The 124,263-nt window shown below is 41.5% G+C and overlaps 3 protein-coding genes across 11 annotated transcripts; all 3 read right to left on the reverse strand.

Annotated features, from left to right (window-relative positions):
* Positions 1 to 3,824: 3,824 nt before the first annotated feature.
* On the reverse strand, positions 3,825 to 18,090 carry RCC1L (RCC1 like). Its single transcript, XM_059487188.1, has 11 exons — positions 17,797 to 18,090; positions 16,537 to 16,666; positions 15,518 to 15,646; positions 14,622 to 14,688; positions 13,518 to 13,569; positions 11,900 to 11,984; positions 10,715 to 10,896; positions 9,249 to 9,333; positions 8,003 to 8,176; positions 6,541 to 6,626; positions 3,825 to 5,119 (listed from the first exon to the last, which is right to left on the reverse strand). Exons 1-11 carry the CDS (start codon positions 18,061 to 18,063, stop codon positions 5,042 to 5,044), a joined length of 1,335 nt encoding a protein of 444 aa, XP_059343171.1. The 5' UTR covers positions 18,064 to 18,090; the 3' UTR covers positions 3,825 to 5,041.
* A 412-nt stretch (positions 18,091 to 18,502) lies between these two features.
* Positions 18,503 to 28,713, reverse strand: NCF1 (neutrophil cytosolic factor 1). Its single transcript, XM_059486917.1, has 11 exons — positions 28,535 to 28,713; positions 28,004 to 28,084; positions 27,641 to 27,716; positions 26,274 to 26,439; positions 26,086 to 26,141; positions 25,681 to 25,803; positions 25,203 to 25,310; positions 24,280 to 24,397; positions 23,574 to 23,681; positions 21,664 to 21,806; positions 18,503 to 20,753 (listed from the first exon to the last, which is right to left on the reverse strand). The coding sequence occupies exons 1-11, from the start codon at positions 28,604 to 28,606 to the stop codon at positions 20,635 to 20,637; spliced, it is 1,170 nt and encodes a 389-aa protein (XP_059342900.1). The 5' UTR covers positions 28,607 to 28,713; the 3' UTR covers positions 18,503 to 20,634.
* Positions 28,714 to 32,895: 4,182 nt separating this feature from the next.
* On the reverse strand, positions 32,896 to 103,599 carry GTF2I (general transcription factor IIi). Of its 9 annotated transcripts, none has more exons than XM_059486867.1 (49): positions 103,444 to 103,599; positions 97,076 to 97,178; positions 95,592 to 95,730; positions 86,840 to 86,974; positions 86,322 to 86,505; positions 86,102 to 86,130; positions 85,032 to 85,080; positions 84,284 to 84,327; positions 83,139 to 83,156; positions 82,912 to 82,989; positions 75,683 to 75,739; positions 74,570 to 74,632; positions 73,772 to 73,897; positions 72,717 to 72,779; positions 71,723 to 71,827; positions 70,097 to 70,159; positions 69,633 to 69,749; positions 67,985 to 68,047; positions 66,752 to 66,856; positions 66,375 to 66,437; positions 64,569 to 64,751; positions 64,193 to 64,255; positions 63,217 to 63,321; positions 61,940 to 62,002; positions 60,832 to 60,936; positions 59,161 to 59,223; positions 57,796 to 57,900; positions 56,946 to 57,011; positions 54,787 to 54,970; positions 52,951 to 53,003; positions 51,333 to 51,416; positions 50,358 to 50,541; positions 49,986 to 50,044; positions 49,253 to 49,324; positions 48,567 to 48,750; positions 47,995 to 48,053; positions 47,263 to 47,346; positions 46,679 to 46,774; positions 45,040 to 45,105; positions 43,295 to 43,478; positions 42,396 to 42,448; positions 41,739 to 41,846; positions 40,811 to 40,894; positions 39,815 to 39,998; positions 38,863 to 38,891; positions 37,635 to 37,712; positions 36,282 to 36,320; positions 35,493 to 35,567; positions 32,896 to 33,399 (listed from the first exon to the last, which is right to left on the reverse strand). In XM_059486867.1, exons 2-48 carry the CDS (start codon positions 97,169 to 97,171, stop codon positions 35,509 to 35,511), a joined length of 4,293 nt encoding a protein of 1,430 aa, XP_059342850.1. In that variant the 5' UTR covers positions 97,172 to 97,178; positions 103,444 to 103,599; the 3' UTR covers positions 32,896 to 33,399; positions 35,493 to 35,508. The 9 variants fall into 9 exon arrangements, with proteins under 9 accessions (XP_059342850.1, XP_059342851.1, XP_059342853.1 ...); XM_059486868.1 differs by having other exon boundaries at positions 71,723 to 71,824; positions 75,683 to 75,742; XM_059486870.1 differs by having other exon boundaries at positions 64,569 to 64,670; positions 75,683 to 75,742.
* Between the last annotated feature and the right edge of the window lie 20,664 nt (positions 103,600 to 124,263).

The raw sequence follows: 124,263 nt of genomic DNA on the forward strand, positions 1-124,263 counted from the left end.
ATGTACTGTATGAAAAATAAAACAAAACAGAAAAAAAAAGAAAAAAATCCTAATGTTCCAAAAGAAATGACAGTATATTTTGTACTTTGTAAAGTAATGAAAATCGAAAAAGAATAAAAAGTGAAACTTATGCTGTCTGCTTTTGTACTGATCAAACTGATGAAAATAAAGCAGAGCTTGGCATTGTCTGGAAGATGTAACTCATTTCTTTCACCTACAGCCATGAAGGGTAGGTCTCACACTCTCACACACACAGTTTGTGAAGGCAGCAGACATCCCTGGGGCTCTCTGGTGTCCAGGTCCTGTCTCTGGGTGCACTGTACCCCCACAGATGGAACCACCACCATCTCCATCCTCCAGCTGTTTTCTGGAAACCACCCAACCTGCCCTATGCTCTTCCTTTAAAATAAGAGGTCAGTGGGATGCTGCTGGTGCATTTGCCAGATTAGTTTTACCTGCTCACTGCACAGTGCAGGAGCCCAGGAGTCTGGGCAGCCCCCAGAGGTCCTGGCAGGACACCCCCAGACCCTGCACCCCAGCACTGGCAGGGAACAAGCTCAGCCTCCTCAGGGACTGTTTCAGGGCAGCCACTGTGGGTCCTGAGTCTCAGTCAGCAGCACTGTCACATGGTCTGCAAGGAAAAGCTGAACACCTGTGTGAAATGTGCAAGAAAAACAGTGAAATCAGACATCTCATTACCCTACTACAGCTTTAACCATTTATAGTGGATGTTTAAAGGGGAACAGCTCACTCACATAAACTGTAGTCAAAAAAAGCATATCCTTTTTAGTGTAGTGCTATCCATTGTTTACTCTGGTGACCAAGTGTTAAAACATCCATGTAAGAAATTATCTGAGGGATTGTTAATATGGAATGCAGCCTTAATGCAGAGCATTGCCTCAAGGGTTTAATCCAGTAAAACAAAAACCCAAATAAATCAACACAGACACTGCCACAATCTCAACACTGCCTGCAACTCCTCACAAAAGCAAATGGCATCTTAAGGTAAATGAGAGGACTGAGGACTGGTGTCCAGACCCCAAAGACACTGATGCCTTCTCCCATCAGTGTTTTTCTTACCTCACCTGCCCAGACTCACCCCTTTGAGCAGGAGGTGCTGTGGCACTGGAGGGAGATGGGAGGAGATTCCAGCCCCTTGCAAAAAACACTACAAAAATAGATCTTTATGGGTTATGATGAAGCACAGTGAAGCAATATTGTTCCAGGAGTATTTTGAATGCCAAAGGCTAATTACCAGTTCTCTGACTCATCTGTTTTTGAAGGATCCTGTAGAGAAGTCTGTTGTAGCACAGCAAGTGCCTAAGATGATCTTTGTCTAACAGGTTCATGTGTTTTATCCCTCAGTCTGCTGACAGATGAGACCAGCAGGGCAGCCCAGGGCCATGCTGGACTCAGCTCTCCAGCAGGAACTGCCAGGACCCCTTGGCATGGTGGGCTGTGGAGGCTGAGCTTGTGCAGGGGCACCTGTGCCTGAACCTCTCCCCATCCCTCCTGCAGCTCCTCAGGCACTGTGGCAACCCTGCTGGGCTGTTGGAGAATTTTGCTCAGAAATGGCTTATAGAGTTTTGTTCAGACGTGCCATAATCATATACAGCTGATGGAAAAGTAAAGGGCAGCTGTGAGGAGCAAATTCTCACAGCCTGTTTCTGTAAAACAACAAAGTTTCTCAGGCACATTTCTGTAAACAGCAGAAGTTCTCAGGCTGTTTTTTCATAACAGGTAAACATTCTGTCCTTGGCTGGTATGGGAAAGCAAAAGTTGACAAACATGGAGGCCTTGAGAACTTTCATAACAGGGTGAGAAAATAAATGTTGGTTTCAATAACAAACCACAGGTATTGAAAACAAAAGTAGGGGTTAATGTTTAATCTGTAACCTATGATGAGCTCGGGTTTTGCAATATGTATGAACTTAATTAACACTGTTATAAAATGTGCTTGGTGGATCAATAAATCGGAGTTCGATGCTGATCAGAGGATGGGTCGTCTCCCTTCGCTTCCACCCTGGGCCCCTGCAGTGCTTGGAGCTGGTCCTGCACAGGGCTCTGCACCAGGGGAACATCCTGAGGCCCTTCTGGGCTATTTTAAGCCCAACACACCAGCACAGTGCTGATCTGAGGTAAATCACTTGTGCAATCAATGCCAAATCAAGTAGGTTATTCTAGTTCTAATTTGAGCTGCTCCCCATGTGCATCCTTGGCCCAGACACTCCCTCACTGCAGGTATATTTAGGGATGCTGGTATATTTTGGGCTGTCTACTTTGCTATACTTTGAAGGACAAAATGATGCAAAGTTGCTTTGCAGTTCCCAATGGCAGTGACCTGAAGCTACCCCAGCAGAGCTGGGCTCCTGTGTGGGAGCAGGAGGAGCAAAAAGCCACAGAGGTTGGATCTGTCTTCAATAACAAGGGGGTGTGGCAGGGAAAGTGTTTTCATTTTCTGAGCTAAGACTGAGCCATCAGCAGCTCTCAAAGAAGTGTATTTTACAAAGGGGAAAAACTGCTGCACAGCAGCAGCCAAAAGAAAGGAGGAAGTCTGTGACAGAAACCATGTAGATACAAAAGTCAGCAGAGGAGATGAAGGAAGGAGAAAAGTCAGGAGCAGGGCTGAGCCTGGGAAGAAGGGAGATGTGTGGGAAATGTACTGTGAGAATTTTATTTAGACACACTAATTCCTCTTTACCCTGCTCTACTTCATTGGCAATAAAACAATTTCCCCACCATGAGTCTGCTGTGCCCATGATGGTATCAGGTCCCTTGTCCTTGCTCTAACCCATTTTTTCCTGCAGATTCTCTCTCCCTGTCCTGCTGATGGGGGAGGGATGGCACAGCAGGTTGGGCACCTGGCTAAGGTCAAAATGCTCCCCCCACACTGTAACCAAACATGGGTAAGTGCTGGTGCTTGCCAGACTGCCCTCACTGCCACCAACCTTGTTCCCACCAGCAACATGGCTGAGAATGCCACAACCACCACAATGAAGGCACAACCCCCCCCTGCACTAAGCCATACAACACTCCTATGTAGGGCTGAAGACCTCACTGGCATCTCATTAACACAAAGAATTTGCAATTTATTGTACAGCAAGAATGCAGCACCAGGACTGAACCCAGCTCTTCAGAAGGCCCAGCCCCAAAGTGCACTGGGAAACAGCTGGAAATGAGAGCAGCTGAGAGCCCAGCACTAACCAGCCCACCTCAACAGCAACATCCACGAAGGGAATTGTTTTTAACCCCTTTCTGACCAGTTTTTGTACATGTTTTCCATGGTTTGATAAGCCTCCTCAAGCTGAAAGGGCAAGCCCACTCCCATGAGGCCAACAAGACATGCCTGGGCACTGCAAGTTGTCCAAGCTGCATGCAGAATCAGGTGTAAATTAAGGCCAGCCAAATGAGAGTCCAGAGTAATGAAGGTCTGCCAGTTTCACAGCAGCTTTCTGTTCTGCCTCACCCACCCAGCAACATCTGTTACACAGGAACATCAACAATTCAAGAGATGTGGCTCTGTTTCCATGTACTTTGGTTCACCTTTCCGATAATTTATGCAAACCCTTCAAAACTTATTTAATCAAGGTAAAGGTTACAGACCAAGTTTTGGTACAGAATTCCATCTAATGAAGCCAATATATGTGGAGTCCCATGGGTGCAATGCCTGACTACATCACTGTAAATCCTGCAGGTATGGAGCTGGCTCAGCTGACAGAAATGGCTTCCTGTCACACAACTGTGAACCAAAATGCTGCAGTTCAAATGCAGACCCAATCAATGCACGAGCACATCATGCTCAAGAACATTCCTATTACTACTGATAAAGATTTTATAATCACTTTATTGAAAATCTACTAGCTTGGATTCCACCAAAATAGTTTGCACACCAGAAATATCTCACACAGAGAGAAAAGACACAACTCTGCCTGATGTTTGGAGTGTTTCACAGGAGAGAGTTTCCCACACATGGGTGTGAGATGGGTAAGTGCCTGCTACAGTAACACACAGCTGTTGCATCCCATCTCTATCACCTCACTGCTACAAAGGCACCAAGGAATGAAGCTCTGTTTCTTACCCATCAAGATTCCTTCCCCTGCTAGGCCATCCTGAAATCCCCTGCTAATTGCAACTGAGAGCCAGAGCTCTGAAAACAGAAAGGGCGTAGGGAATCCAAAATAAATCAAAGGCAGTGATGTGTGATCAGCACAAGGAGAAAAAGGAACCTGAGGGGCAGTGAGCACTGCTCACATCCATCTTGAGCACTGGTTTTGCAGGGCTTTGTCTCCAGCCTCCCTCAATAAGCTGGACTGGCTGCTGTCACCATCCATCTGTCCTCCTGCAGCACAGAGAGCCTGCTGTCCTATTTGACAGTACTTACCCCTGCAAACAGGTTCTCACTCTTTGAGGGTGTTCCTCTGGTGTTCAGTCTTTAGCACTAACACAGAAAGCCTTCCACAGCCCAGAGACAAATCACTGCCTCAGGCAAGGACTGTGCATCCCATTTCTGCACAGGACACCAGCCTGGGCACAGGGCAGCTCAGGGTGGCCACCCAGGACAGCTTCAAGACCTAGCATGATCACTCTTCCACATAACAGTCATTAAAAACCACCCAACCTTTGCCTTGAGAAATAGTTTGGCTCTGCCCAACGCTGACACTCCAGAGCTGGTGACATGAAATGTCCATGTTCAATGTCCTGTGCTGCAGATTTCATCCCATGCCAGTCTTCCTTGAGGGAGATGCTCTTCATCTTCAGGCACAGAGGGGCTCACCAGCTTGGGCTGGGCCTCAGATCCTCTGGGAGCTCATCAGGAAGGAGCCAGAGCACTCCTTGCATTCCCACACTCCTCAGGGAATGTGCTTCCTTCCTGCAGCCAGGCCAGGGCATTCCAGAGATGCAGGGATGAGAACACACCCAGACACTGCTATGGCTGTCTCTGCTCAGTCACTTGGTTTCATAAAATGAGTTTTCCTTTGCAAGAAGCTTGTCATCAAGTCCCTGCATGGCCCTGGAGCAGTGCTGAGACCCAGCAGCAGCCCTAGGTGAAAGACCTGACCATGCTCACCATGTGATCAACTCCACAGGCCACATCCACCACCTCACCAGGGACAGTCACCTGGGTGAAACACAGCACAGTGGGTTATTTATCACACCTGGCATTTCCTGTTTCTCATCTTCCTCCCACTCAACATGCCAGCTAGTTTCACTGGGATTTGTACCAACTTGAAAGCACAGAAAGAGCAAGATTCAGCACCAGGCAGCCTTGTGCATGAGCTGTGAAATACTCCTCTCTTTGCTTCACAGAAGCACACAAAGCTTTGGAAGGAGAAAGAGGAGCAGGCTCACTAGCAGAGAGAGGAGATTGGAGCCTCAGCCCATCTGTTCAGCAGCTGAAGCAGCAGGACTGAACAGAGCATAATCTAGACATGAGGAAGAGGATCTGCCCAAGCACCACAGGGATTTGCCTCTTCTTTCATCAGCAAGAGCTGAAACAAGGCAAAGGCTCAACTCAGCCTAAGGCAGTTTGTACTTTGATGCTGAGACCAGCTCCTCACTCCTGAAGCTTATTCACTTAAAACTGACTTCAAACTTGAGGAAAGCAGAGTCTAAAAAAGCAAGTTTTTCCTCAGAGGCAAGAGACAGGACAGCAGCCAGCTCTAGGGCAGGAGGTGACAGACAAGGATCCTGGCAAAGTACCACAGTACTGTCAGACAGGAAGAGCATAACCCCCAATGTCCACATCTGGGGAAATGAATTCAGAAATTCCACCCAGCCACAGCAGTGTGATTCTAGGCAAATGTTCCAGAGTTGGTCTGGTTTTGTTCATTTTTAAACAAAGAAGAAAGCATACTACAGAAGCACATTTACTGCAAGTTCAGACACACAGACAGGGACTCCAGGGTGGTCCAACTGATTGCCTCCCTCATCTCCTACATGGCCTTCATGGAGACCAGGAGCAGCTGTTAGGCTGAACTCCAGAAGCAAAGACTCTTCTACATCCACTGAGTCTGGCTCTCAGAGCCAGCTGGGAGGAAGCAGTGGAACTGGAAGCACTGTGAGACAGCTCTGAACACAGCTGAGAAGGAAGCCCACCACTATGTGGACCTGTAGCCACTACAGACCAAAATGTTCACCTAATTTAGGTGAGCAATGATTTGGACAGATGGCCAATACTGATGTTTCCTTTGCAGCACATACAAACAGAAGAGCAGGTTGGAAAGGGAAGAGGCAGTAAAGGTAGCAAGCAGATGATGGTGGACAGGAAGGAGATAAAAACTGTTCAGATGTGGTGGCACAGCACCAGATGCTGTTTTAGGATTCAAAATCATTACTGGCACAGCAGACTAAAACATTTACTGAATATCTCCATTCCCAGGCTCCACAAGGACCTCTGGAAAACAAAGCACTCCTATGGTCATCTTAGCCTTCCACTCCTTTGAGAATTACTCAAAACCACACAGGAAATGATGGTCCTTGCCCTCAGGATAACAAACTAGCCAAGGAATATACTCTTGGCCTTAATACCACCATCCTTACCCTCCATGGGAAATACTGGTCTTCCATTCTTCCAGTTCCCAGGCACCCTCTTAGATTCTTCCCCCACACAAAGAGTTCTCCTCTGTCTACACACAAGAAAAAAAATAGAAAAGAACAGTCATTAAAAAGGAAGAATTCTATTTGTGATGCTGGCAAATGTGGCTGCAGCATTTCTGGGAGTATACAGGGTTATACAGGCAGTATGACAGCTACCAGATTTACCTCAATGTACAATAAATGTACTTGTGTTTGGAGAAAATGATGCCTAATGAGCAGCTAAAGAAAAAAGTTCTTTTACTTGTGCACAAATCTTTGTTTCCCCCTCTTACACCACCTGCTTTGGAATTTTATTTGAAGGAAGAGTGCAGCAGCAGAAATTCCAGGGAATCTTCTGTGAAGTGAATAATTTGTGCTGAAAGTTAGACAGCTGCAGTTGATCTATATCAGCTACCACCAGAGCAAATCCAGTAAGCAAGGCAGTGAGATCTGTCCCAAACCATCACCTGGATATTACTTATGTGACTGTCTGAAATAAGTGACCTTCTAATGACAGCAAGGGAAAGGCAAAAATTGGTGTTCAACAGAGTTGAAGAGTTTTGAGCTCCTCAGGAAAACACACAGATCTCAGAAGTGTTTGGATCAGCTCCACAGCAGAAACAACCAAAACACAATCTATAACATAACTTTTATGTATGATTAACAATTTAACCAGAACACTGTTCTAACTCATTCTGAACACCAAGAGGAGCCACTTACAAGCACCCTGCACCAACCTGACAGTGTCACACATTCTGCTTGTCCCCAAGGACTCAGCCCTGGCATTTTTCCTGCTGCCTGCTGGATCTCTGAAACTGCTGCCTGATGTTAAATGACTTTCAAATTTCAAACCCTTCAAAGGCTGAGAACCCACACAGGGTGCACAGAGCACAGGATCATAACTTCTGCATATTAAATGCTTGGGTCTGCCCACCTCAGGCTGCTAACTCAGTTGGCCAGAAATGCCAAGAAACTCTGATATTTACCTTCATTTACACTCAGTTTTAGTTTGTTCATTCATCACATTAATTTTCTAAACTGGTAAGCGCAGCAGACTGACTCATTCTATACAGGAAAATGAAAAAATCTGCTGGATTTTGTGAATGAGAAAGTGTTATTTGTCTTAATACAAAAACCTTTTCTCAATTAAAGCATAAGTTAGCACAAAACATATGCCAGGAACCATGTTGACACCTGTCTGGCTCCCTGCTGCTGCATTCCAGTGTGCCTTCAGTTTCAAGAAATATGGGTGCATTTTTTGGGCTGTGTGGTTTTGTGGGTTTTTTTTTGTTTGGATTTGTTCTGGTTTTGGGTTTTGGTTTGGTGGTGGTTTTTTTGGGGTTTTTTGGGTTTTTTTTTTTTTTTTTCTCTTCTGCCAGTAACACAGCAACATGACCTCTCCATGGGAGCAGGATGAGAAACTTACTTGTAAGGGCTGCAAACTGGCTGAGCCCACAGCGAACATGAGCAACACGGGTGTCTGGACTGAAGTCTGAGCGGCCAAAAAGGCTGGGTGGGATCATCTCTGGCTCTGCTGTCTCTATTAGGTTTGGTCCTTTCCCAAGAATTCCATATCCCCAGACAAAAACATTTCCTTCTTCTGCATTACAATAAGAACAAATTCTGTTAGAAAGTCTGTGCTTGTGAAATTCATGCCACAACCAAATGATAATCAGAACCAAGGGGATATCTTCCTTTCTTCCAACTCAGTCTAACACTTTTTGATTATTTAAAATCTGCAAAAAATATGCCCATCCAAATGCCTCAATCTTTTTCTAAGCTATGCAAGCAAATCAAGCCCCCCAGGCAGAACTTTCATGGGGAAATAATGCCAGCACAAAAGTGAGCTGGATAAAATCCTACTGACTGATGGGACAGAGGTTGAGAGTTTATTATCATGGCTTTCTTCTTTGATGATTTTTCAAGTGGCAGTGAAGCTGTGGGCACTGACAGACATGCCCAAACCAGCAACTGGATGTCACTCTGCCTGGCATTCTGCCTTAAGGTGGGTGCCTGGGAAAGGCAACAAGCATAAAAAATAGTAAATTTCTATGTCAGCTAGCTCTGGTCACTGCATATTAGAAGCTCTGGTCATCACAAAACCTCCATTATAAATATGAACATCTTCATGGAGATAATCCTCCAAGAAAGTAACACAATCCCCTCCCTCACTCCTTCATGCAGCAAGCCTCCAGCTGTGCTCCCCAGACACTGACAGCCCAAAGAACAGTCACTAAGGACCTGCTGCAGTTTCACTGTTCTCAGAACTCTCTTCTTTCCATCCCAGTTCATTATTTATAAACATGTCAGATTCATATGGAGTCTGAAGGGCTCTACCTTCTCTCAATGCTGCCTTACTTCCTCCCCATACCCATACTCATCATAGGCCACACTCAGTATGGCCAGCAAGAGACCAGAGGAGCAAACAGCTGCCATGCTCCTGCTCCAGCCTGCAGAGCACTCGCAACAGCACACACTGGAGCAATGCTCTGCACTAGTCAAAACAACTCAACAACTCCTCTACACATTCTTAAATCATGTTTCTCAGTCTCCCAGCTCTCCTCACAACTTACAGTATTTCCCGTTTCCAGAAAACAAGATACTTGTTTCATAATGTTACAATCCACCTACAGAGCAGCCTTGCACCAAGGGAATGATTCTAGAAGATTCACCTGTTAGCACAATGTTGCCAGTCCCTCCACAGGCAGCCTCCTTCACCTTCCCAATCTTGAATGGCAAATGCCTGGGAACATTCACCTGTACAAGATTGCAGAGGAGTTGTTAGAGTCAAGGCAAACCACAAACTAGACAAACATTTTAATTTGTTCTCTAGTTCTGGTTAGAGCTCACATACATTGGATCCTGAATTATAAAATTAGTGCAAGTCCCAAAACTAAAAAAAAAAATCTACACGAAATTCATTAAGGTGAGGACAAGGTGGAAAAAGTTAACTACTAGAAAGCATCCATGCATGGCAACACAGCTGAGAATGACTAATAACTGCTGCTTATCCCTGACCTTTAAAGTCAGACACAATGGGCAGGTCAATAGTTGAGCATGTCTTCAAGTCTTCACACTGGATTAGATCACTAAAATTCAGTCTGCAGTGGCATTTTTTAACATATTAGGGAAAATTACTTAAAGAAAATCACACTTATTTGGTACAGTCCAACACAACATACATACACAGCTTGACATGTAAAGAGCAATCTTCAATTTTATAGCTCTGCCATTCTACACTTTGGACTGTATTTATATTTTAGCTCAGACTCTCATTTTTGGCAAATGTGCCATTCTTCCATTTCAGATGCCACAGCCCTCCATCACACACCCAGCCAGGAAAATGCTACACTGCATAACCTGATTGCTGTCCTCAGGCCTTATGGGTCACAGCATTTAGCCCTAAAGTCACACCAGGAGAGGCACAGGAAAAAAAGTTCTCTAAAATTTTGCTAAAGCTATTCTAATATAATTGTCTGCTCTTGGTCTTCTGCCAAGAGTAACTTGATTATTGATTCATTTCTTGACTCCATTTCCTGAAGTAGCTGTAACATGAGACCAACAGCCTAACTACCCCAGCAGTACAATGCCCAGTGTGAAGACAGCACTCTGCCAATGCCCCATGTAAGTTTGCTCAAAAAAACCCTTTTATCTGTGAGACACTGGAATTTGTTAATTTGTTTAGGACTCAGTTATAAACCCACTAAGGATGTCCATGAAAAATTCTCCAGCTACAAGGTTGACTGGAAGGGACTTCCAAGGGCCATATGGATCACCACTAGTATCACTTGAAATCCTAGATTAGCCAGCCAAAAAACTAATTCCTGTACTGAAATTCGCAAAAGCACTTGAGCTGGGTCTCAATTCAGTGCAAAGTCCATGGGATGGAGAAAGAAGAACATGGAGCTCTTAGGCTAACAAACTGGGGTGAGGTGACAAACTTTTGCCTACCCAACATACTGCCCCCTAAAGCTACACAAACATGTCAGGTTGGTTTTGTAAGCTTATGTAAAAACAGTCTAATGGTGTTTGTATCTGCTGTCAAAAGACCCCAGATCAGGGAGAAACATGTAATTTTTAACTCTGTGCCCAGCAGCTCAACTGAAACACATAAAAACACACTCTCAGGTCAACTGACCTGTGTGGTTTCTGTCACAGAAGCCAACTGCAAGTATTCTGAGTTTCCCCAGCCAAAGACGTCTCCTTCATCTGAAACAGCCAGACAACAGTCCCCATAGGAGGAGACCTGGATAATGTTTACTCCAGCAATGTCACCCTGCAGCTTAGTAGGAACACTGGTGATGTTATAGTGTCCAAGACCTGAAAGCAAAAAAAGTAGAGATTATGAAAAATTTTCTTCCAGACACACTTTTAATGCCTGCATAGGACTATTTCTGTCATGCTATAACAAAATTACCCTTCCTCTGAAATAAATCTTTCTGTCCATACTGCTTACTGTCCAGCAGCTGCAACAGACAAGCAGCCACAAACACCACCTCCCCTGGCCAAAGCCACTTCTCTGGAGTACACAACAACTTCATACAATCACACCCTGGAGAGTTCCAGATCTCTTGTCTGCATGGATCAAAGTGTTTGAAGAGCAATAACCAAGCCAGGCAGGTATCCCAAAGGGATGAAGTTTCACATCCTGTCTTCTGCAAGGAGAGCCATGAGTGACAGCACACTGCAATCAGACAACAGCAGGGGAAATGGCAGAAGAGGTTGGGAAGCAAAGACTTCACAGGACAAAATGCTGCATGGAAAAGAGATCAGAATGTAGATGACATCCAGGTTGCATTATACTGGCACAAAAGAATCATGGGAAGAAAGTTTTGGGAGCAGCAAAACAAATAAACAGTAGGAATGACTGTGAGGAGGAAGTTCTCTGCAGCAAAAGCCACCACAAGAAGGGCCTGCCCAAGGATCCCATGCTAAAACATGCAACAGCTACCAAGGTTTGTCAGTTCAAAAGAGCAGAACAGACCCCACAACAAGAATCAGGAAAGCAAAGCCACCCCAAAACTGAAGAGCAAAGCTGCCCATGTCACATCCACATCCCCTCAGAAGCTTTAAACACTGATACACTCTCCTCTGACTGCATGCTTGGATTGCCAGGGCGGCATCCTAAAGCTCCTCAAAAATGAACTGGATTGTCTCAGTTTGGTTGCACAAGAGTACTGAAAAGATCTACACACAACTGGAAACATCAGCAGCCCCTTTCTGTCCACACATACATGACAAATACACATCACAACTTCTCAATTAGGACAGCTTGCTATAATTGCATTAACTGCCTGAAAAGCAAGCTGAGCTGAGTTCCTACCTGTTTGTCCATCAGCTCCCCATCCACATGCATAGACTGAACCTTTCTTGGTTCTAAACAGACTGTGGTCCTGCCCACACACAACCTGCACACAAACAAGAAGTCAGTCAGGAAAGGTTCCATGTTCAGACTGGATTTAGTGAAGCATTACTGACAGACAAATTGAGCAATGAACTTCTGTGATGTCCATCAACTCAGATTTTGACCTTTTCCTCCTGCTCACATGGCTATAGAGAAAGGGAAGGCCAAGAACCACAAGATACAACACAGAAAGCAGCAGAATTTTCTTTATGGGAAGTGATGCTGCAGTTGACTTGTTTTAAGATCCAAAACAAGGAAAGAAAGCTCAATTCAGCAGTACAACACAATAAAAGCAGCAGAGTAAATAAGAGCTCTCCCTTCACAGGATGCCAACCACATCACTCTTGATGCCAGCTACAAACTGCTAGGGATTCTTTGCCATGTAAGCACTCAAGGCACACAGCTGTTCTCAAATCTGTATTTGTGCTGAACTAGCCATCATGTCTGCCACAGGCTTGGCATGAATTAAAGCCAAGGAAAAACCCATTCAAAAGCAGAAATTAAAAATTAAACAAAGATTAAAGGGATTTAATCAACAAGTTAAGAGAGTGACTACCAATATTAGCCACATAACTGCTGTTATCAAAGTACAAACAGGTATCAAGTATCCAACCCCCCCTAAAAAAATTAAAACCATGAAAAGTCCAAACAGAAGTTTTACAAGCCTAATTCAAAACAGTTTTAGGATGAACCACAGAACAGTCTATCAGGTGGGTGTAAATGAATGACTCTCCCTTGGAACAGGAGCATTATGTGTCCCTGTATGGCTGCAGTGGCACAGACATACCAACAAACTTCTCCTGTGCATGGAATACTGCAGCCATGGAGCTGTTTCTGCTGCCCTGCAGTGCCTTGCTCTCCTAGGAACCTGACCTAGTGCTGGCTAGTCTAAGTGAATGGTTTCACAGCTCATTTCTGAAAAGGCAAAGACAAAATTTAAACTCCTAAGCAATATAAAAGTGACAAAAGGGAACAAGAAATCACAACAGAGGAGAGTAGTGGAGAGCCTAGAAGTAGACACAGTACTCTGAGTGTGGCTGAGTAGAAAAGAAGAATTATCTTGACCTGCAGGTAACAGTCCTAATGCAGCCCAGGGCATCCTTAGCCTTCTCTACAGCAAGGCACAGTGCTGGGTCATGGTGAGCCTGGTGAACCCTGGGGCCTTTTCCACAGAGCTGCCTCCAGACAGTCACCCCTAGCCCATGGGGGTGTCTGAAATTGCTCTTCACCAGCAACAGCACCTGGCCATTTCCACTGCTGAACTTGATGAGGTTCATGCAGGCCTATTTCTCCAGCCTCTGGATGGCAGCACCACCCTCTGGTTTACCAGCCAGTCCTCAGAGTTTTGTCATCTGCTATCTGCTGAGGGAACAGTCTGTGATCCAGATCATTAGTGAAAATATAAACAGGACTGGACCCCAGATCCCTGGGGTACCCCACTTGTTACTGGTTTCAACTGGGCTTTGAGCCAATGGCTGCCACTTCTGAGCCTGGGTCAGCTGCTCCCAATCCATTTTCAGGACTGAGCTCCTCTCACCTGGACAACTCTGCTGTCAAACTCCTTCAGCTGATGAATGAGATGGCTTCCACTGGGCACCAAACAACCACCAAGAAGAGAAAAGGCAACACAGAGGATTTCAGAAGACTGTAAAAAAACACAAAAGTAAACCTGCCTCTACTGAAAGCCATTTTATTACCAGTAGAGAAATTTGTTTGCATGTAGTTTCACTGCACAATACTTGCACAAAGAAGGAACATAACTCTATACATAACTCTTAACTCTAAGAAGTTAAGAACTGTCATTTTTTTAAATAAAAGCTCATGTGGCTGGGGGTAGGGGCAACCCTCAAAGACAGTCCCTAGTCTAGAATGAGCAGACACACTACATAATACTGCAGTACCCAAATAAACACTACACCTAGCTAGAGATAATCCAGACAGCCCAGAGCACAGTGTAGTGCTAACATCTCTGTCATTTTTTCACAATACAGGAATTATCAACAATTCAATGACTGATTTCCAGTATCAAGACTAACAAAAGCTACCTAATTACAGCTATTTTCTCAAACTTTACAGACCAAGTGTTGTGGATCACAGACAGAGCAATTTTTGGTCCTACTAAGGAATCAGAAACTCAACATATTCCCACTATTCCCTTACTCTATCACAGAGAGCACTTTGAGCCTATGCTTTGGTGAGACCCACAAAAAACCCAATGAAGGAAAAGCATTACTGACTCAGAGGCAGTTACAGCAGAGACTTAACAAGAGGATGCCTCTTTCATAATTATATGGTACTTCTAACATCCTCCAGAACAGCACATGTACTCTGAGCAGCTAAAGGAAAAAGCCCAACTAACACCAATTACCTCAAGCAATTTATGAAGGCTGGGTTCTCCCACTTATGCCCTGCAAGAACTGTCCCATGCTGACATTCTTTTGTCTCTTGTGAATGTTGTCAGCAGAGTGCCCAGCATGGATTCAAAGTCAGGCTGTCTGTATGATGCCTGTTCTCAGACTCCTTAATCTTAACTGGCATGCTTATACTACCAGACCTTTTCCACCTTCAGGCTTTTCTGCAGGGTTGTTTTCATGCAATTATGTTTCCAACAAAAGAAAGTTCAGGATCTTTGAATTCTCACCTGTAAATTTCATCTTCAACAACCTTCCGGCCACACTGTCCGTAAGAATTGTTTCCCATTGTGAAAACTGAAAAACAATTATGAAACACATCAGTTTTATTACTGCCCAATCCTCTGAAAGCCTCTTTTCAGTCCTCAAAATATTTTCAGGCAGTTCTAAGTCTGGAAGGTGGAGCACAGCAATGCAAATATTGCTATAGGGTTTTTTCAAAGTCCATTTGAATGAAAGTGACTGAACCAATTTTCACCAGCAGCACCCAGCAGTATTGCTGCAGGCACAGAGCAGTACCTGGAGCCTGCTGTCTGTCACAGTGGGGAGTTCCCAGTTCATCCTGCCACTGTCAAAGACACTCAGGAACAGATCAGCATTCCCACAGGAGTGGGAATCAATGAACCAACCAGCTCACTAAGAAGCTGCACTGGATCACTTGGTGCAGCACTGAAGCCACTGCACCAGAGAGTTCCCAGAAACGTGGAGAGAAAATTCACAAACAGGATCTTCTCTATAAAGGACTACTAATTAATTAATTGCTTTTATAAACATAGCACTCTGGGGCTCAAAGGGGAAGTAACACAGGAGCACTGGCACAGTCACCCAAATCTGCATTCAAAAACACATCAGAGTGAACAACACAAACAGGCTGCACTCAGCCAGGCCTGGGGCTAGAGAAACAAACCCTGTAGTAAAAACATTTACATTTTGAGCCAAGTGAAGCTCACAGCTCTCCCTCACAGAAGCAATCCCACAAAGGCCAACAGCTGCCTGCATCCCACTTACAGTGCAAACAGCCCACCTGGGATAGAGTTCTAAAGGAGAAAAACCAATTTTTTTTCAAGCTTTTAATAAAAGCTTGCCCAGGCACCCATAGACATCACCAACACAAGCAACATTGTACCTCCTTCACTATCTGTCAGCACCAGGGAATGGGCTCTCCCACATGACACTTGCAAGACTCGAGTTTGCTGTGGTTTCTCCAGGGGTAATGGAATTGGAGATGGTTCCAAGACATATTCATAGGCCTTAGCTTAAGGGAAAGAGAACAATTTTAAGTCAGCAGATTCCACAAAGTAAATTCAACATATATTTGCTGATCCTGTTGTACATTCACACACTCATTTTTGCTTTGTTATAAAAGCAGATACATTTTAGAAAGCCTAAACTAACACTAACCAAAGAGGCTGACAGGGATGTATCACAGAGGGAAGAGGTAAAAGCTATGGAGATAGCTGAAGTCAATTATCACTGCCTAAACAAAAGTCCACCATAACTAGAGAGTGAATGTTGTTAAGGCTTCAGGTGGCAGAATTGTGAAACTGAGGCTTTCACCCACATGTTCAACCACTTCAGAGCTTAATACCATGCACAAACACTCTGGGGATATTGCAAACAAGGTACAGGAGCAACAATCACAAAAATGTATCCGGAAAGGTGAACAAAAAATCTTTTAAAAAAGTAGATTACAGGCACTTTCAGAAATAAGGAATGCAACAAAGACTAGCTAGGCTAAGTCTATAGGGAATAAGACATCCAATGTTTATGAAAAATGACATGCTGCACTTTAAAAAGATTTAGCAACTTGAAGAACATGGACGGAATCAGTTACAGTCAACTGGGGAGGGGGGAAAGGACAGCAAACCATAAATCAATACTAGGGAAAAAGTTAAGAGCAGATAAAAAGCCTTGATACCAAAGTTACTGTAATAAGTGAAATCAAATCCTGGAGGGCCCAAAGCAATATTGCACACAGACAGCAGTGCTTTACTGATTCTCAATAAAAATAAAAAATAACAACACAGCCTGGGACTGCATCAAAGCCTCCTCATGTTTTTCACAGCTCCAAACACGTGGAGATTCCTGTGCAACAGGCAGACTGCAGTGTCACCCTGTTAGTCCTTAATACACTTAAATCCTTACTTTGATCTCTTCTGCTCCTCTGGAATCCAAGCTGGGAATCCTTGTTGAGCCCCATGCCCCACACTTTGGTGATGTCTCTGGTATTGGAAGCCAGCAGTGTGAATCCATAACCACAGGCAGCAGAGGAGATCTTTGAAGACAGACAAAACCCACAGCATCCCGTTAGAAACTGTGGCTTAGAAAAGCAAGTTTCACTCCAGGCTACTTGTTCATCAGCATTCAATCTTCATTTAGCCACATTCACATGCAGCCCAATTCATGGCATGTATGGTCCTGCAAAAATTATCAGTCTTCTGTGAGAAGCACAATGGTGAAAACTCAGGTCCAACCATTCTGCCTTAAAAGTTTTGGTTTTGTGTGCATACATCTTTATTTCTGCATTATCTTGGTCCCATTTAACACCACAGAAAGACTTGTTTGCTGACCTGCATCAGCAGATTTTAAAAAAAAATTAAAAATAATAGAAAAAAAGATACAGAGATATTAATAGAGTAACATGTTTTACTCCTTTTGACAAAAAAAAAAAAAAAAAAGCCCAGCATAAGAGGCACATGAGGAGCAACTGTGGTCACTTGGTGTTCAGTCTAAAGAAATGGAGCCTGAGGTCAGACCTCACTGGGGGCTGCAGAGAGGCAGCCCCGACCTCTGCTCTGGGACCAGGAACAGGACCCGAGGGCAGCCGTGCCAGGGGAAGTTTAGATTGGATTTCAAGAAAAAAGAAATCCAGAGGATGATCGGGCACTGAATAGGCTCCACAGGGAATGGCCCAAGGAAGTTCAAACAACTCTCACGTGCAGGGTGGGATTGCTGGGCTGTCCTGCGCACGGCCAGGAGTTGGACTGCATGATCCTTCTGAGTCCCTTCCAACTCAAAATATTCTATGAACGCTCTGACTTCTTCTGCACTCGAAAGCAGAGCACGAGTGAAACATGCAGGCAAAAGGATAACATGATTTTCAACACAAGCTTCCCGTTTGTCAGGTGGGAGCAGCCACTGAAGAGGCCTATTTAAGCTGGCAAATGCTCTTCACATCCTGGCTCTCTAATGCCTTTGACAAAATTACAAATATCTATTTTCTAAACTATATGCTACTGCAGTTGAAACAGTCATTATCCCAAGCAATACCACTATATCGACAAAAACCACTGAATCACGGCAAAGCCTTTAAACCCGATCCAGCTTCTCGGCTGTGCTAAGCCCTGAGCAGGCTCCGGAAGGCGGGGCAGACACGCTGGCCCCGCCGGACCGGGCCGGGCCCACCTTGTCCTCGGTCTCCAGGCGGAACGGTGTGGGCTGGATGCGTCGCGGCTTCTTCCAGCCCGCGTCCGGCTTCACGAAGCTGGGGATGCCCAGGGCGCCCGAGTAGCTGAAGCCCCACACGAACACGCGGTCCTTGCGCCTGGCCGCCTTCCCCGCGTACTGGAACACCGGGGCAGCCTCGTCAGCCTCCCGCAGCTGGCGGGTGCTCGGCGGCCCCGCCGGCACGCAGAAGCCCCTGCAGAGCAGGCGCCGCGCCAGCCCCGCCATCGCTGCCCTCAGGCCGCCGCCATCTTGGCCGCCCTCACACGCGGGCGCGCGCAGCCTCAGCTCCCTGCGCGCATGCGCGCGTCTCTTAAAGGGGCCACACCCCCCTCTGAGGGGAGCGTCCGCGCCCGCCTGGACCCTGAGCTATGCCTGAACTTAGAGCCAGGCCTGAGCCTACAGCCCGGCCCAAAGTCACGCCTAAACCTGCACCGCGACCTAAGCCTGAATCTAAACACAGCCCCAGAGCGCAGTGTACGCTTAGACCGCGGCGCGCGTCTCTTAAAGGGGCCGCACCGCCCTCTGAGGGGAGCGTCCGCACCCGCCCGGACCCTGAGCTACGTCTGAGCTTAGAGCCAGGCGTGAGCCTACAGCCCGGCCCAAAGTCACGCCTAAACCTACACCCCGATCTAAGCCTAAATCTAATGTGAAAAACGCTAATCACTTGTTTTTAAAATTTTTAAAAGTTTAATAGTAATAAAATAGTTAAAAAGAATAGTAACACAATTAGAGTAATAACGATTTAGACAAATTGAATTAAGACAATATGAAGCAATAAAAGCAAAGTGTTACAGACGTCTGGTACCTCTTTCTAGGCATCACGAGCCCGAAAAAAGACACCCGTTAAAAAAAGATTAACCCTTAAGAACAATAGCCTGTTGCATATTCATACACTTCATACATAATGCATAAATTCCATTCAAACACAAAATTCTGTCTAGTCTTCATCAACTTCTTCCCTCTAATCTTAACAGCGCCTTCGAGGCAGAAAGAAGTTCGTTTCTTCTGATATGAAGGCAATAAATTCTCTTCCTCTGAAAGATTTAAGTGTCCTGTGGCTGCTATCTCGCTGCGAGTCCTTTCTTTAAAAAAAGTATCTCACATAGCATCGTTTCTATTTTAGCAATTTCTATAACCTAAAACTATATTTAACACAGTGCCTGAGAGAATTAATACAGCATTACTTTCTAACACAACACATATAGTATTCATTTTAATATTTGCGAAAAGCCAATCATAAAATACATGCATTTTTCACATAGACACATCCCCAGAGCCCAGTGTGGGTTTAGACCCAGCCCCAGACAACCAAAACTAAAACACCCAGGCACAAACCTACAGGTCGACCCAGCGCCATCCCAAATAAAGGCAGCCCTGGCTGGCACAGCAATGGCAGCGTTGGCTGGGGCAGTAACCAAACGCAGAATGAAACTCCGTGTGAGGCAGCCCTGTCTCAGCACTGAGCCCTCACTGTCCTCTCGAGTGAGTCCTTTCATCCCCCCAGATAAATTTCCTCACTGCACTCATCTCTTGCAAGAGTGCCTTGCCCAATCTCCACCTGGACTGTGAAATAGAGAGCTGCGTTTGGTGTCAGGTACATACAGGCAATGTGTGTATTTGTGATTGTAATATGTGTGGAGACTGACCATGGGACAGTTATAAAGATGAATTCTAATAATAACTGAAGAAAGTAAAGCATGGAAGAAGGCCTTTGAACCTATCTTTTGTATGCAATTAACCTTAGCTGATTCAGAAGCATTTGAATTAAAGCATTAAGGATGTTGCTCTTTGCTTGTAGTTAAGCCTTAAAGAGTTTTGCAATAATAACTTTTTGAAGTGTAATTTTAGAATATTGCTTGTATCCTTGAAACCATAGCTTTGGAATATATATAAAGGAAACATGCTTATCTCAGGCTCTAACAAAACAGAGAAAAACAGCTTAAGAAAGGAAGATGAACATCAGTTCAAGGATTTATAGTTTCAACCAAGCTGGACATCACTGTTATGAGATTTGTAGTCCTTGCAATTAAAAGTTGGACCCACATCTAGGGAGCTGGACTTCACCAGATGGGATTCGTCTTCCTTCTTTCGGAAACTGGACCATCACCATCTGGGGATACTCCTGTTGGGAAACATCCTGAGAAAAACTAAACCACAATAGGTATAGAATTGTGACGTAAAAATTGGGAATCGAAACTGCTGATGAGTAAAAATTGGAATAGAAACTGCTGAGAAAGCTGATGAGTACCCCTATAAATACCTATAACCCTCAACTATCGGTGTGCAGTTGGAGGGAAAACTTCCCCCACTGCTGTATTGCAGTTGGAGAGAAAACTTCCCCAGCGCTGTATTGCTCATACTTGACCATATTAATTATAAATTGATTGCTGCTTGAATATTGGCCTAGTCAAGCTTCTTACTTATAACACCTTTCCTGCCACCATGTCCACACTGCTCCTCAGGGTCTATCAAGTGTCTCTCCTTTATTGATGAAAGCCACAAAAATAATTCAAAATACGAAGAGGGAATAGAAAGGCATGTAGAGATGAGGACTTGGTGCTTGTAAGGAGCTGGTAGGGCAGGGCTGGTCCCTCCTCAAAGTGCTATCAGCACACCGTGGGCTGGCTGAGGTGGAGGATGAGGATGGGCACTGGGCTGGGCTGACATGGCCGCAGCTCCCTGGCCTGAGGTGGCTGCCAGAGCCACCTGGATCCCTGCTCCAGCTCCGAGCCCCAGCTGCACAGGCGCTGCAGGAGATGAAGCTTTGGGTGGCTGGTGTGGGGGCTCACAGGATCCTCACAGGATCTTCCTCCATGTGCTCTCAGTGCAGCGGTTCAGGATGAGGTCCTTGCTGGGACGGGGAGGGACAGCAGGTTGAGCCTTGGGCTTGTTGTCCTCTGGCTCATTTTTCTCAACTGCAAGTAAAAAAGATGTACAGATGGGTCAGAGCTCTGCACCAAACATCACCCTCACGAACAATAAGCAGCTTCCTACATCACTGCCACCAAAGCTTCTGCCTCTCCTCCTGTCCCTGCTGCATGTATGGGTCTTCCTGCAGGTCATGGTGTCAGGAGGTGCCCACCAGTGCCCAGCTGGCAGCTGTGCTCAGGGAAAGCCTGTCTTTAGGTCTGCATGAGGTCTGCCCATCTTTAGCTCTGGGAAGGTCACAGATACTGCATGGGGACTGGCAGATCTAAAGGGTATGCCTCAATGACTGCCTCTCTCCTTCATGAAGAGATGGTCTTTACAAGGGCCTGAACTGGTAGGACAAGGGGAAGTGGCTTCACACTGTCAGAGGCCAGGGTTAGATTAAATATTAGGAAAAAATTATTTTCTTAGAAGGTAATGAGGCACAGGTTGCCCAAAGCAACTGTGCCTGCCCTGTGCCTGGAAGTGTCCAAGGCTAGGTTGGATGAGGCTTGGAGCAACCTGATCAAGTGGAAGCTTAGAACGAACTGGTCTTTAAGGTCCCTTCCTACCAAAACCAAATTCTATAATTCTATGATTCTTCATGTAACACTTCCTTGTGGGGGCTCTGCTGACAGCTAACACACGTGGCAATTGCAGTGGTAATGGCAGCATGGGAGAGGTTGGGTGCACAAAGGAAAGCACTGATCCCAAATGTGGGCTGACCTCCTTCCAGGACCATATTCTGCTCTGTCTGACCTATAGCCAGGGGTAAGAAAACCCCTTGAAAGAAACACCTCCCTGCACAGACATTCCCCATGGGCATGGTGTGACCTCAGTGTGCCATCCTGCTGCAGCTGCCAGCCCTGGTGGGGGGCACGGGTCATGCTGCAGGATTCCAGTTCCATTGAGGCTTACTGATGACATTGGCCTTGCTCTGGGAATTTCCACGCAGTTTCCTCTGGTTCTGGATGTACTTCTTGCTGTTCCTCCTGTAGGTCTCCTGGCTGATTTGCTTCCGGCTCTGCTTGTGGATGCTCTTCACATTTCGGATGGTGGATCTGCAAAGAGTGAGAAACAAAACTTTCAGTTTTCATGCTGGCAGCTGTCACACCACACACCTCCTTTCCCCACACTTCCTCCTGTGCTTCACCCAAACCCCAATTTCTGCTTTTGGGTTCTGCCTGGTGGATGCCAGCCGTTGGGGGCAGCCATCAGTGAGCCACAATCCATGATGTGTGCTGAGGCAGCTGGATGGTGCTCTGCAAGCAAACACTGAAGGGTGAACCCTGAGCACAAGTCTGGAAAGTAATGATAGGGATTGGTGAGGAAGATATGGCTGGAAGGATGAGATGGGCATGAGGGTTATCCAGGAATGCCTCAGAAGTGATCTATAGCTCTTTGAAGAATGAACATACAGGACCTATCCTGGGCACAAAATTCAGGTCCTTGGTGTGGGGCTTGGCATGGCTCCTCGAGGCTCAAGGGTGAGATACAGGGGAATGGAGAATGGGGCATGTGTCAGTGTGCACCCAGATGTGCAGTGTTCAACCCCCAAGCTTTGCATGGCTCCTCGAGGCTCAAGGGTGAGATACAGGGGAATGGAGAATGGGGCATGTGTCAGTGTGCACCCAGATGTGCAGTGTTCAACCCCCAAGCTTTGCATGGCTCCTCGAGGCTCAAGGGTGAGATACAGGGGAATGGAGAATGGGGCATGTGTCAGTGTGCACCAGATGTGCAGTGTTCAACCCACAGGAGAGAAGCTCCTGAGAGAAGTGAAAGGCTGAGCAGCCTGAGGCTGCTGCAGGGGAAACCCCAGCACTGGGGACTGTCCCTGGGCAGGCAGACAGGGGCCCTGCTTTGTCTCCAGTACCATGGCAGGAGTGAGGTGGCTCCTGATGTCCACCCCATGGCATCATCCTCCTGCTCTTCTCAAAGAAATGTGTCTCTCTGCCTTCAGCTCCTTGCTGGTGTGAGCACATCCCCCATGTCATAGCAAAGCTCTTGCCCTTAACAGGTCACCACACTCACAACAGGCTTGGCCTGGCTGCCAGTGCCACGGAGGCAGCAGTCACAATGGCAGGGGACAAGCCACTGTCCTTGGAACAGGCCACCTCATCTCCCCCAAGGCTACCAGCAAACAACTCTGTGGCCAAACAGGTGGATCTGGACCATTTTACACTGTCTCACACTCAATCCATGCTCCAGCAAAACTGGGTTTGGAGAGATTTCATAGCAGGCCTGACATGTCATCTTGCAGAGAAAAGAGATAGCAGCAAATTCTGCCCGTTTTAGCCATTCTCTTTGCACTGGAATTCATGAGTTATTTGTGCTTTTTATCTTTTTAATCAAAATAAAACCCCTTGCATTAGCTCAAATCCTCCCATTAGATTAGGCCACTTGGCAGCTCAATTTAGTCCAATCTCTCCTTGCCTCTGAAAGATTCAGTGCACACACTTAGGAAGTAAGAAAATGGCCAATTTAAAACTTAAACAAGATTAGCCCAGAAAAGAAACTTTGCAGAAGGACAAGGAGAAATACACCTGATGGGTATATTTCTCCTTGTTACATGTCCTTGTCCTCCTTGTCCCAACATTTCACCTGTTGGAGCAAGGATCCTGGAGCCCTGCATCAGCAATGCCTGTGGTAGCTGGGGAGCAGAGCTGGTGGGAGGACAGCCCTGCTCTGTCTGTGCCCTGCTCACATTTCTCCAGGCAGTTCCTCACGGACAGGCAAGCAGGTGACACCACAACACCTGTCTCGTTTAATTTCATCTCCCTCAAGGAAGAGGGGATGTTCTTATGCCCTCTATGCAGAGCTTCTCCTACCTCCGTGGAGGAGCACCCCGGTTCCTCAGCTCACTCTTCACAGAGGTGTTCACCTCCCCAGCTTTCTGCAGGTACATGGAGGGGTAATAACCTGTGGTTTCATCCTTCCTGCAACACAAAGCAACATCACTGGCAGTCGTGGCTCTCAACAACCTCCTCCAGGAGAGAGATTGGATCATTCTTATGGGTGGTCACAGAGTCCCAGCATGGTTTGGTTAGAGGGGACCTTAAAGGACCTCATTCCAACCCCCTTCCACAGGCAGGGACCTTCCCCTAGAATAGGTTTTTCCAAGCTCCATCCAGCCTGGCCTTGAACTCTTCCCACTCAGGACATTCCATGAGTCGTGGTTCATGCCTGTCCCTTGCTGGTGCCATGTTACCTCAAATGTTCCTTGCAGCTGGAGTGAAAGTTGAGGTTTTGCAAAGCAAAATGTACCAGAACAATTAGAGGCAAAATAACAGATACATATTTTTTTCCCATCTGCCACCTTATTGGATATTTCTGAAGCCCTCAGGAGAGGAATTTCCAGCTGAAATATTTAAGATTTGGCAAAGAACAGACTCTGAGGAGCAGCCCTGCCAAAGGAAGTGCTGGGCAGTGGCACCAAGGACACCAAGGCTTTCAGAGCCCTGATGGGGAGCACCATGGATGTCCCTTCCCTCTCCCTGAGTGCTCCTCACATGAGCTCTTCATGGCATCTCTCACCTGATGACCCACCAGCCATCCAGGAGCTTGTGGATGACTTCAATGGTGTCACCCTCCTTGAGGGTCAGCTCATCCTCCTCCACAGCAGTGTAGCTTTTCTGGACCACATACGCTTCACCTACACATGAAATGGGGATGGTGGATCCTGTGCTGACACCTCAGGGATGGGGCTGAACCTCCCCAGCCACTGAGGGGGCACCAGAGCATAAGGAGGCACCCTAATTTTAGGCAAGACTCAGAGTGCTTGAGGTTTGGATTCAGACTTCCCCCAGTCTTGTCATTGCCCATGGCTCATCTCAGCCCCTCCACCATCTCTCCATAAAAAAACTTTTGGATGCAAGCAGAGGAAGCACTCCTATCTCTGCTTGAAAGTGTGCTCAGAATTCAGGTGGTGAAATAAGGCAGAAGGAAGTGTTGTGCTAATAGAGCCTTTTCCAGTGTTGTGAAACCCCCAAAGCTGAAGCCTGTTGAGCAATTGGCACAAGTCTGCAGGATCCTTCCCCTGCTCCACGTGATAAACCCTGCTGTCATGGCAGGGCAGTGAGGGGACAGGGAGCAGGGCCAGGCCCTGATAAGGACAGCTCAGAGGTGGAGCACTGTGAATGCCTGTGTCTGATTTTGTTGCTGCACTATGCTGTTCTACTAACCCAGCACCTCAGCCAGCTCATCATGGCCACTGGGTAAAGATCAGCCAAAACACAAATCTAATGCCGAGTTGCAAGTCATGGGAAGCTCCCAAGGTTGACACTGAGGCCCCAAGCCATGAGATTTATCCTTCCTGGCATTTCCTACAGCAGCATCTCCATTCCCAGTGATCCTGCTCAGTCTGAATTGCCCAGCTTTGCAGTGAGCCATCACAGTGGAGAGCTGCAGCAGGCTGTGCTCTGACACACACACACACACTGGTCACACCAACATGTTACCTGCATAGTTAGGCTCCTGATCTTCAGACTCATCAGGACCATCCAGTGGCTCCAGATAGGCAGCAGGTACCCAGCCTCGTTTATTCTTCAGCTGACAAAACCACCAGCCTGCAAAGAAAGCAGCCATGGGCAAGAGCGGAGAGTGTTTGGGGACTGGCACCAGGTCTGTCCTGGCCAGGGCAGGTGCAGGCATCTCTGTGTCCCAGACCAAAGGGACAGTGCTGGGGCCAGTCTCTGTGACATGGTGCAACCAGAGAACTTGACCAGTTGATCCTGCTCCTGTGGGCAGGAATCCTCACAGGCTGAGGCATGGCCAGGGTGTTGCACAGTTTCCTAGAACTGCCCCTCATGCTCAGCCCTCACTGCCATAGCTGGCTCACACGCTGTGTTTGGATGCAAGGGCAGTACTCATTCCTGCTGAAGTTGTGGCAGGGACTGGGCTGGCCCTCAGGGGCTCTCCAGGGGGATGGACACATACCATTCTCACTCTTCTCCACAACATCCACCATGTCCCCAGCCTTGAGAGCCATCTCAGATGTGGAGCTCTTTTCATAGTCGGCGATGGCTCGGTACGTTTGCAGGACAATGGGGCCCGTGATGTCTGCATGAGAGAAGTGACACATGTTCCCTCCTCCAGCCCCCAGCCCTGTTCCAGGCAGGCCAAAAGCAGCCCCAGGACAGCCCAAAGTGCCCTCCCAGCCTCTTTTAGCCCCAAATCAGTTGGATTTCAGGACAATAACTTACTCCCCACAAGGATTTGGCTTCACTGCAGCTGCAGGTCTGGTATAGCAACCATGTTCTTAGTGAGGGAATCTACCATGGAATGAGAACTCTATCCCCAGGCTTCACTGCTGTTGAGGCAGCCACTTTGCAGCCCTCTTACCTGTAAGGTTTTTCTTGGAATCCTTTGGCAGGAGGAAGACCTCAGGCTTCTTGATCCTAGACAGGTCAGAGCAAAGGCAGCTCAATGCCAACCAGCCCTATCCATCAGCACCCTCCCTGCAGGCTCCTGCCAGCATCCAGGGCCAGGAATGCAGGATTTCCCTCAAAATAGCAGGCAGCAGGACTCACTGGCTGTCTGTGACAGGGTTCATGTCATCATGACGGACTTTGAAGAAGTTGACCACGTGCAGGCACCGGGAGATCTTGTGGGGCAGGTTGACCAGAGTGTAGCAGTACTCAGCCAGCGTGCCCTGCCTGTTCTGAGTTGAGCGCTGCCCATCAAACCACTTTGGGGCTGGGGGAGAGGGAAAAGGGCTCAGAAAAAGCAGACAGAACGCTTTGTTTTAAATACTTTCCCAAGCACACTGCTCTGAATCATTAATTCTGCCCTGCAAACAAGTGGGTCTGGCCCCAAGGTGCTGCATGGCTGCATTGTGCCAATAAGGTGAAGCTTTGTGGGGGCACAGCTCTTGCAGGCCCAGCAGTGATCCTGTTTGACCCTATTTCATTTTTAGGGTAACTCCTACATGTGTGTTCAGACTAAGCCCAATTGCTGGCCACAAATACAGCAGATGCACCAGGGCACCAAGAGGGGCTCAGGGGACGCGCCTGCAGTCAGAGGAGACATATTTATCCTCCCATCCCCTTGCTTATGGTGTTCTTGACTCCAGAGCTGTAAAATACTGCTGGCAATCCTGACCCCAAGCAGTGCTGAACCACATGATGGAGATGCCTTTGTGTGGTCAGTGGCACCCCATGCCCCCCAGCAGTCTGACATCTGTCTGGTCCTCAGTGCTCCCAGTTCCCCAGATGGAATAAGGGTGCTTTGACCAGCCCCAGCATGTTGAAAGAGGCACAGCATGGTGGTTGGTGTTAGTCCAGCTGACTGGCACCCACACTGCTGCATAGTGCAGGCTTATTCCTCCTCCAGAGATGCTGACCACAACTGCAGCTCTTTTTCAGACTCCCTTCTGCTTCCTTTAAAGCAGGAAATTAAACAAAATGGGGAAGTTTTCTGACATGCACCTTGCTTAGAGACAAAACATCAGCTGTTGGGATCAGGAGTTCATTCTCTGTCATTGAAGACATATTGCATTGCTTCCTCTTACAAAGTATCTGTGTTGCCACAGGGGCAGTAAGCCAACACCAGTGATGGTGTCACCAAAAGAGGGCTCAGCTCAGCTCCACTCAGTTCAGCCTCCCCAAAGCCAGACACTTTGTACCAGCCAGGAATCAAAGGGGTCACAGCTGATTCTTTTGGATCTGCTTCTGGGGTGCCTTAGAGAGCAAGGATGGGGTCTGCAGGGCTGCTGAGTGTTGGGAAGAACCACTGCCACTGCTCACATCTTTCTGGGGTTTTGCTTTCAAGCCTGGTGTACAGGAAATACTGCACCACCCACCTGTCTGGGAGGCAGCCAGCACAGCTCAAGCCACCAGGGAATTTCCCAGCTAGCTGCAATTTTTATTCACCCCCAGCCACGGTGCTTGCCCCTCACCTGGCAAGTGCGGGATGATCCGGTTCTCTATGTTGATGTCCCCGGATTCAATGGGGAACATCTCCTTCAGCGCTTTCTGCAGAGCAGAGCCAGGCACAACAGTGAGGATGGCACCAGGGGAACAGGCTGTGACACCCACTCCTGTGCCCCCAGCTTGGCTCCTTTCCTCACCCTGCTGCCACCAGCATGTCACCTCAGCACTCTGTGCCCAGGGACACAGAGCCAATGGCTCCCACCTTCAAAAGAGATCCAAGAACTGGACCCAGGAGCCTCTTTTGAACCAGGTTTGCTTTGAGGCAGTTTCAGATGGCATTCACCCTCCTTTTTCCCCACCCCAAGCCCATGTGTCCTGGGAGGACTCACGTGGAACTCGTATATCTCAGTGAAGCGGCGGTAGACGACCTTTTCAGAGAGGTCATTCCACTTCACCAGGAACATGTAGACCTGAGGAGCAAAGCAGAGGCTGCAGTTTTGCAGGCAAGTGGGACACCACTCCCCACTGTGCCCAGAGAGCCCTGGGGATGGTCCAGTTTCAGATAAAATTGGTTTTCCTTCCACCACCCCAACGCAAACAGCTCTGCCTTGCCAGCAAATAAACTGGGCACTAGGGGAGTTGCAATGGATGGAGAAGGGACAGAAACATGCAGGTGGGTGAGAAACAAAGAGGAAAAAGCCCTTTCCAAGAGAGCAAAGTAGCCAATGTCTTGCAAAGGAGGTGCCTGAATCTTGTGTGTTCAGGACAGTTTAGTCTCTGGCTGCCTGCACCTCATGTTATCAGCCATGACCCCTTTAAAAGGAAGCATTTAGGCTCTCAGTCCCATTTACCTAAGAAAATTTGTAAAAACCCTGACCAGTCCTCAGTCCTCACAAGCCAGAACGCTGCTGAGTACTCACGTAGTGCTGGCTGGGGAAAAACCTTTTCTCGTAGCCCAGCAGTTCGATGTGCCGGATGAAGGCGTCTCCCATTGCTGCTGCTCCCCGCAGGGCTCTGCTCCGGACCCTGCTCCTGCCTGAATGGGTGCTCTCCCTTCTCCTCTGCCCTGGCTCAGCTCTGTCTCCCCTCCCCTCTGCCCTGGCTCAGCTCGGCTCTCTGTTGCAGCCCTGGGGAAGCGGAACTGCCGCTGCAATCGCACCCGTCGCTGTGCACTCGCTGTGGTTTGTACCGAGCGGTGCTGCCCAGCCCAGCCCCTGCAGTGGCTCCAGGGCTGGGAGGCCTCGGGGATAACCTGGAGGGAGCTCTGGAATCAGAAGGCAGTGAGGGGTTGTGGAAGGGGCTAACAGCAGGCCTGTTAGCTAAAGGAGCAAGGAGAAGCTGAGAAGCAAGAAAAAGCTGATAAGGAGCTCTCTGCAAGGCTGTAACCAAGGAGACTGAGAGAAGAAAGATAAGAGAACTTTGCAGCTGGACGAAGCATTTTTAGAAAGTTAGTTGAAGTCACTGTAACTTTTCACCAATAGTGTTATGTTGACTGATTGTGGCCAATAGTTAGGGTAGAAGAAGCATAAACAAATGGAAAGTGTATAAAAGTCAGCCATGTTCAATAATAAAGAGTTGCCAACTGAGACTGCTTGTGGTCTCTGCTCTCGACAGCAACAAAGGGTGAGGGCCAGGCTGGCTGCCCTGGTGTCCAAAGGACTCCTCTGGCTGCTGATGCTGCCCCATGATGGCACAGGGTACTGCAGCAGAGGGTCAGGGACAGGTGCCTTGGATGTGACAGCCAGAGGTGCCTTCACCCTCTCTATCAGAGCTGGAACAGCTGAATGAAGCATGTGATGCACTCCCTGAGCCCCAGGAATGGCAGTACTGTCTTCTGTGTGTGTGGGAATGGCAGGTGGGGGCAGCCACGGGCTCCGTGTGCAAGAGACCCTCCTCTTGCATCACCATTTCCTTTCAGTCACTTGCAGCTTCTTCAAAATCTGCCACCAAAAGGTTCCCTTGAGGAGCCCCCAAGGACCTGAGTCAGTCCCAGCCCTGCTCACCACCTTACCTGGGCACGGGGCTGAATGGGAGGGGACCCAGGCACAGGGAAACCCCAGAGTGGGCTGGAGACAGACCCTGTGTCCTGCTGGGAGAGCAGGAGAGTCCCCTGCTAAGCTGTTCTGAAATGCCAGTGCACCAGCTGCATTCATGTCCTCCTCCATCCTCAGCCCTGAGCAGAAAGACCTGAAGGGATGTGAGAGCTGCAGGGATCAACTCCACACTGCTTGCAAGCAAAGGTGCACCCAGGAGTGCTTTTGTCCCCACCAAGGGCACCCTCAGTTACAGTGGCACCAGAGCTGGGCAGTACCTGACAGAGCTCTCCACAGGATCCTTGGAGGAGCCCAGCTCCAGCCAGCTGTGAACACTCAGCTCCATCCCCTCTGGAAACCTGTGCCAATGTCCCCAGCAGGGCAGCTCACACCCTGAGCTGGGTGTTAGAGCAAACCCAGCCCACACTCAGCCAGGAGCAGAGATCCTCAGGCAGAGGCAGCAGCCCCAAACCACAGCAGAGCTGTCAGGGGCTCTCCCCACTGACCAGCAGCACCAAGCCCCGCCACAGGATCACCCCAATGCCCTTGTCAGCTTGTAAAGACAAAAGCTTGTTCTGGCCACATTAAAAACATCAAATACTAATTGTAGCCCTCCCCTGGAACTTGGGTGTGGCACCTGCAGCTGTGCAATACTAAATGGTCATTTACTTTTGGTTTCTTATTAACAGGGGGACTTTCCTATATGCAAGGGAAGTCCCTTGCCTATTACACAACCACATCCATCCAGAGCTGTTTGGATTCTGCTCTGTTAGTCACCAGATAACTGCTGCTCATGCAGAACACCATAAACTTAGTCGTAATAGCTAATTTCATAATTACAATTGTTTGTACTAAATTTAAAACTGCATTACACACAGTACATTTCTGGAAACCACTCAATTCACATGTTCCTTCCTGTTTCCTCATTCCTCATTCTGTGATGTGAGAAATGAGAGGTTTTAGATGCCACTGACCGTAAAGGATTAGTTCACAGTGAAACACCACCTGTAACTCTGTGCGAGACACTGCTGAGCCTTCCATCAGATGTCTCACATGTCTAATACATGTCAAGAAGCAAGATTTTAGAAGAAAATTCTCAGAAGAGGAACATTCCATCTGAACAAGCCAAGTTCTTTTGGTTTTGCACAGCCTGGTTTTTGGTAGCAGGGGGGCTCTGGAGGTGGCTTCTGTGAGAAGCTGCTCAAAGCTGCCAGATGTCCAGCAGGGCCAATCCTGATGGCTCTGAAGATGGACATGCTGCTGGCCAATGCCCACTCCAATCCTTTCAGCAAAACCTCTACGACCACTTTCATTTCATTTTTCTTTCAGCTCCTGCAGAGAGAGTTCCAGTAGAGCCACTCTGCTGTTACACACTTGACAAGGCAATACCCTGGAATTATTTATTTTCCCAGTTCCTTTGCTGTGACACTGTCCTCATTTTGAGTGAGCACTAACAACTCCACCAGCAGCAGACAGCTGGGCAGGCTGTGCTGAAAGTGCCTCCTAAAGAGGGCTGTGAGTAAAGAAGGGATGAACCATCCTGCTTTTTCAGAAGGGGAAGTCAAGCCAGCTAAAACCAGGGGAAAGCTGCATTATGTCATTTCCCCATTCTAAATATGTCCAGAAGCAAGTGTGAAACCTGGTCCTGAACTACTGCTGGAGGTTCACTGGCTCAGCAGGTCTGTTCAAGTGTGTGATGGTGCTCACAGGGGTCCCAGGATGAGGGAAGAGATGAGGATCTGACTCCATGTTTCAGAAGGCTGATTTATTATTTATGATATATATTATATTAAAACTATACTAAAATAATAGAAGAAAGGATTTCATCAGAAGGCTAGCTAAGAACAGAAAAATAAAGAATGATAACAAAGGTTTGTGGCACAGGCTCTGTGTCCAAGCCAGCTGACTGTGATTGGCCATTAATTAGAAACAACCACATGAGCCCAACCACAGATGCACCTGTTGCATTCCACAGCAGCAGATAATCAATGTTTACATTTTGTCCCTGAGGCCTCTCAGCTTCTCAGGAGACAAAAACTTAAGGAAAGGATTTTTCATAAAATGTGTCTGTGACAAAGTGAGCAGCAGGTAAATGTGGTGGTGGTTATAATGTGGACAGTGCCCACGTGGCTGGGTTAACAGGTCAGGTACAGCAGTGGGCTCATTCCATGGGGCTGGGAATGCTGTCTGCTGAGGCAGGAAGGCACCAGTCACCACCAGCTCCCAACTGGAGAGAAGGAAGGCAGGACCAGGATGAGCTTTTCCAAAATGCCTCAGCCTGGAGCTAACCCTGCCCCTGCTGACAATACCAGCACAAGGGCCCAGTATTCAAGTGGGAGCACCTAGATCTGCATGTTGTGAAACACAAGCAGATGTCCTGTAGGGTCTCCCTTACCTCCAGAATGACAGAAATGTGCTGCTCTGGATTCACCTGCTGAATTTCAGGTTGCTCCCATGGAACAGACACTGCACTCAACTGAATTTAAGGCTTCAGAATTTTCCTGAAAGATCCAATCACATTACCCACCCAGAGCTGGATTGCAGTCTCAACAGCAGGACTGGACCTTAATTCTCTGCTGGCAGGACACAACCATGCTGCAAACATGTTCTACCTGCCTACAGAATTACTTGATTTCCTGTAAAAGACATAACTGCATGGACAGTCTTGAAAAAATCAGAAAGGTCTTTATTTCTTCATAAGGGAACATCATTTACCATTTGGGCATAATGCAATCATCTCAAATTCACACCAGTAAAAGAGAAACCTTTGCAAATAATCTGCATTTTTAGAGATTATCATATAGCCAGAACTGTACATCTCCTATGGCTTGTTAAATTTGAAAAAAAAAAAAAAAAAAAAAAAAAAAAAAGATGTTTTACATGTTGTGGTGGATAACCAGGACCACACAGGACTTAATTTGTTCTATTCACAGAATATTCTGAATTTTTGACATAATAGGGCTTAGAGCAGGCTGTAGCATGTTTCCATAGCTATTCTAAATGAACAGAAGAGCATCCCCCACAGCCTTCAGCAGAAAAGCTCTCACACAAGTCCACACAATTACTGCCCATGGCAGGACTGTAAGACCAAACCCATCATATGTAAACTGTGTGATACTCTGATATAACATGGACTCACTACTTTAACAGAAAAAACTATTATGGGGTTTTATTTCAGTTGGTTCCTAATCCACACACTGGAATATTGATCATTTCACAGTCTATCTCATTAATGCACACTAACCATCAAGTGGATAATTTTATCTTTTATTTAGGAAAAACATATGATAGATATAACAGGAAAAATTAATTCAAATATACAGATACTGTTGTCCAAAAAGACATTAAAGTAACATCTGAAAATTAATGTAAAGGGGTTTTTTCTCCAAAGTAAACAAACTGAACTCTTTGCAGGATTTTTTTATTACAAAAGTTAGAATGCATTCAGGTACAGTGAAATTAATCTTTACTGGAAAAGGTATACAGCCTGAGCTATGTTCCTGTTGATTTTCATCCCTGCCATCTCCCCAGCATTGCTGCATCAAGTTTAGTCCTTAAAATATATTCCAAAGTAAACTGATACAATCCAAATCTACAGTCATTATTAGGTCAATTCACAGAACTGCTGAAAAAGTAGACATTCCTATATAATAGTACAAAAGGATTTGTATAGAAGATACTTCTCTTATACAGTTATATTACAAAGCTCTGGACAGGCCGAGCAGGCTCTTCTCAGAACAGGCAGCTTCTGGCTGGGAAAGAGAAATTTAAAAAATTAAGTTAATTTAATTGAAGTCTTGTGCCTTATTACAACTACGAGCAGTCTGTATTCTATTTTCCAGTTCTTTAGGCCTAGATTTGTCACCCTGTTCTTCTAAAGTTCTTCTAAGCCTTCTGATTTTTACATTTTTGTAAGCGAGTTTCTCACGCACTTTTCATGTAAATAATGATTGTTTTGCATTCCTTTCTGGAGGAGGAGAGAATTGATGGACTGTTGGTTTGACCAGTGTGGTTGGAGAGGTGGCAATTCCATCCTCCAATCCATGGTCACTTTTGGAATTCTATAAATATCAAGATCTGGTAAAAAATGTGCCTTTTATGCCATGGACATCTCAGTGTGTGTCATTCATTTTGTGTCCTATTGCAACACAGATTCAGCAAACATGCAGAAACTGAATATGGCTCTCAATAAATAGGAGATTAAATGTGTGCTCTAGTGGTCTCTTGTCAGAATTTAGAACAAATATTTATTTTAGCACAAATTCAGTAGATGGCCTAAAGCATCCAAAACTCTGAACTGCTGCAGCATCAAATTGTGCAGCCATTGCTTGGACAACATTTTTGTGACCTTTAATTGACAAGTGAGATGTTTTTTATTTCTCACTGCCTGCAGTGTGTCCCATGACGAATCAAAGCTTTTCCTTTAGTATATTTTATCCTGCCACAAAGTTTTATCACAAACACAGAATTCACTGATTTAATAAGAGCACCATTGCTGCCTGCAGTGCTCAGGGCACAGCTGGGATGCTGGTTTGTCGGCTCCTGCAGCTTTCCACCACATCATTTCATTGTCCTGGGCTGTGGTCATGCTGTACAAGGCTGTCCCTCAGCTCCAAAAACTCAGCTGGTGCCAGGAATGAAACCCACAGGCTCCAGGCTCCCCCAGCCAAAGCTTCATTTAACTTTACACCAATCAAATCAAATTGCTGAAGCATCAAATGCTGCATAACGAGGAAGATATTTGGGATTCAGTATTACCAAAAAAGCTGAAATGGAAAGAAGCACTACCATTTTCTTTGAATGAAGCACAGAGACTCTAAACCATGTGGGTCAGCATTTTAGATTTGGTGATGTGATAGCATTGCTAACATTGCTCTCCACCACCACAAAAACATAATTTTTAGGAACAAGTGACATTAAAAACAGAGTAAGAGAAAGATTTGGACATTTGGGCATTGTAAATGAAACTAGGCTTTTCATAAAAGTTTAATTTATGAAAAGAAAAGAAAGAAAACTTTTAAAGGAGGTTGGTTTGTCATGACAGTTAATAGTTTTACTGAGTGTCCCAAGCTCAGACAATACTCAGACAATCATAGTGAAGAGCTTTCCTGCTCAATTACAATTTGGAAATGTATGTGCATCACCAAGAACAATAATGCTTTTTCACACAACCATATCAGTGCTTTACATAAACACTAATTCCCTCAGCTTTCACTTGCTCTTCTTCTGAGATATGTGATTTCAATCACATATTTTAGGCCACATTTTTCTAGGACTTCCTCAGAAATTTGAACACAGTGTGCTTTATATTGGATAAGAAAGTGCAAAACATCTGACATCTTATAGGTAAGAACTGAGACAAAGTAATTCCCAACTAAAGTACTGCACCTTCTGACATTCAGTATTGCACTGTGGAAGGGGCTAACAGCAGGCCTGTTAGCTAAAGGAGCAAGGAGAAGCTGAGAAGCAAGAAAAAGCTGATAAGGAGCGCTCTGCAAGGCTGTAACCAAGGAGACTGAGAGAAGAAAGATAAGAGAACTTTGCAGCTGGATGAAGCATTTTTAGAAAGTTAGTTGAAGTCACTGTAACTTTTCACCAATAGTGTTATGTTGACTGATTGTGGCCAATAGTTAGGGTAGAAGAAGCATAAACAAATGGAAAGTGTATAAAAGTCAGCCATGTTCAATAATAAAGAGTTGCCAACTGAGACTGCTTGTGGTCTCTGCTTTGTGTCATGACCACCTCAACAGTGACATTACATTTCATCTCTCCTTTCCCCAGCCAAAAACATTAAAATATTACTCCTTGACAGGTGTTGACTTCAAGAAACACTAAATTGTTTTACCCAGTATTGATGAGGTCTATGACGTCAGATCTTCATCTTGCTTTATTTGAAACTGTTCTTCTGTTTCTGTGTTATCTGTTAAAAAATTAGGAGTGAATGAAAAAGCGGAAAACTTCTCCACCAATTCTGTTACTGTTTTACCTAAGTAAAAATTTATAAAAACATGAAAAGCATTCATTATATTTTTAAACTAATAATAATAAATAAAAGCATATTCACAGCAACCTCATTCTGTGAAAATTACCATTTCCACTGTAATGTAATGATGATGCTTTTAGAAGGCTTCTCCAAACTAAATGAGTCTGTGATTCTATCTGAAAAGGATACAGTCCAAGTATATTCTTGGACAATAGGAAAGTTGGATGTTTTCTAGAGTTTAAGTGCTAAAAGAACAACAATGCTCCACTCCCTTGCCCCCAGCAGTGTATCCAGGCCAGTGTGGCATTCAGAGTTCCTGATGATGGCAAGCATCACTTGTGGAAACTCCTGCACTGAATAACTAAATGCATGATTCAGGATATGAAGTCACTCAGAGCCTATGTATAGGCAAGACTCACCAACTACAAAGAATTCCTAGAACTCCTTTGTAAAATTATTAGAATAGTAATTTTTGCTGCTAATGCAGCATATCATAATATCATGCAACATGATAAATAAATGAGGACATGTGCCAGGAACCAGTACAACACCTCTTCTTGGTTTTGATTGACTTGACTTTAAAAACAGATGCAACTTTGTTCAGCATTACTTAACAATATTTCTTGATAGTAACTGAAGACAAACACTTACCTCCTATAGATACTTCCATTTGGCTTGGTTCAGCTGGCTCTTAAATGAAAAAAAAATACAGTCAAATGAATATGAATACAGTTTGAACAAGATGAATCAGATCAGGGAAATCAAGTTTTCCCTCAAAAAAGCATCTAATTTTTCTTAAACAATCAGACTCATATCTCTTTGACCGAGATAAATTTGTGTAGCTTTTTATAAAAATATAAAATATCCCCAAATATTTATTACATTCAACTATGCAACACTTTCTCTTCTAAGAATGGTTCACTGTGGCAGACATATCACCAAGACCCAGAACAGCAGAATGCATTTGCACAGAATACACCAAATTTGGAACAGCTTAAAGAAAGAGTCCCAACTTCTCCTAAGCACTGTCTGTGATGGCAAGTCTGTGCACTTGGGGGAACAGTGGGAAGGTGCATAACAGAGGACAAGTATGCTTTAATTCCATGCTGAGCTTTCTACTATCTCTGCATGGATTGTAGATGAACATGTTCTGGGAAAACCATTTATCCTTTTTAACACTGCACATGTTAAGAACCAACAGACTGAGCAAGCTCACAAATCATCAGCAGCTGATCCTCCCTCTCACACTTCCACATGGAAACAGAGGAACCAGCAGCTTCCTTGATAATAATTTTCATCATACATGTGTCCCTTACTCTTAAAATGTTTATCAGATGTTTTCTCTTGTTTTCCCAGTTTCTTTGTGTAACAATTTATTCAGTCAATTGCAGAAGTTTTCTCCACACTACACCAACTTAGCATACATATTTTTAAAAGGTGTATGAACATTTAAAAGCTGTATTGGATCAAAGTGAAGTTGCCCAACCACATTTCCTTAGTTAATTCACAGCCCAAAGCTAATTTCTCTGTTCAGACTAAGACTGCAGTCCCAGATGCAGCCTAGCAGGTTACAGAGCTTGGCAGAGGGCAGAAACTCCACCCAGACCCCTCTGCCAGCTGGGCAGGCAAACTTCACTTGGCTGTACATGCAGACATGCTCACATTTGAGTTAAGCAGAAATTAATAATGGATGCTGAATTGCCTTTACACATTGCCCCCACTAATCCTTCTTTCCAGCTCACTCATCCTCTGTAAAAATCAAATCAAGGAACACACCAATGACACAGCTTGAAGAAAGCAGAGTCACTTTCCACTAATGTTTAACAGCTCATAAAGTTATTTAAAGTTTAACAGTTATAGAAGTTAACAGCTGTTCATTTCTCAGAATGAAATAGCTCATCATGAGCCCCTCACACCTAGGACATGACAGTAATGATATCTGCTAGTGAGATGCAGAATGGCATACCCCACCCTCCTGCAAGGACACGTGTCACACTGCATCACCTGGTAGTACTGCTGTGGTAGTGGCTGCTGCTGGTGCTGCTGGTGATTCTGCTTCTGCTTCAGCTTCTTCTAGCAGCTCTAAGATTAAACATGATCATTGTTTTACTTCACAATGAAAATGGTTCACATGCAACACAAGAAAAACCTTTGAATCTGCAAATCCTGAAACTTCTCACATGAACAGGTCACTAACACTGTGACTGAGATGCAGTTCAATTCTTTCTGTTAGAGGAAAAACATTCCCTGTCTTGCCTGCAAGCACCAAAACTTTCCTTTTAAGTTTCCACATGTTCTTTAGATGAAGAATAAAACACCACACTTATAAGCAGTTGGCTCAGACTTTCAATCATTCACCTTGGTACCCATCAGTGTAAGATTATTTTGATCATAATTAGTGAGCCTGTCACTCATTCACCTTGGTGTCCATCAGTATATAGAATATATATAATATACATAGTGTATATAGTATATATTGTGTGTGTGCATGTATATATATATATATATAATATATAAATAATTATAATCATTTTGATCATAATTAGTGGACACAGACAATGCCCAAACCTCCTGTGGTCCATGGCCAATCTGCTCCCCCAGTCCCAACACACATTGACAACTTATGCTGAACTGACACCAGCTCAATGGATTCTTTCATTTCTAACTGAATTCTCTGGAAATACCATTCCACAATTATTTTAGCAACCAAAATACTGTATCTTTCCTTCCCACTACCCCAAACAATTTCATTGTGAGGGCCAGATTTGCCATAGCACTTCAGTTAACTATAGTTTGCCTCTCTAAAATGTTATAGTTTCAGCAGAATGCAGATTTTTCACTGGAACAAGGTTGTGCAGCTACTGGAAAGCTCTTACTAATGCTACTGTGATGGATTTAAACTTATAACACAGCAACTCTCATATAAGTGTGCTGCTCAATCAGGATCCTAAATTTCTTTGGGACTCTGCAGCTGAAAGATACAAAATCAGAGTCTTGCATTTCCATATCAAGTCAATGCTAATCTTATGCTGCTTAAATGTAAATTTATCCCCCTGCCCTCAAGTTAACTGCACATCCATGTTTAGTCAGGAAATCTTAATCAGAAATACACAGGCAAAATTATACAGAGACCTCAACAACTTGGGGCCTCTGCCACTAAGATACAATGTAGAAAATGAAACTTGGTAGGTTACAAAAATGGATTTGTCATCAGGGTCTCAAAAATACTCACGATTGTTAATCACAAGTCCTGGAAACGGCCTGGAAAAAAATATAAAAATTACTGATTCTGAAATGCACTGCATGGTGTTTCCTCCCAATGTAACCTCCCCACACCTTCTATAACAGAGGTCATGCTAAAACATGATAAGAAAGGCAAGTAAAACAGAAGGAAGAGTAGCTCTTGGGGACTTTGGTTCTTCAAAACTAGCATTTTGAAAATGTAACATGTATGGAAGAGCTAAACCCTTCCCTTGGTCACTGCTACTTAGCAAGGAATCACCTCTGCAGGGTTCAATTCAAAAACACATCGAAGTCCTTTTGGTTAGAATATGTCATGATTAAGGGTGAAAATTCAGATTCCTTAGTAAAATCTAAGAAATTTTTCTCTCTAAGGATAAACTGAAGCTTTTAAACTCCTGTGAAGTCATCTATGATTTGAGAAGTTACAGAAACTGATATCAATTTTTATTTTCAACTCCTCCTTAGAATGATTGCAAAGTTTGATCTGTTCTGCTTCAATGCATACAAATTAACATTGGATATGTGTGTGTGTCTATGGAGATATACAGATAGAAATGAAATTCCCTTATACTATAATTGGACAATATTGTATTTTAAAATATTGAATAGAAACCAATGAGCTCTGGACTTGTTTCAAAACTTGATATTATGACTGAGAGAGCAAGGCTCAGAAAACTATAGGACCTTTTAGCATATTATGATTAGATTTGAACTCAAAAGATAGCTTGCTGTAATATGCAGTATTGGTAAAATGCCTTTTGTCATACCAAATAAGGCATTTCCTCCTTTATTCATGCTAGGAATATCTGTGCTTCATTTGACCTGATATGTTATCCAAAAAGAACCAACATCTATTTAAAGATGCACTACAACTTCTATTCTCTCACATTTATTCCAGCTATGGGGCTGTACTCATAATGTAATTAATGGCAACTACATACTTAATGACAGTGAACTTGATAGACTCTGCTGAATCCAAAATCTTCCTCATTGAGCTGAGTTCCAGATAACTGGGTGCTTTAAATGCCACACCTGGAGGCATTCCATCCACCAACACACAGCCAGGGTTGTTAGTGATTTTTCTGTATGGAACTTTCACAGGAAAATTCATACCAGTGGCTTCACCTAAGGGAGAGAGGTTGTGTTTATTTTCAAACCCACAGTATTTCTGATTACACTGAAGAAAAAGTGTAAGAAAATCCTCAAAGGATTAAGAAACAAAATTCAAACCATGCTTTCTATCAGATCTGAAACTCTGAAAATTCACTTGACAATGAAACAATTACAGTGTTAGAAATGAGGTTCTGGATTACACTCATGAACATGACTATGAGAGCATTGGTCACAGCTCCAACTCTGACAGCTCAGCATATGAAGAACACAGACTCTCCTCTCAGAGAACAGGATATTAAAGGAAATAGCTACATGAAGGAAAACAAAGCATTTCCTGCAATGCTATGAAAGCAATTCAATGCAGCACAAGTGAAGGAATTTCAGGTAAGGAGACCCAGGTCACTGCTATTGTACAATGCAAAGTACAAAAACAGACAAAACTATACACAGCAAAAGGGTTAAACTGCATTTTTAAAATTACTCTAATCCCAAGTATTAAGAGGTCAGGATTATGAAACCCTGAAAAGAACCATGGGCTGCCAGCAAAATAAATACTTCATCCATGCTGACACAGAAAAAAGGAAAAGAAAAGGTGAACCATGAAGCAATCCAGACCCTTAGGACTTTGTTTAAAACATCAAACTATCTACATCACTTACAAAAGATTCTTTTTGTAGTCAAAGCACAACATTCATATACAATTCTCAAATATTAATGATCATATATATAATTCACTTTGAGTGAATATTCATTCACTAACTGCAGTATGAATAACATTAATTGCACTCACACCTATATAAAAATGGGGAGTAAGAAGCAATTACCAAATTTCTGGCTAAAAAGATCATTTACTTGCTCTCTCAATTGTCTGGCATTTTCTGCTTTTGGCAGTCGCTCATTTTCATTATCTGGAAGAAATTGTGAGAACAGCATGAGAATTAAGCACAGATTTCCCCCCCTGAAGCTTGTTTATCTCTGCATGTTTACTCAAAGCAGGTATACCCAAGAGCTCCTAAACAAGGACTGTCTTTGTTCCTCATTTTAGTTGTGACACTGAATTGTAGAAATACGCACAAGTAGATGGTTGCTAAGAAATTACAGAATCCTAGAATGGTTTGGTTTGGAAGAGACCTTAAAGATCATCCAGTTCCAATCCCCTGCCATGGGCAGGGACACCTTCCACTGGACCAGGCTGCTCCAAGCCCCACTCAACCTGGCCCTGAACACTTCCAGGAATGAATCTAGAAATATCTACAGATGATTTTGTAAAGCAATTGAAACCAACAAATTGTATTTTACTCTCTTATGGAACATAGAATGGTATGTAAAGCTAAAAGCAAATTGATCATTCAGTAGATGGCCATAGCATGCAACAAGAAAAGCAGTAATTGGTGTTAAGACAAAGCAGTTCATCCTCCATGGTCATTGAATTCAGTTCAAGTACTGTCATCTGGAAGCTACCAAGAATTGCAAGTCAATGTTTAATTTATTGCATCATAAAAATGTGGATACTTCTTAACAGGAGGCTTATAGAACAGTCTTATTCTAGAGATGTCACTGGTGAGATATTAAATTAATGAGTGTTAGATAATATTTAACATCTCAGCAAAACCAAAAGCTAACTTGTGTTCTTTCCTGACTGTACTTGTATTTCAGCAAACCAGCCTGACTGCAGGAAAATATCAAACTAAGCAGGTATCATGAAGAATATAAGCACAAGCATTATGATGTGAAACCAGCCAGTATACACACCTTTTATGGTTACTTTAACAATGTTTAGGTCTTCAATACGTTCAGCTGTTTTCACTGTGTTTTCTGTGGTCCTTGCTGTATTGGCATTACTGGAGGAATTATTTTTTCCTAAGAGGATTAATTTAGAAAACATTTATAGAGAGCTCAAAATCTTCAGTCTCATCTATAAAGAAAATATTGCAAAACAACAAATATTGGCAAAGTTTTCAAAGAGGACCTAGTTTCAGTTTCAAAATGGGAGCATTTATTCCATGACCTACCTGCCTGACACAATTTTCTACTGGCTATTTGCACTCCTGTCTCTGGTGCCTGTGTCATTTAGATGATCTACATACTAGGAGTAAGTAATTTATCTCTAGACCTGAATAACTCCTGTGAATCCTACATTACTGTCTACATTTTGATTGAATGTAGTAAAGAATACATTAGAGGCACAATTATTTGTGAATAACTTAAAAAAATTAATACTGCCTTGTTAGAGCTATATTTAAACTGCAACTGGTAAGTGCTTATCCCATCTTAAAAACAAACAAACCAAGCAACTGCAATGTAGAATAAATCTTTCAGGAATTTATTAACACCATGCTGCTCTCATAATTAATATTTAACCATTGAAATAAACTTTTATCTGGAAATTTAAGCAGCTGCAATACTCACCTCGTGAGCTTTTACCAGAACTTTCTTTGATAGCTGCCTCAAGCACCTCAGGCCTGCAAACAGATTGAATATTTTACATACAATAATAAAATTATACCACCAACATTAAAGAAAATCCCATTTTCAAAAATGGTAACTAAGCGATGTCCTCTCAGCCAAACAGACAGTCAAGAATGCAGTGACTGAGAGGCTCCATAACTTCCCTGACACACAGAATCTTAAAACTGGTTTGGGTTGGAAGGAACCTAAAACACTGCCCCTGCTATGAGCAATGAGCAGGGACACCTTCTACTACATCAGGTTGCTCAAAACCCCATCAACCTGGCCTTGAACACTTGCAGGGATGGGGCAGCCACAGCTTCTCTGGGCAACACCCTCCCAGTGAAAATTTCTTCCAAACATCTAATTTTACCCTGTTCTCTGTCAGTTTAAAGCCATTCTCCCTTGTTCTGTCACTATCTGTCCTTGTAACTTCTCTTGCCACTGTTTCTGCACTGGCACAGGAATATCTAAACCTGTTCTAGGAAAAAGAAAGAAAATTCTTACAGCTGTCATTAAAATAATCTCCACTCCTCAGCTCCCAATACACAACCAGAAAGGTTTATGAGTAGTCCATAAGTGCTCTTTGCAGCAGGAACTAAACCAGTGATGTGATTATTGTGGTGGATTAAGAAATATGGACTTGCTCTTCCTCTCAACAAAGTCTAAGAGTCTGTCAGAACAAAGAGATTATTGTATCTTGTTCCACTTGCACAAGAGCTTTCTGATCATTTTCTCAATAAAAATATTCCAGTGTGCATTTTACAGAGTAATTTAGCAACTTGGCAACACAATTTCATTTTTTGGTCTACATTTCAATTCTCATTAAACAGATTATTCAAGACATATGGGAGCCTTACTTTTTAATAATAAATTTTATTTTGGGTCTATTTCTCAGGATCTTCTCTAGTCTGGGGATCCCAAAGGTGGTGGGCTGGCGGAAGGGCACCCCCTCAGGCAGTCCTTCCACGTGGAAATCCTCAGGGTAGGAATCAAACAGGGCATATGGCACCTTCACAGGCCCACTGCGACCCAGAGCCTCCCCTGAAATGCAACAGAGCAAATAAGGTACAGTTAGGCAGCTGATGTGGAGAAAAATAGAATATACAGAAATACCTCTGCTATAAATGGAATAGAGTACTTGGCACATCCACACTCAATTAGGTAAAACCAGCAGGCTTTGCCTTTTTTGGTGACAGCTATGAGTATGCAGGGAGAAAACAAACAGTTTCAAACTTAACTCATTCTGTTGCAGTAAATATTGCCATAATTTTCTGAAAATTTGTCATTTCCATCCAGCTCATGCCACTGGTTTGGTCTGCATGCATGACTATCCTATCTGTATGGCACTTTTGTCTTGGGTTGCAATTGCAAGATGCAATGTGCATTCTATCCCCACCTGTCAGAGCTGGGGCAGCTCTCTGCTGTCCATGGGGCAGTTGTTTCTTTCTCTCTCCCACAGCCAACCCTCCCTCCAGCAGATCTCTGCTGTCCATGGCCACTGAGTGTCCCTGCAGGGCTGATCCAATGCCAGCATCCCATGGGGAGATGCTCCGCCCAGGGGAGGAGCCAAGCATTCCTGCCTGGATCCAATCTGAGCCTGGCACAGCACAGCAGCCTTTGCCCCCTGCACTGCCAGAGGAGCAGCTTTCTGCTGCCCTGCATGGCCAGAGGGAGCCCAGGCCCATCTGCAGCAGCCCTGGAGCTGCAGAGGAAAACTCCCCCCTTGTGCAGGATCCCTGCTGCAGCAGAGCCACAGCTGGCACTGCAGGAGGGCTGAGCCCCCTGGGATGGGGCTGGGACACCGCCCTGACACACAGGGGCAGGGACTGCTCTCACTCTGGCAGGGGTTCTTCTTTTTGTACTATTGCATTTGTATTTTTAATTTTTTTCCTAGTAAAGAACTACTATTCCTACTCCCATATCATTGCATGAGAGTCCCTTAATTTCAAAATTACAATAATGCAGAGAGAGGGGTTTACATTCTCCATTTCAAGGGAGGGTCCTGCCTTCCTTAGCAAACACGTGGCTTTTCAAATCAAGACACCCTTTGTTGAAGGCAATGCATTCTGCCTCTTTCTCTTCTAGAGAATAGCATCAAAGACAGGTAAGATTCATGCTCTTATTCAAAAATCCACACTCAGAAGAGTAAGGAGAAGCCATTACTTCCAAAAGTCACTAGTTTCCAAACGGCCTGCACTAGAAGTGTCAGAATACAATGGAGCAATTTCTCCAGACACCACCCATAGCCTGTTTTGAGTCATGCAGAGTCATACCAAGTCCCATTTATAAGCAGAGTGATGAATGCCTAAAAGGATGTGCCAGTGTGTGAAATCACTCTGTGGCTCATTTAAAAAATTGTAATCCAACTAAAACTTCTCCATTTTCAAACCCAAGTAAAATAACAAGTGGAAATGTGACACTGGATTGCAAGCACATGAGAATGAACTCAGATGGGAAACTCTAAGGTACACAAGGATTGCAGGACCTCTGGAATAAACATATGAACACCTCTCATACATTTATCTAACTGTTCATCTAACTGTACATTATCTAGCATGTTCATAAGAAAGGAATCTCAGTAGTAAAGAATCAATAAACATACCACATTTTTCACTAAACATATTTTCTACTTTCTCCTTCAAGTCATTGATTTTGGTATTCCACAGCTCTGCCAGGAAGAAATTGGAAGAATTAGAACAACACTCACACAATGAATCAGTCTTTGAATAACATTTTAACAAATCTTTAATAAATTATTATGCTTGATAACCAATTTACTATGGCAATAAAAAATGTGTAAAATGGCTTTCATTCTGCAAAACTATATCCACATCCATCCTTATTTTCCTGAAGCTTTGAAAGATACTGTAACTAAATGAAGCAAAGGTGATTAAAAGTGAAATTAATCCAAGAGTGATCCAAAGTTACTATCAGATAGCAGGAAATTTACTCATCTGTTACTCACCTAGTACCCAAACTAGTGGCACAAAGCTCCTCATGTGTTCAATGACAGAGCCTGAAACATTTGCCTCTCTCCTGAGAACTTTAATCTTTAGCACAGTTTCTACTTCAGTGATGAGATTAAATGTCCATTTAATTTAAGCATTTTGTTTCTGACAGCCATCAGAGCAATTTCTACACCAGTTTACTTGTGGCTGCACTAAGTGGGCCATGGCTGGTCTACAAAACTAAAACCTCAGTCTAAAGTTTAAAAAAGTTGCAGATTTAAAAAAAAATACCTAGGTCCAACAAGCAATAAAAGTCCAAGAAAACTGTACACAACTCTGAATATGAATACAACTTGTGCTAAATCAGCATCTCATTAATTCTCAATTGGCTTGGTAGGAGTAAATAATTCCTTTCTTATAGGTGTTGTGACCATACAGCTATAAAGAAAACATAGGGGACAGAAAAATATAAAGCAAATAACAGCAAATTCCTACACAAATGTAAGCAAATAAACTCAGACTGTAAGTATGCTGAAAAAAGTTTTAGTGAGACCTAGAACTCCTTACAGTTACTTTGAATGCAGTCACTCACCTCACTTCACAATGAAGAATTTCTTGGATTGCAAATTGACCCTGCTTTCAATACTGAGATTTCTGTTCCAGAGCACTGCAGCAACAGGCCTGGGCCCCCATGGCCAAAAATTCATGGCCTACATTGATGAACAAACACAGCTGCCTGGCTTTCAGCCCTGCCCAGCTTTTCCTCTCCTGATCTTCCAGAACTGGAGAGGTCAATCATGGCAATCATGCAGTCAGCTCTGACAGGTCATGGCTTTCTCACGTTAGTTCAATTCCTACCTGGTCCCTTCATCCCTCCTAGAATCTCTGCACAGGGATGTCAATACTTCAAATTTGTGATGGGCTTATGAAATTTAGGCACATGGGCTTATGCTCTTGGTGGTACTTTGCACCAAAAAAGTCCTTCAAGGGTCTGCAGCATTGTGCAGTAACAGAGCAGCAAAAATCTAAAACTGACTCTGCACCTGAATCAATAATATCTAATGGATCTGGGCTGCATTTGTGCAGCATGCTCCACATATCATCCAGGATTTCTCTACTGCAGATTACTACACATAATGAAGAACTGAATGTACACAAAAGAGAGGACTTCAGTCATTCACTAACTGTACATCAGAACATGACCTCAAAATATCTGATATGCAACCCAGGTGTTCCTGGATCAACACATCAACATTAAAAGAATGCATCTGTGCTAATTCCCCCAACACTTACCAAAAGAAAAGTCTTTTCCTTGTTGCTTTGAATTTGCATTGGAGTCACTGGTATTAGAATCAGTTTCTGCATTTTTAGTTTGGCCTTTTTTAGGACCTATGAAGAGACATTACATATTTAAGGTAGAGAGCAGAAACAAGACATCATACAAAAAGAACAATGCATCAAACTTGATTACTAGAGAAATCTTCAATTCTGAATCAAGAGTAGAATAAAAAAAATCCCTTTAGGAAGTTCTAGAGTTGTATTTAAGCATTTAATGCTACTGCCCACATCTGTGATCTCTCTGCTCAGGACTACATCAGTTCCCACATCTCTGCTTGGGCCAAGCAAGCTGTCAAACTGCAACATTTTACCTAAGCATCATCTACACAGTATCCAGTTTGTTTCAGAAATGAAAAAAGTTATAAAGTTATATATAAGTTATATAAAGTTATAAAGTTATTTTATACTGAAGTGTATCTGGAGCCCTCAAGAGTTTGCTACATGAGGTGTACATTACTTATGGGCTATGAAAGCTTAGAAGGACAGAAAATATAGAATATAATAAAAGAACATCAGAAGAATATTTATTTCTTCCATACTCTCTTCAATAGTAACTTCAATCTCTGGAACACTTGAATTTTCTGAAGAACTTCGTGACCTTTTGGAGGTCCTTGGACTAACTCCTGGAAGCCAAAAGAACACAGGTGTGAAGCACAAATTTTGCACACCTAACAAAGGAACAGCTGTATTCTAAGAATTCTAACAGACTCAACTAAGTAGAGTCTGCACAGTTAAACCTGAACAATACAGTGGTGCTCACAACCTTAAGCAGTAGTTTTAGTGCTCTTAAAAAAGACACACCTAGATTTTCCATTAATTCAGAACAAAAGACTTTGCTTTTTCTAAGTGTGAAGGAGAGTTTTGGTACTTTTTATTATCTAAAACCCAAAACAAAATTACTAACATCTGAATTTTCTACAGACAAGAGATTATTTTATGCTTTTCTTATAAAATACCATTGTTATTTACAGCAGTTCACAGCTCTCAGTTTAAAATGGTTGAAGCCATTAAAAGTGAAATAGAAGTTGTCAAAATTGAGTAAATTCCTTTTCTGTACTAGAATAGTCAAGTAGAAAAGCAGATACATTTATGGTTTGGGTGTCTTTCTCAAATAATAGCAGATTTAGAGGCTACTATGCTAGATCATCTTAAATAATACCTTTTATTTACAACACCTGTATTTTTCAACCACAAAGATCTCTCAGTCTGCTAGGGAAGTATAAAGGAAGTATTTACAAATGGATGGCAGCAAATAATATTTAATTGTTTACCTGTTTTCTTTAATTTACTAGCCAGTCTTAGAGGCAAATGGGAAATGACAAGGTCAGGCCTGGAAGTTGAACAGAACAAATCCAATCAATTGCAAGACAAGTCATACAGCAAAAAGTTACCAACTTCTTGGAATTCATTTGAGTTCTAATTCACATAACATCAGCTCTCTACAAGGAAATCCTGCTAGAAGCATGGATGACTCTCCATCTACTATAACCACAAAAAACCAGAAAACATAAAGATGTATTTTCTCTTCTGCAATTTTCTTCGGGGTTTACTTCAAGCAAAGAAAAATACAGAAAAAGAAAATAAAAAAGGAAGGAACAAAGCTTCCAGGTACAAGACCATTTCCCCTCCTCAGTTTTTGATGCATGGAACACACAATTTATACATCTACAGAAATTGAATGAGGAATGTATGTCCTTGTATGAGATAAAGCATATGTGCAAAATATTCTTTGTGTTTCATGGAAGCAGAGTTTAGCATTTAAAGCCTAGAGTTGCTGGAAACGAAGCCAAGTAACTTCAAAATCAGAGAATGTAATATAAAAATAACTGGATCACAAACTTACTTCTGAATAGTAAATTTGATTTTGCTACTGGCACGGATGATCCTTTCGAGGCGTGGAATTCCAAACCAGGTGGGGCTCCGGAAGGGAACTCCTTCTGGCAAACCTTCCACCACCAAGGAGTCAGGGTGTGACTCAAACACAGCATAGGGAACTTTCACTGACTCTGAAACCCCCAGAGCTTCAGCTGAAAATAAAGATTAAATCATGTATTACAAACTTAAATGGGTGGAATTTTATCTCAAGTGGTTTTAAGAATCTTGTCTTACAGAAGCTCTGATACTCAAAGCCTCCTGGAAAAAAAAAGGAATATTTAAATATATTTGAAGAGATTCCCTATTATTTTCTGTGGAGTAGCTGCAATGGGAACTTGGCCCATCTTGTTACAGATAATGTCTAATATAGGCCTACAGTGCCTGATGTTTTATTTTGAGAACTTCTTTTCATCCAAAAGAAACATCTCGTCACACAACTGGAAAAATATCAGTCTAGGATACTGTTATAAAAACATTAATGTCAGTTACAGGAAAGAGTAAGTAAAACATAGATAAGAGGAGTCAAGATTTCCATACTTGTCCTAGTATACTTCTGATGCTTAAGTAAATACTGTAACATTTAAACAGAGGAGTTTCGAAATGCAGCAGCATTGCACAACAGTTCATTTAGCATTAGTAAGTTCATTAACTTACCAAACTTCACCCTAAATATATCTTCTACTTCCTGTCTTAGCTTTGTAATCTTGACATTCCAATCTTCTCTCCCTGAAAACCAGAAACAGGTGTCAGAGAATCACCCAGCTCTAGATACAAAGGTACATTTGAACATCTTTCAACACAAGAACATGAAAACTAACAACACAATTACATCTGATTAAACAGGGACACACAATGAGTAATGATTATTTATAGCAGCTAAAATGATACACCTAATTTCCTCTACATAATGAAAAGTCGATTTAAATGTAGTTATGAATTTCAAACACTGACCCTAGCAGAACAACTTGTTCTCCAGAGCCTTCAGATGCAGGAAGAAATTATTTTAGTGGTTCTCCCTGTTAAAGGCACGTCACGTTTTCAAGAAGTCCCTACAATTCCTTACCAACAGGAACCTGAAAGAGCTCAGGGTCACCTGTGAAACCCCAAAAGACTGCAGACCTTTGATTCAGGCCAGGACAGTAACTCCAGTTCTCTGGGGCTCTGAAGGTGACCCAGGCTGGTTATTCAAAGGCAGCTGGGACTGCATCAGGATTTCACAATCCATCCACATCCACAGTGATCAGCTCATTCCTTCCAACCCTCATGAAGAATATGCCAGCACACTCATCACACATGGGTTCCTTCTTGAAAAATGCTGCATTGATCTAGATGTGTTTCCCCATCAAACCCTTCTATTCCCACATGGAGACAGCAGCACCTGTCTTACCTTGAGGGTTTGACCTGTGCTGAGGACTTTCGTTTGGAACGTGATTTAGCAGCTCTGGCCTGCAACCAGGACACAAAAAATCTGCTTATTCTCGTCGTAAAATAAATATCACTACCTATTATGACATTATTGAAGAATTTGAATTTTTTCATTATGTTTTTCACACTTATCAACATGTTAACAGATATGCAAAACATATTCTAAAATATTTGTCTGGATTGCAAATGCCCATTTTACCACGCAGAATATTCAATTTGCCTATTGGGTAATTAGAGACCAAATGCTTCATTACTTAATGAAACCAAGTGCTTGATTACACATAGGGTGCTTGTTTGGACTCTTCCTTTAAAAACCCTCCATGTTTAGACTTACTTTTTGATCACAAATCTTATTTTGTGGCCCACTCGAATTATTTGTTCCAGGCAAGGGATTCCATACCACGAGGGACTCCTAAAGGGGATGTTCTCTGGCAGCCCTTCAACATAGAGGTCAGTTGGATGGGCTTCAAATTTCTTGTATGGAACAGCTCTAGGGTCATTGCTCCCCAAAGCCTTGGCTGTAGGAACAAAACACATCCAGTCACTGTATAAATAATAATAATGCTTTTAATAAAGCAACTTTTAATAAAAGCTAGCTGATACTAATTCCTCAGGCTGTTGCAACTATGCTATATGGAACAATGCAGGACATCTAAATTCAACAAAACCCAAGTCTCTGCATGTAAAAAATGTAAAAAAAATTGCCATATTGTATGATGTTGCTGTTGGGCAGTCACAATACCAGGCTGGACTGCTTACTAGGGCATAATACATTCGTTTTATCCAAAGTTATTAATCTGTTATAGAGTATCATGAAAAAATTTATTCTAAGTCTTATAACTTGACTTTTTTTTTCCATATCGGACAGAACATAAAAATTCACCCAAAAATGTTTTAATACTAATTATGATGATATTGCAGTGGATATAAGTAAACAGCTGTTTTACCACCAAAGGAAAAAAATCCAGACAGGAAGGAATCAAGAGTAATCAGAAGACCTGTATAGGTAACACTTAAAATTCTTTTTAAATTATGAATTTACCTTGTATAAGCAGTAAACTAAAACATTCTTTTTCACTTTCATTATTTTAAATTCCAGAATTTTAATAGACTTGAAAAAAATATGGAATTTAAAATAATGAAAGTGAAAAAGAATGTTTTAGTTTACTGCTTATTTAAGAATTTTAAATACTTGGAAAAAAAATCTGAACAAAGGTCTCATTCACACAGACATTGAAAGGAAGGAATGAATGCAACCTTCAAGAAATACAAAGCCATTCAGAAAAAAAGATAATAATGCTGTACTTACCATACATTTTACAGAAAATTTGATCTACCATCTTTCTCAGTTTGGTGACTCTGGAAGACCATTCTGCTTTTGCTGGATTTGAGACTGACACAGAACAAAACCAACATTCCTTAATTATACTGGTTATATTTTCAGTTGTTCAGTTTATACACTGCATAATCATCCTGCATTTTCAGGTAACACATAAATGCTGTATGTAAGAAGTATGGATTCAATGTGGAACCAGAAAAAAACGACCATAAAATAGTGACAGAATATTAAAACTGACAAAACTCCACTGAACCAGTGACATCACTCTTGCTACAAAATACACACAATGTTTTGGCTTGAAGAACTGCAATACATTCATCATCCACCTCCAAACTGCAGATTCCACTTGGAGATGCAAACAGTTTTTCAATGGTTTCATTTCATGAAGAATTTGTTGATATTCAGTGCAGAATCAGGCATATGGGATGAAAATTTACTTTTAAGGGATCAAAGCACATATAATACAAATCACTTTTTCCTCCTGAATATGACTTTGTGACCAACAAGTGAAGCTTCCCAGTCTCAAAGAGGACATTGGCCTGCTTACACACCATGGGTTCAGTCAGAATGTAAAAGCAATGGTTTGTGTTCCATACTTCCACCAGACTGGGCTATCAGCATAAGCTCCAGCTGACACTTCCTGAGATCCAACTGCTCTGTCTGCAGCCACTATCAGTCTTCTCAGAGTTTCAGAACTGAGGCCAGTCTACAAAACCTTCCTGACCAGCCTGCTTCCCACAGGAATGCAAATGAAAATCATCTTTTCCTCTGCCAGCCAAAATACAGATCCATACTCATCCCATCCCTTTCCTGCTGGGGACAGAAGCCATCAGGGCCTGTGGACAGAGCAGGAATTGGACATGGAGCCACAAGGAGCTGAGAGAGCAGGGGCTGGTGCTCCACAGCTCTGTCTCCTGAGATGCCCAGTGGACACAGGGAGCAGTAGAGGAGATAATAAATCACTGGGAAAGAGGGAATCCAAAAGGAAGAACACTGCAGGAAAGGAGGCTCAGACAGCTCCTGACTCCTGTGTTCTCTGAGATGTTACTGACAGCTCCCAGGGATGCTGTCTTCTCTTATTAGAGAGGATGCAGAGGTCACACATGTCTCTATAAAGTGATAGCTGGTGATGACAAGCCAGTTCAGAACCCTGTGCCATAGAAGTTGGTTACCACCAGTTTTCATAGCTATTTAGGGGGTTTATGAGTTGAGCAATGTACTTGCTTTGCCTCCATAATCAGTACAATTGTATTAAAAATTACTAAAACAACACAAAAAGGCTAATTTAAAAAGCCAAATAACAGTCCAGTTAAGGCTAAGGCTCAGTTCCTAGCCTATCTACTATTTTTGTAGTTGAATTTTGTGCTTGAAGGTACTGTAGGTTATTAAGACTCAATACACTAAGTTAACTTCAGGAAGGAAAAGTTTAATTCCTGCACACACATTAAATAGACAGCCTTATGGTATATCTGCTTAATTTAGATCCTTAATATTCACTTTAATACTGTCTTTGATAGAAGATTATGAGTATATTGGAGAAACAGGAATATCACATGTGCTTGTACAACTCACACATTTGAAAACCTACCTTTTGAAGCTGTAGTGACCTCTGGAGGATCTGTTATATTCAGAAGTTCAGGCCTGAAAGATTAAAGGTACATGTTTCAACAGTGACAGACACTGGAGAAACTAGCCTCCAGCTACAGCCTCAAGTTACTACTTACTGAAGGATCAAACCCAAAATCCTCCCAGGGGACATCATGATCCCCAACTAATGCTGAAGTATCCTAAGAGCTGGCTGGAACCCTATTGACAAAGCATTTTTCATGCCCAATACCCATATCTGATGACTATGAGCATCTACTCATTTCATGGTGACATACAGGTTCCATTAAACTTACTCCTGCGTTGTGAGATAGACTTAATCAGAAACAAAGATAGACATTAAAAATTTAATCTCTAAAAGAATAAGCTTCAAAGCAGACAATTCTCTTTCCCAAATATATCTAATTTTATCCACAGTTGAACAAACAAAAAATTAAACATTTTGATGTTTCTCACAGAGCCAAACTAGATTTTAAGCTGTTCTTGTTACACATTTCAAAATCAATAAACACCGAAAATTAATTTCTGTTAACAACTAAGACATATTTGACAAAAGCAGGTGCCAACATTGCATAAATAATTAGATCTATGTATGATACCTGATTTTAAATGAGACACAAGGTAGATCTACACTACTTCCTTTTCTAGTTACCTGCAAGCATTAGGATGATAGAAACTGATGATGTTCCTCTCAAATGTAAGCAACCAGCACCTCTGGTAAAGGCAGCATGCACAGAGTCAGAGGCTGCCACTACCCCCAATTCTGAGCCTGACCACTGCAATGAGCAGATTCCTGTCCATTTCAAAAACTCTTGCATTAGGCCCTACACCACTGAAGACAGGAAAACACCAGCTGTTACTCACTGAAGCATCCTTTAAATGTCAGTCAATCTCCATCTGAGCTCTCCTTCATGTACACTACCTGATCTACCTCCAGACACACCAAGGACACCTAAACCACAGGAACCAGTAGCTATGTGCTGGCCTCAAGCTTGCCCTGGGAAATGCTTTATACAAATACAGCCATAGACAGCTTGATACAACATTCCAGCAATTTTTTTTTAAAAAGCATAAGTTGAAATTAGGCCAGGATCTTCAAACAGGATCAAGTATTCCAAAGTCAATGACTTTCAACATGTATTGCAGCTGCAGAGATCTGAACAGTACAAAGAGATCTGCCCCTGACAAAAGTCCATAATATTGAAGAGATTTGACCAGAGATCTCTCCACTCCCACTCTCAGTGGTCCACTGGCCTGATAAACTGAATATATCAAAATGGACATCAACTAAAAGCCACTCTTCAGTACCATAAACTAATATACCAGCAGAAACCAGTTTGTAATTCCGTGGAGAAAAATGAAGCAAAGTGGCAGAGGCAGAAAACAATGAGTAATGCAGAGCCAAAAATGAACAGTTCTGTGACAGTGGTCACAAGGGTCTTCAGGGTGAGAGAGAGACGAGAATGTTGAATTCATGTTCAGAAGGCTTGATTTATTATTTTATGATATATATATATATATGTATTACATTATGACTATACTAAAAGAATAGAAGGAAAGTTCTCAGAAGGCTAGCTAAGCTAAGAATAGAAAAGAATCAATAACAAAGGTCTGTGTCTCAGCAGAGAGCGAGACCCAGCTCTGCCCTGAGTGATCAGTAAATCCAAACATCCACAGGAGACCAAGCATGGATCCACCTGCTGCATTCCACAGCAGCAGATAACCATTGTTTACACTTTGTTGCTGCAACTTCTCAGCTTCAGGAAAAATCCTAAGGAAAAGATTTTAATGAGAAGATGTCTGTGACACAGCTCCTCACTTTTTGATGACGAAGCGGATCCGGTCCTTGGCCAGCAGGATCCTCTCCAGCCGCGGGATGCCGTACGTGGCCGGGCTCCTGAAGGGAATCCCATCTGGCATCCCCTCCACAAACAAATCCCCTGGATGGGACTGGAAGGCTCCATATGGGACAGATGCTGGGCCCTCTACCTTGATAGCTTCAGCTTTAATGAAAAAAGAGAATAAAAATATTAGACTAGAATCTCATCTGGCAGCCCTTCCACAAACAAATCTTCTGGATGGGACTGGAAGGTTGTGTATGGGATAGGTGCTGGACCTTCTGCCTTGATAGCTTCAGCTTTAATGAAAAAGGAGAATAAAAATATTAGGCTAGCTTGTGGCTCTACTCAATTACCTGTTTGATATCACTCTGATGAACATGATAATTAGCATGCAGGTAATAAGCCCTCAGCACATTTAAACATTCAAGCATTCATGCTGTGAGGGACTTTGTTTAATAGCAAAATCACTTTGATTCACAGTAAACAAACTGCAGCCCTGCATACATATGCAGATCATCCTCTTTTCCCTTTATGTAAACATTTAATAAAAGTGACCACACCTGTTAAGAGTGAAGATTCTCACTATTTTAGTTTTGCTTCATAGAGCATTTTGAAAGATGAAGTTATTCTCACTATTTTAGTTTTGCTTCAAAGAGCATTTTGAAAGATGAAATTATTGTCATTACTTTGGTTTAGCTTAATAGAGCATTTTGAAAGATGAAGTTATTGTCATTATTTTGGTTTTGCTTAATAGAGCATTTTGAAAGATGAAGTTATCTAGACTTAAACCAAGCACGTTTCAGTTCATGTTCAGTTTCTAGCTCTGTTATCACTTGTTACTACTACTGGCTTACAAGTCATTAATGCCTTGGAGTAGGGCCACACACCCATTCTTTTCAGTGAATTCCTGAAGTTTCTGCGTATTTTAGAAATCCAAAGAACTACTAAGGAAATAAAAAATACACTTCTAAAACTGCTGAAAAAAGCATGGCCCTCCTAATGAAATCTTTGAAACAAATGAAAAGCAAGTAACTAGCAACTTGGGAAGGGGTGGGGGCATACCCCATCATTTTGGATTTCCCATTGTTGGCATGGACTTCCAGACATTCAGTAATTTTGTATTTAGTGATTGTTTACTCTTAATTTTTGCCTGTTGCTGCTTTGCTTGTAATTAGACTGCTATGGTTTCACTACAACTACTAGTAAGTGTAGTATTGATGGAAAGTGATTAGTTAATACCATAATGGGAAGCAACTCATTCCATAGTTGCTCTTAAATTGCTCCACCTCTTAAATTGTCTTAAACCAACTTAATTTTCTTCAACCAACTTTGCTACATGCGAAGATGAAAATCAAAATTAAAGCATTTCATAAAGAATGATGCTCCTTTCTAGAGTAATTAAAATACAGTGAATCAGATTCTGAGCTGTATTGCCTTGGTGCAAGTTGCTTTCAGTGGGCTGTTTGAATGTCAGATGATGGTCACATCCCAAACATGTAGTAACTCCAAATCACAAGGACTATTCTGAAAGCACTTCCACTTTTCATGGAAGAGGCACACCAGCATTTATTTTTAAATCTTTACTGATGCTGTTGTAGTTTGTGATATGTAGACACAAAACATATCTAAGTGCAACATTTGGAGACAAATTCCAAAGTCTAACACATCTGCTGCTTTTTCTTCCCAAGAGCCATTAGGATATATAATTTTTGCTTCACTGAAAAACAATCATAATCAAAAATGAACTACCAGTGAGTGGCAGCTTCTCTTCAGTGCCACTCTAAAGACACTTTCACCTAAAGACTCAGTGTAATTGCAGACAAAAGGGCAACTCTCTCAAATGTGGGTGCCCAAGAAATTTGAGCATGCAGATGCTCCAGGAGACTGAGCACAACTGAAAAATAAAATCAAGCTTCCCACTTTGGTGCCAAACACAGATATCCCACTTTGAAATTACTCTGTTCATCAAAAAAGCTACTTTTCTCAATTTTATGTCTTCTAGCAGTATTTAGCCCTTTGCTGCTGTCAGTTCTGGTGTGCTCCTGAGCCAAGAACAAGATGCATGCCAAAGAGCAGTCTGTCACTTGCTGTGACAAAGGACTACAGGCAATGGCTTGGAAAGGTGTGTGACACATACCATATTTTTTTTCAAACAGCACTTCAACTTCTTTTCTCAAGTCTGTAATTCGTGTATTCCATTTGTCTGCAAAGAAAAGAGGAGGACATGTCAGACTACAAAAAAAACTGAGAATCTTGTAAAATCTGTGTTACCACTAAATGAAATATGAAGTGTGTACTTTTACTTGCAAACAGGTGCCTCCTGAGTACAGTACAGACTACACCTTAAAATGCATGGATACATTAAAAAGAAAGAAAAATACAAAATAAAATGTTAAAGATTACTTCCAAAAGATGTATATTAAATGAAAGTAAAAAAAAACACAACAAAAACCAGGTTAAATAACTGCCAATAATGATTTCTCTCTTTGGTAGCTCAGTCATCTGCTCTTGCAGCCTCCAGGGATAAAGGCAGTTTATAGGTGCTGTTGACAGTAACCTAGATTTGAGTGCTCAAAAGCTTGATAAAGCTTACAGAAAGTACATGGAGCTGTTTTGGTGGAAATCTGTACAACTACATGGATCAGGAGGCATCTGGCCTTCTCTACTTTAATCCAGAATTTCTCCAAGTCCTAGTGCTGCAAAATACCCCCAGAAATCCTATTTCTGAAAGAAAATACAGCTGCAAAAAAAAAAAAAAGTTTATCCAAATCCAAACCTGTGCCTCCAATCACATTGTCACATCAAATAACAAAAAAACAAGAGGCAACCTGTGAGGATGATTATAGTGATGCAACACATCTAAACAGAGACCAGGACTATAAATGAAGGCTTGAACTAACATGTCTCATTCCTGCACTACAAAATTTCCCAAAACCTTTTCATAAAACACAGCAGGGAAACAAAATCATCTTCAATTTTCATCTTACCAAAATTGAACCTTATTCCTTTTCTTCTCACACTACTGCCTGAGTCGCTGGTTGACTTGGGGCTCCTCTGTCTCCTCTCACCGGGTACGTAGTCATCATCATTATCTTAAACAGACAAAAACAAAATCACTGTTTTTTTGTTCAGGGAACTTGAGTGTAGCACTAGAACTGCTTTGAATTTCAGAACTTTACCAGAATTAAGAAACTCTGATTACCATGGCACCAAATTTTGCAACAAATTACTTAACTGAGTAACTTCAGAAAGCTCCTGTTCCTACCTGTGAAGGAACAATTTGTTCCTACAAAAGGGCCAGTGCAAAGCACAAGAGAGCAAAAAACAAAACTGCTTCTGTACTTGCTAAGGAAAACAACCTTGTCTTCTGAAACATGACTGGGCATTGTGTGATCATAAAATCATCATGCAACAGCAAAAGGAATCACAGAATTAATTGTGCGGGTAGGGACTACATGTGTTATCTAATTGGAAATAATACCTTTCCACTAGTAGATCTCAAAAGTAAGCAACTTTTGTTTTATATAATTATACTTATTGACTCTTCTCATATAAACCTTTCTGTTGAGATAATGGTGGAGTTATTTCCATGCTGCATTGTAAAACAATGAAAGTAATACCAGAAGTGAACACTTTCCCACAAATGCTCTGCCTACTTTCTAACTTGCTGATTGGGCACATCTAATCAAATTCGGCAAGCAAGCTCTGCAAAAGCCAATCTCAGCAGTGCTTTAAAGCAGCTCCAGGACACTCATTCACAAATACAAGGAACACAGAGCACCTCCTACCAACATCCCAGCATGAGAACTGCAGGGACACTGCTCAGCAGCTTTGGAGCCACTTGGATGGCAAAGGGAGCTGCTCACTGCAAAGCTTTGGATCTCACAGTTACCAACATGAGACAGACACCTCGAAGCTCTGCTTACACCACCTGCAACACTGCCTTTCTGCTCTCGTACCATTCTTCCCTGAAGCATTTGTTAACTACAAATGTTACATGTAACTACAGTGTGGTCATAAAGCAATGTTTTCTCCAGAATGAAGGAATGTTAGAACATCTTCTTCCTGCAATCAATAATTTTCATTACCAACACCTGAAAACTATGCAAGAGATAAAAACTGCTGTCAGGCATCATCTCAAAACCAGCCCAACAAGTCCAATCTGCTTCAGTATATTGTGGTTTCCAAAACTTCTCTACCAGGTTCATTTACCAAGCAGTGCACAATCCAATCTTCACTCAACACCAGCACACAATTCTCCTGATTCACTGCCAAGTAATGTAGGCTTTGGAAAACACAGTTTAGATGGAAAAATGCCCAACCAAATGAAATCAGTGACCTGGGGAACTGACCTTCACTAGTGAGGTCAGCCTCAGAAACCTCACTTCCTTCTGATGAGTCATGCTGGGAGGAATCTGAAAGGGAAAACCAGGACAGTTGGATGTGGACAAGATTTTCAACCAAACACTCCATGCCTTTACCTCTAAACCAACATTGTCAAAGAACCCCTTGCATTCACAGCAGGCAACAAAAACAGAAGCAATGCTATACTACCATGAGTCTTTGAGCAATTCCAGACAAAGGCAAGGAGGTGAAGATTACACCTACTCAAAAGTATGTAACTGATAACCAGCTGACTGCTTAAAAAAGCTGGGTTTTCACAGTGAAGAGTTTCACCTCTGCTCCTGCGTGGGGACCCAGCATCACCATGGACCCTCATCTCACACTATTCAGCAAAACCACATGCAACTCTCCATACTTCTCTTACAGAAACTTGTAAAAACCAACAGATCTCAGAAAAAGGGTGTTACAAAGCCTTAGTCTGACTCAAAGGGCCACACTCAGCATCTCTAGCTATAAATTTCTAGTCAAAACCAAGGCATAGTCAGAGCCAAGGTCATTTCCTATCACACTTCCCCCTTCTCACACTCCCTCCTCACAGTCAGGTATAAAGCACATGGCATTACACTGAGGAAAACAAACCACTTAGATTTCTTTTCTCCAACAAATTCAGTTAACACTGCAGCCAGCACAGGCAATGACATTAATTTTCCTTAATCAGAAGAATTGCTGCTGAATTTCATGTAATGGTAACCCCTAACCATGGTGATACCTACCTTCCAAACAAAACTAATGCCATTTGCAAGACAGAGCACTGCTGCTAGCACAACCTGCCCTGAAAAGCACACAGCTCTGGCTGGAGAGCCACCGGCTCAGAGCAAAGCCAGCAGGACATTGATGTACTGTTAACACCCTGCCAAACCACTACACCTTGGGTGATGAGCACCTTGCAAATTCCTTTCATGACTTAAATTAATGATGACTACAATCACAATCTCCTTATAGCAAGCCCCAGAGTGGTGTGATTTGGGTGATTAAAAGCAAAACAAAGCAAAAATAAAAAAGCCAACCTGGTGGAAATATGAAAAGAGAGTTGTTGGATAAAATTTATTATTCAAATTAGGCAACATCTTTCCAAATATTTCTGTGAAAAAAATATCCAAGGATGGTAATTTGTAAGCACAAACAACACATCTGAAATGCTGTAACTTTATTTCCACATCTTTTCCTTCACTGATATCAGAACTCTGGTGGCTGCCTTCAAAACTATAAAGTAAAAAATATACTTCAGACTGCACAGAATCTTGTAAAACAGATTAACATGTCCCTAAACCAAAAAAAACCAAACCACAGTATAAAGGAGAGGTATACAAAACATCCCAGGTGAAGCATCTTTAACCAAACTAAAGACAAACACATGGATGCATTTGTGTGGAGAACCCAACAGAAGGGATCAGGAAAGAACACAACCAAAAAATCCCAACTTTCTGTGCATTTCTAATTTCATCATCAAAATAACAAATAAGAAAAAACAACACAGGCAGCCTATGATGATGATTATACTGCTGCAATTCATCTACACAGAGACCAGGGCTCTTAAACGAAGGCTTGCACTAAAACTACAGAAAACCTTTTCATAAATGAAAGCAAGGTGATGAAATACTCTTGAATTTTCATCTTACCAGAATTGAATTCTTCTTTGTTTCTTCTCTGAGTACTGGACTCTTCATTAACCAACCTGCTGCTCCTCCGTCGCCTCTCAGGGTACATGTAGGAATGGTCAGAATCTAAGAGAAATCAAAAAGAAACCAGTAGGTTTTTGTGCAGGGAACTCATGTGCAGCACTGGAACCGCTTTTAATTTCAAAAATCTAACAGGAATAAGGAATTGTGTTTATGACAGCACCAAATTTTACAAGACATTACTTACATGAGCAACTTCAGAAAGCCCCTGTTCCTACCTGTGAAGGAACAACTTGTTCCTCCAAAAGCACATGTGTGTGCAAAACAAAAGAGAGAAAAAAAAAAAACCGCTCCTGTACTTCATAAGGAAAATAACATTGTCTGCTGAAACATGATGGGTCTGGCATGATCATAAAACAGCCATGCAGCAGCAAAAGGAATCTAATTCCCCAAGCAAGCTCTGCAAAAGCCAATCTCAGCAGTGCTTTAAAGCAGCTCCAGGACACTCATTCACAAATACAAGAAACACAGAGCACCTCCTACCAACATCCCAGCATGAGAACTGCAGGGACACTGCTCAGCAGCTTTGGAGCCACTTGGATGGCAAAGGGAGCTGCTCACTGCAAAGCTTTGGATCTCACAGTTACCAACATGAGACAGACACCTTGAGGCTCTGCTTACACCACCTACAACACTGCCTTTCTGTGCTGGTACCATTCTTCCCTGAATCATTTATTCACTACAAATGTTACATGTAACTACAGTGTGGTCATAAAGCAATGTTTTCTCCAGAATGAAGGAATGTTAGAACATCTTCTTCTTGCAATCAATAATTTTCATTACCAACACCTGAAAACTATGCAAGAGATAAAAACTGCTGTCAGGCATCATCTCAAAACCAGCCCACCAAGTCCAATCTGCTTCAGTATATTGTGGTTTTCCAAAACTTCTCTACCAGGTTCATTTACCAAGCAGTGCACAATTCAATCTTCACTCAACACCAGCACACAATTCTCCTGATTCACTGCCAAGTAATGCAATATGTGTAGGACACATTCTGCACAGAAAAATGCCCAAAAACCTGAAATTAAGGACCTGTGGTACTGACCTTCAAGGGTGACCTCAACCTCGGGATTCTCACTTGTTTCTGATATATCATGGTGGGAGGTCTCTGAAAAAAAAACCAGGACAGTTGAATGATGGACATGGACAAGATTTTTAACCAAACACTCCATGTCTCTGCACCTAAACCAACATTGTCAATGAACCCCTTGCATTTACAGCAAGTAACAAAAAAAGAAGCAATGATATATTTACCATGAGCCTTTGAGAATTCTAGACAAAGGCAAGGAGGTGAAGATTACACCTACTCAAAAGCATGTAACTGATAACCAGCTGACTGCTTAAAAAAGCTGGGTTTTCACAGTGAAGGGTTCACCTCTGCTCCTGCCTGGGGACCCAGCATCACCACAGACCCTCATCTCACACTATTCAGCAAAACCACGTGCAACTCTCCATACTTCTCTTACAGAACTTTGTAAAAACCAACACAGCTCAGGCTGGAGAGCCACGTGCTCAGAGCAAAGCCAGCAGGACAACGATGGACTGTTCTCACCCTGCCAAACCACTAAACCTTCGGTGATTTGCCTTTCATGACTTAAAATAATGCTGACTACCATCACAATTTCCTTATAGCAAGCCCCAGAGTGGTGTCATTTGGGAGACTAAAAACAAAACAAAAGTCAGAAACGCCAGCCTGGTAGAAATATGAAAAGAGAATGATTGGAGAAGATGTACAATTTCCATTAGGCAACAGCTTTGCAAATATTTCTATGAAAAAATATCCAAGGATGGTAATTTATAAGCACAAAAAACACATCTGAAGTGCTAGAACTTTATTTCTACATCTATTGCTTCACTGATATTAGAACTCTGGTGGCTGCCTTCAAAAATATAAAGTAAAAAATATACTCTAGACTGCACAGAATCTTATAAAAGCAGATAGATTAATGTGTCTCTAAACCAAAAACCAAACCACAGGATAAAGGAGAGGTACACAAAACATCCCAGGTGAAGCATCTTTAAGCAGACTAAAGAGAAACACATGGACGCATTTGTGTGGAGAACCCAACAGAAGGGATCAGGAAAGAACACAACCAAAAAATCCCAACTTCCTGTGCATCTAATTTCATCATCAAGCCAAATAACAAAAACCAACAGAGGCAACCTATGGTGATGATTATACTGCTTCAATTCACCTACAGAGAACAAGGATCTTAAATGAAGGCTTGCACTAACATGTCTCACTCCTGCAGCACATAATTAAAGAAAACCTTTTCATCAAACATAGTAGGGTGATGAAATACTCTTGAATTTTCAACTTACCAGAACTGAACTCTTCCTCTTTTCTTCTCGGAGTACTGGACTCTTCATTAACTGACCTGGTGCTCCTCTGTCTTGTCTCACGGAACACGTAGGAATGGTCAGAGTCTAAAAAAAATCAAATAGAAATCACTGGGGTTTTCTGCAGGGTTCTCACGTGCAGCATTGGAACTGCTTTGAATTTCAAAAATCTAACAGGAATAAGGAATTGTGTTTATGAGAGCACCAAATTTTACAACACATTACGTGTGGAGAGCCTGGTTCAAGCATGGCTTAAAGAAAGAGGCCATGAAGGTATACAGCTGATGGGAAAGTAAAGGGCAGCTGTAAAGCAGCAGTTCTCAGGCTTGATTTTGTAAATAATTAGGCTCTCAAGCACCACTTTATAAACAGATACAAAGAAACACAGAGCACCTCCTACCAACATCCCAGCATGAGAACTGCAGGGACACTGCTCAGCAGCTTTGGAGCCACTTGGATGGCAAAGGGAGCTGCTCACTGCAAAGCTTTGGATCTCACAGTTACCAATATCAGACAGACACCTCGAGGCTCTGCTTACACCACCTACAACACTGCCTTTCTGCTCTGGTACCGTTCTTCCCTGAAGCATCTATTAACTACAAATGTTACATGTAACTACAGTGTGGTCATAAAGCAATGTGTTCTCCAGAATGAAGGAATGTTAGAACATCTTCCTGCAATCAATAATTTTCATTACCAACACCTGAAAACTATGCAAGAGATAAAAACTGCTGTCAGGCATCATCTCAAAACCAGCCCAACAAGTCCAATCTGCTTCAGTTGTGATTTTCCAAAACTTGTCTACCAGATTCATTTACCAAGCAGTGCACAATCCAATCTTCACTCAACACCAGCACACAATTCTCCTGATTCACTGCCAAGTAATGCAATATGTGTAGGACACATTCTGCACAGAAAAATGCCCAAAAACCTGAAATTAAGGACCTGTGGTACTGACCTTCAAGGGTGACCTCAACCTCAGGATTCTCACTTGTTTCTGATATATCATGGTGGGAGGTCTCTGAAAAAAAAACCAGGACAGTTGAATGATGGACATGGACAAGATTTTTAACCAAACACTCCATGTCTCTGCACCTAAACCAACATTGTCAAAGAGCCCCTTGCATTCATAGCATGCAACAAAAATAGAAGCAAAGATATTTTACCATGAGCCTTTGAGCAATTCCAGACAAAGGCAAGGAGGTGAGGATTACACTGCTAAACTGCACATTCAGCAGAGCTCAGTTGGTGCTATGACTGAAGGAAATTCCATCTTCTTGGCTTTCTAGGGTTAATACAATCATAAGTATTTTCATCTAGAATTTTTATCTTACCAGAACTGAACTCTTCAGCTTTTCTCTCAGATTCAGAAGCTTCATTGGCCAAATTTTTGCTCTTAAGTCTCTTATCAGGTGGCAGATTTTCTTCATCATCATCTTTAAGAAACAATAAAAAACCCCCTGTATTTTTGTCCACGGAATTTGCATGCAGAACGGGAACTGCCTTGAATTTCGAAACTAAAACAGAAATAAGGAATTGTGTTTATCAGGGCAGCAAATTTTACAAGACATTACATACATGAGCAACTTCAGAAAGCTCCTGTTCCTAACCTGTGAAGGAACAATTTGTTCCTCTAAAAGCACATGTGTGTGCAAAGCACAAGGGAGCAAAAAACCAGGCAAAAAAGAAAGCTCCTGTACTTCATAAGGAAAATAACATTGTCTTCTGAAACAGGACTGGGCATTGCATGATCATAAAAAAAAACATGTAGCAGCAAAAGGAATCACAGAATAAATTGTGCAGATAGGGACTGCCTTTCTTATCTAATTGGAAATAGTATCATTCCACTAGTAGATATCAAAAGCACCTATGTTTTTTCTTGAAGGGCTGAAATGTTCTAAAACCACGTTTAAAACCAGTGTAAAACTAATGGGAACCAATGAAATTCACCAAACAGGTCAAATCTGCCTTAAACACACATAAGTGCAAAAACAGGACAGCAAACCTAGCAATGTGTCAGAGAGCTGCTACTCAATCTGGCACTTCCCAATCCATCCCTATCTTCCCTAAGATAATGAGCTTTTTAAACTGCCCAATTACCAATAACTCCAACCTCAGAGAGAACAAATGGCTAAACAATGAAAACTAATTTCACATGCAGAAAAACATGCACTCACATCACCAAGAGTATGGTTTATTTAGCAAGAATATTATCACATATTTATATATCTTGTACCAATTCAGTTCTGTTATATTCTGTCAGAGAAAACCTTTTCAGAGCACTCTCACTTTTGTGCTAAAGGCCTTTACATATAAGCAGAACTTAATGACTCTTCTCATATAAACCTTTCTGCTGAGATAATGGTGGAGTTATTTCCATGCTGCATTGTAAAACAATGAAAGTAATGACAGAAGTGTTCACTTTCTCACAAATGCTCTGCCTACTTTCTAAATTGCTCGTTGGGTGATCCTAATATAATTCCACAAGCAACAACTGCAAAAGCCAATCTCAGCAGTGCTTTAAAGCAGCTCCAGGACACTCATTCACAAATACAAGAATCACAGAGCACCTCCTACCAACATCCCAGCATGAGAACTGCAGGGACACTGCTCAGCAGCTTTGGAGCCACTTGGATGGCAAAGGGAGCTGCTCACTGCAAAGCTTTGGATCTCACAGTTACCAATATCAGACAGACACCTTGAGGCTCTGCTTACACCACCTACAACACTGCCTTTCTGCTCTCGTACCATTCTTCCCTGAAGCATCTAATAACTACAAATGTTACATCTAACTGCAGTGTGGTTAAAAAAGCAACGTGCTCTCCAGAATGAAGGAATGTTAGAACATCTTCACCATTTAAGGAGTATTTTTCGTTACCAGCACTTGATGAAGTCACAAAAGATATAAATTGCTGTCAGGCATAATTTCAAAATGAGCCCAAGTCCAATCTGCTTCAGTATATTATGATCTTCTAAAACTTGTCTACCAGATTCATTTACCAAGCAGTGCACAATCCAATCTACACTCAACACCAGCACACAATTCTCCTGATTCACTGCCAAGTATTGCAGGTTTTGGAAAACAGAATTTAGATAGAAATATGCTCAAAAAACTAAAATCAATGACCTGCATGACTGACCTTCAACAGCGACCTCAGCCTCAGGATTCTCAGTTATTTCTGACGTGTCACGTTGGGAGGAATCTGAAAGAGAAAGACAGGACTGCTGAATGGTGGACATGGAAAAGATTTTCAGCCAAACACTCCACGCCTCTGTATCTAAACCAACATTGTCAAAGAAACCTCTTGCATTCACAGCATGCAACAAAAATAGAAGCAAAGGTATATTACCATGAGTTAATCTATGATCATGATTATACTCCTGCAAATCACCTACACAGAGACCAGGGCTCTTAAATGAAGGCTTGCAGTAAAATGTCTCACTCCTGCAGCACAAAATTACCCAAAACCTTTTCATAAAACAAAGCAGGGAAACTCATCTCGAATTTTTATCTTACCACAATTGAACTCTTCTTCTTTTCTTCTCTCAACATTGCCATCTTCATTAGACAAACTGCTGCTCCTCTGTCTCTTGTCAGGTGGTGGGAAGTCATCCTCATCATCTTTAAGAAACAATTAAATAAAACCCTGGGTTTTTGTCAGGAAAACTCGAGTGCAGCACTGGAACTGCCATGAATTTCTAAACTAAAACAGAATTAAGGACCTGTGCTTACCAGGGCACCAAATTTTGCAACAAATTACTTAACTGTGTAAATTCAGGCATCTCCTGTTCCTACCCGTGAAGGAACAATTTATTCCTTCAAAAAGGCCTGTGCAAAGCACAGGAGAGCAAAAAAACAAAGGTACTTCTAAGGAAAGCCACCTTCCTAAGGAGATAGCTACTTTCCTAAGATAACAACATTGTCTTCTGAAATATGACTGAGCACTACATGATCATAAAACAGCCATGCAATAGTAAAAGGAATCACAGAATAAATTGTGCAGATAAGGACTACCTGTGTTATCTAAGTGGAAGTAATATTATACCAGTACTAGATCCCAAAACACAGGACCTATGTTTCGTCTTGAACAGCTCAAATGTTCTAAACCCACTTTCAAACCAGAGAAAAACCAATGGGAACCAATGAAATTCATCAAACAGGTCAAATCTGCCTTAAACACACACAAGTGGACAGACAGGAGGACTGCAGGGACACTGCTCAGCAGCTTTGGAGCCACTTGGATGGCAAAGGGAGCTGCTCACTGCAAAGGTTGGGATCTCACAGTTACCAATATTAGACAGACACCTTGAGGCTCTGCTTACACCACCTGCAACATTGCCTTTCTGCTCTAGTACCATTCTTCCCTGAAGCATTTATTAACTACAAATGTTACATATAACCACAGTGTGTTTATAAATAAATGTGTTCTCCAGAATGAAAGAATGTTAGAACATCTTCTCTGTGCAATGAATAATTTTCATTACCAACACTTGAAAATTATGCAAAAGATACAAGTTGCTGTCAGGAGTCATTTCAAAACCAGCCTACCAAGTCAAATATGCTTCAGGATATTGTGGTTTTCTAAAACTTCTCCACCAATATCGTTTACCAAGCAGTTCATAGTCAAAATTACACTCAACACCAACACACAATTCTCTTCATTCACTGCCAAGTATTGCAGGGTTTGGAAAACAGAATTTAGATAGAAATATGCCCAACCAACTGAAATCAATGACCTGGGGAACTGACCATCAAAAGTGACTTCAACCTCAGCATCCTCACTTTTTTCTGACAAGTCATGTTGGGAAGAATCTGAAAGACAAAGATAGGATTGTTAAATGATGGACATGGACAAGATTTTCAACCAAACACTCCATGCCTTTGCATCTAAATCAACATTGTGAAAGAAGGCCCTTGAACTCACAGCATGCAATAAAAGTACAAGCAATGATATATTACCATGAGCCTTTGAGCAATTCCAGAGAAAGCCAAGGAGGTGAGGATTTCACTTGCTAAACTGCTCATGTTACACTCCAGGGTTGCTGCTATGACTGAAGGGAATTCCATCATCTGGGCTTGTAGGCTAAATACAATCATAAGGATTTTCTCCTCTCTTACCCAGGATTACTGAAAATATAAACAAAGGCTGCCTTTCCACACAGATTAGGGATTTTTTTACCATCTCTACAGACTCATGATTGCTGTGCTACCTTATGCTGTTCCATAACAGGCTGCAAGGCCAACAACCAAACATGGGAGGGAAATTCATGATCACAATGCTTTTGCTGGGGCAGAGTGCCCCAACAAGTCAAACAGGATTAGCCAATCAACACTCAGTGTGAGAAAGAGCAATTTATATTTAACTGCACTACAGTTAAACAAAGTGAAACTACTTGTATCAGAAACTCATTTTCCTTTATTAGAAGAATTGCTGCTGAATTTCATGTAATGGTAACCCCTAACTATGGTGATACCTACCTTCCAAACAAAACTAATGCCATTTGCAAGAAGGAGCAGTGCTGCTAGCAAAACCTGCCCTGAAAAGCACACAGCTCTGGCTGGAGAGCCACCGGCTCAGAGCAAAGCCAGCAGGACAATGATGGACTGTTTACACCCTGCCAAACAAACCTTGGGTGAGGAGGACCTTACAAATGTCTTTCACAACTTAAAATAATGATGACTACCATCACAATTTGCTTATAGCAAGCCCCAGAGTGGTGTGATTTGGGTGATTTAAAGTAAAGCAAAACAAAAATCAGAAAACCGAATCTGGTGGAAATATTTGAAAAGAGAGTGGTTGGAGAAGATTTACAATTCAAATTAGGCTACATCTTTCCAAATATTTCTGTGAAAAAAATATCCTAGGATGTTAATTTATCCCCACAAATACACTTCACATCTCAAATGCTCTAACTATTTCCACACTTGTTTCTGCATTGCCATCAGAACTCTGGTGACTGCCTTCAAAAATATAAAGTAAAAACCACATTCCTGACTGCACAGAACCCTATAACACAGACAGATCAATGTGTCCATAAACCACTCCAAACCAAAGCTAACCACAGAATAAAGGAGGATGACAAAACATCCCAGGTGAAGCATATTTAACCAGACTAAACTGAAGTGAATGTATGTTTTTCTGTGCAGAACCCAACAGAAGGGATAAGGAAAGAACACGTCCAGAAAATGTGAACTTCTTGTGCATCAATTTACATTGTCATGACAAATAACAAAAAACAACAGAGGTAAGCTATGATGATGATTCTACTGCTGCAATTCATCCACACAGAGCCCAGGGCTCTAAAATGAAGGCTTGCACTAATGTGTTGCACTCCTGCAGGACAAAATTACCCAAAACTTTTTCGTAAAACAAAGCAGGGAGATAAAATCATCTTACTGCAGTTGAAATATTGTGCTTTTCTTCTCCTTTTGTTGGCAGTTTCCTTAGCTGACCTGGTGTTCCTCTTCCTCCTCTTTCTCCTGCTAGGGGGCAGGTACTCATCATCATCATCATCTAAAAAAGACAATTTTAAAAAACCGTGGTTTTTTTGTCCATGGAAATCAGGCATAGCTCTGGAACTGCCTTGAATTTCAAAACTTAAACAGAAATAAGGAACTGTGGGCACCAAGTTTTGCAGTAAATTTCTTACCCAAGTAACTTCAGAAAGCTCCTGTTCTTACCTGTTTTCTAATAAATACTTCACCACCAGGCTCATTTACCAAGCAGTGCACAATTCCAAACTACACTCAACACCAGCACACAATCCTCTTCATTCACTGCCAAGTAGTGCAATATGTGGAAAACACATTCTGGACAGAAAAATGCCCAAAAAACTGTAATCAATGACCTGCAGAACTGACCTTGACTAGTGATTTCAGCCTCAGAATCCTCACTTGCTTCTGACGAGTCATCCTGGGAGGAATCTGAAAAACAGCACTGCTGAATGATGGACAAGGTTTTTAACCAAACACTCCATGCCTCTCCATCTAAACCAACATTGTCAGGGAAGCCCCTTGCATTCAGCAAGCAACAAAAAAAAGAAGCAAAGATATTTTACCATGAGCCTTTGAGCAATTCCAGACAAAGGCAAGGAGGTGAGGATTACACTTGCTGAACTGCACAAGCAGCAGAGCACAGCTGGAGCTATGACTGAAGGAAATTCCATCTTCTTGGCTTTGTAGGGTTAATACAACCATAAAACACCTTCTATTACCCAGGATTACAGAAAATATAAACAAAGGCTGCCTGTCCGCACAGATTAGGGATTTTTTTACCATCTCTACACACTCATTGTTTCTGCACTATGATGATTTCCATAACTGGCTGCAAGGCCAACAATCAAACATGGGAGGGAAATTCATGAGCACAATGCTTTTGTTGGGGCAGATTGCCCCAACAACACAAGCAGGATAAGCCAATCAACACTCAGTGTGAGAAAGAGCAATTTATACTTAACTGCATTACAGTTAAACAAAATGAAGCTAATTGTATCAGAAAATCTATCAAAATTAAGTAGCAGTGCATGAAGGAACAAATTTTAGTTATTCCAGGAGAGTAAAGCTGCACTGGTGCATTTTGAAGAGTATTTTCCTTTAGATCTCTGTAAGCTGGGGTATGGTATCACTTTGGGAGCAAGGCTGAAGGAATCTTTGCTTCCAAGTTTTCTCTTCACATGATGTGTGTGGTGTAGAGCAGAAATTCAGCTCTATCTACTGGGACACCTCAACTGCACTATACTTGAACCATGTCAAATACATCATCCAGTTCATGGAAATCAGTATCATGTTTAGGTCAAATTCCAAGGCAGTGCTGGGTACATAACTAGCAAATGCAAAGTATTAGAAAAAGGAAGAATTAGGAGTTGTTTTACTAGGCATGAACATAAAATAGGGTTGTAAAAAAGCTCTAACTCTATTTCCACATCGGTTCCTGTACTGTCATCAGAACTCTGGGGGCTGCCTTCAAAAATATAAAGTAAAAAACATATTCCTGATTGCACAGAACATTATAAAGCAGACAGATTAATGTGCCCATAAGCCAAACCAAACCACAGAACAAAGGAGAGGTACAGGATCACAAAAAATCCCAGGTAAAGCACCTTTAACCAGACTAAACTGAAGGACATCTATGCATTTCTGCGGAGAACCCAACAGAAAGGATCAGGAAAGAACATAACCAGAGAATCCCAACTTTCTATCTGTCTATTTACATCATCATGTCAAATAACAAAAACCAACAGAGGTAGCCTATAATGAATATTATACTGCTGCAATACATCTACATAGAGTCCATGGCTCTTAAATGAAATTCCAAAAATGCCCTTTATCTTTTTAGTTTTTTTATTCTATAATTCTCTCAAAAAGGTTCTAAACAATCAGTTAAGTTTTTTTTTCAAGATACTGGGGTTTTTTGGCAGCAAGAAATCACCCAAAACCTTTTGATAAAACAAAGTAGGGAAATAAAATAATCTTTAATTTTCATCTTACCAGAATCAGACTCTTCTGCATTTCTTTTCCTAGTACTGGCCCCTTCATTAGCTGACTTGGTGCTCTTCTGCCTCTTGTCAGGTGGTGGATAGTCATCATCATCTTCTTTAAGAAACAAAAAAAGAAAAAAATGTTTTTTTACTTTTGTGCTAAAGGCCTTTACATAAGAGTAGAACTTCATGACTCCTCTCATATAAACCTTTCTGTCGAGGTAATGGTGGAGTTATTTCCATGCTGCATTGTAAAACACAAAGTAATGCCAGAAGTGTCCACTCGGTCCCAAATGCTCTGCCTACTTTCTAAGTTATTGATTGGGTGATCCTAATATAATTCCACAAGCAAGCAATGCAAAAGACTAAATCAGCAGTGTTTAAAAACAGCTCCAGGACACTCATTCACAAATACAAGAAACACAGAGCACCTCCTACCAACATCCCAGCATGAGAACTGCAGGGACACTGCTCAGCAGCTTTGGAGCCACTTGGATGGCAAAGGGAGCTGCTCACTGCAAAGCTTTGGATCTCACAGTTACCAACATGAGACAGACACCTTGAGGCTCCACTTACACCACCTACAACACTGCCTTTCTGTGCTGGTACCATTCTTCCCTGAAGCATTTGTTAACACAAATGTTACATCCAACTGCAGTGTGGTTATAAAGCAATGTGTTCTCCAGAATGAAGGAATGATAAATCATCTTGTCCATTCAATTAATATTTTTCATTAACAACACCTGAAATTTACTCCAAAGATACAAATATCTGTCAGGCATCGTTTCAAAACCAGCCCACCAAGTCCAATATGCTTCAGTATATTGTGGTTTTCTAAAACTTCTCTACCAGGCTCATTTACCAAGTAGAGCACAATCTAAACTCCACTCAACACCAGCACACAAAATTGTCTTCATTCAGTGCCAAGTAATGCAGGCTTTGGAAAACACATTTTGGACAGAAAAATGTACAACCAACTGAAATTCAGGACCCGTGGTACTGACCTTCAATGGTGACCTCAACCTCAGGTTTCTCACTTATTTCTGACATGTCATGGTGGGAGGTCTCTGAAAGGGAAAAACAGGACAGCTGAATGATGGGCATGGACAAGATTTTCAACCAAACACTCCATGCCTCTGCATCTAAACCATCTAGGTAAAACCTTATGAAACAAGGGCCTTGTTACCCTTGTAAAATCATGGCTCTGCCCTATTACTTTAGCTATACAGAAAAGAACTATGGGAACATGACACAGCTGCACTGGAGGCAGAAAAACAAATTATATAACCATGATATGCTCACATCATGGTTTAGGGTGGTTGGTTGAATTGTATCTGTTCTACTAAAATGGAATGTAACAGATAATAGACTACCTGCTTAAAAAGGGCCTATTTTTTGCAATAAACGACTCTCCTTTGCACCTGCCTGGGGACTCTGCATCACTGCTTCCTACCATTTATCCTCACAAAAAACATTCACATCTCACAGGCTATACCTGTATTTCCATATCTCTTCTTTCATTGCCATCAGAACTAGAGTGGCTGTCTTCCAATATATAAACACATTCCTGACTGCACAGAACTTAATAAAAGCAGACAGATTAACATGTCCATGACCCAAACTAAAGCAAACCACAGAACAGAGAGGTAAAGGATCACAAAAAATCCCAGGTGGAGCATCTTTAACCAGACCAAACTGAAGTGCATGTATGTGTTTCTGTGGAGAACCCAACAGGAGGGATCAGGAAAGAACACAACCAGAAAATCCCAACTTTCTGTGCGTCTATTTACGTCATCGTGTCAAATAACAAAAAACAACTGAGGTAGGTGATGATGATGATTATACAGCTGCAATACATCTACACAGAGCCCATGGTTCTTAAATGAAATTCCAAAAATGTTTATTTTTTAGCTTAATTCTGTCAAAAAGTTCTAAGTGATCAGTTGATGTGACAGCTATTTTTGTGATGATACTGAACTTTTTGTCACCACAATATCACCCAAAACTTTTTTCAGAAAACACAGCAGGGAGACAAAATCATCTTTAATTTTCATCTTACCAAAACTGAATTCTTCTGCATTTCTTCTCCCAGTACTGGCACCTTCAGTAGCTGAACTGGGGCTCCTCAAACTCTCTTCAGGGGGCATGTACTCATCATCATTATCATCACCAACATCACCATCATCTTTAAGGAAGAAAAAAAAAACCAAACTGGTTTTACATCCAGGGAAATTGTGTGCACCACTGGAACTTCTTTGAATTTCAGAACACTAACAGAATTAAGGAACTGTGCTTACCAGGGCACCAAATTTTGCAACAAATTATTTAACTGTGTAAATTCAGAAAGCTCCTGTTCCCACCTGTGAAGGAACAATTTGTTCCTTCAAAAGGGTCTGTGCAAAGCACAAGAGAGCAAAAAACAAAGCTGCTTCTGTACTTCATAAGGAAAACAACCTTGTCTTCTGAAACATGACTGGGCATTGCATGATTGTAAAAAACCCCACTGAAACAGCAAAAGGAATCACAAAATAAATTGTGCTGATAGGAACTACCTTTGTTATCTAACTGGAAGTAATATCATACCATATAGACTATACCATAGGTCCCAAAACACAGTACCAATGTTTTGTCTTGAAGAGTTCAAATGTTCTAAACCCATTTTCAAACCACTGTAAAACCAATGAAATTCATCAAACAGGTCAAATCTGCCATCAGGTTCATTTACCAAGCAGTGCACAATACAAACTCCACTCAACACCAGCACACAATTCTCTTCATTCAGTGCCAAGTAATGCAATATGTGGAAAACACATTCTGGATATAAAAATGTCTGAAATCAATGATGTGGAGAACTGACCTTCGTTACCGAACTCAGCCTCAGAATCCTCACTTGTTTCTGATGAGTCAGGCTGGGAGGTTTCTGAAAGGGAAAAACAGGACTGCTGAATGGTGGACATGGACAAGATCTTCAACCAAACACTCCATGCCTTTGCATCTAAACTACATTGTGAAGGAAGCCCCTTGAACTCACAGAATGCAAAAAATATAGAAGCAAAGATATTTTACCATGAGCCTCTGAACAATTCCAGACAAAGGCCAGGAGGTGAGGATTACATTGCTAAACTGCACATGCTACACTGCAGGGTTGCTGCTATGACTGAAGGAAATTCCATCTTCTTGGCTTTGTAGGGTTAATACAATCATCATTATTTCCCCCTCTCTTACCCAGGATTACTGAAAATATAAACAAAGGCTGCCTGTTCTCACAGATTAGGGATTTTTTTATCAGCTCTACAGACTCATTGTTTCTGCACTATGATGATTTCCATAACTGGCTGCAAGGCCATCAATCAAACATGGGAGGGAAATTCATGAGCACAATGCTTTTGTTGGGGCAGATTGTCCAAACAAGACAAGCAGGATTACCCAATCAACACTCAGTGTGAGAAAGAGCAATTTATACTTAACTGCACTACAGTTAAACAAAGCGAAGCTAATTGTATCAGAAATTCTTTTAAAATTAAGTAGCAGTGCATGAAGGAACATATTTTAATTATTCCAACAGAGTAAAGCTGCACTTGTGCATCTTGAAGAGTATTTTCCTTTAGATCTCATTGAAAGTTGCACTTACAATTTATAATGCTGAGTTTTATTAAACTCTAGAAGTAATTATGAAACAGACTGAATTTCTTGAGAAACATACCAATTTACACAAACAATTTGTGCTTTAGAGTGATCAACCTGATACTCCTCTTTAAATTTAGAAAAGTAAGACATTAAGTTCCCATCTACATGTCTGTTTACTTTGACAGCTGGAAATTAAAGCAACCATAATTTTCATTTCTATTCATGTTTAAGTTCCAATACCCTCAGTTTTATGGCAAATCAAGTAGCAAAGCTGTGAAAAGTAAAACTCACACACTCAATTTCTAACACAGATGTGAGGAAAAAATACAAGTAAAAGATCTACCTGGGTAAGTTTTTCCAGGAGCAATGTTTTCATCTATCTCTGGTGTTTTGGAAGGGCCTGCTTGAGAATAGAGAGAACAGTTTTTAAGGGTGTCTCACAACAAACACATACTTCCAGCCCATACAGGAATTTGCCAAGAAACTTCCAATTTCCTATATGATATGCTCACTTTCTGTAATTTTAAACTTTGGAAAGACTGTTAAATATTAAATATTTATACATCCTTACTTACTGGGTTCAACAGATTAAAAATGGGGTTAGTGGCAGCATTGTGCATTTCTTAGACTACTGAGCAGTCAAGAGATTCATGCTGAACAGCAGATTTCAACTGATAAACTAATTTTTTAAAAAAATGTTGATGCTTCTGCCTTTCTTCAAGGACACTTTAATCAGCTAGATCTTTTCCCTCTTCATTAAAGTTTATATTCCTAAGGAGCATTCTTTGACCTCAACATTCCTATCTACATTTAATACATAAATTCACCAGGCTTAAAGTAATTTATGACACTCCAAGGCTGTTTACTTTTCATTACAACAGCTCTTTTGAAGACTACAGACTGGTTGAAAAAGACTGGTGCAGAAAGCAGCACAAAAACTACACTTAACCTATTATTAACACTCCTAAATGATTTGTGGTTTTTTAGTGTTTATTTATATATGTTTATTTGTGTTTATTTAGTGTTTATTTATATATGTTTATTTGTGTTTATTTAGTGTTTATTTATATATGTTTATTTGTGTTTATTAACACTAAATTAACACTCGTAAAACCCTACTGCTTACTGCTCTGGCTCTCCTGCAGCTGTGCTAGAAGGGTGAGATGCTTACAGCACAAACATCATCACACTGAGCAAGAGGCCATTCTGCACCACAGAAACAGCACACGTATGGAAAACCTGCCCTTGTGTGGCAAACAGGAGTAACTGGAACTGATTTGGACTAATTGTTCTGTGCAAATCCCATAATTTCTGTCTGCATTTGCAAAAGCAACCTGCAGAAGCTCATACAGGTGGCCAGAAATTCTAGCTGTTTAGAGATACGTTCATAAATGTATCAGCCACAGTATGAATAGTTCCACAAGAGAAAAGCTACTGTTAATTAATAAGGCAATGAAATATTCTAAACTCTATTGCGTCTGCAAAGTAAGAAAGAAAATACAGAAAATACTATTGTCACAATCAGACTTCATGAGTATTTCAGTCAATTGAAAATACATATACAGCATCAAATAAGTGACTATCTAAGTATTAAAGAAAACAATGGTAATTAGGTGGTTACAATAATGCCAATTTGAACAGTTCTGCCTAATTTGATTATTCAGATTTTCAGAGATTAAAAATGAACAGCATTTGTGAGGAACCTATGCAAAGTTCTTTGCTTGAAACACATTTCTTTCAGCAAGTGCTGCTTAGATCTGCTCCTGCCACTTTTCTTTGCTGGGGGAAGGTGTTTCCCACCCTCCTCCTATTTTTTTAATCTGTTTACTTCAGAGGAGCTCCCTGATTTTGTCCAAAACACAGCTCCACAAACACTGATGTTGGCACAGCCTAGATCATAGTCCAAAGATGAGGAAAAACAGGGAGGAAAAGGAGCCAGAGACACTCATGGTCCTCCAGGCCTCAGCAGAAGGAATTCTCATACCAATAATGTGATCTGCAACTATTAGGGGCGAGTGAGAATAGAACACAACACCCTGGGTGTGCTGAAAATGTCTCCATGGACTAAATTTGCTTTTATTTAAATCAGCATATTCAGCAGATGCACCCAGTCAGGTTTGTCATCTCCTAAGAACTCCTGTGAACATGCAATTACTATTACTCATAAGGCATTGACACAAAAAAATATGCATCCCACTACAACCAAATATCTCAAAATATGCACAGTTTTGCATTTATTCCTTAATTCAGAAATCCTGACAGGATTGTTTTACCCCTATATTCTGAAGTATTCTCTGTATTGCATTATCTTTGTGCCAATACATGCTGTGACAACAGTAAAAAAGGAAAACTAATATTCTTTCATGCATTTAAACTTGAAGAAACATTTCTCTGGTTAAAAAGATTAAATTAGTAGATTTACAGCCCTTGGGACTAAGCAGAGAGAACTCAGTCCTTTTATCTGTAATATTGATAAAAACTATAGTACATGTAGTAAAACCATGAGAATTTTTTTCAAAAGTGACAGAGATTATTTCATAAAACTTGAACATTTTTTCCATATTAGAAAGCTTGAACAGAGGAAAAAAGCAATATGAAAAAGTTGTTTCAGAAATTAAAACATGTCAAACAATAGATTCTGCTATCCTAATACAGTAAAGACTAGAAAATTAAATTTAAAAGAGTTCTACCACCAAGAGATATTAATAAAACCAGATACATTTCCACTTTACTGCATTAATGCACACAACAGGCAGAAACACACAGATATGACATAACCAAGGAAAGCAAAAATCAAGTACAGTGGTAACTAGATCAAAAGGAGCTCCATCCAGAAATAAAGATATGAAAAAAAAAATCACAAAATAGAAAAATAAGAAAACTCAAGAACTAAATTCTACCAGTGAAGGTGGGATGTAGGAGGAAGGATGGGCACAGAAGTGGGAAATTTAATTACTAAAATCACAGGACATCTTAGAAGTAAAATCTTTCAGTATGTTTATGTGTTGAAATCTGAACTTCAGATGTGTGGGCAGAGCTCAGCAGTTCCACCTTGATCCAGGGAAAGCAGAGGTTATGCTCTTAAGCTAAGAGCCAGCTCTTACACAGCACAGGCACTTGGGAACTCTCTAACACCCACACCAAACCTTGGTCTTTTATGAGCAGATAAATACAGGAGAGATCACTGCACCCAAAGCAAGTGCTTGGTCTAGGATTCAGCAGTGCAGTGGAACCCTGTTGGAGATGGCTGTTGGCATAAATTGAAACTCCTGAAACGTCTGTTACAAACAGGTGATTTTTCACATTGCAACAAATCCATTAAAAACAAGAGTAGATGTCACTCCCTCAGTCACAGCTATTCTTTCTGTCTACACACCCCACACCATTTACTTACACTGATTCCAAACCTCTCAGCCTCTGTTTCTAATGGATTATGGCCTAATGTCCTAACACTACACAGCCAAACCTGGGCCACTTGGCAGAGGAATGGATTTATCACCACAAGGATAAGCAATGCTCATTTTTCTGGCCTTCTTATAGGCTACCTATATAGTAGCAATGTGAACTAGATGGGATTCCCTTCAGGAAGCACAACACTGTGCTCACTATATATTCTGGAATTTCTTGGTTTAAGATAATACCTGCACAGTCAGTGTTACATGCCAGGCTAGCTTCACAGATTTAGCTCCATTAAAATACACATTATTAAAATACATCTCTAGTATTCTCAGAGATCACCAAAGGAGAAATTTTTTGTTGTTAGGGACATACTAACAGACATTCATTATTTTTAAGGTTTCAGAGTGAGAATAAATGCCAAGTTTACATTCACATTTTGGGCTTTTTCTTTGTAGAAGAAGAAATTTTCAATTTCATTTGGGTTTGGATGAATGTCCTGTATTTTAACTGTCTCAATAACACTGTCAAGAATTCCAAAACTGACAGCACTGTTCAGCTACATGGTGTTTAAAAAAAAAAAAGCTGTTAGGCAGTTTTTTTACTCACTTCTAGGTGTTTTAAAAACTGAACCAGACAATTCACAGGACAGACTGTTTACAGCCTTTTCCTTCTGCTTCCATTTTTCTCCATTTTAACTTCAAGGCATCAGTGAAGACCTACATTCACAAAATTTACAGGATAACATGCCACTTTTACAAAGTGTTTGGTTGTAAGTCAGCAAATAATTCTGTTCTGTATAGGTTATGCCACCAAAAAACCCTGCTTTATCCTGTGATGATAAAGCACTGAGCACTCAGCATCCACCCAGCAGTGCCACACTTAAAAAGGTTTGTTTTTATATAGGACAAATGAGGTGTTCTCAAATCTGAAAATACATCTGACTCTTGAGAAATTATTATTTAATTTGTTAGTTGCTGGTAAAAATACTAAATTATATTTAAACCATTAAACCAAGAAACAGCATTCTCAGTTATTTATCTTTTCATAAGAGCCATAGTCACTGATACAGTAAGGCACATGCAGGAACACCAGCTAACATAGCTGGAATGCCCCAGGATGTATCACTTAGTCCTGATGATAAATACTCAGTCCTTTTCCTCATTTAGTCAATCATCAAAATCTGGACCTTTTTCCCAGAAGAGGTTGTCTTTGGGTCTCCCCCAAATTTAACACTGAAGTGACCCTCACATTTGTCCTGGACACTTGAAAAAAACATCCACTGCCATAGAGTTTGCACTAGTTTGAAAGCAAACCAGTGGGAGATTCCAAATCAAAACAACCATTTAACAGGAAAATTAAAATAAAAAGAGAAAACACTGGCTTAAACTGACAGAGTGAGAATATAAAGTGATATCCTATTGGTCAGGGTGGTGGTAGCAGTCCAATTAAATGGTGGCTGCAGATGTGTTGGAGTGATAGATGTGGTTCTGCTGAAGCAGTGGTCCTGTAGAGGGGCCTGGTCTTCCTCTGAAGGTCCAGTGGTGGTTATGTAACTCTTGTCCACTAGGAATTCAGTAGGTAAGGCTACCCATGGTGTTCCAAACCTCAGATTCTATCCAGGTAGGAATCCTTGGTTCCTCCCCCTGGGCAGAGCATCTCCCCATGGGATGATGGAATTTATCAGTCATGCAGAGAGACCTGATGGCCCATTAGCAGAGACAGACCCCAGAGTTATCAGGGATGAGTCATGGAGGAGAGATAGGGAACACTGCCCCACCTGTTCTAACAGCTTATGAAGATGGTACTAGAATACATACTTTTGGTTACAGCTTACTTTGTAACTTAAGACAGTGCTAGAGCCCACTGACAGAAAACTGCCCCTTATTCTCTGTCAATACACCCACATGAAGTTTTAGATGACTGAGTCCCTATTTCTCAGTCATCTTATTGTGTACTGCTAAAACAATTCTAAATTTAGATGTTGCCATGAGTTAATTCAGTATTAACTCATGGCAACATCTAAACGGGGCAACCTTCAACTGAGATGAGAAGAACATCCAGCTACAGATATCATTTTCCCTCTTTGATTAACAGGAAGAGTTAGTGTGCCAGCCAGGCATACAGCACATTGATCAGCATTACAGATCTTTGAGAGGAAGCACTTAGAGAAAAAATACAACCATTAAATTTTATCAGTGAATCACTTTCTCCAGGAAGCCCAAGCAGATTGCTGTTCCCTAATACTTAAGTTGTTTCTTCTCAGAAATGGATAAGCCTGGCTTTTGCTGTAGGTTATTTTTAGCAAAATTTATTACCTTATCTGTTTTCTTTATTTTGTAGCACATCTCTCCAAAGGCAATGCTGGGGCAGACTATGTTATTCCTCAGGAACACCCCAGAATAACCACTTTTTAAAGGTTCACTTCTTGTACAGCACCACCACCCACACACAAACACCTATGTGCCTCCAGAATTTATAGCTCTACAGTCTGGACAACCTTTGGCTTGAATCTGAGTGATAGCTACACAGAGAATGAAGGGGAAGCTGCTTTACTTGTCTAGTCAGCATGACTTGACATGAAAATAAAAACATCTTTCAGCTCACAGCACCCCATCACTTCTACCAATATACTCAGTTCTGTCTTGTTTTAAATGCCATTTTGGACAACTGCACTGCGGGCAAAGAGGGGGAGTCATCCCTCAAGCACCACTTTATCAGAAAGAGATATATATTTATATATCAGAAGATTTAAATTTAGAGTTCTTTGAAAGACAACAGAAATGCCCCCCATCAAATGTGCTTAGACTTCACTCTAGAAGTATATTGCATGACTTGGATTTTTCAGATGCAGTGCAATGGATACTATTTTGTAAAGTAGTGATTTCAATGCAGACTCTCTTCAGATGGCATTGAGTTACACTGTGGGCTATTGGCCAATTTCTGACATCATTTGTATGCATGAAATGGAAAACCACAATGGGGATAAAAAGCAAAAGAATGGGAAGACTTGGCGTTGGAAGGAACAATGATTAGGTTGTCTTCACACCAGTATCTACTTTTACTATATTAAATTTGCTAGCCTGTAAGACTCCAAGGCTAGGCAGTGTACACATATGAAGAGCAGATAATCCTAACACTATTCCAGTTCTGCACTCAAAGGGTGACACTTTGCTATGCCATGGTTGAGGTCACTCTGAGTGATGCTCTTATGTCTCTTGAGATGTGCTAGCATGAAGTATTGATTCCACATCCCCATAATTAGTTATTAAAGCACATTAGAAAATAGTCTCAAGAATCCTCATGTCAGAACATACATCAAATGTTATCTCAGTAATATACAGTATTACAAAATTAAGGGATGTGCTGTTTTGCACTTCACTGTTGAACATATAGCTGTCATTGAGAGATATGTGGCAGCTTGCCCATGTTTCTTTGTATTACTCAATTAATCTAATGACATGTACACATAGGTTGAAATTATAAATTTAAGGTTTTAGTTATTTTATATTGCCATTTATAGTCACAATTTCTTAATTACCATTCATGCCAACATAAAGAAAAAACAATTGCTGTTCTCTCCTAGCTGAGGTGAATGTATAAACTGGATACATGGAGGTGAGGCAAAAGAACTGGGAGAAAATTTAAAACATACATGGAGGCTGAGCCATGGGCCTCAAAACATTGTTTTGCTTTGTCCACATAAATAAACCTTTCAATACAATTTTGACACATACTGGTCATTCCTACAAAGGAAGTGATTGATACACTTCCAGTCACAGAATCACAGAATGGCTGATTATATGATGTACAGTGTATAAAAATTACTGAAACTTTAAACTGAAATAAAAATTCAAGCAGCGCTCTAGAAAGCATCACCAGAAAGGTTTATTTCCTGTTTAACAAAGTTATTGAATTATAGAGTCTGCACATTGTACCCTCAGAAAAATACATCAAGCAGTTTCAAAACTTCCTCAGAACCAAACACACACATATGGGTTTGGGATGAAGTTGTTCTTTTGGTATTCTTCAAAATAACATGATAGGAAATGCTGTATCCTAACAGAGCTAAGTAATTGCATGTTTAATGACCAAAAATTACTTAAAAGAGAGTCATGGAGGGATCAACACTTTGGCAACCAATCATTTAATGAGATAAACACATTATAGCATTACCTGGAGTATTAAATTGATAGTAGTTAGGATCATCTTTTTCCTGTTTCAATGTTACTGTTGACAATTTGGAAGAAATTCCTGTAGAAGCAACAAAGGAATCAAATATGGAAACAATAATAAGCAGATTCTTAAAACAAAAACAACCACCAAAAAAAACCAAACACAAACAAAACAAAACAAAAAAATCACCAAACCACCAAAAAATCAAAACAAAAAAATGCACTCACCATGATCCTCGTTGGTCTCTATTAAAAAAAAAAAAAAAAGAAAAAGGAAAAAAATACAAAACATTACACATTTGCTGAGCTAAAACAATGGTAACAAGTGACCTGCTGGTTTCTTATGTTTCAGTTTGGTCAACCCCAGAAATAATCTAGGATTAAATACCTCCCAACAAACCAGGCTCCCCTGAAGATGTTGTCTCAGATCTGAAGAATATTTTTTAAATTGGCTCCTTCCTCTTTGCATGCTACCACAGGAAAAAATATATTTAATCACTCTTTGTGCTACAAGTCCTGGGAAAGCTCCTGAGAATTACTTAAAATGCCTAAAAGGCAGCACTGGAAATAGTCTGGGAGTGACTTAGTAAAAAGTTCATGTTAATGCTTTGAGTATGTCAAGGAAAACATGAAAAATGGAGGGTGCCTAAACCACAAATTTCAAGTTGTGAAGCACAAATAACAAGAGCAAAAAGTTGAACCACATAGGAAAACTTAATTCTAATAAGAAATTGAGCAGCTCAACCCAGCAAAAGGCAAAGGCACCAGTTTATCTCCCAGCACACCTGCTGCCTCACTGGCTGTAATGGGATTGTCCATGCTTTTATCTCACAGCACACAGCTCAGCATTACTCTGCCACAGATCACAATGCCCTGGGGAATCATCTGCTACCTGCAGAGCAACTTAGGAATCATCTGGCAATGTTTAAATAACAAATAATACCTCTTGTTATTTATGAACTTTTAATTTCTATTTTAGCTAGAAAATGGACATTTTTTTATTTTCAATATTTTAGGAATATTAACAAATAAATTCTTCTCTAAATTACATATAAAGATAAATTCAGTCTACAGTGTATTACAAATTTTTGTAATCTGTAATTTCCCTCTTGAAATGGAAGCATTTGGCTAGGGTTTAATATTTGATAAAAACTCCAACTGAAAAACAGACAGTTTCAAGGAAAGAAATGTTTTTCTGTGTCACCAAGGATGTCTATTTCCTACTTTTCTTTTTTTGGAGCTCTTTTTTTCTGTTTTTGCCTAAGTTCAGTCTTCTAACATAATCTGGGGTTTTTTTCTTTTTTTCTTTTTGTTTGTTTTTTTGGGGGTTTTTGGGTTTTTTCCTGCAAGTTAAGGCAAAATTTTGAACATACCAGGATCCTTGCTTGGTTCTGTTTTCACAGTAACAGGAGGACAACTATAAAATTAAACAAATCAAACAGAATGACATTATTAGAAACAAATCTTAGATTTCTGGGAAGTTCTTAAAGCTTTATAGCTTGTTAAGCAAAATCAATCTCTCAGAACTTTTTTCTTACAAGAACATAAAATTAAAAACCCCTGCATATTGGCTTATCTGAGTTTTTACAACTGAATTGCCAGCAATCTCCTATTCCTACTTTTTTTTTGAGGTACATCCAATATTCAGATCATGTTTAGCCTTTAATGAGAGGCAAACACAGAAGTACAGAAAACTGATCCCTGTTTTCACATTCACAAATTTTTGATATATTACAGATATAATATCTTCATTTACTAATTTTAAAAAAATCACTTTTTTAAAATTGAGGAGGGGGAAGGAAGCAACATTACATCTGTTCTCCCTCACTGCTGTACCACAAAACATGGCAAACAGACTATGAATTAAGACTAACAGACTGTGAATTAAGAACACCCATTGGGCTAATTAAGCTAAAGAGAAACTTTGCCATTTGTTTAACTTGTAACAGTTTCCTCACAAATAATGATCAAAAGAGAAGACTGAGCTTCATGCTTTTTAAAATGCCAAGTAAGCAAAAGTTATTCAAAGGTCAGATGTGCAGAAAAAGCACATTAAGACAAAGATACCAATATGAAAATAGATAGTTGATTTTAAAAAAATCTACATTATTTAAAATTCACCTTTCAAGTGGGGGTATAACTGAATGTGAAGGAGTTGTCACATCAGCTTCTGAAAGTTAAAAGACAATATTTTAATTTCCTGTACTCCATTTACTTTAAACACAAATTGAAAATATAACGTTGATTTCACAAAGCAAAAGCCTGTTCATATTTTACAAGCATATGTGCATATTTTCCTTATTCACAGATAATGAAAGATCCCATTAAACTGTACTGAGACACAAACAGCTTTAGAATGTCACTTAGCAAACTGAAAACCTGCCTTGTATTTTTGATAGTACTATATTTTTAACAGAATTTCTGTAATATTCCATCTCTAGTCCTCAACCTGAGCATAGGCAACACATCTCTAACTTTACTAATCAAGCATCAACTTCTGGCTCTTTTACTTAAGAAATTAAACTTTTCCTTTTGGACTACATTCCTACAGAGATTGCTTCATCATTTTAATAAAACAAATCCCCACATTTCTGCATTTAGCAAGTAAAGCAACATGACACCATAAAAGGAAGAGGAGAGGGGATTTCTCCTAAGCTAGAAGTGAATCTCTCTAGAGTTTTACAATACTCACTCTAGCTCAGAATTTTTCATATATAGAGGCTTTCATAGGAACTACAACACCTAGACACTTCAAAATATTAAGTTACTTTTTAAAATTAAATATAAATGCCAAAATCAGCTGGATAGTGGAACCCAAGCACTAGAATGTCTTGGCATCTTCTGTAAACTGAAAGCAATCCTTCCTATATTCACTTCTCCTTCTCTTAGGATACTATTCAATTCACATTAAATTGAAATTGAGTATAAGGATGAAAAATGAAACAGAATGAACTTGATCAAGACAAAGAATGAAATAGAATGATTTTCATCTCTAATGAGTTGCTCCTGGCAAACACATAAAGGAAAGGGTTATATATAGGAAAGGATTACTTATAAGTAAGGCAACTCACAGTCTAGAAATTTCTGCACAGTTTGCCACTTTATTTATATGAACAAATGCTCTACATATATTGCTACCTAAACTCAAATTCTAATATTTTTCTGTTTAGTGTGAATAAGCATTAACTTACCGATCTGTTTCTTTGGTTCTACGAAAGGCCTGGGTGGAAATATGGGAAGAAAAACTCAGTTTTAGCAAAGACATTGTTAATTACTTGGTAGTGTACATTACAGAGAGAATTCCTATTTAAGAGAAACAGTCTGCAGTGTATTTAATTAAAAATTAAAATTAATTTTACTGAAGTACAAAACCAAATTAGACAGACTAGCACAAGAAAGAGAGCAAATAACCTGTTGATACTAAATGAGATCTCTGATTTGTTTTTCAAAATCCATTTCAGGGTGGAAGCATCATAATTTGATGGATGTTTAAATGTGACTCCTTCTGGCAGGCCCTGCACTATCACAACAGACTGGTTCCTCTGAATCTCTTCATATGGCACAGGTACTGCCGCTGACTTTCCTAAAGCTTTACCTGGAAAAAAAAGAGGAGTTGTTTTGGTGTTGAGACTGCTGAAGTTAGCAAAAGTATGAAAAATTTTGTAACTTTGGACAGAACTGGAGCAAAAGCAAAGTGTGGATGCAACTCTTCTCAGAAAACCTAATACTGCTGGCACTAATGTGCACTGTGAAAGAATCTCAAATCACATCCCACAAAACACATCAAGAAGAACTACATGTGTGTTTTTCAGAAACAGCTACTAAAAGTTTCTAAAAACAGCAGTGTAGTTGGAAGGCTAAGTTCATGCAGTTTTTTCCTCCCAAATGGAATAAAAATTTTAAAATCTAGAAGAATTTAAAGCACCCACCATAGGAAAAGCAGAAAAACTCCTCCACAGACTTTCTAAGAGCCTCCAGCTCCTCAGCATCCAGTGCCTGTCTGTTTACAGGTAGTGTAGTCTTTGTTTTCTGCAGTTCTGGAGGCCTGCCCTCCTCTGTAACACCTGGCAGTTATTTAGAAAAATAAGACAAGCACAAAATAGTAAGTTATTAGAAGTGCTGAGTCCCACCACTTTAAACTAGAGATTCTCAAGCAGGAAACCTGCCAGGAAATTGCAAGAGTTTACTTTTATTAGAAGCAAATGCACACATCTATGTATATAAGCAATGAGCAAATTTAAATTTACACCAGAATTATTATATCCTCACTACAATCTTTGCAAATATCACCCCCTGAAGAACATGAATGACAAATTAAAAGACACATCCAAGGAGGCTTTCTTTGGCATGAAGAGGTTGAAAACACAATTAATCTCACAGGAGGATAATACAGTCAAAATAAAATGCTAAACTGCCAAGAAAAAAAAAGGACCAACAGAGTCACCAAGGAAAAGGTAAAATGCCAGTGTGAAGGGTCCCATAGCTCTCTAGTGCTGTGCATGTCATCTTATGCAGCAGTTCTGTTATGTCCTGGTTTATTTATTCTGTATGTGCTTCATAGAACATTTTACAGAAGGGATCTGACTTCTGCCATGACAGCTCATCTCCTTCAAAGGACATTTTAAGTACACACACCTCCTACTGCTGAATAAGAGGAGCTACAAACAAGACATCATCACTCAAACAAAGAAGATTTCAGCCCTACATCTTGTTCTAATCTCTGAGCAAAAGTCACTGCAAAAGAAGTGAGGAAGTAAGAACACTTCCAGTATTAAAAAGATTAAAAAGCAAACAGAAGCGATGGCTTTGGGTGGCAGCCTTCCTTTCTCATAATTCAATTCTTGCTAAGATTTACTGAGAATCATCCAGCAAAAGCAGAGGCAAACAACAGAGATATGCTTGCCTACCTTGAAGGAAAGGCAAGGGAGATCTGTGTTCCTTTGTGCAAGAGCATGATCAGTGCTGAAGCTGTGTCATGACTTCACCACGAGCCAGCACAGCAGTAAGCCTGAAACACTGCGATGTGCATCACCAGGACTGCTGGCATCAGAACTCTACACTGACACAAGAAAACAAACATCACTTTGAACAACTGATTACAAATGGGCTGTGAAATGAGCTGAAGCAGCAATGCTTTTAGTAAAACCACATTTATCATCTTAAAAACTCGCATCTTCATTTCAAAGAGAATCTCATCCTTCCTGTGCAGCTCATACATCTGCTTCATGCCCTGCAAACCCACCTCCACGTGACATTTAATTTGCCAGCTCTTCAGGCCTGAAACTTTTGCATTCTCTGCAGTATGACAGGGCCATCAGAACATGAAAAATAATGCAAAACTGGGATATTGTTATATACCTGTAACACAGGTGCTTAATCAATGACAGCATTTAGGATTTGCCTGTGGACTTGGGATAAGACATCAGCTTCCATTTACAACTACATCTAATGTAGCTTTTTGAGTGGGTGTTTTTCCTATGTAAGAAACTGATTCTCTGAAAATGCCTTTACTGCCAGCAGCTTCAGAAAGTGTACCCACACTTTCTAAAAATAATAAACAAACCAAAATTAAGATGACAACACTGCCCTCTTCATATGAAAATGAAAAGCAGACAGAAAGGTGGAGAAACTTTCTTAACTAGAAGACAAACCCTTATGGGTTTTTTGAATTACATGATTTTTATGCATTTTCTTATGATCACATTATGCATCTGCCTCCTTAATCCCTCCCACATCGTTGGCTGATTTTAATCAAGACTCACAGACAAGATTAAGTTTCAAATGCAGCAAGATTTGTAACAGCCCTGCAGAACTGATCAAATCTAGCAGGCATTCATTCCTCCTGGCACTATCAATGGACACACAAACCCTTGGAGCTTACACGGCTTCACAGGCTCTTCCAAAGCCCCTGCCACAATTACTGGAACCCTGAGCAGGATTCAGGCTACATCTGGGAGGGGATGTCAAGGACATATACAACAAGATCTGGTGCAGAAGAGGGATGAAGGGGCTGATTTATGGCTCACAAAGGGGAGGAATGGTTATATGGTAAAAGAATAGCATTCTGCACAGTTGTGAACACCCTGTGGAATTAGTTGCACTACTCTTCTAAATTCAGCAGGACTACAACTATACAACTCCCAACAACCCTCATTTTGCAATGAGAGTCAATAAATGCTTAAGTGCCTCTTATTTTCTTTGACTGTCTAGATGTTTTGGAGTTCTTTAGAATACCCTTCCCTCCAGGTCTGACAGTCCAGCATTACACTCAGCTGGAAAAGGAATCTCCCAGCTGTCCCCATTCTAAGCTACAAATCCAGCACTGTCCTCATCTCACCAAAGAATAAGAAACAAAGAAATCAAGCTTTAGCAGAAAAACAATCTACTTAACAGAAACTTCCTCAAAAAAATCCTGAAGATGAGATGCTCAATAGAGAACTGCTGGCACAATTTGGTATCTGAAGCTGATAGAGCTCAGGACTCCACTAGCTAAAGAGCTGTCAGTCTCATAGCAGTTAAAATATCAGAAGGTTTTTAATCTGGTGTCTTTCATTCCCTCAGGGAGAGAAAAACAAGAAGTAATTGAAGCCCCAAAACAGATAGCCCTCAAGAAATAATGAGTTAAAACATAGAACGTGAGGCATTTGAAAAAGGCATAGTATTAGGAAACACATAGAGCAATTCATCAGCTAAAACATGGAACACAATGACAGGAAAGAGATAGGGATAGGAGAAGTGATGGGCTAAGCATGATCAGAGCCAACAATGTCAAACTGACCCTAAGAACTTTGCCAAGCCATAGAGACCAAGCCAAGTACACCGGGAATTGACCAAATAAGGAAAGAAGTTCAAAAGTTTAAAGAGGAAGACTCATCAGGAGACCCCAGCCCATGATGAAGGCAACCGGAATGACCACCAAGAAGATCCTCAAAAGAAGTGTCCCCGCCCACGCTCCGCCTATGCCACGCCCCATATGAATATTCATGCAAAGATATGATTATGTATATGATCTGATGCAATCTTATATCCAAAACTGTATAAAAGCTTGCTTTTGTTACGGGAAACTCGGAAATCCATTTTGTGATTTCCCCGACGCGTTGCAATAAAATACCTCCTGCTTATCTGACTTAGGCTGAGTCTCTTAGGCAGTTATTCTCGCCTTTTGGGGCAAAATTCGGCATCATAATTTTAAGACTATGAATGTGACCCCTGCACAGGAACTCTGAGAGGCAACTTAAGAGCAACAACAATCTTGTAACACCACTCCTATGCATGTATTTCATTCTTGGTACTTAAGGAAAATTACTGCAATGAAAGAGGGAAAGTAAATGGGTGCACAGCTAAAAGCATTTTGCTTTGGTTATAATATCATTCACTCAATTTATCTGTGAGCTTTTTAAGGCCATCCATCTTTACGGCTCATGAAATTGGCAAATTTCCTCAATTTAAGAAAAGCAATTTTATAATTATCAAAGGATCACTTGAACCACACAAAAAGCAAATCACCTGAAGCAGAATTTAGGAGGCACGAAATTTCAGAAATACTGACTATCTACACTAAGTTTCTGTTTGTTTTTGACTCTTGAGGAAACAAGATGTGTGATTTCCAAGGAAATGGGACTGAACTTTCCCCACAGGATTTTAAACCAGCTGTTAACTTCACACCCCTTAGCTGACTAGGCAGAGACAGAACATTAAAGGTTTGTGGCAATCAAGCCAAGCAACCTAGCTGTACAAGTTACTCAGAAGGATTCAAGGAGACAGAAGCCCAGCTGCAGATCTTCAAGCAGGTCCACAGTAGCCTAGTTAATGGGAAAAATCATTTTACTTGTCTGCAGATGATGGAATACACCCAAGAGGAAACAGATACACACCAAAAAACCATACTGAGGAGCCAAAGCTGACCAATCTTTCCCATAAGTTTGTGGAGAACTGCATTCCAGTCATGCTTGGATGTGTTCTTACATAAAGAACACCCAGATTCTGAGCATTCCTGAACCTACAAGAAGCTCTCCCAACCTGTGGCTGGGTGGACATGGAAGTACAGGTAAGAAGAGCAGAAGACCCTGGCCCAAAGTCTCTAGCAGGACGTGAAGTCAAACTCAAGCCCATAGCAGATGCACTGTTAAGATCAGTGTGGAAACCCAAGGCCATCAGAAGAAAAATGAAGGCTGCAAAAATAAAGGACCTATCCAAGATGAACCATCTACAGGTGCAAGATGGCCCCATCTCAGTCAACTGAGCCCAAAGCCCTGGCACCACCAAAGAAACAAGCAGCATGACTGGGAGAGCTGCCAGAAGTTGAGAACTAGCAGGATTAAGCTTCTCTGCAATATCAATGGTGTAGAAGACAGTACCAGTGGAAATGCTAGCAGAGGCAACTGGGATTCTTGGAGAAGAATTGTCTCCTTGGCAAATGGGATGGAGGAACATATGGTGCTGGGTAAACATCTTTCAAAGTCCAGGACAGGTGACCAAAAAGGTCCTTCTGAATCAGGAAACTCTTCTGAAAGTTTCCCTTTTGACAGAAAGTTCTCTTATTTCCCTGGGGAAAATAAGGCTTCCTCTGGGTTTTGGGGTTTCTTTGGATGTCTTATAAACTATCTCCAGCTCACAATCAAATGAGAATGAATTCCACAGAGCCCAAGAGAAACTGCCACGATGACAAAGATGAACACTGAAGAGAACAGCATTCTTCAGATCCCCAGGAGTAAGTCCCCTGTTCAGGACAGCTGATAACCCACAACTCCAGAGCAATCCAGAGATGACAATCCAGAGGCACTTTATCTTGCCAAGGCCATGCAAGAGGAGCTGAGGACCACACAATACACTTTAGCAGGGGACAGCAACTAAAAAAAAAGGGGTAGCACTGTTAGAGCAAGATGTGTATGATATTGATTGCTTACAGTGCAGGAATATCTACACTTGTCCATAAGCTCAATATGAGCAGGTGCTCAAAGAACATGCTATTTCTATATACAATACAAACTTACACAGGCCTAGAATGTCTGACATTGCAGGTTACCCAAAGCACATGTTCTGGATACAAGAACATGCAGCTCTACACTGATTGAAACAGTCTGTTTCACCATGACATAGGGCTCACAACCACCTTCATTAAGCAGAGATCAGAAGAATACATTATCTGACTCAGTCTTAAATAATTAATGCCTGTTGACTGGTTTTTCAACACTTACTACACAACCATACTAAAATTTTTAAAAATGTTGTTGTTATTATTAATTCCTAACATATTTTCTTAAGGTAATAAGGTAAATGGGCTATGGTCAGGGCTCATCCTTGCCCTGCAGCAAGGCATTAGGGAAGCCATGTGGGTCAGGGTCATCATGAATGAAAGCCACAAGAAACCAAACTCCAGTGTTGCTTTCACTGAACCACTATTATTTTTATCAGTTCTATACCACTAAAAAGTGTACACACTACTTCCTTCAGAAACCTCATAAATACATTTCATCAGTTTAGCCCACTAAATTACACTCATTAATTTAAAAAAACCAGTGGATTTGAAGCCTCAGCCCTGCAAATTCTGAAAATGCCTCATACACTACTCAAATTACACAAAGGAACTTTGAAAAATGTGGAAATAAAGACTGAAGATATGTGCTGGCTTACAGAGAGTCAGACATAACCAGAGGTGCTTAGTAACTAGACTTCTGTTTCCATATTTAAAGAAATATGAAGGCACCCACAAGTGGAGAGATAATTCTCACTATTGTCAGCACGATGTGTTCCAAGGACTGACATCACAGATGAATTTTTAAAGGTTTAATTCTAACAGCAAGGTAAGAATCTCTTAGAAGCCTTTATCAGTCCTAAAGTAACAAGTCCTAAAGTAACAAGGACTCAAGTCTCACTTGTTGAATATACAAAGAATTGTGTCCTTCCTGGATTCTTATAAAACACATATTAAAATCTCAACTACCACTGCCTACTCCTTGCTTTCATACTCAACTGAAGAAACAATGCAACAAGGAACTGTTGCCTCCATAGCTTTACATTTTAGAGCAAATGATATACTACAAACTTCATCAAGACCTCAAAGCTGCCAAAGGCAGTGATGGAATCAGCATCACCAGGAATATGTAATGCTATTATTCCGAAAAATTGTTGTTCTGAAGTAATGTTTTCTGGAATTATCAGCATTGTTCTCAGGGACAAAAGAAAACTATTTCCAGTATCAAGAGTCCCCTGAAAGCATGGGAGATGTGCACTTAGTGAAACCATGAAAGCAATAACTGACAATACTGGCTTTGTTCACACAGATCTACACCACAATGTTCTGCAAGAATCATAATGGAAACACTGTTTTCAAAGTTAATATTCTTTAGTCCTATCAGCCTGACAGCACAAAAACACAGCCCAAGAACAAGTATCTTGTAACTGGAATAAAGCAAAAGCTGAGGATTATCAAAACTGATGTAGGATTTAAACACAGGCATGCATCTACAGAAACATCTCATACAGCCAAATACAAGCATGGATGAGAAGCCAGTGCTTCCCACATTACAAAATCTGAAACAGAGATCTAGCCAGGAGATCAAACAGCAAATCCCCATAATTTCTGATCCTCTACTAATAAATGTGTCTACTACACAAAGTCCTTGGTATATCAGGGCCCATGATACCACAGTACTGGCAATAACACATAATACCTAGGATGTCAGGCAACAAAAACAAAACAAAAAAAAGCAATCAGGTGAAAAACTGAATCCCTCCCCAGTACTCAGATAGCAGTTTTCACAAACAAGAGTATACAAAGATTGTCCTGGTAAAAAATGAAAAAATAAGGAAAAAGAAAAAGAAATTGATTCATCTTCTACTTGATTCTGCGATCAAGTTACAATTCTACATTTTGATATCAGCTATCTCTTACAACCCAACATTGTGTTGACTTTCCTTGGAGTAAATATGTGCACAGAAAGTCACTGTCCATGCCAGTAGGACAAAAAGAAAAAAACAGAGCCCAATTGTCTTAGGCTGCAAGATGTGCCTGGGGGGGGTGTTCTATCCCCATCTGTCAGAGCTGGGGCAGTTCTCTGCTGTCCTTGGGGCAGTTGTTTCTTTATCTCTCCCACAGCCAACCCTCCCTCCAGCAGATCTCTGCTGTCCATGGCCACTGAGTGTCCCTGCAGGGCTGATCCAATGCCAGCATCCCATGGGGAGATGCTCCGCCCAGGGGAGGAGCCAAGCATTCCTGCCTGGATCCAATCTGAGCCTGGCACAGCACAGCAGCCTTTGCCCCCTGCACTGCCAGAGGAGCAGCTTTCTGCTGCCCTGCATGGCCAGAGGGAGCCCAGGCCCATCTGCAGCAGCCCTGGAGCTGCAGAGGAAAACTCCCCCCTTGTGCAGGATCCCTGCTGCAGCAGAGCCACAGCTGGCACTGCAGGAGGGCTGAGCCCCCCTGGGATGGGGCTGGGACACCGCCCTGACACACAGGGGGCAGGGACTGCTCTCACTCTGGCTGTGGTTTTTTTTTGTTTGTACTATTGCATTTGTATTTTAATTTTCCTAATAAAGAACTGTTATTCCTATTCCCATATCTTTGCCTGAGAGCCCTTTAATTTCAAAATGAGAATAATTCAGAGGGAGGGGGGTTACATTTTCCATTTCAAGGGAGGGCTCTTGCCTTCCTTAACAGACGCCTGTCCTTTTCAAACTAAGACAACTACCACAAACAACTCATCTTGAGACAGAGCCTCCAAGACAATTTCTTATAGCAGCAAAAGCATTTTTGGGAGTAAGTCTTTCTGTTACACACTAAATGCAGTTGCTTTCCAAGCAGTATTTAACTTGACAACAACAACTTGACAGTTTTTTAAACTCCTAATCAGACTGATTCTTCTATCATACCCTACCTTTGACCTCCAACTTGTCTCTTGCTCTAGGCAAATAATTTTGTTATTTATTAGGCAGTATCCACTACCAACACTTTCCCAAATGACTGCATCAATGCTCCTCTAAATCATCACTGAACCTTTGAAACCTATCCCTAAAAATACTGTCCTCTATGAATGAATCAATGAATCAAGTTCTTTGAACACAAAAGTTGCACAGTTTTACTGTAAAAATGAAATTAAACAAAAAACACACCCTAGATGTACTTAAAGCAGTAGAAAAGTAATGCAGATGTAATTTCAAGTCATAATGTTACAGATGAGTACTTCTGTCTACTAAATAAAAGGGATATAAAATAGCTACATGAAAAAATACCATCTTCTCAAAACTGTGCATCTGCTTTAGTAAAGCATGAAGTGATCTCAAGAACCAGGACCACTTGAGTTGACAGAAGTACTTCTCTACCTGCTCACTGCCTTCCTCCACTCTTCCCGAGTGGAAAAAAAGTTTGGAGGACAGGATACAAAGCAAAATTAACACACACACACTAGGAAATGTAGATGTATTATAATGGCAAACTGTCTAATATTTCTTATTGTACTAGTTTTCATATTATCTAAGTAAACATGAACACTTCCAGCCACTGTAGAAATAACACCATAAACAAGACCACTGTTACTGCTTATTTTACAGCTTGATTTGCATTAGCCAACATAATTATAGCATGCAGCCACAACAGACAGGATTTTGCCCCCAAAATCATTAATATTATGCAATATACATTATGCAGATTGTGATATACAAAAAGAAAACATTGAAACTTACAGTATTCCATAAAATCCGTCTTAAAATCTTCCCTAGAGTTGACAAAGGCTTTTCCTCTCTCAGTTCCAACAACAAAAACATTTCTTGCAAATACACCAATACAGGCAATTTCTGCCTTGGATTTGGAAAGTTCTTTACACTATAGAAAGAAAAAAAAAGCTTTTATTATCATAGTTAAGATACAGTTAATAAAAATGTATGTGATTTCATGTAAAACAATTATTGCACTGCTGCCAGCATCCACCCTTCAGAAGATACTGTGAGCAACATAACATCAGCTAGTAGCAAAGCACAATTTACATATCTGGAATGCTTTTCATCAGAAATCTTAACAGTACTGTAGATTCATCAGCAAATTAAGACCTTGTATAGACTCAGAGATTGCATTGTTTTTAATTGAAATTATTTATGACATTAATCCATGTTCAATTACCACTTCCACATTAATCATACTGAGTGTCTTACTCCATCTTCAACAAAGCACACAGAAGTTTTGTATATTCACAGCACACTTCTCACACACCATCTTCTGCTCAGAAAGGTGGGGCTGCAAGGAGGATGGCTCCCTGTGGTCTGCCCTGTCCTGTCTGCTGGGCCCAGCCCCAGGTGAATGGCCCCTGAATGGAAGGATTGCACCATCCCTGCAAACATCTACATATGTTCTGCCAGGAGAAATTTGTGGCAAGAATTAAGGCAGGAAGCCTCTGGAGAGAACAAGGATCCCAAAAAAACGGGTGAGATGACCAAGTAGTGATCACAGAAAGTCAGACTCGCATAGGAACTAAATGAGAGTTTGCTACAGCCTATAAAAACACCAACAGTTGAGCATAAAAGAAGAAAGTAACACAAACACTTAAGAAATAATGGGATAAAAGACTTGCAATATATTGTCTCATAATCATTCCTCTCAAAGCTTCATTGCTAATAAGAAAACTCTTGCTTATCATTTAAAAGCCCCAATTTAAAATAAACAAATCTTGGACACTGCCTCAATTTCAAGGAAATGGGATGGGCATTTCCACTCACAGCCCTAGCCAACCATAAACCCCACCACACAATTTAATAACTTCTAAAAAACAGATGATATGCCAAAAAAAGAAGTATTTCCTGAACAAGTTTTGTTGAGTTTCTACAGCAGCTGAAGACAAGGCATTAGCCTCAAAACCATTTATTCACTCTACACTACATATGACAAAGACCAGAACATACTCCTGCCTTTCAACCACACTGTACCAAAGCAATCAACAAATACTTCCCATTTATTTGACAAAATAATTTTTAAAACAATCACACCACAACATGAAACAAGATTACTGATAGCATGATTTATCACAACCAAAGATACAATTACAGCTGGTTGGACAACACACATTACGAATACAACAATCCATCTTCCCTGCTGCCCAGTGGGAAGCAATATACTGATGTAATCCTGCAAATACCAAGACACATTTATGATGCCAAAATTTAACTTCTCTACTAACCATTGACTCCAGTCCTGACATGAGGAATGTAACCACCATTCTGCTTTCCAAGGATTCCTCATCATGGATGGATGTTGGTCCAAGAATTTCAGCCATTTTCCTCCTGTAAAATGAAAGGAAAAAACCTTTACAGATACATACAACAGTGAAAAAAAATTAAACCCCCTCTTATGCAAACAAAGAAAAAAATAAATTCAAAATCCCATAGAACACAGCCCACTGCACACAAGCAATTAAATAAATAGGTAAATTAACAGGAGAAAGCGCATGCTCTTCTTTCATGCTTCCTGCTGCTCCATCCAAAGCTGGAGCTAAACAGAAGATAAAATGTTGTATCATGATCAGGCCACAAACTATCTGTGCCCAGAAAAATGCATTTTAATTGATTAGCTGAATTTACATTGATTTTTCTTTCTTAGCATGTCGAAATAAACACAGCAACAAACACTGGCATTAACAAACAAATGGCAAAGTGTAATTATGACACAGGTATAAGAACAACCTTCCCTTATAACTATGATAGCTTAGCTCAAAACAAACAATCACCATCCTGCCCCAAAATCACAACCTCAAAGACTACAGTATCAATAACCAAAATGTGACATTCTTATTTGTGTACTTTTCAGTTGTAACATTAACTCAAAGCTGAGTAGTCTTAAATAAAATGCTAAAATTAATTACTAAATTTCAGCACCCCTTCTTTCTGTAGGTCATTCAGGAGATTTTCAACTTATTTAAAACATAAGTAATATTCAAGACTTGTTTATGCTTCTGTTGGCAGAATTGTTTATATGAGACTGATACAAGAGAATGAAGTTTCAGCAGCTTCTAAGAGCACATTTTTCTAAAATACTTTATAAGCGTTTGTATCCCACAATAAACTTGGATTCTTTGACCATCACACTGAGTCCCCATCTCTCTCTTACTTCATTGCCAATAGTGGCTTTTCTTTTTCCTGGAACTGTTCAAACCTGCTATGAACTGAAAACCCAGAAGAACACTGGGAGCTCACACCTGTGGCCCACAAGAGCATTTTCCAGAACAGGAGGAACTGATAAGAGATTGAGTGAGCCAAGCTACCCCTCATGACCAGGACTTTCTGAATTTGCCATCTCTTCAGAACATTGAGAGGTTCTACTGTTTAATACTATTCATTTTTTATGCTTGAAAATACTTTTCTTGTTAAATAAACAAAATTTTCCACTTTTCCCCAAGGAAATCTTTACCTGAACCAGGGAGGGTTCTGCTTTCTGGAGGGACCTTTTTGCTGCTTCCTCTCAAATTTGCCCTAAACCAGGACAAATACATTTTTTGGCGCCCAACGTGGGGCTTGAGTCGAACAACCTTGTATTGCTTGCATTTTGGTTGTACTTATTCTGTATTGGAATAAAGCAGTCAGTAGTCATATTGCTTGAATTGATAATGTCTCTCTGGGTGGAGGCCTTCATGTATCTCTGGTCCCCAGATTTTTTTGAGTTTTTAATACCTTTCTGGCCCCTAGGTTTATTTTCTTATCTGGAGATTGTCCCTAACATAGTTTTTACAGTAGAGAGGCACATTAGAATAGCTATTTTGCTTGGCATGGTGATAATTATTTATAGGGAGTTTGGAAAGGTACTAGAACTTGTTCCAGATCAGTATATATACGTATATATATCTAAATTTAAAACATACCTACTAATTTTCCCCCTAATTTTCCCCCAAATTATTACCCTTTATGCATGCATTTTCCTGTCCTTTTGGTGTCTTTTTGGTGGTCCCTGGTGGTTGGAGACCCCAAAGTCATACTGACCACTCAGGGAACTGGTAGAAGTTGGCACAGCCAAGCTCGCTGTGTTCCAGTTCTTACAGAATGGGCATTGTGCAGTTCCAGCACATCCAACAGCACTGATTCAGCACAAGAAACCAGCAGCATTTTGGTAGAGGAGGATGAGGCAGGGGGGAGAATTCATCACACACCTGAGACCTTCCCAAAACCAAGGATAACTAATTCCATTTTTTCCTAGGTAATTTTATGGTAGTGAGCACCATGACTTTTTACTCAGCCTGCATGACCTCTGATACTATTAAGAGCAATTAAAAGAGTAAAACACAATTCCAGCAGCTGCTATTTAAGTGTCCTAGTGCAGCACCTAGGCATTCATAAATTACATGGGAATCATGTAAACAAAATGAAATATTAATCACAGCAGACCTCACCATCTGATAATTCCTGTCTTTACCAGTGTAATTTTATTTACTTAGTCAACATGATGATCAGCTTCACTAAGAATTACTTTAGTTCTGTGTATCCATCAACACACAGAATATTTGAGAAGTGAATTAATTTAACCTAAACTCCACTGGCACATTTTTCAGAGAGAGAAATTGCTGTCTTCATCAGTGCAAACTGTTACTTCATATTTCTATACTACAATGGTCACGTACAGCAACCAAAAGACTCAGATTTAAAGACAAAGAAAACTTTTTAAGTTTTTCTCATGAAGAGCTAATTCAACAGTAAGCATCCATTCACATTCCATCACCTTGGAGAAAAAAAAATCATCTGATCAGTTTACAGCAGGTGTCCAAAGTGGGCACCTTTGCATGGTGGCTTCATGCACCCTGTGTTCTCATTGGAGTACTGCTGCCCACCACAGCACACATCAGGGCACTGACTGGGAAATCAATCATCCCACCACTCTTCAGCAGCAATCAGCCTCCTCCACTTGGTCACTTTGTTATATTTGCCCAATTATCCCATCATCAAAAAAGCCAAAAAATATTAGAGGTAGCGGCAATTTTGATTGAATAGCTTAAAATATATAAAATCAGATACACTTGGAATATTGACAATATAGTTTGGTTAAAATAAGGGATAATTTGGTTCCAATAATAGCGCACAAGGAAAAAAAAAATAACCACATGGGGTATGGAGTGCAGGATCCTTGGACCCCTGCCACCTCACAGACAAGCTTGTTATCTTAAATGCAGTTTAAGTTAAACAAGCAGAAAAAAATATGAGATATATTTACAAAAAGAGTCTAAAAGTTGTTCCACATCGTGAGATACTGACTGAAAGATTTGTACGCAAACAACTCGGCTACATGATTAGCTTATGGGGACACCTGCACTCATGAAATAGTCACCATGCAGATGTTTCTCTCAACCGTTTCACATACCAAACCTTGGGTAAAAGAAGACTGCAAAAAAAAAAAAAAACAACTGGCGACTCAAAATATTTTGTGATTGAAAACATTGTTGTGAAGCCAAGAGAGGTTAATAAGGTATTAATGTACTTCAACTCACCCTTGGGTTACACATGCACACCAAGCTAGTATAATGTAAGCCAAAACTAACATAATATTGTATTTAAGCATCAAAGCAATAAACCTCTTATAGCTAGCATTTTCCTGGGACCCAACCAGATTTTCCTTTCTTTCTGTTAATTTTTAATAACTTGCTATCTCTTGCTTCTTCCTGCCTTCAACATCTGCAGGAAAGGGGGTAGGGGGTGGAACCCCTCCTCTCCCTTTCTTTCTTGGCATTACACTTTTTAACTGTTTTATTATTTCCAAATATTAATTTCTGAATCAATATTGATTACTGTTTCAATTTTGTCTGCACAAATCATACCTATTTACCACAACTTCATTTCTTCTGCAGCTCTTTCCCTTGTTCTTATTATTACATTGAACCAAATGAACCAGAACACTGATTTCCATGGAACTAATTACATGTGTTCTTCCTCACATTAAAGGAAGAACATTGGTCAATCCTATTATGAGGGTCTCTCCACCCACATAAAAAAGTCCAGGGACCAGAAATAAAAGTCAACTCAACAAGCCAGAGTCTGGGAACGTGCCAGAAAATTACAAATATACAATATTTCAGAGAAACACAAGCTTCAATCAAACTTCTATGAACAGGTTTCATGTGCTGATGGATAAGGAAAAATTGTACCTCAGGTGTCCCTAGGGCCCCCTATGCTAGGTTGCTTAGGAGACAAACTTTTACACTATCTAATTTACATAACAGAATTCCAAGTCTATTTTTTTACTTTAGTTACTGTTTCCTTTAAAATGCTTTATTGTATTTTGTTATCTTAAATGCAGAGTTTAAGTTAAGCAGAAAAAATATGAGATATATTTACAAAAGGAGTCTAAATGTTGTTCCACATTGCGAGATACTGACTGAAAGATTTGTACACAAACAACTCAGCTACATGATTAGCTAGCAGGGGCAGCTGCACTCATGAAATAGTCACCATGCAGATGTTTCTCTCAAGCATTTCACATACCAAACCTTGGGTAAAAGAAGACTGCAAAAAAAAAAAAAAGGCGACTCAAGGTGGAGAAAACAGAAATACATACAGATTAGTTAGCAAGTGTGCAAAAAGTACAGAATGAAACTTGTAACAGGAGTGCAACCTGTTATGTAGAAACAACTTGTAATAGAACACAAAATAATATAATTGCTATGTAAAGACCATAAAGACAAGAAAACCCAGTAAAGCAAGACTCAGGTATTGTTGAAACAGGTACTGTTGGGTTCTGTTCTAAAGCAGAACCCAAATCAGCCAGGACAAGGCTCCTGGCTTTGGCCAGGACAAAGTGACCTGGGAGAAAGTCAAACCTCCATTGCACTTGTGCAGAGGAAATCAAGCAACAAACACCGAGGAAGAAGATCCTACTTCATCAAGAAGACCCTTGCCCACAACCCCCAGAGGGCATAGCATCACAGAAGACTATAATATGAAGTACAAGGAGGCAGAATGGGCAGGGAATGGGTGGGCAGGGAGGTGTGGGCACAGGAGATCAATGTGTATTTAAACCTGAAACCTGTCTCCACAGGTACACATGTATGGAGGAAATATGCCCCACGTGTCCCACCTGGTAATAACATACCTGCTTTACAATTCTAAGCATAAAGTCCTTATTCACCAACTCACCACTAAGATGATTAGAGGGATGGAACAACTCACCTACGAGGAAAGGCTGAAAGAATATATTTTTTGCATAAATATTAATAGCAAAATAAAGGGTAAGACCAATCTTTGCTCTCTACTAGATGCAGAGGAGAACTTAGTAACTGCAGATAAAGAAAAGGTGGAAGTGCTCAACACCTTCTTTGCCTCAGTTTTTAGTGGGAAGATGGCTCATCCTCAGGACAACTGTCCTCCTGGGTTGGTAGATGGTGTCAAGGAGCAGAATGATCCCCTGTTATGCAGGAGGAGGCCGTCAGAGAACTGCTGAGCCACTTGGATGTTCATAAATCTATGGGCCCAGATGGGATCCACCCTAGGGTGATGAGGGAGCTGGCAGACGAGTTTGCAAAGCTGCTCTCCATCCTTTACCGACAGTCCTGGCTCACTGGTAAGGTTCCAGATGACTGGAAGCTGCCCAATGTGACACCCATTTACAAACAGGATAGGAAGGAAGAAATGAAGTAGCCAAACAACTGATGCTTAGAATAAAACAGAGGAAGTTGCGGTACAGCTAAGGGATATTGTGCCAAAGGGACTAAATGTTTATCTATAATAAAAAGCTTGGTGCATTTGTACCAGACTAAAATTATGTAGAAGACACCAGTAAAAGGCCTCCTTCCAGATGACCACAAGAAGGACAGGAAGCCAATGACCACCTGGAAAGATGAAATTGCTGATCCCAGCTTATTGATATTTGCTGATTCGGACTAACACAAGCACACTGGAAAATGCTTTGTAGACTTATAAACAGTATATATACTTTGTCAAAATTGTAAGTGGCGCGCGCCATTAGTGGAGCAGTGACTCCCAGCTACTCAGCACCACTTGCTAGCTTTCTTTAAAATAAAAGATATAAAAATAAAATTCAATTAGGCTATCAAAATTTTATATCACCCCGACAGCCCCCAAACTGGGGAGACAAATGCGCAGCACAAACCATCTAATAACCATGAGTTCATACGATGCAAATGACTTCCGGCGTGCATATCACGTTGTTATGTTAGTAACACTAAGCAATACTTACTGTATAAAAATACCACAGCTGTTTACAAGGGTGGGTGGGTTAGCCGGAGAAATCCCCCTCACCACCAGCAGGCCGGGCCAGCTTCCACCACTGCCATGTCCAGCCCTCGCTTCGCTCCGCTCCGCCTCTTCCCCTCCGCGCCCGACGGCCGCCGCCACGCGCCGCGCTCGGGCATGCGCGCGCCGCCCCGCCAGCCAATGGGAGGCGACGGCGCGGCGGCAGCGCCCCCTCCTGCCCGCGCCGGAGCGAGCGCACCCCCCGAGCGAGCCGCGGCCGCCGAGCCGCCCTCAGCCCCTCACAGCGCCGCAGCCTCCGGCACCGCGCGTCACGCTCCGTCCCTCGCCCCATCCCGCCGTTCCCAAGCCCGCCTCCACTCACCTGCGCCGGGTGCAGGCAGCCCGGTTCCTCTGGCTGGAGACGCCGCACGGCTACGGGAGCAGCGCCGGGGCAGCGGGGGTTTTTCCGCGGGCTCTCGGCGCTACCGAGCGGCCCCGCTCCTCCTGCCGAGCCCAGCGCCGAGCCGGGCGGGGGATGATTGGCTCGCGCAGCCGCGGCGGCGCAGGCGCTCGCGGGGGCCGCCGGGAAGCGCAGGCTGCGGGCCGGAGCTCCCGCCGGGCAGCGCGCCAGGAGCACGGGCCGGGCAGGCCCACCGCACCCTCCCTGCGGCCGCGGCCGCTGCCCTGAGGGTACCGGCGCCTCCGCACATCCCCCTGTTCGCTCAGAGCGCCACGCTGGACACATAGAGCTGCTCTCCAGAGCCAACGATGGGAGCAACAGCCTCCACCAGCAGGGAGCCTTACTCAGGGTTAATCATGACCTTCATAGTAAAACAGTAGTTTATTTTGTTTTCAAAGACGTTAAGCATAGTGAATGCTTATCTATGAGATTTTTTTTTTCCTGGCTCAAAAGAGTCAAATGTTTTGTCTGACATGACTACTCCTTTTCTTTGAATTTAGGTTCAACATAGTAAACATGGATGGAAATTTTTCCATTCAAAGAAAAATGCTACGCTTCATAATTTGATCACCATTGAAAATACTGCAGCAAAACCCAAGAGTTTTTAATCAAACTACCACATTTATAAATAACATTATTTACAGTGGTAGACTCCCAAAACTGCTGATGTATTTTCAAAATGTTCACAGTGTGTTTTAGAGTTGGTCAAGAGTAACTACCAAACACTGCATCTTTAAGTAAATCTCATTTGTAAAGAAATTGAAGCATTTAGCTTCCTCCTAGTTGTAATAGGTAGCAAGAAATCCATCTAGGGAATCAATGTCAGAAGCTGGAAAAGGTCCCTGCAGGATATGCTTCGGCCATTCTTGTACCATCACTGAAGGCTGTGGACTTGTGCAAATCAAATACCCAGCTGCAAACACTGACCAGAGTACCCTAAACAGCTGATTTGAGTGATTAAAGAGATCATGGCTTTTGTGGTTCCTTGTCACTGTTCAGCTGCACATAACTGTCCTCATCATTTACATTGTGGGAGACAAAGCATTCTGCAGCAGACTAGAAATACAAATCCCAAATCACAACCACCAAAACACTTGAAAACCCTAAAAAGGTTAGAAATCATCACCACCTGAACTGAAACCAGTAATTTCACCCTGCAGTACTTGGATGGTTCCTTTTTGCATACCCTGTGCAGGGGAAGGCATAGCTGCTGGTGAAGAACTTAAGCACAAGGGACACCAAATCTTTCTAAGCAGCCACAGCTATTTACTATATCAATTTGTCGGTTCCCTTGCTGTTTACATGGCGTTTTCAGCAGAAGGCATTCATAACTTCATGCTCCACCATATCTTCATACTGGCATCTTCCAGTTGCACCTTACTGCACACACAGCTGATACTGAGCCTTTCATACAGATTTAGATGTCATACATACACCCTGCTCAAAAGTTACTCAAGCAAATCCACCAGAGGAGTTTACTTGCCCACAAAATGGAAGCCCACTGCCAGGTTGTGTCCAGACTGTTGCTCTGCAGGCATGGATTGTTCTGAGGGTGGAGAAGATGCCTTTTGATTACAAATCACAATCATGATTCATTTTGAGATTTATATGTACCAGCTGCTTCCTGCTGGTAATATCATTATTGCTATGACATGGATCCTCAGAAGAGTGGAAATTTGGTATTTCTCCAGGTCAGGATGCTTCCCACTCTTGTGTATCCCTCTGTGTGAATCAACACATACAAGTAACCAAGGATAACCATCAAACCACAGCTGAAATGCAAAGAGTGGGTTTATTTCATTACCTTGCTAATAACACCTTGTGGAACACACATGGGGACACAGGCTCTGTTTGGCTTAGCTCATTCTAGTAGACATTGGAGACATGCTAACTGCCTGCCTCTCAAAAACAAAAGGGTTTGCGTGTTTTTGACAGAGGATAAGCAGCATTAAGCATGATAAATGGAGTTTTCTCGCACCAACATTTCTCACATTCCTAGCTGCAAAATCACTTTGATCAAAACTATTCTCTCCTCCTCACCAAACTTTTCAGTTTTTACCCTTTCCTCCCAACACACTCTCTATAACCTCCTCCAGCCACATAAACTATGAAGCTGAATAAAGTTAATGAAGTCATAAAGTCACACTTTGTATGGAACAGTGTTTATCCAGCGTGATTGCAAGATGACTAACTGAAAAAATTTTTAGTATTTAGAAGTTTTAAGACTTCTAAATCTATCAGAAATGTTTGCTGTATGCTAAATCAATGTTCAGACTAGAAGTAACTTATATGTTTTTAGCAGATGGAGTAATTAACAAGTGTAATATATTACCATAATAATTGCTGCATCAGTTCAGAGCCTGGAAATTAAGAAATTACTTCTAGAAAAGATGTTCAGCGTAATACACAGCCTCCATGGAGTTTTGCTTTCAGATTCTTGAACCAAGTATAATATATATAAAACACCTGACTAATTAATCTTAGTATTCTTTCTAGATTTAAAATTCAAGAACGAGCCAGCCTCCTGGAAGAAAATGTTTTGATTGAAATTCCTTGGTTTAAAGTATTTAGAATCAATTTGCTTTTCTACTTCTACTAGTTAGCCAGCTGGGCTTCAACAACACATTGAGAGAGGTTTTCATGTAACTGGCTTGTGTACTGTAGCTCTTCTAAAAAAAGAGGAAAACACTTAAAAATACCTTTTGTACCAGAGGGTTATAGTGACAGTAAATACACATTTTTCCAAAGTTCACAAATAAAACCCCTCAATTTAACATGCTATCCAAAACTGCAGGCATTAGTGATATGTCATGGGGACCCCTAGGGGCATCTTCTTCAAGCTAAAAAAGAAGCTGCCACTTTGAAAATCTGGCAGATTTGTCTGGTGAGATGCTTCAAAGAGCATACTGGTTAATAGGGATATTAAAATCATTCATGGCTGCTGAGTAATTCTTCATGTCTCTGAACATTGCTGCTGTGATAAATGGATATGATTCATGCTAACTAGATTGTAACTATATCAATATAAAATAAAGGAAAAGTATATGTGATTAGTATTACAAAGCAGATGGGCCCCTTTGCAGATGTGACGTGAAAAACAGGACACAAGATGTAGTATTGAGATAAGCAAGATCCCAAAATAGAATTGGTCTTGGAATGAACAAAGTTGGGATGATTCCAGGTACATGCTTGATTATTTTTAACATACTTGATTGTATTTATTTATATAAAGAATTGCTGCTCAATTAAAATTGCTGCTAAATTCAATTTTGTTGTTTATTAAATTAGACATATAGAACTTCATAGCACTGCCATTGCAGGCGTGTACAGACACTGTTGCAGCAGTTTGTGATTTCCTCCAGCCACACCAGCCAGGGACCTAGCATCTCTAAAATCAAAGCCAAAAGGGTTGTACACAAACTGGCAGAGCAGGAGAGGTCCCAGCCACCAGCAGGCTTAGAGGGCCCTGCAGAGGATTCCAGGCAACAGACAGAGGGACAGGAACAACTGGAATGCCTGAAAATCACATTTAATAATGGAAAATAAAAGGTGCACTAACAATGTGCAACAAAACATAACCTGTATACTGTATAGAGCTGTTCCAGAAGACCTTGAAATGAGGCAAACACAACCTTACATAGACATTATCTGAGGGCAGGGAACCAATGAACAGAGACAATCAGAAACAATACCTTATATGGAACACAAGATTACCCAATTGGAGGGCAGGGTTCAGAACATAACTTTATATGGAATGACTTAATCTACATAACTGTTCCCATCATTCCTCTCTTCTCACCCTAACTTAACTAGATGTTTCCTGTCTTAGCTTCTTGCCTCCAAGGGCCTAATATTCTTTCCTTCTGTGGCTCACCTACAGCCCATCCTTTCCAGGATGGAGTGCCACATCTCTCCCTTTTAGTTTTTCTTTAAAAAAATTTTAAAAGATCTGAAGGTCTTCTATAGTAGCTTTTGGCAAACAACTTAAATTTAACAAGACTAGCATTAATAACTCTTTTAACAAAAACAAATCTTGGTGTAATTATTGTCAAGTAAATCAAATTTTTAACAGGTAACCTAACATAATGCAATCACTACTATAACCTACAGTAACAATTCTATTTTAATCAACAAGAACAGTTGCCTTAGTCAACCTTTACCTTTTAAACTGTTTTACCTGATAATGTGTCATATTTGTAAAAGTATTGATGAAAATCAACAACAAGGAAACTGGTATTAATGATGAGAAGTATTTTTATAGCTACTGCCAATTGTAAACTGCTGATATTTTTGAGTTAAGAATGAAATGTGGTAATTATTCAATGGGTTAAAATAATAATTTGGTTTTGGAAAGTGATGAAGGTTAAAATCTTAGGGAGTATATACAACTAATTAACATTGATATCCAACATTAAATTAAAAGATAAATAAAATCATTAAGTTGAATTAAGAAGACAGACAAGAACTACACCACTACAACAGAAATACTGAATAAAATAAACATTTGGAGGGAAATGAAAACCACAATTTTCATGTAAGAAATTGTATAAAAATGTGTTTAAGTAATTGCTTTACAAATGCTGAAAACAATTGATTAAATAATTGCAAGGTTTGATAACACTATAGGATAAACTTAACTACTTTAAAGTATATTAAGTAAATCTATGGACTCTAACTGTAAAAAGAGAAATAAGAACTAGAACTACTTTGCTAGCTTGTTACTAAAGTTATACTAAGTGATAACTAAGATACAACAGAAAGTATAACTGTTGCACTTTGTGTAATCAAAATAATATAAAAATTGATAAGTGCAATGTATAAAATGAACTATTTACATTTCTTAAATTGAAAACTGGACAAAACAACTATTCAATTTGTTGAAATATACTCAATTATCTATATTTAAATCACAATTTAAACACTATAAAAAAATACAATCAAATTTATACAGCTCAATTAAATCACTCAAAGCTTAAAATATGAAGAGACTTCCTCTACCTGACACTTGTAATAAAACTTTTTGGTTGTTAAGCTAATCTAAAAATCTAATTATTTTATTGAGACAATAATTTTATTCTTCAACATAGAGCGGTGTTGATGTCGCTGATGCCAGGATGTTATTGGCCGAAGTTGGTAAATTATAAAGACTGAAAAATATAGTTGCCGCTAGGTATTGCCTAGTAATATCTGAAGAGCTTCAGGTGGTGGATTTTTGAAGGTGATAGACAGAATGGTGATATTGTCTTGCTAATTTTCTTTTTCACATGATGGTGTCAGTGCTTGGATCTCAGCCTTGGCTTTGTTGCTGCCCACGTTGGTGACACCATTTTGTAGGATGGTGTTCTTGTTAAGATGGCAGTTTAGGAGGATGTAAGAGAATGGCAATTTCTGGAAGAGGAGGAGGGAGGAAGAGGTGGAGTGGCAGGAAGGGGAGGGTCTGGTGGGTCCAAGATGGTGTGACCATTACCATCCTGGACCGACAGAGAAGAAGGAGTAGGAGGACACAAGATAGCAGAAGGACAGTAGCTCATTTGCACCTCGTGGTGGGTTCCATCTCATGTCTTACTCATAGGGACCAAGGGACAAAGAGTAGGGGACAGCGCTGTCTCGGTTTGGATAGAGGTGGTAGTGGCTAAGATCATGTGGAAGGAAGGGGCATGTGAGGTGTCGTGGAGTCTCTTTTTGTAAAGTTTTGTTCCCTCTGAGTCCCAGAAACCAACATAAAGTTGTTAGTAGCCAAAGAACTGGGGAAATTACAGAAGACCCACTTCAGAATCACTTTTTGTGCACATTTCCGGACTTCCTTCCTATGATTAGCCAAAAGTAATTTTAACCATCCATATATATATCCCTCTGCTGGTTAGACAGACTCAAAACCATTTCACTCCCTCCGATTCAGCGATGGGCCAATGTTCCCCCCGTCCCTCCAGCTCTGTCACAGGAATCCTCACCTCTTTGGTCGAGGTAAGGTCGACTTCCTGTCACCTCTAGTCCACCATAGTCTAACACCTCTGGAGGGACAACCTACTGGTCAGCACCCCTGATGATCCAAGCCCAACAGTACCCTGAATATCAGTGTCCCTGTTCGGGCGCCACTTGTTGCATTGCATCTGACGAATGCAGCTTATGAACCAGACTAGCCAGGAGTTGTGAGGCAAAATAAAAAGGGATAGGAATTACTGGAGTGCCCGAATATCAAAGTTTAATAATGGAAAATAAAAGGTACACTGTGAAGGTGTTCACAGGGTCTTAGGATGAGGGAAGAGACGAAGGATCTGACTCCATGTTTCAAAAGGCTTGATTTATTATTTTATGATATATATATTACGTTAAAACTATACTAAAAGAATAGAAGAAAAGGTTTCATCAGAAGGCTAACTAAGCTAAGAATAGAAAGGAATGATAACAAAGGCCGCTGTCTCAGCTGTCTGAGCCAGCTGGGCTGTGATTGGCCATTAATTACAAACATCCAAGATGGGCCAATCACAGATGCGCCTGTTGCATTCCACAGCAGCAGATAACCATTGTTTACATTTTGTTCCTGAGGCCTCCCAGCTTCTCAGGAGGAAAAAATCCTAAGGAAAGGATTTTCATGAAAAGATGTCTGCGACAGTGCACTAACAGTCAATGTGCCACAAAACATAATCCATACATTGTGTAGAGCTGCTCCAGAAGACCTTGAAATGAGGAAAACACAACCTTATATAGACATTATCTGAGGACAGGGAACCAGTGAACAGAGAGAATCAGAAACAATAACTTATATGGAACACAAGATTACCTAATCAGAATGTAAGAAAGTGACCTCCACTACTGGACGGCAAGGAAGGAGTTGACTTACAAGGCTCTAGGAAGGGCTAGAGATATAAAAGGCAGAGATGAGCCACGTGGCTGGTAGTCATGGGAGAGGACTCCCAGTGCTGTAATTTTTCCTTATTTGGTCTTTTTGATGTATTTTTTTTTTGGTATTTTTAAAATTTTCAAAAGTGAGTGGTTGTTTCTCACAAGGGGCAGACAGCAACACCTGTAAATCTGAGCGTGAGACAGCTGGGCTGTACATTGAACAAAAGACTTTGGAACTCCACTGGCTGCTTCTCCATGAAGCCAGTGTCCATAAAGGAGACAGAGGTGTTCTGCAACTTTATTCAAATAAATGGAGAGAGGCCTTGGGCGCTTTCTCACTTGAGGTCTTGGAGGGCACAGCGTCCTTTTGTCCCAAACTCCCAGCACCATGTTGCCTTCTTCCTTTTCCTATTGGCCAAGGTGCTAGGGAGATACAACCTTCTTGAACCCTCTACCATATATGCCTCCTTGAATCTGTCATTTTTCCCCAAAATTCAGAAACTCAAGCTTGTGCAGACCCACTTGACTGTTTCAGGAGTCAGGCTGTCTGGGCTTTGCAACAGTCCTGCTGCTTGAAATTGGTAGAGACATTAAGATCCTTTTCAAAGCCATTAACACCCATGCCTTCACCCACAGAATTGTTTGTAAAGACATTAGCACACATCTTTCCCAGCAGGGTAGTCCTCAAGGGCAGCACTGAACCCTGGATGGAGCTGCCTGGGAGCTTCCAGGGCAGCCAGGCCTTGCCACAACTGGGATGGAGCCTCTCATAACCCTTCAGCTTCCATTCCATAAGCTTTAGCCTTGGATAAGCAACTTGCTTTAAGCTGTGTAGGCTACAAAGAGCTACAGGTAATATCTGTGCAGCCATGTTTTCTTGTGCACTGCTGGAGGGGTCTGGATACTGCAGGAAGGAATGGGTTGTAATGACTGCTGGAAAACAGTCCAAAACTGCATTCGTCATTGCAGCTAAGACATAGTCTTACTTTGGCAACAGCTGAACTCTCCAAAAATAAAAATAAACGTTAAAAAAAAAACAAACCCAAAACTACCCAAAGAGGGAAGCAAGACCTCGCTCTTGACTGCATCATTACTTTTCGAGCCTTTCCCTAAAGTCAGAGGAAATAAGATCCTCTGGAGACACCCTCTGGCCATGCTGCCCATCAAGCTGCATCTCACAACCTGGGACTGCTCTGGAATCTGTTGCAAAAGGATTCCTCAAAAATGCATTCAGTCTTCTGAATAAAAGCACAGATGCTGTTTATGCTGTTCTTTAGCGTTGTGGTGCACTACATTTTTAAAAAATTATTTGAATCAAAGCTCTCATTCTTTAATTAAACTTCATTTAGTTGCCATCTGCCTGGGATCAAAATGGCTTCGTGTTTTGCAGCTCTTAATGAGGATTGTTATTGGATTTGTAAACACATAAACACCATCCCCAGCCCCCTCTGAAATACCAAAGAGTTTGAAAGGTGATAAATCAGAAACACGGCTCAAGCATTAAGAACTGCATCTTCACTCATCTAATAGTAATTGCCAGGAAAATTAATCCACAAACACCAGAGGTCTATGTCATAAAAGGAGACAGAAGAGTACTCTCACCTGTGTTCAGCTGTCTTGATGCTGTTTCTGTGGTCAGTAACACCTGGAAAGGTCCATGCCACTTCACCACCAGGGGTGCTTCTTTCCACTCCTTAACTAGGACTAAATCCCTGGTAGGATGCTATGAACAGCAAAGTCCAGAGGCAGCATCTGTGCTAACTGGGCTTTCTGTCAATGAGATTTCACAAGAGACAGGATAAAACACATATTGTTTTAAATATACATCACTTATTTCTGCACACCCCCCCTCGCCGGCTTGCACCATGTTGAGAATTAAATGGGTAAGGAATTACAAACATCAATTCCAAGGGAGATAATAGAATATGTTCTCTGGGTGGCCCTTATTCTTGCCAAAGCTAATGGCAAAAGCCACCCCCATGGCATCTTCGTTTCTATCACTTCCTTCAAAAGATGTTTCTTTATTTCTCCATTCATCTGTTCTAATTGCCCTGAATTCTCAGGGTGCCATGGCTATGGAGATCCCACTGAAGTCTCAAAGGAGCCATAATCCCTTGAAGGCTCCTCCTATAAAATGAGTTCCCCTGTCCAAGTCCACTGCCTTCACAATCCCATATTCAGAAATAATTTGTTAATTGATCAAATAGTTGCTTTTAAGTGACTAGACACTCCCCTGGCCCCCCTGCCAGCTGGCACATAACTACCACTATCTAAGCCCTCTTGCCTGGAGCATCTCAGCAAAATACACCATCCCCGAGAGGACATGTAGCTCAAAGTCATTTCCCCTGCCTTGCAGTCTCCTCTGCAGGCTGGCTGTTATTGGCATCCCTCAACAGCTCATTTTGCTAAAACAAAAACACTCAAGGTAGTCCTGGAGAGTCCCAATGACTCCTCCCATGGAGCTATCTCAATATTTGCAGTCTCAAAGTTCTCGGCATCTACTGTTTACTCTGCTTTGTAAATCAATTCTCCCCACTTTCTCCTGCTCTACCACCTTTGATTATCTCTGAGTCCTCTGGTGGAAAAGACAACACCACCACTTCCCCCTCCCCGTGGCAACAGCTGAGCCACAGGAAGCAAAGGGAGGATCCCAGGGAGGATCACTGGCATAAGTGCTGCTGTTTGAACATCTCCATTGACCAGCTGATTACCCACGGTCTCTTCTGATCACTCTGCCTGATGTCACTTAACAGCTCTTACTTCTGCCTCTTATGGGAAATTCACCACCTCTAACAAGTCAGTGATTGAGGTCTCATGAGCAGAGTTTTCCCTGCAAGTTAAACCTCTTCCCTCACGTACCACCCCACATGCACTCATAAGACCTCTAGGCACACCATTTTTCAGTAAAAAGACAAAACAAGTTAGACAAAAATGAAACTCACTAATTTGCAGGATACTTTAACTAGTATTTGATCTCTCACCAAGCCACTCGAACTGAAAACACAAATTACAAACATAAACAAACTGAAAATGCAAACACTTATGGTTTTAAATTTCATTGGTTTTCACACAGCTCCATCTCATGGATTGGTAGGTTCCTATTAAAAAAAAAAAAAAGGTGAAAATTTGGCCTACTAGACAGATTATTAAAAAGGAAAAAACCTCTTGTGGCTTACACAAAGTGACAGAGTCCCCCTGAAGAAATGGTTATCACATTTATGTGAGATTTTGCTGCTTGCAGTTTCTCTGCTTTCAAACAGTTTTTCTTATCTTTAATGTAGGGATGTTTGACATTCCTAGAAAAGATAAAAGAAACAAACTCCCCGGCAGAATATGCCTGAGTGAAACAGTTAATTGCAATAACTTATTCAGGTGGTGTTTTACCTTTTATTCTATGAAGTGCTTGTTGCATCACTTCTGTTGCTTCCCATAGGTCTTCAGTGAGGTTTCCTGTTGGGATTATTATCTTATCAGAGTGACCCCAATAAAAGTTGGAAAGTCTTTTCCCAGTGCTTGAAGAAGGAGTCAGAGCTCTTCATTTCTCGGTCTCAAGGTTGTTTATTGTTCCTTATCTATAAAAAATTTTCTCCTGCCCTGCCGAGGTCCATCCAGCAGGACAGACAGAGGCACTCTGCCTGCCCCCAGGGCAGTGTTATGTCTTTATACTAAAAACTACATGTACAATATTTACAATTACTTTCCAATACCCATCACCTATGTTAGACAGTGAGCTTCTACTCTAAACCAATCCGAAAGTGCCACCATCACAGCAGAAGATGGAGGCCAAGAAGAAGAAGGAGAAAAAAGGCTGGACATGCCCAGATTCCTCCATCTTGCCCCCTGAACCCCCGTACCAGAAACCCTAAAATCTACTTTTCCACCTGGTGATAACTTCACTATTATTCTACCTAAGCTGTTGTGGCTTGCTGATCTTCATACAAGGTTGGAAATTTGCTCCATGGGTCCTAATCAAACCCACAGGTGTTTTGGGCTCTGTGCCAGGGTCCCTGAGCCCCCTGGCAGGGTCTGAGCTGCTCAGGACAGCCAGAGGGATGTGCTGGGTCCTGACAGTTTCCTCTTGAAAGGAATGAGGGACTTGTCTTTAGAAACAAACTGTGGGTCTGCTAGTAAATAAAGCCAGATACTGAGAGAGAAAAGAAACAATGGGAAGGATTCCACTGATTGATAAATGGAATGAGAGATTTACCTTTACAAAGAAACTGTAGGTCTGCTGAGAAATAAAACTGGATACTGAGAGATGAAAGAAACAATGGGAAGAACCATAAATACCATTAGGAATTCCACTGAGTGACACAAGGAAAAGACAAAGACATTGGAAGAGGGTCTTAGGTGTTTCCAGAAGTCTGTACCTCAGGCAATGGGGATAGAGAGAGGGACATGTGGCCAGGAAATTAGGAGAAAAATGAAGCTGCATCCTCTAAAAATTTTGAGATATCCCATGGTGGAAACATACCAGATGAGACCCCAAATTGTCAGATGATTAATGTTGTTAATTTACAAATTAATCCACAAACATCAGAGGTTTGTGTCCAAAAAGGAGACAGAAGAGTCCTGTAACTTTATTCAAATAAAGGGAGAGGACATGGGGCATTTCCCCTGGGATCTCTCAAATTTTTGGAGGATGCAGCCTCCTTTGTATCCTAATTTCCTGAGCATGTCCCTCTCTCTTTCCCCATTGCCTGAAGTACTTGAGTGGCACAGACTTCCTGAAACACCCAAGACCCCCTTCTAATGTAAACCCCCCCACTTTGTCTTTTTCTCGTGTCACTCAGTGGAATTCCTTATGGTACTTATGGTTTTTCCCATTGTTTCTTTCATCTCTGAGTATCCAGTTTTATTTCTCAGCAGACCTACAGTTTCTTTGTAAAGGCAAATCTCTCATTCCATTTATCAATCATTGGAATCCCTTCCATTGATTCTTTTCTCTCTCAATATCTGGCTTTATTTACCAGCAGACCCATAGTTTGTTTCTAACAAGTCCCTCATTCCTTCCATCATGGAGTGGCTCCAATTCAGCAATTCCCATAATCACATCATACACAAAACCCATGTGTAGAAACACTCTACTACTGCAGGATCAAGATTAGGGAGGCTGTGAGAATTAAAGCTGAGGGAAACCAGTAATGAAGTGCAATCTGACTTTTTTTCGAAGTAGGTCAGTATTTCTGGGTCACAATGTTACTGTTAAGCTTTGATTCATTCTTTCAACTTCCCTGCTCCACTTAGGTCTCCATAGAGTGTGCAAGTCTCACTTCACCCCTACTGTTTTATTTGGCCTTTGCTCTATTTCAGCAATGTAGTGTGAACCTCTGTCTGATGACATTCCCACTGGTAGTCCAGACCTCAGGATAATTTCTTTGAACAAAATCTTTACCACCTTGCTAGCTTTGTTGGTGCGACAAGGAAAAGCTTCTCTCCATCCTGAAAAAGCATCTGCTGGTACCCATTTTGTGCAGAAACCTCTGCAAAGTCTATTTGCCAATAGTCTCCTGCTCAATTTCCTTTCTATACACAGTCCCAAATGCAGGGTGCCCAATCTAATGTGCCTTCTTTAAACAGGTTGGACACTTTTTAACAATGCTTTCACAGTGCCAGTCATTCATATGCTCAAAACTTGAGGTTTCAATACTTCTACCATAGAGTCTATTCCCCAGTGAGCAACCTTCTGTTGTTTCTCCACCATTTTCTTCATGTGTTGGGGAATTATTATGTGTTTGCTGGGTGTAATTCACCATCCTTCAGTACTCTTTTCAGCATCTAACAATTTTGCCAATTTCTTATCCTCAGCCTGGTAATCAGCAGCCTCCTTGTCCAAATCCTGGTAATTCTTAGGTGAGAACAACAGGATGTCCCCACTGGCAGCCTCCTTGGCTGGTTTGTCTGCCAGGCATTTCCAATATTTACTGGGATCTCTCCGAATTGATGAGCTTTACAATGCATTACTGCCACCTTCTGAGATAGCTGCCCCCCTTCTAACAACATCTGTATTATTCTTCTATGTTTCACAGGAAGTCCCTGAGAAGTTCATAGCTCCCTCTCTTTCCACGAGTTCATGTAGACCTCTCCAAAAGTAAATTTCGAAGCAGTCCGTATAATTACAGTCTGATCCTGTGAGAGACATAATGCTCTTGTCAAACGCAATCAGCTCTGCTTTCTGAGCTGACATGTTGGGTGTCAGAGCTTTGGCCTCTGTTACCTTGTGCTGAGTTACCACCACATTCCCAGCATTTCAGATTCCATTTTTCACAAAGCTGGTCCATGAAACTTCTTCCATGAAGAGTTCCCAATTGTATGGAAAATCACGCTTTCAAAACCCCGTGTTCATTAAGGAGACAAGGAGGCGGACGAGTCCTACCACTTTATTTGAATAAAGGGAGAGAAGCCACCGAGGCACTCACCCACTGGATTCTCTCTCTCGGGTTTCTGGTGCACACCCTCCTTTTATCCTAAACTCCTGGCCACATGTTCCCTTCCTTCTTTCCCCATTCCACTAGGAAGGTACAGCCCTCCCAAACTGCTTACCACATGTCCTCCCTTTGAGCCTGATTTTACCCCAAAGTTCAGAACCTCAGGCTTGTGCAGACCCACTTGACTGTTTCAGGAGTCAGGCTGTCTGGGCTCTGCAACAAACCTGCTGCTTGAAGTTAGTAGAGACATTAAGACATTTCAAAGCCATTAACACCCATAGAATTGTTTGTAAAGAGGTTAGCACACATCTTCCCTATCAACCCCTCCTCTTAGTATTTCTCAATTTGTCTTTACAAACCCTAGACATTACTAACTTTAATTTTTTTAACAACCTGGCACGGTAGGAAGATTAACATTTCAAACATCCCTCCCAACTTTTCTGCATCGGGCCCCTGCAAGAGATGTGGCAAGTAAACAGAATACAGTAAATACAGTGAATAAAGAAGACATTAACAGCTCAGATCAGCCTACAATCACCAGAGCTCCTTGTAGATGATCCATGGCTACTGATAGCCAAAGACTCCCATCCTTTTCCCCCTGCTGAGAAGTCAAGATCTCTGGGGTTTTAGAGACCTTGACTCAAATATGATGGGCCCACCCCTGTTCAGCTCTCCTGACTGCTGTTCCTGTGGTCCTGCTTGGATGTTATCAACAGCAAGGTCCAAAGGCAGCATCTGTGCTAACTGGGCTTTCTGTCACTGAGATTTCAAGAGACACAGTGTCCTGAACACATACTGGTATAATCTTCCCTCTCCCTGACACATTGAAAATTAATTCCAAGGGGAATGATTTCCTCAGGGTTTGGCTCTCATTTTTGCCCCAGCTAATGGCAAAAGCCATGCCCATGGCTTAGTTTCTGTCACCAGCTTCAAAGGTGTTTCATTATTTGTCCATTCATCCTTCCTGCTTGACCTCAATTCTCAGGGTGCCAGGGGGTGTGGGGGTCCCACTGAAGTCTCAAAGCAGCCATAATCCCTTGAAGGATTCCCCCTGTAAAATCCAGCTCAGTCCATTGCCCCCACAATCTTATACCCTGGAATTACTTGTTCCAAAAAATACTTAAATAACTGACACAGTAGTTGCTGAAGTCACCAGAAACGCCTCTGGTCACCCTGCCAGCTGGCATACTGTTATGAATAGAAATGTTGCCCATTTTTTTAAAGGTTGCAGAGTTCACAGGCTGAGCCAGTTGCTGCCAAGGTGGAGTTCTAGCTGTTTGTTGTTGTAATCACCTGTTGTTAATAGTTTTTCATTAACTACATGTTGCTGATGGTTGGGAATTTCCCTTTTTCTCGAGTATCCCCCTGCTGCTTCCTGGAGGATGGCACCCGCATGGTGAAGAGGAGGGAACATTGGGGTTGGCATGCAAATGAAGAAACTCCTCACCAAACCTAGCAAAACCCCCTAAAAACAACGAGGCAACACGGAATTGAGGGATCAAAGTGATGTCTAGATGTGAGGAACAGAATCCAGTGTCCGCTAAGACCCTTTTTACCCCTCACCATAACCTAAAGATGTCGGCTGGAAACAGGACCTCAAATGTCAAACCAAATAACTGGGAATCTCCTGATGCTCTGGTGAGGATGGAAGCCCCAGCTCTGCCCACAGACCAGCAGACACAGCTGCATTTTCCTCCTTCTCTGTGCCACTCCTGGGAGCAGCGGTGGCATGAACGCAGACCCATTGGTTCTTCCCACCCGAGCTGATTTTTAATAAAAGCATTAAAAGGAGAAAGATCTCCTCCCCTATTTATTTCAATACCACTGCCAGAAGGTATTTAAGCCCTGTTGTCCAGGGCATCTCAGCAGAATACAGCTTGCATCCTTGGACACATAGCCCAAGGTCACTCCCCTGCCTTGCACTCCCCTTTGCAGTCTGGCTGTCAGCTTTAGCTGGGCAGCCCTCCATAGCTTGTTTTGCTAAAATAAAAAGACCCAAGGTAGGACATCTTGAGGAGGGTCTCTGCCAATCTTCAATGACTCCCTCTGTGGAGTTGTTTTAATATTTGCAGGGTCAAAGCTCCTGGCATCCACTGGTTACTGTCCTTTATATAAAATCTCCCCTCTTTCTTCTGCCCCACCACTCTTCATTATCTCCAACACCTCTGGTGGAAAACACAGCACCACTTCCCCCTCCCCTGGCCCCCCCAGCAATGGCTGGGGAGCAAAAGGGATCAAAAGGAGGATCCCGGAGACCTCTGGCAAAAGTGCTGCTTTTTGAACATCTCCATTGGTCAGCTGATTGCCTAGAGAGCCCAGACAGCCTGAATCCTGAAACAGACAAGTGGGTCTGCACAAGCTTCAGTTTCTGAATTTTCAGCTAAAATGACAGGTCCAATGGGGGGATATGGGGTAGGCAGTTTGGGAAAGCTGTACCTTCCCAGTGTCTCAGCCAAAGGGGAAATGAAGAGGGCAACATACAGCCAGGGGTTTAGGATAAAAGGAGCTTGTGTCCTCCAAGACCTCAAGAGAGAAAACCCCGCAGGTGTGTGCACCCCAAGTGGCTTCTGTCCCTTAATTTGAATAAAATTGCAGGACTCCTCTGTCTCCTTTGTCAGGAAAAATAATCCATGAACACCAGAGGTTTATGTCCAAAAAGAAGACAGAGGAGTCCTGTAACTTTATTAGAATAAAAGGAGAGGCCATGGGGCATTCCCCACGGGATATCTCAAAAATTTTAGAGGATGCACCCTCATTTTTCTCCTAATTTCCTGGCTGCATTTTCCTCTCTCTTTTTCCATTGCCTGAGGTACTTGAGAGGTACAGAGTTCCTGAAATGCCTAATACCCCCTTCTAGTGAATACCCCTCTTGTTTTTCTTTTTCCTTGTGTCCCTGTTCTTTTTCTCTAAATCCAAAGATGTAGCACAGTCTTGAGTCAGTGACAGTCTGCGTCAATTAGGGGAATTCCTATGGAATTTATGGTTCTCCCCATTGCTTCCTTCACCTCTCCATTTTTGGCCTTATCTACCATCAGGCCCACAGTTTGTTTGTAAAAACACCTCCCTCTCATTGCTTTCACCTTTATGGACACTGGCTTTTCATAGCCTGATTTTCTGCACACCTGCAGCTGGGAGAAAGTCTGTCACCCCCTCTCAGCCCCTTTTGAATGTTTTTTTATTCTTTTAACACCATGCATATATTTGTTCTGCAACTCAGGATTATTCTGCAAATCAAAAAAAATAAATCATCATACAAAACAGCATTAGGTGCAAAATTGTCAGTCCCATTAACACGCCCCTTTTTGTGATTGCTTAGCTCATACATCAGCCACCAAGGATAATAATATTCAACAAGTTGTTTTCATGTCAGGGGATCACATACACATCTCCCACCCCACACCTTTTCCAGTTCCTTAAAACACAACTCAAGGGGAGACTTGGGGAATTCCTTCTCCCAGGAGCTATGAGGACAGTCCCACACCACATTTACCACCTTACCAAAAATAAACTTTCTACACTTTTAAAATATTTTTAAAAGCTCCTACAATTATTTTTTAAATAACCTTTTACAACCTTTTAGTAATTTTTTGCAACTTTATGCAACCTTTCCCAGGACTGAAATTGTGCTATGGGCATTCCTGTGTTAGCTAGTGCATGATCTTACACAAGCCAGCACAGTTACAAAAACCTCTGAGCCCAGCAGTGCTTTTGTTAACCACTTACAGTTTTCCATTTAGCTGGGGACTTGTACTCCCTTAAAAGTACACTTTTCTAATTAGCTGGGGACTTGAAAACTTTTGATACACACTTATATAGTTTTACAATAACTTTTAATAGAAAATAACAAATTATATCATTACTTTAATAACCCAATTGTATTATAGAGCTCAATTTCTGGAGGGATTCTCTGCTGCAGCTTATGGTTAGATATAATTTTATATCCTCAATAATGCCTTAATAAAACCCAGAGGTTTTGCCTTGAATTCATTGGATTATAGGATCAAAGGATTTCCCTGAAAAAAGCTTTTGAGGCACACCAGAGTCCTCCATCCTGTAAATCCATGGAGCATCAAAAGCATTGTCCAATCTGGGGTCGCAAGTAAATTGTTGTCAAAATCATCAGGATAAATTAAAAAATCAATCAGGATAAATAAGACTCTCTAACACTTTCTTTTCAGTGTTAGGGAGTAAGACATTACTTTATTCTTGGCCCAGAGGTGTGTGTGTGGCTGACAAAGTTCCAGCCTCCACACAGATGCTGATATGAGTAATTTTCATTTATTTTTTACATTTTTAGCAAACAAAGAAATAATGTTCATGGTTTCTAAGTTACATAATTCTTTTAATTAATTAGAATTCTATCCTTTAATGGTTATTGATTTTGTACTCTTCATGCTAATTTGACTCACATTCTTTAGTCCTCTTATCATCTTTTTCTAAGATAGGGGGTGTCCAACTTTGCAGGTCTTAATCTCTTCTGTATCTTCTGGTTACTCCAAGGTCCTAGAAGGGTTATAAATTTAAGATCCCATGTGTCCAATCTTCAGCTCCCTTTGGCTTTGTTTACTGAAGCTTGTCAGGGTTAGTTTTAGCAAACTTAATGTTTCAGTGATTTAATGATCAAAGTAACAATAAGAGCCTGTGAAGAAACTTAATTAGTGCTGGCTAAAAGTAGGCACTGCTTGAAGTTAATTAAAACAACTAATTAAATTAATAGGAAAGTTCTGTCTTCCAACAAGAAGCAAGCACAGGCACCAGGGCAGGAGTTTCCCACCCCAGCCACAGAAAATGGAAAGTGGATGTTGTGGCCCTGCAACTCCTCAAAATCCCAGCAGGAATCATTGCTATCACTGCTCAAAATGCCTCTGTTACCAAAACCAGCAGTGTCCAGACCCATCTGGGGGCACTGGAGGTGCCAGGTGGATGCAGAGCTCCCAGCCAAGCAGATGGAGCAGGGCACAAGCTGCCTTTAGTGAGAGGGTTCCATATCATGGATCAGGAAACTTGGGGAAGAAAACCTGAGCCCAGTGTGGTGACTCAGCCCCAGGGGCACAGCCAGCCCTCCCCTGCCCCATCTTCCTCACCAGCTCTGAGCTGGGGATGCTGGGGAGAGGGGGAGAGTCTCTTTGCTCAGTTTCCATTCACAGCCTTTATGATCACATTCAGCTCTCTGAACTAAATCATGAGTCCCCAGCACAGTTCCCATGCCCTAATTTAACTCCAGTGCTTGCATTCACCTCTGCCTTTTGGCAGCATCATCAGGGCCTGTGTGGGTACAGCACTCCAGCCCTCAGGCTGGCAGAGCCTCCAGCAGCAGCCTCAAACATCCCTGTCATTGCTAAACCATGCTAAAACCTTCAGTGTTATGGCATCAGACTTCTATGTCTGTGGAGAGATTTATTAATAGTTGGTTAGCTGAGAAAGGCCATACTGAAATAATGCTGCTGGTTAAGCTGAAGGAAGAAAGTCAGCAGTCAGCAAGATGAAAGGAAAGGTCAGCAGTGACCTTGCTGCAACGAGGAGAGGGAGTAGAGATTATTCCTGAATATATCCTGAGAATATGTGAAAAGTATCAAAAGTAGAACCATAGGAATGCAGAAGTAGGCGTAGGTGCTGATATGTAACTGACCAATCCTGAGCTCAACTTTTGCAATATGTATGAAGCTCATTATTAACTGTATTTAACCCGCCGTACTGATCAATAAAATTGGGCCTGTGATGATCAAATTGATGTCTGGGTCTCCTTCCGTCGACATATGTCCTTAACACAAAAAAATAAAAAGTAATAATAAGTGTGCCCTCTTATGAGACATCTACTTGGTAGATGCAAATAAGCCCCTTTCAGACATTTGGGAAGACAAAATGAGTTTTTATCTCTGAATCATGTTTCCTAACTGGAGATGCCACAGGTTTGAGTATCAGGCAGAAACAAGAAAGTCTCAGATTTTGATGCAAAGGCTCAGATGTTAAACTATTTCTAACTGGGGTTACTGATACAGACTTCACCACTTTTGTGCCATAACCTACATTTACTTGGGATTTTGTTATCTTGTGTGATCATTTACATCTAACTCCAGAACAAATTCAAGTCCAGATCCAGGAAACTGCAGCTGCCTTGAAACATGTCTACTCCCCATCAAATAACACTTCCATGCCCTGCCCAAAGCCTTCTCCTGGCCTGAAGAGACAGACTCAAGCAGAGTGAACACATGTAAAACAAACAGAGCAGCAGATTCCACTCGGGCAAACTGTCAGGAGTGGTTTTGACCCTCTGTCTGCCACCATCCACCCACCTGGAGGCCACAGCTGCTGCTGGTGGGGCAGCTTTGCTGTGACAAGCCTGTGGTGACCCATCCTGGAGGGACACTCAGCAATGGGCACCTCACAGTGAGGCCTCATATCCCTGTGTACAATGACTCCAGAGCTAGAAGCCCCAGGGTTTTTGCTTTACTGGTGGCTCAGGCTGGGCTGCATTTACCTGCACACAAGCCAGGATGTTTCTTCTTCTTCTTCTTCTTGCTTTCTCACACTGACATTCCCACAGTGTCTCACCCATGCAGGGCTCTCAGCAGGCACAAAGCAAAGTTAAACACATGCAGGGGGAAATAACAGCTTTAGCTTCTGCAAACTCCAGGAATGGAATGGAAATATAAGGGCAGGAACGTCAAATTATACCCCTCCCTCAATTTATTGGTTTGTTTATTACATGGGGGAAGGTAGTCCAGGGTACATGGAGGAGTCTGGGGGCACCCTGCCTGCACTCAGCATTGCCACCAGCAGTGGTCCAGTGCTGTGGAGTATCAGTGTGATCAGAACAGGAGGCTCAGGGGGACCTTCTTACTTAAAACCACCTGAGATGTTGTAGCCAGGCAGGCAGTGGTCTCTTCTCACAAGTAAAGTGATACAACAAGAGGAAATGGCCTCAGGTTTCCCCAGGGGATGTTTAGATTTGGTATTAGGGAAAATGTCAACAAAAGGGAGGTGAGGCTTTGAAATAAACTGTCCAGGAAAGTGCAAGCATCACCATCATCCTGCCACCATTCATGAAACATGGGGATGTGGTCCTCAGGCATGTGGTTTAGTGGAGAACATGGCAGTGCTGGGTTCATGGTTGGACTCAATCTTACAGATCTTCTCCAAATTAAACAATTCCACTATTCTGTTGTGGGACCTTCCTTCCCCAAAAGGCATCAAAGCCTCCCATAACATCATAGAATGATAATCATAAAACCATAAATCATGAAGGACTTCAGTGGCTGGAAGTTTTTCCTGGTTCAAATGCCAGTTAAATGCACACAATCCAACCTTTCTGTGCCTTTCCAAGTCTGGGATGGCAGGAGACTCCACACAGGAGGGCTTGGGGGGGATCTCACCTCTTGGGGGGCTGAAACCTCCTTCCCCCTTAATGCAAATGCATTTGGGCTTAGGAGCCAACAGAACTCATGGGTGCAGGTGACTGATGCTTGGGAGG

Source organism: Ammospiza nelsoni, chromosome 21 (genome assembly GCF_027579445.1).
Source record: "Ammospiza nelsoni isolate bAmmNel1 chromosome 21, bAmmNel1.pri, whole genome shotgun sequence".
NCBI classification, from domain to species: domain Eukaryota; kingdom Metazoa; phylum Chordata; class Aves; order Passeriformes; family Passerellidae; genus Ammospiza; species Ammospiza nelsoni.

Excerpts from the sequence above, each read along its gene's own strand:
- GTF2I (XM_059486865.1), bottom strand. The coding sequence starts at position 97,171 with ATGGCTGAAATTCTTGGACCAACATCCATCCATGATGAGGAATCCTTG. Across the intron at positions 69,750-70,096 it reads GGCTGAAATCACTAGTCAAG|ATGATGATGATGATGAGTAC; the intron begins GTCAGTTCTGCA and ends TGTCTTTTTTAG. Across the intron at positions 50,045-50,357 it reads ATAAGATTTGTGATCAAAAA|GCCAGAGCTGCTAAATCACG; the intron begins GTAAGTCTAAAC and ends TCCTGGTTGCAG.
- RCC1L (XM_059487188.1), bottom strand. The coding sequence starts at position 18,063 with ATGGCGGGGCTGGCGCGGCGCCTGCTCTGCAGGGGCTTCTGCGTGCCG. Across the intron at positions 16,667-17,796 it reads GCCTGGAGACCGAGGACAAG|ATCTCCTCTGCTGCCTGTGG; the intron begins GTGGGCCCGGCC and ends CTGTCTTCAAAG. Across the intron at positions 15,647-16,536 it reads GAGGAGCAGAAGAGATCAAA|CTAAGGCCTATGAATATGTC; the intron begins GTAAGGATTTAA and ends CTTTCCCTTAAG.
- NCF1 (XM_059486917.1), bottom strand. The coding sequence starts at position 28,606 with ATGGGAGACGCCTTCATCCGGCACATCGAACTGCTGGGCTACGAGAAA. Across the intron at positions 25,804-26,085 it reads TTCCAAGAAAAACCTTACAG|ACATCACGGGCCCCATTGTC; the intron begins GTAAGAGGGCTG and ends TCTCTCATGCAG. Across the intron at positions 20,754-21,663 it reads GAGCAAGGCCAATGTCATCA|TTGAGAAAAATGAGCCAGAG; the intron begins GTAAGCCTCAAT and ends TTTTACTTGCAG.